The following is a 144,179-nucleotide window of genomic DNA, read 5'->3' on the forward strand; positions in this document are numbered from 1 at the left end:
CGACATAACCTGAAAGGTCGCTCAGCAAGGAAGAAGCCACTGCTCCAAAATCGCCATAAAAAAGCCAGACTACGGTTTGCAACAGCACATGGGGACAAAGATCGTACTTTTTGGAGATATGTCCTCTGGTCTGATGAAACAAAAACAGAACTGTTTGGCCATCGTTATGTTTGAGGAAAATGGGGGAGGCTTGCAAGCTGAAAAACACCATTCCAACCGTGAAGCACGGGGGTGGCAGCATCATGTTGTGGGGGTGCTTTGCTGCAGGAGGGACTGGTTCACTTCACAAAATAGATGGCATCATGAGGGAGGAAAATTATCTGGATATATTGAAGCAACATCTCAAGACATCAGTCAGGAAGTTAAAGCTTGGTTGCAAATGGGTCTTCCAAATGGACAATGACCCCAAGCATACTTCCAAAGTTGTGGCAAAATGGCTTAAGGACAACAAAGTCAAGGTATTGGAGTGGCCATCACAAAGTCCTGATCTCAATCTCATAGAAAAATTGTGGGCAGAACTGAAAAAGCGTGTGCGAGCAAGGAGGCCTACAAACCTGACTCAGTTACACCAGCTCTGTCAGGAGGAATGGACCAAAATTCACCCAACTTATTGTGGAAAAATGTGGAAGGCTACCCGAAACATTTGACCCAAGTTAAACAATTTAAAGGCAACGCTACCAAATACTAACTGAGTGTAGGTAAACTTCTGACCCACTGGGAATGTGATGAAAGAAATAAAAGCTGAAATAAATAATTCTCTCTACTATTATTCAGGCATTTCACATTTTTAAAATAAAGTGGTGATCCTGAATTTTTACTTGGATTAAATGTCAGGAATTGTAAAACTGAGTTTAAATGTATTTGGCTAAGGTGTATGTAAAGTTCCGACTTCAACTGTAGTAGAGAAATTAACATTAAATTCTCTGGCAAGAGCTCTGGTGGACATTCCTGCAGTCAGTATGCCAATTGCACGCTCCCTCGAAACTTGAGACATCTGTGGCATTGTGTTGCATGACAAAACTGCATATTTCAGAGTGGCCTATTAATGCCCCCAGCACAAGGTGCACCTGTGTAATGATCATGCTGTTTAATCAGCTTCTTGATATGCCATACCTGTCTGGTGGATGGAATATCTTATTAAAGGGTTACTAAACACTGACATATAGCACTGAAATATAGCAAATGAGACTAGTACAATTTAAACATCCAAATCATTGGTGTTTTGTTTGGGCGCGGCTTACGGTGCAACACAGTGACACAACATCACCTCTCAATGTACAGCAACAATGAAGTATAACTCAGTTTGACAATATTCTCTGCCTAGACAGTGCATTATCAGCTTTTAAGGGGCATGAAGTCTAATGAGGTCTAATGCTTCGAAAGCCTTGACCTATTATTCAGTGTACTCTTGCCTCTAGACTACTACTGTATGCGATACAAATCAAACATTGGTGTCATATGAAGCTTTACCGCAAGCTCTGTAATATGAGTAGTATTTGAAGCCCAGAGTTGATCCTCGGGCATTGTTAAAGCAATTGTACATGAGAGAACGAACAAATGACTAGTCGGTACTCGACTCTGCCTCGTATCTACGACCGCAGCACAGTCGTGAAAAACAGTTGTTTACAACAACGTCGGGCGTAAAATTGCCGTACTACAATGAAATAAACAACATTATTTTAAAATGTATTCATAGGTTACTATTTCATCCCTCAAGAAGTATATACTGTTGTCCTGACACAAATCTTGAGTTGCAAGCCAAGCCGACTGGTCATTTGTTTGATTGTCACCGTTGCCAGCCAAGCCTACTGGTCATTTGTTTGATTGTCACCGTTGCCAGCCAAGCCTACTGGTCATTTGTTCCATTGAGGTTTGTTCCATTGGCACGTTGCTATGCCAAACAAAGATCGTTGCTTTGCAGGCTCTTCTCCCTTGCTAGCTAGCAAACTACACAGCTAACACAATCCCTTCAAACTGATGCTGGAGAGACAGCAAACCAGCTGCATTTTGTTTCATTTGAACTGTTATTCTATTGAGATGAAGTATGCATGATTTTGCCTGTCATAAAAAAGCTGTATGTCTTGTCCAGACATGTTGATTCTCTTTGGGCTGGTGGAAATCGCATTTCAAAATGTTGCAAAGGCCGTAGAAGCAGACAGCAACATGTGTTTAAATCCCTGCTGTTGCAAACCAAATGCTAGTATACAAGCAAGGGGAAATAATGTTTAGATGCTTTTTTTTTTACAGTGGACATCGAGTTTATGGATTGCCTGGCTAGGAAGATGAGTCAGTGGATCCACAGTGATTTCTCAGATAGAACAGTAAACAAGTAGCCTATTTATGCGTCATAGGCCTACCCGTTGTCAACAAAAAAAATGTGCACCGCTTACAACACTTTAACCAATCACAATGCTTGTTTTGACCAACCCTTTATAGAAACTACTATTACCACTACCATTACTACTACTACCACACCTACTACTACTACTACTACACAACACCAGTCAGAAGGGAACATTAGGGCATACTATACTGAACAAAAATATAAACACAACATACAACAACTTCAAAGATTTGACTTAGTTACAGTTCATATAAGGAAATCAGTCAATTTTAATAAATTGATTAGGCCCTAATCTATGGATTTCACATGACTGGGAATACAGATATGCATCTGTTGGTCACAGATATCTTTAAAAAAAAGGTAGGGCCGTGGATCAGAAAACCAATGACTGTGTGAAGTTGCTGGATATTGCCGGGAACTAGAAAACACTGTCACACGTCGACCCAGAGCATCCCAAACATGGTCAATGGGTGACATGTCTGGTGAGTATGCAGGCCATGGAAGAACTGGGACATTTTCAGAATCCCAAACAGATATAATATTTGACTAAAACATGATAATGTATATAGTCACATTTGTATATAATCAAGTGTCTCTCTATTATGCGTGGGAATAACTGGGAAAAGATGTCCAAAATTAAAATGACTTCCTGGTGTTTTTACAGAGAGAATGATCATAACCTACTCTACAGTATCTCAGATGAGCACTACATTTAAACGAATGATTACGGTTTTATAACCATTTTTGATTGGATTATTTTCATTCAAAAAGGGATTTAAAAAATTCGAAATAATATGCTTATACCACAGTAAATTGTAGCAAAAAACGATCAATAACCTGTTATTATCTGTAACTGTAGTAGTAGATTGTTGTGTTAGGGGTAGGAGGTAGGTTACTGGCTGTGAGAGGGACCTCTTTACACAGTGTAAATAATTAAGGAATGTTACCTCAAATATATCCAGGTCCACCAAAACAAGGACATGCCCAGCACCACACGAAGATGAAAAACCCTGTCCTCTCCTGCTTGAGAATATCACTTCTATATAAATTAATTCACATATACTGTCTATCTTTAGAGTATGTGTGTAGTGTAAACATGTTCATCTAAAATGTGTCAGTATAGTGTGGTTTCAAATACGTTTTAACTGAAAGCTACAAGGTTTGAGAATAAAGCACAGATGAATCCAATATGAATGTGCTTGTGTTAGCCAATAGATCTACAGACTGGGGGATAAACAAGTGGGCCGGACTTGGAGGTCTACGAGCATACCAGAAGTTATGAAGTTAAATATTTCTCCTTTGGATCAGTAAGCCACAGAAAGGTGTGCTTGAAGGAGACAGAGGGGTGCTTTGTGCCTCTCCACCAGGTCAGCTCCCTCGATCTCTCTCTTTCCCATTCCCCCTCCTTCTCTCTTGGTCGCTATCCCTCCTTCCCACTCTTTCGTTCTCAAGCTCCCAGAGTTCACCCAAACCTGGGTACTTAAAAGATGCTATCTCCGCTCTACTCTTTGCTCCTGGTCATTCTAGCTCAACAGGTAAGAGCTGCGACTTTCCTTTTTCTCTTAACAATAGTGATGAGTTGTGTCTCTGCGGTCTCTGATAGGACCAGGCTTGATGTGATACTCAACACCTGCTTTCTAGGGAGAACCAGGAAAAGGTGTTGACAACAAACCATAGAGAAAGGTGGTAGGGTTGATCTCAAAGTAAGGCATCAGTTGAACAGATGTTATTCACACCTTACAATATGGGGAACTTACGTTACTTTCTAGGTTAATGTTATCTGAGTGAAAGTGTTTTCTTGGCCTTATTTTATATTTACAACTTGATTCAAGGTTTTGTTTTGAATGAGTGGCTAATTCTACAGTGGCAGGGAATTACTACTGAGGCTTGCTGAGTGAGGTAACGTCACAGTAAAGTCGCAGTCAAAAGGGTTCCCTTTACGTCACTTTTTAAAAGACGTTCCTGGCAAAAGAGGGCAAGAGGTATGAGGTTCGCTGTGCTTTTGAAATGAGCGCATTCTGTAAACCTGGTAGAAAGGATTCCAATTTTTGGCAAAACCAATCAATCAAATGTATTTTATAAAGCCCGTTTTACAACAACAGTTGTCACAAATTGCTATACAGATACCCAGCCTAAAACCCCAAAGAGTAAGCAATGCAGATGAAGCACAGAGGCTACGAAAAACTCCTTAGAAAGGCTGGAACCTAGGAAGAAACCTAGAGAGGAACCAGCCTCCGAGGGGTGTCCAGTCCTCTTCTGGCTGGGCCGGGTAAAATTATAAGAGTACGGCCATTTAGTAGAGAAAAGAGTAGAGAAAAGAGTTGAGATTGTAATCGGGGGTTGGGGAAATATTTTTGGTTTACAACGGTTTTCCAGGATTGCAAAAACGGGGTACTTTGCCCTTGTCCATATCTCCGTTTTTATTGTCATAAAGAGCATGTCTAAGATCACATGGGACACCAGAAAGGACAGGAAAGTTTTGAGGTCACACAGTACACCAGATAGGACAGACAGACCCTTGCCCCCCACACTCACTTTGCCAAAGCACAGCCCCCACACCACCAAAGGGAAATCAACAGACCACTAACTTACTACCCTGAGACAAAACAGAGTAAAGCCCACAAAGATCTCCTTTACTGTACGAGCCCCAGGGGGGTACAAAACCGGACAGAAAGATCACGTCAGTGGCTCAAGTTGAGTATAGCAAAAAAAGCCTGGCATGTCGTGATGCGCCCTAGGGATGGCATGGGAGCCCCCCGTAATAGGGTCAGAGGCAGAGAATCCACGTGGCGAGGGGAGAGCCGGCTAGGCAAAAACAGCAAGGGTGGTTCGTCCCTCCAGTGCCTTGCCGTTCACTTTCGCACCCCTGGGACTGACTACACTCAATCGTAGGACCTACAGAAGAGTTGAGTCTTCAGTAAGGACTTAAAGGTTGAGAGACCGAGTCTGCGTCTCTCACATGGATCGGCAGACCATTCCATAAAAATGGAGCTCTATAGGAGAAATCCCCACCTCCACCTGTTTGCTTAGAAATTCTGGGACAATAAGGGGCCTGCGTCTTGTGACCATGGCATATGTGTAGATATGTATGGCAGGACCAAATCAGAGAGATGGTAGGAGCAAGTCCATGCAATGCTTTGTAGGTTAACAGTAAAACCTTGAAATCAGCCCTAGACTTAACAGCAAGTCAGTTGATAATGATAATCTGAAGTACCAAAAAAGGCCAATATGTCATCTGATAAAATTCCATACATTCCTTGAAAGTTACCAAAATTCCAGTAGGTTTACTGGTAAATTTAGAAAGTTTCCAATAATATATCATCCATTTGCAGTCCTAATCATAATCAATGGGCATTCCATTGACTCGCTCCCTTCTTCCATAGAGTTGTACCTTTTTATATAATACATTTTAAATCTGTGCTATAGAATTTCCATATGTTGGAACAGAAATGAATTGCTCCCAGTTAAACTGACCTAAATACTGCGACTTACTGCTAATGTACAAAGGAGCTACTTGTTTACGTCTGAGGGCGGAAGAGATTTTTTCGAGGGCTCTATGTCGACATAAACATGGCTATTTCTAGATTAATAAGAAGTCATTGCTGATTCTGGAATGAAAAAGACAAAGATTGTAAAGCAATTTACACATCAGGCATGTATGATATGTTGTGTGTATCAAAATGGCAATCTGAATTCTATCACTATTAATACTGATATAATTTATAGATTTTTTTTGCCTAAAATCGATTTTTATAATTCATTAATGGAATTTGTTGATACTTTTGTAAGAACACCACGTTACTAGTCCTGCATTGTTTTGGTGTTCTTATCTTTTTATCCTTGTTCGTAGCCTCTTGACTGTTGTGAATGTTCTACATTAGGTGACTTCTTGGTGAACTTTAAACTTTACCAAGAATTTACCAAAGGCAAAACTATATGAAGTCACATAAGGCAACACAATCGCAGGCTTTGTTACCTATTGGGTAACGATTAACTTTGACTACATATCCATAACACATTTACAGTATTACACGTCTATAAGCATTTCATTAACATTTTATAACAGGTCCCATTATTAAAGGTTAATAAAGTACATCCATAGCATATCTATAGCAGATTCATGTCATGCTATGCAATAACTAATATTTAATATCTTAATACAGTAGATGCATCATTACAATGAAAGTGTAGTGTCATCATTATGGCAGTTGTTTTTATATTCTATAAAAGGGTGCTTCTGTATACCAATGTTAGTCAATACGCCAAAATGTATACACGGGTTGGCTGACATCACGAAAATGACGCGTGCGCATCGATGGTACCGGATGCCGTGCGTTGTTATGATTCTGAACGGTCAGATAGCTAGCAACAATGACAAGAATCGTAGGTGGCTTATTTCAGCTAGTTTTATGTAGTTCGTGATACGTCTTGTTTTGAGGTGTTTTGGCTGATTTCATGTCAATGCTAACATGGCTAAAATTCGCTAGCTAGCGAACAAACAACTGTGACGATGTATTTGAGAGACAACAAGTGCTCATCGTGCAAATGTACTTATGTTTTCAAGAAATATTTGGAGACTAAATATAGTTTACATGTTGTCAACAATAAGCCAACCCTGCCTGTTTTGCCCAATAGTGGCGCACAAGTCGGTTTTGTTGCTAAACAACCTACCCACCTATAGCCCCGTGACTTACCTTCTTCTCACGGAGGTCAATGGTGCATTATGATCCCCACAGGGTTGAATCGTCGGTAAAAAAAAATGTACGATCAATTCGTGTAGTTGAGGGTCATAATATAACTCATTAGAATTATTTTCAATCACTTTGGCATTTTTTTCAGATGGAAGTGGAATATTTTAAAAACTCTTAAGTACACAACTGATAAGACTTGTAATGCCCCCAATCTTATGTTCAGAACCTTCGATTGTGCATTCACCCATGAGTCATTCATGCAAAATCTACGTTTTCCGTGAAATACCACGAGAACATTTAGTTTAGTCACCAATGCATCAAATAATGAAAGGCTCACCATTTAAGTCATTTAAACTACCATTGAATCCAATAGCAAAAAATACAAGATACACATTTCAAAACTGTTCTTTTTGAAGTGCTGAATATAAACAATAGTAGATGGTATCATTTTCCATACAGTATTTCACGATTACTTGACATTTTTTAAATAATTTGTATGCAATGGCAGGTTGTGAGCATGTTGAGAAATATGTATGTCTTACAGTTTCATTGTCTTTTTACAGTACATACATAGGACAAATCGTCAGAAATATGGGTTTTGTATGCCATTTCTGCCCCATGCAACATTGTACAAGATCACCTTTCTATCAATATTGCCTGTCGGCATACAGTGCATCAATAACATTTATATAATGAATGGAATATATTGTTATATACAACCCAAGTATTTCAGCAGTGCATTGTACACTACACTATAATTCCAAAGGGTAGCACATAGTGACTCTTTCCACTTTGTCCTATTGAAGCAATGGAGAATAATGAAGTAGTATTTACAGCCACATCCATATTTGATTTGGTTTTACATTCCAACATAACTTAATGTCCAATTTATACATTTATAGAATTGTACAGTGTTCAGCAGTTAATAAACTATATACGTTAACTAGGGACTACATCATTTGGTTCAGTAGTTATTCGTTTTGAGTAGTTTGATTAAGTGATAGTCAATTGTATTGTTAACAAATTACAAGAAAATCATATCAAAAGTAAAGTTGATTTGAAAAGCAGATACTTAGATTGAATATGTATCCAAATTGAAAGAGTGATTTGGTGCAGTGAACAAGTGACTTTGTGGATTTGTTTGCTGTACTCAGCAAAAAAATGTGCTTAGTTTTGAAACCATTTTGATGTTTAGATTTTTGCTTAGAGTTGTGAAAATGTACCACGCACTTGTGAAAATTGCACCCAAGTGAAAAAAAACTGTAACAGCCCTCCCCCACATCATAATTAGACCTAAATTGGCCAAACTGGTTTATAACGCACACATGAAGGGTCTATGTATGAATTCTATTCAGTCAAAGTTAAGTCAAATCTATTTTCCCATTCATAATGCATTGATAGCTAAGCACTTCATGGTAATTAATGCCGCGTTCACGCGCTATCAGAGTTAGCCGAAGATCAAATTTCTTTTGAATGACCCTCCAAGTCGGAATTAAAAGTGGGAAACGGAGAAAATGTTGTCACCCGATTTGCTGAGTTGTGACATTTTACCACGGACTTTTTCACATTTTCAACCAAAAAATAACAACAAATAAGTTTGACAATACAACCGTATCAATATGGATAATGTTTCTAGTCTGACCATATTGTTAAGCAAGCTATCTAACTTTATTGTTAGCAACTTTATCAAGCTAGCTAAAATGTTCCGACTTCAAAAGCACTTGAACACAATCATGTCTGACTTACCACCTCCCAGTTTCCTATTTCTCACGAGCATGTGAAGCCAGCATACCTGTGAAGTTTGCCACTCTGATCTATAACACCAACATTATAAGGTCTATGAATTCTATGCAGTCATTGTACTGTCATTGCTATTTTCCGATTTATAAAGCATTTATAAACATGCCTCACTTATTTAAAAAAAGTATACGGACACCACTGATTGTTAAAGGAAATATGAACATTTTATTTACATTTTCCAGATGTAGTAGAGAAAACAATTGCGGAGGACATTGCCGAAGAATCTTACTATTGACATTTTTCAGTTTGACTTTTCTTGAATAGATTCATATTCAAACATTCAAATTCAATTCCCCATTTCAGACTCATAGCAATAACTTAGTGAGTAAAATGTATTAACACAAGGTGTCCCCCCTTACTTAGCTACTAATGTAGCTAGCTAAGCACCTGGCATAATGTAAACACGTTAATCATCAAGCTGTTGCTTTTGTTTTGACTGCAGAGAAGAGGATGAGGTCAGTGACATCACTTCCAGGTGACAGCCTACTGTGCATTCAGAAAGTGACTTTTTCCACATTTTGTTGTTACAGCCTTATTCTAAAAGAGATTCAATTGTTTCCCCTCATTAATCTACACACAATACCCCATAATCACAGAGCAAAAACTGTTTTTTAGAAATGTTTGCAAATTTATACATTTTTTAAAACTGAAATATAACATTTACATAAGTATTCAGACCCTTTACTCAGTACTTTGTTGAAGCAACTTTGGCAGCTATTACAGCCTCAAGTCTTCTTGGGTATGACACTACAAGCTTGGCACACCTATATTTGGGGAGTTTCCCTCATTATTCTATGCAGATCCTCTCAAGCGCTGTCAGGTTGGATGGGGAGTGTCGCTGCACAGCTATTTTCAGGTCTCTCCAGAGATGTTCGATTGGGTTCAAGTCCAGGCTCTGGCTGGGCCACCCAAAGACATTCAGAGACGAAGCCACTCCTGTGTTATCTTGGCTGTGTGCTTAGGGTCGTTGTACTGTTGGAAGGTGAACCGTCACCCCAATCTGAGGGCCTGAGTGCTCTGGAGCAGGTTTTCATCAAGGATCTCTTTGTACTTTCCTCCGTTCATTTATGCCTCGATCCTGACTAGTCTCCCAGGAAAAACATCCCCACAGCATGATGCTTTCACCACCATGCTTCACTGTAGGGATGGTGCCAGGTTTCCTCCAGATGTGACGCTTGGTATTTAGGCCAAAGAGTTCCATCTTCGTTTCATCAGACCAGAGAATCTTGTTTCTCATGGTCTGAGTCCTTTTGGTGCCTTTTGGCAAACTTCAAGCGGGCTGTCATGTGCCTTTTACTGAAGAGTGGCTTTCGTCTGGCCACTCTACCATAAAGGCCTTATTGGTGGAGTGCTGCAGAGATGGTTGTCCTTCTGGAAGGTTCTCCCATCTCCACAGAGGAACTCTGGAGGTCTGTCAGAGTGACCATCGGGTTCTTGGTCACCTCCCTGACCATGGCCCTGCTCCCCAGATTGCTCAGTTTGGCCGGGCAGCCAGCCAGGTCTAGGAAGAGTCTTGCTGGTTTCAAACTTCTTCCACTTAAGAATGATGGAGGTCACTGTGTTCTTGAGGACCTTCAATGCTGCACAAATGTTTTGGTACCCTTCCCCAGATCTGTGCCTTGATACAATCCTGTCTCGGAGCTCTACGGGAATTTCCTTCTAAATCATGGCTTGGTTTTTGCTCTGACATGCACTGCCAACTGTGGGACCTTATATAGACAGGCATGTGCCTTTCCATATCATGTCCAATCAAATTAATTTAACACAGGTGGACTCCAATCAAGTTGTCGAAACATCTCAAGGATGATCAATGGAAACAGGATGCACCTGAGCTCAATTTATTTTGAGTCTGATTGCAAAGGGTCTGAATACTTATGTAAATAAGGTATTTCTGTTCTGGTTTTTTTTAAATACATTTGCTAAAAAATTCTAAAACCCTGTTATCGCTTTATCATTATAGGGTAGTTAATCAATTTTAGAATAAGTCTGAAACCTAACAAAATGTGGAAAAAGTCAAGGGGTCTGAATACTTTCCGAAGGCACTGAGTATACAAAGTAGGACCTAGAGAGAGACCAGGTGAATCCAGGTGAAAGCTATGATCCCTTATTGATGTCAGTTTTTAAATCCACTTCAATCAGTGTAGATGAAGGGGAGGAGACAAGTTAAAAATGGATTTTTAAGCCTTGAGACAATTGAGACATGGACTGTATGTGCGTATTCAGAGGATGAATGGGCAAGACAAAAAATCTGCTTTTTAACGGGGTATGGTAGTAGGTGCCAGGCGCCCCACTTCGTGTCAAGAACTGCAACGCTGCTGGGTTTCCTGTGTGTATCAAGAATGGTCCTTGACACAACTGTGGGAAGCATTGGAGTCAACATATGCCAGCATTCCTGTGGAATGCTTTCGACACATGCCCCAATGAATTGAGTCTGTTCTGAGAGCAAAAAGTGTGTGTGTGTCTAAAGGGGGGCAGTACGTCCAACTGGCCTCACAACCGCAGGCCACGTGTATGGTGTGAGACCGGCAAGTCTTTTGCATGACAATAACCGGCTGACAAAATTACATGACCGTCACAGCCCTAGCTTGGCCTTTAGGCATATCCACTAACACTGGTATGGCAGAAGCACACTACGGTGTCATTGCAATTATGCATCTATTAAGATACCTAAATATGAGCTCTTGCATAGCATGACATGAATGCACTATAGATTAAATCAAATCAAATTTTATTGGTCACATACACATGGTTAGCAGATGTTAATGCGAGTGTAGTGAAATGCTTGTGCTTCTAGTTTCGACTATGCAATAAAATCTAACAAGTAATCTAACAAATTCACAACAACTACCTTATACACACAATGTATACTAATATGCGAATGATATAGTTAATTAATTATTAACATTTAACAATGTGGTTAGGACCTGTTAAAGCAAGTCAATGAAATGCTTATAGACGTGTAATGAATGCATTATGGCTATGTAATCAAAGTAAATCGTTAGCCTGTTAATTCCACCTCCCAAGCAGTGGTCTTTTACCACTGCACCACATGGGGATCCTGAGTGGCGCAGCGGTCTAAGGCACTACATCTCAGGGCTTGAGGCGTCACTACAGACACCCTGGTTCAATTCCAGGCTGTATCACAACCGACCGTGATTGGGAGTCCCATAAGGCGGGGCACAATTGGCCCAGCGTCGTCTGGGTTTGGCCGGTGTAGGCCGTCATTGTAAATAAGAATTTGTTCTTAACTGACTTGCCTAGTTAAATAAAGGTTACATTTAAAAACTCTACAAGAACCCTGTCCTTCCTTCCCTCCAGTCTCTATGCAGGGCTCAGAACCATGGTGGGCAGCTGTCTGGTCCGCGAGGAGGCAAGGCCATGTTGGAGAGGAAACAGTTGTGCCAGTGGCCGTGTAAGTGCAGGGCCAAGCCCCAGTGTGCCCCGGGGGTCAGCTCAGTGCTGGACGGCTGTGGCTGCTGTAAGAGCTGCGCCCGGCAGATAGGAGAGGCCTGCAACGAGAGGGACATCTGCGACCCCCACAAGGGCATGTACTGCGACTTCTCTAATGACCAGCCGCGATATGAGGTCGGAGTCTGCGCTTGTGAGTGAACTTTTCGTTTCATATGTTACCCGTTCGGGCGATTCATAAGTTAAAAGTCAATGTATGACTGAATGTCTCAAGGTCAATAAAAAAAAATTCAGAGGGGGCAGGAGCTGGATTGTGTAATAGGACTCAGCTACTTCAAAGACCTGGCTAGAAACTGTACTACAGCTAAATACTTTAATCTCATGCTACTCACCCAGGATTGGAGATTTGCATAAACCTGTAGTTCCATGGGATTGGTTGACTCATTTACCCATGGTCTCTTTGATCATGAAAAGAACCCAGTAGGTCACACACATATATCAATCAGGCAAACCCCCCAAGGCCAACCACACTAATAGAAACACACTTAGACCAGAAGAATGCTGCAAGCAGTGCACAGGCCAGTCAACCGAGTCGTGTTCAGTTTCCCCATCTCCTTCTCTGTAGACTTGATGGCAGTTGGTTGTGACCTGAATGGGGCCCACTATGAGAACGGCGAGGCCTTCCAGCCCAGCCCGCTGTATAAATGCACGTGCATCGCGGGAGCCATCGGCTGCACCCCGGCCTTCATCCAGAAGCCCGCTGGTCTCCTGGGTCCTGCCCCTCTGAGGAGCAACGCACCCCTGCCAGCTGGCCTCCAGAGCGCCCCTGGTGCCTCCAGAAAACACCAGCAGGACACAACAAACATGGCCGCCATGCCAGGTGTGTGTTTGCAGGGAAAACCAGGGCCAGAACCGCCAGCTTGTCTGCCCTGGAATGCTAATTGCTGTAAAAGCAGGATGGAAAGAGGGAGGCGTTTTGATTACTTTGGCTGGGAAGTGCGGAGGGTGGATGGAGTGTGGCTGACTGACTGTGGTTAGCCACACAGAGGGAGTAGGGTGGATGGTTCCAGTCATGCACAAAGGTCCATAGAGAGCTCTAGTTCACTTTCCATCAAAAGCACCAATGCCTCTTTTAAGGATGCTTCTTTGATATATTTCAGTAAATGTTCGCTTTGCTTGGCTTGATAAACACAAATGTCCTGCTTTCTAGTGAATCTGAAAGGTTAGCCATCACTAGGTCTTGATGTTTTTGATATTGCCAACACACAAATCAAATATGTTTGCAATCACTGACTTCAAACCTTACAAAGATGCAATTGAAACCATCTTGACATCATGGCCCGCCTAAAGATCATTTCTTTCCAACTGGGTTATCCAATTATCTTTAGCAGGCAGAATGACTGAGGACCGAGGGCTCTTGATTCACTCTGAACAGCATGTGCTCTGTAGCAGCATGGCGGCGTACAGGCGGGTTCCTTCATCTATCGATGCCTTTTTAATACTGTAAAACCGAAAGCTTACAGGGATCCTCCTTTAGCCTGGAAGAAGAATTGCCTGATCCAGACCACTCCGTGGAGCCCCTGCTCCAAGACCTGCGGCCTGGGTATCTCAGTCCGGGTCAAAAATGACAACGGCAAGTGTGAGATGAGGAAGGACCGCCGCCTCTGCCTGCTGCGGCCGTGTGAGAAGAGCATCATGAAGTCCATCCAGGTGACTGACCACTGATCAGCCAGGCTCTCTCTGAGAGATGTGTTCTGATGGTAATCGGTGAAATGTTAAATAACTGACTTGTACGCCCACAACACCCAGTGATATTTCTAATTCTGAAAATATGACAATGGTCTTGTAACTACTATATACAGTGCCTTCAGAAAGAATTCACACCCCTTGACCTTTTCCACATTTTGTTGTGTTACAGCCTGCATTTAAAATGGATTAGATTGTCACTGGCCTACACTCAATACCCCACCATATCAAAGTGGTATTATGCTTTTAGAAATGTTTACAAATGAAAAGCTGCAATGTCTTGAGTCAATAAGTATTCAACCATTTTGTTATGGCAAGCCTAAATAAGTTAAGGAGAAAAATGTGCTTAACAAGTCACATAATAAGTTGCATGGACTCACTCTGTGCAATAATAGTATTTAACTTGATTTTTAAATGACTACCTCATCTCTGTACCCCACACATACAATCATCTGTAGGGTCCCTCAGTCGAGCAGTGGCTTTTAGACATAGATTCAACCAGGTTTTTCAATGCCTTGCAAAGTAGGGCACATATTGGTAGATAGGTAAAATAGCAGACATTGAATATCCCTTTTAGCATGGTGAAGTTATAAATTACACTTTGGATGGTGTATCAATATGCCCAGTCACTAAGAATATACCGGCGTCCTTCCTAACTCAGTTGACGGAGGGAAAGAAAACCGCTCAGGGATTTCACCACGAGGCCAACGGTGACTTTAAAACAGTTATAGTTTAATGGCTGTGATAGGAGAAAATTGAGGATGGATCAACAACATTGTAGCTACTCTCTAAATGACAGAGTGAAAAGAAGGAAGCCTGTACAGAATAAATACATTCCAAAACATTCATCCTGTTTGTAATACAGTAATACAAAGTAATACAGAACATTTTTTGAAACTAACTTTGTCCTTATTACAAAGCATTATGTTTGGGGCAAATCCAACACAACACATCACCGAGTACCACTCTTCATATTTTCAAGCATGGTGGTGTCTGTTGTTATGGGTACGTTTTGTTTATCACCGGCAAAGACTAGGGATTTTCGGGGGGGGGGGGGGGGGGGGGGGGGCAAATATACACTGGAGTTGCTTATCAACATGACATGGAGTGGCCTAGATACAGTTTGACTTAAATTGTCTTGAAAATCTATTGCAAGACTTGAAAATGGCTGTCTAGCAATGATCAACAACCACCTTGACAGAGCTTGAAGAAATTAAAAAAGATCATGTGCAAATATTGTACAATCCAGGTGTGTAAATCTCTTAGAGACTCACAGCTGTAATCACTGCCAAAGGTGATTCTAACATGTATTGACTCAAGGGGTTGAATATTTATCTAATCAAGATATATATATTTATATATATTACCAGTCAAAAGTTTAGACACACCTACTCATTCAAGGGTTTTTCTTTATTTTTACTATTCTACATTGTAGAATAATAGTGAAGACATCAAAACTATGAAATAACACATATGGAATCATGTTCAACAAATCAAAATATATTTTAAGTAGCCACCCTTTGCCTTGATGACAGCTTTGCACACTCTTGGCATTCTCTCAACCAGCTTCATGATAAGGTAATCACCTGGAATGCATTTCAATTAACAGGTGTGCCTTGTTAAAAGTTCATTTGTGTCCAAACATTTGACTGGTACTGTATATAAACTCAGCAAAAAAAGAAACGTCCTCTCACTGTCAACTGCGTTTATTTTCAGCAAACTTAACATGTGTAAATATTTGTATGAACATAAGATTCAACAACAGACAAACTGAACAAGTTCCACAGACATGTGATTAACAGAAATGGAAAAATGTGTCCCTGAACAAAGGGAGGGTCAAGGCACCTGCAAGTTCCTGGACATTTCTGGGGGGAATGGCCCTAGCCCTCACCCTCCGATCCAACAGGTCCCAGACGTGCTCAATGGGATTGAGATCCGGGCTCTTCGCTGGCCATGGCAGAACACTGACATTCCTGTCTTGCAGGAAATCATGCTGGAGGGTCATGTCAGGATGAGCCTGCAGGAAGGGTACAACATGAGGATGATGTCTTCCCTGTAACGCACAGCGTTAAGATTGCCTGCAATGACAACAAGCTCAGTCCGATGATGCTGTGACACACCGCCCCAGACCACAATGGACCCTCCACCTCCAAATCGATCCCGCTCCAGAGCACAGGCCTCGGTGTAACACGCATTCCTTCGAAGATAAACGCAAATCCGACCATCACCCCTGGTGAGACAAAACCGCGACTCGTCAGTGAAGAGTCTGACCAGTCCTGTCTGGTCCAGCGACGGTGGGTTTGTGCCCATAGGCGACGTTGTTGCCGGTGATGTCTGGTGAGGACCTGCCTTACAAAAGGCCTACAAGCCCTCAGTCCAGCCTCTCTCAGCCTACTGCGGACAGTCTGAGCACTGATGGAGGGATTGTGCGTTCCTGGTGTAACTCGGGCAGTTGTTGTTGCCATCCTGTACCTGTCCTGCAGGTGTGATGTTCGGATGTACCGATCCTGTGCAGGTGTTGTTACACGTGGGCTGCCCCTGTGAAGGCAATCAGCTGTCCGTCCTGTCTCCCTGTAGCCCTGTCTTAGGCGTCTCACAGTACGGACATTGCAACTTATTGCCCTGGCCACATCTGCAGTCCTCATGCCTCCTTGCAGCATGCCTAAGGCACATTCACACAGATGAGCAGGGACCCTGGGCATCTTTCTTTTGGTGTTTTTCCAGAGTCAGTAGAAAGGCCTCTTTAGTGTCCTAAGTTTTCATAACTGTGACCTTAATTGCCTACCGTCTGTGAGCTGTTAGTGTCTTAATGACCGTTCCACAGGTGCATGTTCATTAATTGTTTATGGTTCATTGAACAAGCATGGGAAACGGTGTTTAAACCCTTTACAATGAGTTTATATCCATTTTGATATAGTATTTTGTGTAGATCTTTAACAAATCAATTTTAATTTCACTTTGTAGCACAAAATGTGGAAAAAGTCAAGAAGTGTCAATTCTTTCTAAAGGCACTGTATGTTCACGAAAGAAGAGCAGAAGAAGTATGATAGATTGATAGGGTTTCTATCATATGACAAGAGAAGATTTAACTATGTCCCTTTTCCCCTCTAGATGCTGAGAGGAAAGACATGTAAGCCCAAGTTCCAGGCTCGGAAAGCAGAAAAGCTGACCCTGTCTGGGTGCGCTAGCACCAAGAGTTTCAAACCCACTTACTGCGGCATCTGCACTGACAAGCGCTGTTGCGTCCCCAACAAATCCAAAATGGTGACCGTCAACTTCAAGTGCAAGGGCGGCTCCAACGTGCGCTGGAAGATGCAGTGGATAACGTCCTGCGTGTGCCAGAGGAAGTGTAATGACCCTGGGGACATGTTTGCAGAGCTACGCTTCCTCTAGCACCTTCTCCAGCATCTATAATCAACCTCAGAGCCATGTCCATGCCCACAGACTAACACAGGCCTGGCCTAACTGCCTCTGGCCCCGTGCTGCCCGAGTCATGGTATTTGTGTGTACAGGGCTGAGCTGGTCAGGGTTCGGTCTGGCCATGAAGTGCTACTAAACAGTGCCTGTGTTCTCTGGCGATGTGCCAATGGGCTGGTATTGAACGTTTAAAACGTGGAACCTCAACTCATGAAGACTGGAGAGAAACAACTTGTTCTGGGTATATTGCTTGACAATTAACATGAAAGGAAATGTAATGTAAGTGATGACAATGTGGGGTTAGACCTCAATTCTAGGGTTTTTAACAGTACCTCATTAAACAATAAGGCTGTGAGTGAGGCCATTAGTGGCAACAGGTGTAGATAGAGCAAACATGATCTGGGTCAATCTTAATGAATCTTTGTAGCGATCCATTGATTATACCCCTTATCAACTCCAAACAGTGTTGTACCAGCTGGATCACAAAACATCTTCCTACCAGTTAATTCTCAACCAAGTTTGCACCACAATACCTCATACAATCTCATGTCCACTCTGATTCACTAGAGATTTAGAATCAAAATCAATAAAATGAATTATTATTTTTTTGTATTTTCCCCTGTGTTGTTAACCTTTTTCAAGGCATACATAATCAATAACTCAGTCATTAATTGTAATTTTAATGGATAAGGAATACCATTTAGACACAGGTAAGAAATCCTTTGTAACTTATAAAAATAAATAAACCAAGTTATTAAATTACAGTACTATTTTCTGCTAATAAAACACAAAAGTGCTTTGCACGCACACACAAACACGCTCCACCATGTGTAGTCTGCTAGTGCGAACACACACACAGAGGACCTTCATGTGGCGATGTTGAGCCTGGCAGCGTCAGGCATAAGTCTGTCCTTGGTGGCGTCCAGCTGACTGTACTCTTCTATCAGAGAGGAGAGGGAGGAGAGAGCCTCCATGAAGCAGCCCTGCTCCATCCCGTCCACATGCAGGTAGTGATGCATGTGAGCCTGCCAAAACAATCCATCATGTTAGATTAGAATATACTCCACACTGATTGCGAGCAGAGGAGAAAAAAAAAAACAGATTGGGAAAATACAGGTGCCTACAACCCTGCTTAGAGAACATTAACTGTTGGTCTTTCCTTAGTATAACTCTGGTATTGTCCACTGTGAAATAGAAATGGGTCTTTTTGCTGTCTTTAACCCTCAATCTTCTGGACCGTTAACACTTATTCTGCAACAGAGTTTTGGATTGTTGTGATTGAAGATTAGGATGTACCTTCTTTCTGTAGAGCTTGGTGAAGCGGTCTCGGAGCTCCATGAAGGTGGGTTTGACACAGGTGTTGTTGGCCAGGGCTAGTAGTGAGTGGGAGTGACCCACAGGGGGCACAGAACACAGGCCTGTCTTCCATCCCTCCTGATTCCATGACACAAAAGGCAGCATGGGCTTCAGTCTGAGAGGAAGAAGGGAAAGAGAATAAATGCTGCTTTTCTATGAAGACGGATAGGATCTGCTTTTCCTTCTCAATAGAGAATATTCATTAAAAAGTGCATTTTTGGCTCTGGGAAATCAGCCCACAGGGTGTTTGTTTTTTTACTTAGTCACAAGAAACCCATTAAGACCAGGGTTTCATTTTCAAAAGGTGCCCTGAACACAGCAATACAACAAAATGATCACTCTAACAAAGACAAAAAAAAACTACAAGTTACAACACTACAAACAACAATTTCTTCAAAAAAAATACAAATCTCATTCAACACATCTAATACTAGTCAAAAACTGCCATGGCGGCACCAGGGAATCAAGATACAAAGAGTTCTGCAGGCTATTCCAAGAATGGGGACCATTAAAACGGAACGCGTATCTACCTGGAGCGGTACGGAGTCGGACTAGTGGAATCTCGAGTTAACCACCCCTATGAACGGGTTTGGTGTCTCACTTTTTTTCTCTCCCCTGTGAAGTAGGTTGCAAGCTTTTTCAGCAGAGCTTTGTAAACAAAAAGGAACTAATGAAGTGCTCTATGGGACTTTAGTGAGCACCAGCCGACCTTCTGATACGGGATGCAGTGATGAGTACTAAACCAGTCACCTGTGATAAAGCGAAGTGCTCTATGGTAGATTGCATCCAAAGGTTTTAAAGTGGTGTCTGCTGCAATTTGATAAATGGCGTCACCATCGTCTAAAACTGTCAGGAAAGTTGATTTTTAAAACCTGCTTCCTGCTGTTTAGAGAGACAAGATATATTAAAAAGAAGAAAAAAAAAAGAAGCCCACTTTAAATCTTAGCTTTTTAACTAGCTCATCCATGTTTGTTTTTTTAACATTAGATATTTAATAATCCAAAACGTCCAGACATTTATTGGCGGGAACACACACGATGAGAGAATCATCCGATGAGTAAATACTATATGCAGTCCATCAGACATTTTTTGCATGAATTAGAGAACATATATTTAGATTTGCCCGCATTAAGTCAACAAGAGCTTTCTGTAATGTACTGTAACAAAATCAGATTGCAGCTCTAACATAGCTTGGTCAACAGTTGGTGCAAACGGCGTACATAACCGTATCGTCTGCATACAGATTCATATTACAGGAGATTACAGGTCCCAGACACTGAATCAACCCACATATCCAGGGTTGATTTTAAAAATGGTATCTTTATGTGCAGGCTAATTCAACAACCAAGGTGAATAATACTGTTGCTATCTAAAGCCACTAAACGTGCCGCGAGGTCTCTGTGCTCCAGGAGATTTCCCCTCCTGATTTAGATGGTGGTCACACACACACACACACAAGTATGTGCTCTCAGAAGCTCCCGTTTCTGTTGCTCTTGACAACATGCCACGTGAAAAAGGTCTCTGCAGGGAGAGGAGGGAAGAAGGTGGGAGCTAAATGGGCCAGTCATGAATCAGGGGCGTCTGTATTGGAGCACAAACACACGGCGGTGAATGGGAACACTATTTGAGAGTGAGCAGTTGGGAAGGTCATCTCTGGGTCTTATGAGTAGTTATGATGCTGGGTGAACTGGCAGCCCTTTTGATTCGAGACGGGGGAGGGGAGGATAGTGCTCAAAATCATTTCCCCCGTGGGGATCAATGAAGAATCGATCGTTCCATGTCATTTCAACAAGCCACGACACCCACTATCTCAGATTGTTCTAAAGTTTGGTCCAACTCAGATGTTGGGTACTACACTGAACTAAATATAAACGCAACATGTAAAGTGTTGGTCTCATGTTTCATGAGCTGAAATAAAAGATCCCAGAAATGTTCCATACGTACAAAAAGCTTATTTCTCTCAAATTAGTTTACATCCCTGTTAGGGAGCATTTTATCCTGTGTCAAGATAGTCCATCCACCTGGCAGGTGTGGCATATCAAGAAGCTGATTAAACAGCATGAACATTACACAGGTAATGAACATGGGGACAATAAAATACCACTTTAAAATGTACAGTTTTATCACGCAACACTATGCCACAGATGTTACAAGTTGAGGGTGCGCGCAATTGGCATGCAGACTGCAGGAATGTCCATCAGAGCTGTATCCAGAGAATTGAATGAGCCGCCTCCAACGTCGTTTTAGAGAATTTGGCAGTAGGTCCAACAGGCCTCACAACCACACGTAACCACGCCAGCCCAGGAACTCCACATCTGACGATCCCGCAGGTGAAGAACCCGAGGGGGAGGGCGGGGTGCTGAGGAGTATTTCTGTCTGTAATAAAGCCCTTTTTTGGAGAAAAAACAATTCTGATTGGCTGGGCCTGGCTCCACAGTGGGTGGGCCTATGCCCTCCAAGGCCCACCCATGGCTGCACCCCTGCCCAATCATGTGAAATCCATAGATTAGGGCCTAATACATTTATTTAAATTGACTGATTTCCTTATATGAACTGTAACTCAGCAAAATTGTTGCATGTTGCGTTTCTATTTTTGTTCAGTATATACACAGTACCAGTATGAGGGCATTTTCTGTTAAACCTTACCAATGCTTGTGCACCAAAATATCCTTCTTTAAGCATAGGCATTGGGCTTCAGTTTGTTAAAGAAACTAACTCATAAGATAGAAAAGTAAGTTTTGCATTAATAGAGGCCTGTGTGTGAAGAACGACCCCATGATGTCTGGGTGCTCAGCCAAGACCTGACAAAAACTAACTGGTTCCTCTTAGCTTAACTGGAGACAGAGTAAAAGGTTATATCCTGCACAGAAGGTGACAGAGCTGTTGTTTTGTTAGGAGCCTGTTTCTGGGCCAAAGATTAATGCTTTGTGTGTGTGACCAGTAGGACCATACATCATCTGGGACGACAGTCAAAGGTGCTTGCTTGCCCAACTTGGGGGAACCGTTGAGCTACTGTTAGAGGAAGTATGTCTGGAGTGACTTCCTGTCACTTTGGTACCCATTGTCCTCACTCAGTTGCGACAGACTGATACAACCTCTCCATTATCGTCTGTACCCTGTAACCCAGTTGTCTCCACACACACACCCTTGTTTTTGAAAGAAAAGCAATTTTTTTGTCCATTAAAATAACATCAAATTGATCAGAAATACAGTGTAGACATTGTTAATGTTGTAAATGACTATTGTAGCTGGAAACGGCAGATTTTTTTATGGAATATTTACAACGGCGGACAGCGGCCTATTATCAGCAACCATCACTCCTGTGTTCCAATGGCACATTGTGTTAGCTAATCCAAGTTTATAATTTTAAAAGGCTAATTGATCATTAGAAAACCCTTTTGCAATTATGTTAGCACAGCTGAAAACTGAGCAAGAGGACAAGTACATTAGAGTGTCTAGTTTGAGAAACAGACGCCTCACAAGTCCTCAACTGGGAGCTTCATTAAATAGTACCCGCAAAACACCAGTCTCAACGCCAACAGTGTAGAGGCGACTCCGGGATGCTGGCCTTCTAGGCAGAGTTCCCGTTTCCAGTGTCTGTGTTCTTTTGCCCATCTTAATCTTTTATTGGCCAGTCTGATATGGCTTTTTCTTTGCAACTCTGCAGAGAAGGCCAGTATCCCAGAGTCGCCTCTTCACTGTTGACGTTGAGACTGGCGTTTTGCGTGTGCTATTTAATGAAGCTGCCAGTTGAGGACTTGTGAGGCGTCTGTTTCTCAAACTAGACACTAATGTACTTGTCTTCTTGCTCAGTTGTGCACCGGGGCCTCCCACTCTTTCTATTCTGTTTAGAGCCAGTTTGTGCTGTTTTGTGAAGAGAGTAGTACACAGCATTGTACGAGATCTTCAGTTCCTTGGCAATTTCTCGCATGGAATAGCCTTCATTTCTCAGAACAAGAATAGATTGATGAGTTTCAGAATAAATACCTTTGTTTCTGGCCATTTTGAGCCTGTAAATCAAACCCACAAATGCTGATGCTCCAAATACTCAACTAGTCTAAAGGCCAGTTTTATTGCTTCTTTAATCAGGACAACAGTTTTCAGCTGTGCTAACATAATTGCAAAAGCGTTTTCTAATGATCAATTAGCTAATCCAAGTTTATCGTTTTTAAAAGGCCAACACAACGTGCTATTGGTACACAGGAGTGATCGTTGCTGATAATGGGCCTCTGTACACCTATGTAGATATTCCATTAAAAAATCAGCTGTTTCCAGCTACAATAGTCATTTACAACATTAACAATGTCTACACTGTATTTCTGATCAATTTGATGTCATTTTAAAATGGACAACAACAAAAAAAAGGCGCTTTTCTTTCATAAGCAAGGACATTTCTAAGTGACCCCAAACTTTTGAACGGTAGTGTACATATAAGGTCACGTGCTTTGCAGATGCTTGTATGAGATAGCTTGACTATATAAGGCTGCCGTACTCGTGCAGGGGCCCTCACTTCATTCACTTTGTGAATGGTGCGACCAGCCTCCTTATTGCAATATTGACTTTGCCTCTCCTCATTATTAGTTAAAGGTAGAATTTCCACCACACCAGTCAAAAGTTTTAGAACACCCACTCATTCAAGGGCTTTTCTTAATTTTTACTATTTTCTACATTGTACAATAATAGTGAAGACATCAAAACTATGAAATAACACATATGGAATCACACAGTAACCAAAAAAGGACACCAATAAGAAGAGACTTGCTTGGGCCAAGAAACATAAGCAATGGACATTTGACCGGTGGAAATCTGTCCTTTGGTCTGAGGAGTCCAAATATGAAACTTTTCGTTCCAACCGCTGTGAGACGCAGATATCTGCATGTGTGGTTCCCACCGAGAAGCATGGAGGTGGTGCTTTGCTGGTGACACAGTCTGATTTATTTTGAATTCAAGGCACAGTTAACCAGGATGACTACCACAGCATTCTGCAGCGACGAGCAATCCCATCTGGTTTGCGCTTAGTGGGATTTGTTTTTCAACAGGACAATGACCCAAAACACACCTACAGGCTGTGTAAGGGCTATTTGACTAAGGAGAGTGATGGAGTGCTGTATCAGATGACCTGGCCTCCACAATCACCCGACCTCAACCCAATTGAGATGGTCTGGGATGAGTTGGATGGCAGAATGAAGGAAAAGCAGCTAACAAGTGCTCAGCATATGTGGGAACTCCTTCAAGACCGTTGGAAAAGCATTCCTCATGAAGCTGGTTGAGAGAATGCCAAGAGTGTACAAAGCTGTCATCAAGGCAAAGGGTGGAAACTTTGAAGAATCTCAAATATATATTTGGATTTGTTTTAACACTTTTTAGGTTTCTACATGATTCCGTGTGTTATTTCATAGTTTTGATGTTTTCACCATTATTCTACAACATAGAAATAGTAAAAACAAAGAAAAACCCTGGAATGAGAAGGTGTGTGCAAACTTTTGACTGGTACTGTATTTATTGAATATCATGTGAACCATAAAAATAAAAAAAGGGCCAATTTGCGTGCAATCAATTAGCTTAATTTCTCCGAGATCAAATAAAATTTCGACAAATAAAAATGTTTCAGGAATGCGACTTTTACTTGTTTCTAACTACAGAAACAATTTCAGGAAAATCTGAGATGGTGCGTGTGCTTTTTGAGGTGGAACAATCCTAGTAGCTCTCTCTGGGTCTCACCTCTCTATGTTCCTGCGGAGGTCCGACACTTGCACGTTGCCACGGACCATGAGGGCACAGGCCAGGTACAGGCTGTGTTTGGGGTCAGCCCGGATCAGCTGGTGGTCTTTACTGAAGGCATCAGTGAACATCTGATCAAGCCTGAGGTAGACAGGGTACACAGCTAAGGAACAACATTTATACAGAAGGGATACATGCTATTTACATTTGACTCATTCAGTAGATGCTATTATACATGGTGCCTAACTAACAAAAAGTGCATTCAACTAAGAAATACCACACTAGCTCTTCTGCAGTACACTTAACATTATACAGGCCTGGACATGATCATTGGCACAATGTGCTGCTAATATATTTCCCACGTTCATCCTGAAGAGAAAGACACTGGAGTGAAAATGAATTCCTGTTCAGTCTTGTCCTGTACATTTTTTGCCCGTACTATCCAAATCGCACAACAGTTCTATTACCCCACAACTTTCCTGTCCCAATAAAAATCACCCCCGCTCAATGTAACGCACAGAAATCAGAAATTACTTATTCCGTTAGCTGAACTCTGCTGCATGAGTTTCCATAGCAACAGCCTCATTTTGGGCTCACAAGACAAGAGCGGGGGCTGTTAGCTAGCTACTATTTTGTTGCCTTCCCAGCTGGGTACCAAAACATTTTCCCAACAAATATATTTTGATTTGTTTCACACTTTCTTGGTTACTACATGATTCCATATGTGTTATTTCATATTTTTGATGTCTTCACTATTATTCTACAATGTAGAAAATAGTACAAATAAAGAAAAACCCTTGAATGAGTAGGTGTGTCCAAACTTTTGACTGGTACTGTATAAATAAATTGAATATATTATGTATAACATTGATATTTATTATGTGAACTGTTGGAATCATAGAAATAAAAATGAGTAGGCTATTCTAATTCTGTGGTTGGTGTTTGTCATGAAAGTGAATGAAAAAGACAGTAGAGTAGGAGTTGTGAAAAGTCAGTGCTTCCCAGGGGACCCGACACTTTGAATAGAAATGTTATCAAGAGTTTAGAATATGCTTCACCTATTCAGAACATGACGTTGTTCAAGCAACATGCTGGCACTACCACTGGCAAGCGCCTGTATTAGAGCTAACGTTTGCTAGCCAGATATGCCCTAGCTTCATATTACGTGCTAGCTCAATGCATTAGCAGCTAATGCAACAAAAATGATGGGGAGCTTGCTAAGACTAACTTACTAGCAGTTGGCAGAGATAAAGAAACTAATAGTATAATACAAAACATGTGGATTGATATGAAGAAGCAAAGTTGACAGCAGCATCGTTCTTGTTTCTTGACTGCATGGGAATCCTGTTCCCTTGTCAACCTCTAATCCAGAGATTAAACCGAGACACCTGGATTTAGAACAAGTACCGTTTTATACAGCACAGATAACAGAGCTTTGCCATTCATTAACTGTCAACAAAGGGCACTTGTACAGAGGGTGCTGGAGGAGCTCCAAACAAGTCCAAACAAAGCAGGAGTAAAATTAGCAATAGGGACAGCAGAGCAGACCTTCTGGTGGGGATGTTGACATCAGCCAGGGTGTAAAGAGGGGTGAGGCTGGGTACCAGGTAGTGCAGTCGAGGGAAGGGCACTAGGTTCATGGCTATCTCATTCAGGTCCATGTTGAGAGATCCCTCAAAACGAGCTGAACTGCAACAAAAGAAAAACAAACAGTTAATTGATATCACACATTTCAGAATCAAACAGACAGAGGCTATCGCCCAAAACAAACAAGTGGTCTTCTTTACTGACGTAAATAACCCCTTTAACATTTCAATGACTGCACTACGCAATTACGTTGTTGGTGGTGAGATGGTTTTTTTTTAAATTCTAATGCAGCACTTAAATAATTCAGAATTTTCTCTGATTTTTACAGTGGCAGTAAAATGCACTGGAGGAGACCATACTCCAAACACCTGGGAGGCTTAATGAAGGGAGTCCGAAGGTCAATAAAAAGCCTAGTGCCACAGACAGACAGTTTGTCTCCAGTAGTCTACCTGGTGATATTGAGCAGCAGGTTGGCTACAATGTTGTTCATGGCATCAAAAGGCTTCTCGGCTCCACTGACCCCTCCCTGGCCTGAGATGATGGCACTGTCCTTCTTGATCACAGAACCTGGCTTCCCACTGTGGGACATGTGCTTGATCTTGTTCACTATGTCTACCAGTGACTGGAAGAGGAATCATAAGAACGGACAAACGGAAGGGAATTGTTATTTACAACAGTCAGTAACAGATTGTAAAACATGGTCATGCATCATATGCATAATACGGAAATACCTTGCACGCACGCAAACACACCTGATTCTCCACAGGGAGGACACAGTCGGCATGCTCGGTGAGCTCCCGCATGGCCAAGACACTGTTGTAGGGGGAAGTGACGACATCGTCCTCTGCCGAGGGGTAGACTGAGGTGACGATACGACATACCTCGGGGAACTCCTCCTCCAGAAGTTTCAACACACAGGTGCCCAGGCCTGATCCAGTCCCTGTCCGTCACAGCATAGGACACGACACATCAGAAAGCTTGAACGTCGTTCATGTAGTAATAATGTGTTTCAGTAGTTATGAGACCATGTATACATTTGTACACTCGAGTCCTCACCGCCACCCATGGAGTGAATGAGAAAGAAGCACTGTAGGCAGTCACAATGCTCTGCTGCCCTCCTCAGCTGGTCCACAATCTGTTCCCTGTAGGCTGAGCCATACGTCCAGTGGCCCACTGCCCTGGAGAGGAATAAAACAGTTGTTTTACAAATTCATGTTATCAAACATAAAATGTACCTGCAATCGTACTGATGGAAATTACTACTGAGTGCAAGTCTGGTACTATCATGCCAAGTCCTTGTCACTCATCATTATGCCATAAGAAATGGAGTTGGCAAGAGTACCAACAGATCTGGGACCAGCCTGGGATATGACCATGTATAGACTATACAGGAAAAAAAATTAAGAGTTTCATAAAGCAATATTTTGAAGGCATGCGAGATGGCACCCCGCGAGGCAGGCAGGCGCAGTCGCTAACCAGTTGTTGCCTGAGCCGGACACGTCCGTGATGAGCTGAGTGCTATCAAACAATTCTCTCAGCGGGCCCTGTAGAATCTCATTCACCACACCCTCCTCCATGTCCACCAGCACCGCCTGTAGTGAAGACATTAGTCTTGTCAGAAAGTGTGAAGCCGACACACAAACAAACACACACGTCAAAGTGAAGCAGTAACTCATCACTGGAATTTACCCTGGCCTTCAGGGATTGGATCCTCCCACCAGTGATGTCACAAGATCCCCCGACGCTTCTCCTGGAAATACACACATAGCAGGGAACCACAGGGGTCATTTGAGAAGGCGCTCCATTTGTTTGTCTGAATGAACATACACGTTTCTCAGCCGTGTGGTAGCTAGGGTTGAATGGATCACAGCAAGAGATTGGCAGGATGGAATTACCTTGAGTCAACATTCCGAAAGAAGCTACTCAGCGCCTCATCGTAGATTCCTTTCTAAAATAAATAAATAGGAAGGCCATGTTAGAGATAATGCAGCTTAGGTAATGAATAGCCTATGCCATTGTCCAATGGAAACATACCAGTAGACTAACTTCCTGTACCATTACACACAACAAGTGATAAGACATGAGGCAAGTATATTTAGGCTAGCCTGGACTTTTCCCACAAAATCAAATATTTAATTAATTTTCTTTAAAAAGTATTACTTACTTTATTGACATGGGAATGTTCCCGCAAAGCAAGATCCCAAAACCTGCAGCCCACCTGGTTACCACACTGCCCAACTGCAGAACACAGACCATGAAAGTCTGTCATAGAACATTGTGAAACCAGCTGACCCATGTAAACATTAGCTAGCTCTTCCAGTTTCAAGTATGATGTAATGATATTCAAGTAATGATATTCCTCACTCATCAGCCATCTGGGTAACACAACTTTCGCCAACATGGCGCTGCTTTATTTACGAGACCACGGTAAACAATGAGCTCAAAATAGATCATCTTTGTCACTGCTCAAAAATCGTAGAAGACAGACAGTATCAAACAAACTCACCTTGTACAACAACTGATTGTGTCATCACTGGAACTAATAGCAGTCTTCTACGACGTATTGCAACATTATCGTTTACAGAACTTCCTATCAACTTTCAGGGCAAATGTACACGAATGTAACAACACAGTTGTATAACCGACGCACACGTTTGTCGCATGTTGATGTCGTATATTTGTCATGGAAACATAAACCGTGGACCAATGCAACTTGTTTCTTTCATCATATTTCCCCCTTCAGTTTGACATCGGCTTGCATCTGTATGGCCGAGATGCAATCGCGATGAATGTTGACGCAATCGAAGAAGAACGCGATGAATCAGCACAGAGAAATGTTCCATCAACTTCCATCTTCCACTGTCATCATACGCTAGATGGCAGTACACTGTGGTTGAAATTCATACCTCTCCCTCCTAGCATAATAAAACAGGTAAGACCTTATTTATTGCATGCAATATAATTCCCATACAGCAATATGGTTTTAGGGCCGCCTTCTGGATTCAAAGTTCAAAAATAAAACCATACTTGATAGTCAAAACCAACTTCGCACAACTAAAATAGTACATCGACAAAAATAAAACAAACTCACACTTCTTCCGTCCTCAAAGTTCCATATTTCCCCACTCAGTCTCTTGGGCTTGAGAGAGTAGTACGGCTCGTGACAGCCTTTCATGTAACTCATTCGTAGGGAAGTTCTCCAATCCCAGAAACTGCTCCACAATGATGTCCGTTTTTCTGTTTTTCTCCATTTCGGCAGTGCCGTTGATCACTATAGCCACAAAGACTACAAAGCCCACCTTCTTAATTAACATGTAGAATATCTGGGTCCTGCTGATTAGAGGCAACCCCTTCCGCCTGCAGTGAAGGCCTGCCCACCACCATGGGCACTTCAGGACCATTCAGTGGTGGAAAAAGTACCCAGTTGAGTCTTACTTGAGTAAAAGTAAAGATACGTTAATAGAAAATGACTCAAGTGAAAGTCAGCCAGTAAAATACTACTTGAGTAAAAGTATTTGGTTTTAAATATACAGTTGAAGTCGGAAGTTTACATACACTTAGGTTGGAGTCATTAAAACTCGTTTTTCAACCACTCCACAAATTTCTTGTTAACAAACTATAATTTTGGCAAGTCGGTTAGGACATCTACACAAGTAATTTTTCCAACAATTGTTTACAGACAGATTATTTCACTTGTAATTCACCATATCACAATTCCAGTGGGTCAGAAGTTTACATACAATAAGTTGACTGTGCCTTTAAACAGATTGGAAAATTCCAGAAAATGATGTCATGGCTTTAGAAGCTTCTGATAGGCTAATTGACATCATTTGAGTCAATTGGAGGTGTACCTGTGGATGTATTTCAAGGCCTACCTTCAAGCTCAGTGCCTCTTTGCTTGACATCATGGGAAAATCAAAAGAAATTGTGAAAAACTGAGTTTAAATGTATTTGGCTAAGGTGTATGTAAACTTTCAACTTCAACTGTACTTAAGTATCAAATGTAATTGCTACAATATACTTAAGTATCAAAAGTATAAACCATTTCAAATTCCTTATATTAACCAAATCAGACGGCACTATTTTCTTGTTTTTAAAATTTACAGATAGCCAGGGGCACTCTCCAACACTCAGAAATAATTTACAAATGAATTATTTGTGTTTGTGAGTCTGCAAGATCAGAGGCAATAGGGATAACCAGGGATGTTCTCTTGATAAGCGTGTGAATTTGACAATTTTCCTGTCCTGCTATCCATGCAAAATGACGTTAGCTAGCTAAATTGAAACTGCTGGGGGAAAGGTACCTAGCTAACCTCACCATAATCACTGCAGTGTAGCTAATGTTAGCTAGGTTTCTAGAAAATAAAACTATAGCTATATTTTAAAGACTTGTTGCTGACTTTTGCACCCTTTTTGTCAAAGTACTTAATTCCACTGCCTGTTTATTTATTAATTGGTGACTGGAAAAGTTGCAAAGAAAAATGTCCATCCAAATTTCACTGCAAATAGACTAATAGGCTGTATTAGTTGGGTATCATTTGGCTGATGTGGACATTTACATAACAGGCTGACCACACCGCTGGCATCGCGTGCGCGAGCGTTGCAAAATAAATTTAGAAATCTATGTTATTCAATTATTGCATCCAAACTGCTCGCGTGCGCCAATGAGCGTCTGCGTTGCCAAGGGCAAGATTATATTTCTGACGCAGATCGCGCTGCAAGTCCTGCCTCTCCTATCTCCTCATTGGTTTATAGAAGCAGGTACCCACGTGCCATCTCCTCATTGGTTATACCCACATGGGTGACTGAAAGACGAACGAGGTCAGTGGCGGTAATGCACCTAATTTATGAAATTTGCCAATCGCAATATAAAGTCAAGAGAAGAAAAGGCCTGGAAGGAAGAGAGATGACTAGAAACAATTCAGTTGACCGTTTTATGTGTGGATTAATTAGTAGAGTAGAGGACCTTGTCCATTTCAGGTAAAATAACAACTCAATGTTTATATCTCAGGACAAATTAGCTAGCAACAGCAAGCTAACTAAATTGGACAAATTAGCTAGCATGTGCAAGCTAACTAGCTAAATTGCCATAAATGTTTAATGCTTTTCGACCTGTCCCGAAATTAATATAATTGGTTCAAAGTTTATTTTGATATTTTAACCTGCTTGTCGTGATCGAGTTTGGTGTGGGGGGACAAAATACATTTATGTACGATGGCGCACGATGGCGCACGCGCTCAGCCGGTTTAGGTTCCGTGTGACTGTTTAGTTAGCGAAGTTACTGACTTATAGGCATATTGTTATTCATGTTTTTGTTATTGCATTTTAGGTGGAGAGGGAGTAAGATCGCTTGAAAGCAGCATGCTGCCACAACCACTGAATACTGGGGCCTGCCTTGGAGTATTGTTGTATTAATTTTCACCACGTGCCTAGAAATCATATGACGAACCTGCATAGACTAACAAAGGAAAATTGTGTATAGGTTTTTGTTCCAGTACTTCACTAACACATCATTCAACTAATTGTGGTCTAAATTGAACAAAAACATGCACAGTTTAGTCCCCTGGGACAGAAATCACCCAAGTCTGTATTATTGAAGGAGCTTCCAAAGTTACAAGCTTCAATTCTGCATGATAGAGAATAACATGTGTGGAACTATGTTATTCTATCATGATTGTACTTGCAAATCTCATCCTACAAATTGACAAAACTTCCTTCAACGTGACAACAGTGACAGAACTCTGAGCGAGCACAGATTCAAAATATTCATAGTCGGAAATGGACTTGCAATAATTTTGAAAATAAATGATGCTTTCAAATCTTATTGAATGTATTCAAACGTAGAGTTAAAAGTTTTCAGACCGTTGTTAAACCTTTCACACGTCCTGATACAAGCTTGCAAAAATAAATTACACATTTTGCAAATTGTACTTGCAACCACGAAACTCAATTTGCGACCACAAAATGTAAAATACAAATTCACATAGTTCTGTCATGATTTATAATCCCATATAACAAACTCTTTCTCATCCTCAGAAGTACACTAAATAAAAACAGTCCTCTTCTCATAATCCTCTCAGCATTTACTTTACCCATCACTCTTTCCACCAGGTTGGATATCTCAAATGGTTTCCTCAGGTTTGGCAACTCAATATGCCCCTTCTCAATCTCCCACGTTTCCCATTCTTTTGGACCATAGTCCAATCTTCCTCGCTTTCACCGCCATTAGTTCCAAGATCTACACCTAATCCTGCCATCTTTTTCTCCTTTTCGGCCTCTCTCTTTCTGTGTGTGTAAGGGGAATAAACCAATAACAGCAAGGATTTTAGAATATACATTTTATTCATCAGAAAGTAAGTAGAAAACCTACACTGTGACAAAGCAATGAAGACAATTTTGTTACGTACAGATGTGGCACTATTGAGATGTAGGGATAGGGTGGTGGAAGCATTGTCTGGAACTAGACTTGGCTGCACTCCTACAGTACATCACAGCTCTCTGACAAAAATATAAACTATGCTTTAGGGTTCTATCAACCAAACCCAAACCAATCCCTTTGGAGGGGGAGTCTGGATTTTTGAGTTCTGTCAATGTAGATTAAAGGCCCAATGCAGCCTTTTATATATATATAGGGGAGTGGAAGAGTGGAAAACTAGAAACGAAAATCCCGCCCATGCAAACCTGCTGATTAGAAGGTCTTTTGTAGATTGTATTTTCAACCAGCTACTATCAGGAAATAACACTGATAAAAAATGTTCTTGCACTTTTACAGTGTTAGTTTCATCAGCTGTTGTACAATATTATATAAAACAATGCATTTTGACTGTACTGGGCCTTTAAGAAAATGAAGATACCTTCTCATAGGGTGATACATTTACAAGCCTTCTTAAGTTGGCTATAATATGAGCAGTGGTCCTTAATCACGTCATGTTGCAGTCCAACTCTTTTGGGGGGATATTTTCTCATGTGAAACTAATTCATATGGGAGGGTTGGTTACGTTGCCGTGTCATTTTCTTTTCCAAATTAAAACAAACATTGTTCTAGTTAACATCAAACAAGAATAGACAATTTAAAACACAATGAAAATGGCTTTTCATTCTTTATTGACAGTGCGGAAACTTGTTAGGAAGCAGAATTTGGTCAGTCGTGTTGCTGGAGAGCTGGGCTGTATTCGTTATGACAGGGCCTTTAGGCAGCTGGACAGGAGCCCACACTGACGGACCCGCTGACCAGGGCAGCTTTGCTGAAGGCCACTTGGCTCTCGTTCACCGTCAGGTTCCTCATACAGCCTGTGTAGGCCCTCCTAGTGGCAATGCCCTCTGGGAGAAGAGATTCTAGGAAGATATATAATAAACAACATTATAAACACATTTCCTTTTATTTTGCAACTCAAGGTTGATAGTGCTGACTCACCCTGTAACCTAAGTACTCACAGTTTGGATGTGTTTTGTTAGTTGGAATGTCAGATATTGTGTCTAGCAAAAACTATTTTGTGTGAAGTTCAGTCGTCTTGAAATGCATGGCTTTGCCACTGACCTGGTGCTCCACCAATGAACACAGGGGCCCTGGCACTCTGGGTACTGGGGTGGAGAGGTCCCACCACATGGTTGACATCTGAGTCCACATCCAGCTGGATTACATTGGCATCTCGGATCACTGAACCAGAGGCAGAAAGGACAACAGAACACATTGTTGTCAGCCACTGCACATAACATGGGCCAATCATTGCAAATGAACCGTGGTCCCATACTGTTTAAATCAGGGGCAGTCAATGCAATAAAGAGATCTCCTACCTGTGATCCTGTGCCAGCTCCCATCACACAGACCCAGTCTAGGAGTGACCTGAGTGAAGAACTCACGGACCCCATTGTTCACCAGCACCACCACCTGTGAGCATAGAACAATACTCGCATTGAAGATCTACTAATAGCAAATTATCAAATTACGACTGATTGCTTTGTATTAGTCGCTTACCGCTCCTTGATGAATGTACATGGTTAAGTACTCCTCTGCTGCTGCGTAGACATGCAGTAGTACCCCTGACGCCACACGAGGGCGCACCTCTACCACCAGCTCAAACTTCCGCCCCAGGTTGAACGTGTCATCTGAAGGAGACGGACAGAGTAATTCAAGTAAAGACTGCTCTACCAGCCCCTCCGTCCGTTCGGAACCTCATCTTTAACGCCTGTAACCTGGAATGTTTTACTGCACTTCGGCCCAATGGGGCGTGTGCACGTGTGAAACTTAGCCAGCCACAGTAGGGCGTGAAATTGCTCTGCGCTCGTTCAAACAGCTGCAGCTTGGCTTCCAAGACCTTGGAGCCTGCAGCTCTCCTCCGCGCCCTCAACTTTCCCACCAGGCCAAATTTTCACCACAGCTGCACGTGGGATATCAAATTCCGATGTCCTGACTAGAGCCTCTCTTCTTCCCCGTCTCTGTGGTGATTGGTGAGCGGCCCAGGGGTTTTGTCTGCTATCCAGAGAAAATCTAACGTGGCGTGTGATATAACTGACGCATTGTTTCCAAACAGCTCCAGGCCCTGCCAAAGTGAACCGTGTACAATGATAGGATGGAGTACGTCCTGAAGATTGCAGGAAAATCAATGTTTCACAAGCTTTTTTGGTATCATACTTCAAATTAATCTGGTAGGGTTCAGCCACAGTATAACGCCAGAAGGGCCTTGAGGATAATCATATGCCATTACTTTCTTAATTCCTAGCAAAATGGAGAGGCTTGGCAAAGTGTGTTTTGTTTGTGTCTTACCCAAGACGACATATCCTCCCTCTTCAGAGAAGTATGTCCCCGGCTCAGAGAGTCCCTCGAAGCACGGCGTCACCCCGAAGGTCTGGGACACGGAGGACAGCCATTGGCCATTCAGCTGGAAGTTCTTCACACAGCCAGTGAAGCTGTACGCAGAGTTTCTCTATTGGAGACAAATACAGCACAGGAAAGTGTAAATGGGTGGTAGTACAGATATCTGTAGGTAATATGTTCCACTAACAGGCCCCAGAGAGGGGTCACGTTGATGGTTTATTGTTTTTCTGTGGGAAACATATTGTCTGAGCACAGCAGTCTGAAGTGAAAATACTTGGATGGCTCCCAGTGTGAACATATAATGCCAGAAAAGACTAGAGGACTGTAAATCATTCCAGACATCTCTTATAATGTTCTTTATCGAAAGGTCAGGATCTTGACTTTTTTGTTCTTATACATTCTTGGCCAGGGTTTTCATATGTTTCCGGGTTTCCACTGTAAAAACATTCTGCTCCATTTTCCTTCAGTAGGCTATAAGGTCCTGCTCTGTGTCCCAAATTCCACCTCATTCCCTATATAGTGCACAACTTTTTGACCCGGGTGAAAAGTAGTACACTACATAGGGAATAGGGTACCATTTGGGATGCAGCCCTGGGCACTAAGGGGTGTATCATACCAGTATGTTCTGCTGGGCCCTCCCTGGTGGCACCCCTCCCACATAGAGGGTACTGCTGATGTGCCAGGAGACGTTGGAGCCCTGAGCTCTATCCTCCAGCAGTGTCAGCCCATCAATGATTAATCGGCCCAGATTCCCATCACGAATAAAAATAACCTGCAGGAGGAGAGACAAGACAGGGATGTTACACTGTAGGTTAGAACTATGTCACTGCTGAAAACGAGTGGCTTATCCCATAGAACAACCTATTTATGTGTGACAGATGTCAGAGGTAAAAGTTATGTATTTTATTATATGGTTAATAAGTACACTACCGGTCAAAAGTTTTAGAACACCTACTCATTCAAGGGTTTTTCATTATTTTTACTATTTTATACATTGTAGAAAAATAGTGAAGACATCAAAACTATGAAATAACACATGGAATCAAAAAGTGTTAAACAAATGAAAAAATATGTTATATTTGAGATTCTTCAAATAGCCACCCTTTGTCTTGATGACAGCTTGGCATTTTTTCAACCAGCTTCACTTGGAATGTTTTTCCAACAGTCTTGAAGGAGTTCCCACATATGCTGAGCACTTGCTGGCTGCTTTTCCTTCACTCTGCGGTCCGACTCATCCCAAACCATCTCAATTTGGTTGAGGTTGGGTGATTGTGGAGGCCAGGTCATCTGATGCAGCACTCCATCACTCTCCTTCTTGGTAAAATATCCCTTACACAGCCTGGAGGTGTGTTGGGTCATTGTCCTGTTGAAAAAAAAATGATAGTACCACAAAGCCCAAACCAGATGGGGTGGCGTATCGCTGCAGAATGCTGTGGTAGCCATGCTGGTTAAGTGTGCCTTGAATTCTAAATAAATCACAGACAGTGTCACCAGCAAAGCACCCCCACACCATGACACCTCCTCCTCCATGCTTTACGGTGGAAAATACACATGCGGAGATCCTCCGTTCACCCACACTGCATCTCACAAAGACATGGCGGTTGGAACCAGTTTAGACTCCAAACCAAAAGACTGGTGGAAATTTGTCCAATGTCCATTGCTCATGTTTCTTGGCCCAAGAAAGTGTCTTCTTCTTATTGGTGTCCTTTAGTAGTGGTTTCTTTGCAGCAATTCGACCATTCCATATTGATTGACCTTCATGTCTTAAAGTAATGATGGACTGTCGTTTCTCTTTTGCTTATTTGAGCTGTTCTTGCCATAATATGGACTTGGTCTTTTACCAAATAGGGCTATCTTCTGTATACCCCTTTACCTTTTCACAACACAACTGATTGGCTCAAACACATTAAGAAGGAAAGAAATTCCACAAGTGAACTTTTAAGAAGGCACACCTGTTAATTGAAACGGATTCCAGGTGACTACCTCATGAAGCAGGTTGAGAGAATGCCAAGAGTGTGCAAAGCTGTCATCAAGGCAAAGTGTGGCTATTTGAAGAATCTAAATATAAAATATATTTTGATTTGTTTAACACTTTTTTGGTTACTACATGATTCCATATGTGTTATTTCATAGTTTTGATGTCTTCACTATTATTCACTAAAATAGTAAAAATTAAGAAAAACCCTTGAATGAGTAGGTGCTTTTGACCGATTAGTGTATATTTACTTACATTGTGCCATGTTCCGTCGTTGTACTTCTCTGGGCTCTTGACCTTGACCTGTTGTTGACCCAGGTTGAAGGTGTATACCAGCTTCCCATGGGAAAGGAACAGAGCCATGTAGTTGTCCTCTGCCTCGTCTGATGCATAAAAGATGAGGCCGAACGAGGACTGGGTCTTCAGGGACAGGGAGAAGTGAGACCTGGGGGTAAAAGGTGCATTATAAACTGGTGGTTCGAGACCTGAATGCTGATTGGTAGAAAGCTGTGGTATATTTAAGTAATAAGGCCTAATAAGGGTTTGAGGGCCTTATTGCTTTTATAAAACCGTTACCGTAATACGGTTTAGAAAAATATGAATTACTTTTTCTCAGTAAAACATGATTTTAACGGGTAAATTCGTTTTTGCATTCTGTAGTTGCTACCCAAGCGTGCTGGTCGTTAGTTATTTTCTAATGTTTTGACCCAGTCGTTAATTCGAATCATTCTACGTTGCTATGCTAAACAAATCATTGGCTTGTAGCTAGCAGATAATCAATGATGATGAGAGACAATAACTTCAATAAATATTGATTTAATAAGTATCCAATAGGCCTACATAGGCCGCACTGCTCTGATTAATGAATTAATGGGATTCTGAGTGTTTACGGTTTCCATGGTGAATTATTAGTTTTGCATTAATTTATGGGCTAGCTAGCTAGCCTACAGGCACGGGAGAGACCGCATTTGTAAAATGAAACATTGTTGCACAGGTAGTAGAGGCATACAGGTAGGTTTATACAACCCCCAACTGTTGCAAACCAAGTAGCAGCATGGGAAAATAAAGCTGTAGATGCTTTTTTCCCAGAGGGAATTATGACATTAACACGTCATGGTTGTCCCACAACTCCCGCATATCAACCAATCAGCATCCAGTATCCTAACAACCTTTTTTATAACAGACCTATACCCACGAGTGTGACACAAAAAAATGGTTTACTGTTGTCATTATGTTGGTAGCAATAAGGCACCTTGGGAGTTTATGGTATATGGCCAATATACCATGGCTGACTTCTGTATCCAGGCACTCCGCGTTGCGTCGTGCTTAAGAACAGCCCTTAGCCGTGGTATAGTGGCCATATACCACACTACCTCGTGCCTTATTGCTTAATTATACTATACTCAGACCATTACTCAGAGACCCAGAGTAAAGTGCATGTGACTAGTACTTAGACCAAGAAAACAGAGTGGAGTTCATGTGTAGAGTGGGCTCATGATTGACCTCTGGTTGACCTCTGGTTGACTTCTGCTTGACCTATCACCTATGTTGTACCCCCAGGTTGTGGCCCAAATGTCACCATATTCCCCTCACAGTGTACTACCTTTATACAGAGTCCTATAGATGCGGTGAAGAAGTCATTTGAATGCAGACCATGGGGGGATAGAGGAAGGATGCAGGATTGATCTAACAAAGTGGATATTTGTCAATTCCGTCATGGTTGATTTATTGGAACAGGCCCACAATGTGGTTAATAAAGTCTGATATGGATATCTTTGGTTGTTTTTGCATAACATTTAGAAGTTGTCCCTTTTCAGGTTGAGAAGTGTCTGCTAAATGCTAACTCCCGTTCATATAAGCTGGTAGCATAGAGTAGCTAGCATACATCGGTGGTGGTAGTCAAAGTCATTTTTAACTGTAATGCAGTTGATTGGTGACGATGACATGAACGTGTTGGGGTTGACATCCATAAAAGCATTATACTCAGATTTTTACCTCAACATAGGTTGAAATACACATATAAACACTAGCCTACATGTAGAATCATTTTGCTGGGAGGCAATGAGGAGATTGGGGATCTTTCCCAGACAGCATCTTTAACCCAGGCGTTTCCATGGCATTTCCATTGTTTTGGTTGAGTTCCATTGACCTCTTTACCACATCTATGGGCCCTGGTCAAAAGTAGTACACTATATAGGGAATAGGGTGCTATTTGGGATGCATCCCAGGTGTTCTTCCCTTCCCTTTCCTGGCCTTACCTCTCAGCGAGGGACTCTGGGATGTCAGTGTACTCCTGCCTGCTGTTGGCGATACCCCCGTAGTGGTGGGCGTGGCGGGTGGCATGGGGCCTGGCGGACAGGTAGCATGGTGTCTCTTCTGTCTCTCCTGGCTCCTGGTCATCACTGTTCAGTCCCAACAGGCCTTGTGGCTGGTTGGACTTGTCTCTGCCCACCTTAGTGAGAGAAGGGAAGTTACTTGACTGTTAGTAGTGGGTCAATGCATGCCTATTGTTCAGTATACAGTATCATCTTTAAAGATCGAAATTAGGGGAAGCAGCACTACTGTTTGCCCCAGCGTCTTTGTTATTGTGGGGAATGGCGCCTCCGGCAGCATGGGAGAAAAAAATTGCAGTACATATTCTGCTATTCAATTGCGCGTGCAATGATGTCCGAGGTGTTTGTTGTTTGGAGTAACTTCTTTGTTATTGTAGTATCCCAAACGGATGTGGCAGTATCACCAATTAAGGATTCCATCTTTAAGTGTTTATGGACTCTTTTAAGACTTGAAAAGACAGGCATTTTTTATGAATGAATACTGATGACTTTTGTATCCGGCAGGCATAAGCTTTTAGAAGCCAAACTCGGGTTCAATGACATGTATTTAAATGATCTTTATTTCTTTACCTTCCTAATATGGCCCTGCTTGGAGTTTTTGCTGTGCTTTGAGAGCAGGGCAGCGGGCGGTCGCTCCACAGGGCAGTCCTGCAGGGAGGTCTGGACATTCTCAGTGTACTTCTGAAAGTCCTCAGGCTCAATGTCCCTGTCTTGTCTAGAGAGAAAGAGAGAGAGAGAGAGAGAAAGAGAGAGAGAGAGAGAGAGAGAGAGAGAGAGAGAGAGAGAGAGAGAGAGAGAGAGAGAGAGAGACTAGCAACTCAGTGCCAAAGACATAAGAACCATAGCGATACACACACACACAACTCTGTCTCCATGGAAACAAACTCCTTGTCCTCCCACTCGGCTCTCAACAGCAGCTCTGCCTGGCTTTCTTCCTCTCATAGATACAGCTAGGCAGCAAGGTTTTCACCAACCGACCTGAGCCAGATGTCCAATGAGCTTGCTATCATAACAACGTTCTCTGGAGATAGGAGGTGTGTAAAACCTTGGACTCGTTCACTTGCTAATATTAGATGCAATCCATTACACTCCATGACGTCAAACGCATAAGGCTTTTAATGTGGTCCGAGTGCTGTGGCAGTGAGAGAGGGGCCAGGTCACCTGCTGATGTAGGCGTAGCTGATGCAGCCAGTGAAGTTCTTGATGCTGCTACTGGGAGAGCCTCCTAAGTAGAAGCTCCTCACTGTGGAGGCTGAGGCGGGGGAGGACGGACGTTTCTTCTCATGCTTGTCTTTGTCATCCACCACCAGCTCATATCTGATAGAGATAGATAGTTATCGGTCAATTGTTACAGTGAACAATTATAATACATTTTGCTTTTAAATCACACTTTTAAATATGAAGAGATATGTATGTGGCTTGACAGCGAGGCAAGCCGTAAAAAATACTTGCCAGATAAAGGGAGATGTTTTTTTTACGGTACATTGGATTCTTACTTGTCATTATTCGCCGAAGCTACCAGGAAATGGGTCATTCCGTCGTTGTACTGCTTCTTCTGTGATTTGACTCTGGTGCCCCTGGAGTTCAATACCACTGCTCCGTTCTCCAGAGCGATGGTAAACTCATCAGACTGAAGGAGGAATAGAGTTTGGAGTTGAACAACAGTTGTATTTCCTTTGCAGGTCCTTTGGAACTCATAAACTCCTCAGCAAAAAAAAGAAACATCCCTTTTTCAGGACCCTGTCTTTCAAAGATAATTCGTAAAAATCCAGATAACTTCACAGATCTTCATTGTAAAGGGTTTCATTGTAAAGGGTCATTGTAAAGGGTTCAATGAACAATAAACAATTAATGAACATGCACCTGTGGAACGGTCATTAAGACACTAACAGTTTACAGACGGTAGGCAATTAAGATCACAGTTATGAAAACTTAAAACACTAAAGAGGCCTTTCTACTGACTTTGAAAAGCACCAAAAGAAAGATGCCCAGGGTCCCTGCTCAACTGCGTGAACGTGCCTTAGGCATGCTGCAAGGAGGCATGAGGACTGCAGATGTGGCCAGGGCAATAAATTGCAATGTCCGTACTGTGAGACGCCTAAGACAGCGCTACAGGGAGACAGGATTGACAGCTGATCGTCCTCGCAGTGGCAGACCACGTGTAACAACACCTGCACAGGCTTGGTACATCCGAACATCACACCTGCGGGACAGGTACAGGATGGCAACAACAATTGCATGAGTTACACCAGGAACGCACAATGCCTCCATCAGTGCTCAGACTGTCCGCAATAGGCTGAGAGAGGCTGGACTGAGGGCTTGTAGGCCTGTTGTAAGGCAGGTCCACACCAGACATCACCGGCAACAACGTCGCCTATGGGCACAAACCCACCGTCACTGGACCAGACAGGACTGGCAAAAAGTGCTCTTCACTGACGAGTCACGGTTTTGTCTCACCAGGGGTGATGGTCAGATTTGTGTTTATCGTCGAAAGAATGAGCGTTACATCGAGGCTTGTACTCTGGAGCGGGATCGATTTGGAGGTGGAGGGTCAATCATGGTCTGGGGCGTGGTGTCACAGCATCATCGGACAGAACTTGTTGTCATTGCAGGCAATCTCAACACTGTGCATTACAGGTAAGACATCCTCCTCCCTCATGTGGTACCCTTCCTGCAGGCTCATCCTAACATGACCCTCCAGCATGACAATGCCACCAGCCATACTGCTCGTTCTGTGCGTGATTTCCTGCAAGACAGGAATGTCAGTGTTCTGCCATGGCCAGCGAAGAGCCCGGATCTCAATCCCATTGAGCATGTCTGGGCCCTGTTGGATCGGAGGGTGAGGGCTTGGGCCATTCCCCCCAGAAATGTACAGGAATTTGCAGGTGCCTTCGTGGAAGAGTGGGTAACATCTTACAGCAAGAAACGGCAAATCTGGTGCAGTCCATGAGGAGGAGATGCACTGCAGTACTTAATGCAGCTGGTGGCCACACCAGATACTGACTGTTACTTTTGATTTTGACCCCCCCCCTTTGTTCAGGGACACATTATTCCATTTCTGTTGGTCACATGTCTGTGGAACTTGTTCAGTTTATGTCTCAGTTGTTGAATCTTGTTATGTTCATACACATATTTACACATGTTAAGTTTGCTGAAAATAAACTCAGTTGACAGTGAGAGGACGTTTCTTTTTTTGTTGAGTTTATGAAACAAATAAATACAATTCAGGCAAGAATCAATATACCCCTTCGATGTGGTAGAACAGGAGACCAGTAGGCTGCAGTGTCCTGAAGTTAAGGCCACCCTCGAAGGCGTCGAAGGGAGATATCTTTGCTGCAGACCCCAGGTAGCTCTCTCCAGTGAAGTAGGCTTTACGGGACATCTGTTAGAATCCAAGACACAACAGGGACATTGTCAACTATTGTAGTTCAGTTGATTCTGTATACACCACCAATGCTTTGTCTAGTAGCATTTGCTATGGACTACAGTACATACAAAGGACTCCTCAGGACAACCGCTGCTGATGCCAATAGTGCCTGGTTCCTCCAGGAGGTTAAAGTCTTTCTTCTGGAACTGGAAGCCCTTCACACAGCCCTTCAGCCCCATCAGGGAGGACAGCTCAGGCCTGGGAATATGCTCATAGTCACATAGGGCCTGCTGTCCAACTGTACTCAGTGTAATGCTAATGTAATAATCTGTTGATATTGTGTTGCAATTGTCAACTATGCTTACAAAGTTAGACCTCTTAAGGTCCTTGGATTGGTGTGAGGAAGTGCATGTGTGTGATTAGATAACTGACTCACCTGGAGAGGAGAATATGCGAGGGGGCCCCTCCTATGTAGATATCGGAGAAGGGCAACGTTTTTTTCTCATTCTCCATGGACTTCACGTGACTCTTGTCCACCAATAGAATGATCTTCTTGGAGTAATGATAGATGACTGACACCTATAAAAAGAACAGCACAGCTTAGATTGGATTAGGCCTACTGTTGAAAGGAAATTGATTTCATTCACATCTCAATAGGCACACCCCTGCCGACAAAAAAGACAATGGGCTGATTTAGATTTACCTCATGGTATCTTGCGTCATTGATCTGTAGTTTAGGTAAGTTACTCTCCATGACGATCGGGCCTCCGCTGAAGCCAAAGTCGTACATGAGGCGTAGGAAGCCATTCTTCAACTCTAACAGGAAGAAGTTGTCCTGGAAAGAATTATTGAAAAGTTTTTTCTAGAGTAATTTTTCCCAGTAACATGATGCAGAAAAAGTATCGGTAAATCTCTCTATGCTCTCTGAAGAATTGCAAGGCATAGCATTGCATCGCTGACCGACTGACTATGTTGCTTGTTCAAAAATACAGGGGACATTTTCACTACTATATTTACCCCGGTGACCATGAGTAACAGGATGCCGTTGTTTGCTACAGTCCGAACAGCAATGTCAAACCGGGTGACGATGCCAAATTTACCCCTCCTCTCCATGTTGTTGATGAGGGCATATCCAGTTCCGTCAAACAGGTAGCTGGCGATACGACTCTGTGAGAATGCCAGCTTATACCTGATACGGGAAAGAAAACAATGTTAAGTCGAAATGAAGCGACTTGTCTGAAGGAGCCTCAGATGGAGACATGTGGACTCTTTAAGGGCAGAGGTAATATCTAAAGTTCCCAACAGAAAACGTATAGACAAGATACAGTATATCATACCTGGGACAAGGTGTTGAAGCAACTACATCCATCTTGTGGGTCTGTTTGAAATTGTACAGACTGATGACGTCATTATTTAAAGAGGCCAACTCGATGCATCCCACAAAAGGAGCTAGGCTGAGTGCAGGTGGAAGCTACAAAAAAACAGAACATTCAGAATCTTATCTTGGAAGGAAAAAGTAAATAGAGAGTCATCGCAGAACTGATTCAATTCTGCTGTGTCAATGGTTCATGAGGGAAGTACAGTTTACATCAACACTGTATGATGTAAATGATCGGCTATGCATTAGCCAATGCCACAGAACTCTGATCAGAGGTTGATGTCATATCCTGTTAGAAAGTAATACCGTACCCTGACATCAGCGGGGACGCCACCCACGAAGAAGACAGTGTCTTCAGGGTCCAGGTTGAACAGGGAGTCGGTGCCAAAGGCTTCGCCCTTTTGGATGAACTTCTGCTCGTCAGTGGACGTCTGACTGGGTACAGTCAGGAACACTTTTCCATGTCTGCCCAGTCTGCCCAAAACAAAGACACAAAGCAGCGTGAATAATCAGTCCCATCAACACCATTACATCCTGCATGGGCAGAACAGCCTCATAAATCCCTGTGAGTGGTTAGACTAGACAGATGTCCTGTCTGTGTGAATGGACGGACGGTCTTTAGCAAGGTTGCAAATCTGTACTGTATGTGCTTTAGCCAAGTTCTTTGTCATTGCTTGTCATTCATGAAACATGTATGGCATGACAACAGACACGACAGATGTCTTGTCTAATAAGCATTAGTTCATCTTCTACCAGGCTATGCCAGTCTATCTGTGCGACTGGATCTGTTGCTTAGGTAACGCACTACTGTACCTCTCCACTTTGATGAGGTTGAAGACTGGAGGCCATTGGCTGACAGGCTTTGAACCCAGCGGGATTTCAACATCTTCCCCTCCCAGGTTGTAGATGTACACCAGGTTGTCATTCTTGATGGCCAGACCCATGTAGTCCTTCTTACCCTATATGATATGTAGGAGAGAAACCAAGGTGACAGGTTTTATACAGCACAGTGCATGTATTGTAATATTGAATCCCTGCCTGCGATCTTATTCAGGTAAAATCTCCTAATCTTTGCTTTATAAAACCAACGAAGGGCTACAGAGTGCCATTTCTAAGCATCAAGCAGACTTACACAAACACAACTGCATAATTTACAGCAGTGGCAGAATCACCAGGGTAAGCAGCATCATTAAAGAGAACAGAGAGGCCCAGAGAGGAGAGCTCTGCCCTGCCGTCATTAAGCTCCTGTGGGTGGGGGGTAACGGCATTTATGTAAATGAGCCCCGAATTTGGCGGCAGTGGCACACACAACAGGCGTCTCCTGGAAACCTTTTGAAAAAGGCAACTGTCTGTTCTCAAAGGCCTCTTCTGCTCACATGATCACAGCAAACCATTCATCTGCACACAAGCTGCTCTCGCCCTTTTATCTCAAGCCATCCTCAGGGTCCAAGTCTGGGAACTTTCAATAGCAGATCTGGGCCATTCTGCAACCCCCTTCTCCAACCCACCCACACAATAGAAAAACACCTCAGTATTATCGCTATATACTGGTCTATGTTAGCCTGATCCCAGATGTGTTTATGCTGTATGGCCAACTTCCAGGGTTGTGGCATGACAACACAAGGAGTAAGCTATACAGGACAAGTAGATCTGAACCCAGCACCAGCTCATCTCCCTATTTCCTGACCTCCCCCTCTTTCCTCCAGCCTCCTCACGTTTCTGTCTCCCAGATAGAAGATGAAGCGGTCCTCAATAGGGTCCTTATCTGGGTCCACCCTGATGAACAGACTGATGGTGGTCACTGTCTTAAGGTCCGCCACATTGATGTGGGGCTGCACTTCAACCGACGACTGACCGTTGAACTTCATGGACACTTGGACCTACAGTATGGTGTAACAAAACATGATATACAGGGCCTTCGGAAAGTATTCAGACCCCTTGACTTTTTCCACATTTTGTTACGTTACAGCTTTATTCTAAAATGGATTAAATACATGTCATTATGGGGTATTGTGTGTATATTGATGAGGAAAAAAATATTTGATCAATATTAGAATAAGTCTGTAACTTAACAAAATGTGGAAAAAGTCAAGGGGTCTGAATACTTTCCGAAGGCACTGTATCTGTGTCATACAGGACTCGATTTTGAACAAGACTTGGGATTATAGTAACACAAGACTATACAGGGTTTGTCATTGGTGGTTGAAAGTACATTTTGGTTGTGATGTTAGTGATTGTTCAGATGTTAATTTTGACCTTCTTGGCCACACTCCTGGCCTGGGCGATGAGCTCTCTGATCCTCATGATGTTGGTGGTCACGTTGTTCACTGGCTTCTTCTCAATGACACGCAGCTTGTCCAGCAGCTCAGGAACCAGCTCAGACAGGTTCTCAACTGAAAACCCCACCATGGATGGAGAGGATTACCACTTACTAGTTTGAGTGTGATGCTTAGTCATTTAGTCTTCTCTGTCGAGGATTGAAATACTGTAGAAGCGTTTATGAGTGTACTGTACCTGCTTCCCCAGCAGATACTACAGCGCGGTCAAAGGCTGCAGCAGAGTAATCTTGGTTCTTCATGTTGGTGGCCCACTCCTCTACCTTCTCGTGGATGGGGGTGATGGTCTGCAGGACCTCCACGGAGCGGTTCAGGGTGCCTTCAGCCACCTCCCTGGTGAGCTCCAGACGCTTGGTGGTTCTGCCTGGAAGGTCAGAGTGGAATTCAGAGCAACAAATTCAGTACCGATATGAGGAGAGCAATCTTGGAATGGCAGTGAATACAATGATGTGCATGTCAGAGACCCTAGATAGGCTATGGTCCAGAACAAGAATGTGTTTTACCTGGCTCAATTCCCTTGATGTCTTTCAGTACTTCCGCTAGTTTTTTGGTGTTGTCATCCATGGTCTCCTTGGTCTCCTCAATATATTTAATCTTGTCCAGAACCTCAGTTTCAACCTCTGTTGAGACAATTCACAAATGTATCATTGAGGAGAACCTGTACAGCCTAGTCTAACAACAATCAGACAATGCCCAATCTAAACAATATGTCATACCAAATTGCTCAGAACGCAATGAAACAGATTCCTTGAAGATGTTGTCACTCTGGGTCTTCAGGAACCCCAGCTGTGTGTTGATCCCGTTGGTGGCCTGCCATAGACAGCACAGTTTTAGCTTATCAATTGAAAACCACTCTATATTAGCCTAAATACTGTATGTAGCTAAGGTAGCTAACTGCTGTGCATTTCAGACAACCTACATCCTCAGCTCTTGTTGCTAAATCCAGTGTTGTCAGTCCAGTGATGTTGGCCTCTTCGATGTACTGGACTATGTTGTTGTACACATTGGCTGCATCCAGAGCCTTCTGCACGAATCCGTTGGCATCGCTGCGTTTCAGATCACTAGGTGGAAAGAAACGTACAACAACATCAAGGTCTAGTTGGAGTCTTTGTAAAGCATTAAGGGTAAAGAACATAGCTGTAGTGTTGGCCTGCTTTTAACTGTGATACTACTACTGTACTACTCATTTGTGCTTCAAGTAAAGTGTGATTGAGTGTTGATCAGTTTTGAATAATGTTCAGTGGTGGTTTTATTCTTGAATGTGGTGTGCATTATAATGGAATAAAGTGGATAATCGAGTGTAGTCGTGTTTAGCAGTTGGTTGTTTGGTTCTACAATGTGATGTGCATTAGAGTGGTGCCATTATGAGATCACTACTATAAGACATCACTACTACTCACTACTCCAGCTCGTCCGCTTGACTCTGTAGATCCTTTGCGTGGTCCTGGGCTCTCTGGACTAGGTCTCTGTCTGCCAGGGACAGCGCCTCAGTCTTCTCCTGCAGCAGCTTGCTGGCGCCATCGATCGCAGCGTGGTACTCAGTCACGTTCTACACAGATACAGACCCCATTCCAGGACTTAACTAACAAAGTTATGTCTGAATGATTCTATTTCCCCACTGACTAAACCAATAGAGAGCCAATTGACTTAAAGGGATACCTTGGGATTTTGGCAATGATGTCCTGTCATTATGCTAAAGCTAGATAGCAATTGCACTAATGGTAGTTAGCAACATTCTTCCAGCAGAGACATACAAATGGTATCCACAAGTAAATCTGACTCTGGGGAAGAATACAAAGTGCTACAAAATCCTGAAGTATCCCCTCAAAAGGGGAATCATATAACCTGTTAAACTCTGAGCGGTTGTTTTGGGTCCTGTACAGGGTCTGGCAAATGTTGGTGGGTCATAAGAATTAAGTTCTTACCTTTTCTAACAGTTCTAAGCGTGTGTTTGTAGTACTTATAGTTTTGAAACCGAAATTTACTTTATGAGGGTAGTACACAATATTATGAATCGTTTAGAAAATGCCATCAGAGGGCGTCAGAGTTTGCAGCAGCGTTTTTGATCTCATGCAACTCCAAAAAAATGCCCTAATATCATTTTGGGTGTCTGTTAGATTTCTCATGGATTCATACTAAGTGTATTGACAATACATGGTACTCTCCCTGTCATGCCATACAGTGCCTTTAGAAAGTATTCACACCCCTTGACTTTTTCCACATTTCGTTGTGTTAAAGCCTGAATTTAAAAGGGATTCCATTTAGATTTGGTGTCAGTGGCCTACACACAGTACCCCATTATGTCAAAGTGGAATTATGTTTTGAGACATTTTTACAAATTAATAGAAAATGAAAAGTTGAAATGTCTTTAGCCAATAAGTATTCAACCCCTTTGTTATGGCAAGCCTAAATAAGTTCAGGAGTAAAAATGTGCATAACAAGTCACATAATAAGTTGCATGGACTCACTCTGTGTGCAATAATAGTGTTTAACATGGTTTTTGAATACCTCATCTCTATAACCCACAAATACAATTATCTGTAAGATCCCCCAGCCGAGCAGTGAATTTCAAACACAGATTCAACCACAAAGGCCAGGGAGGTTTTCCAATGCCTCGCAAAGACGGGCACCTAATGGTAGATGGGTATCCTTTTCAGCAGGGATTAATTACACTTTGGATGGTGTATTGATACACCCAGTCACTACAAAGATACAGGCGTCCTTCCAAACTCAGTTGCCGGAGAGGAAGGAAACCGCTCAGGGGTTTCACCATGCTGACTTTAAAACCGTTACAGAGTTTACTGGCTGTGATAGGACAAAACTGAAGATGGATCAACAACATTGTAGTACTCCACAATACTAACCTAAATGACAGTGTGAATAGAAGGAAGCCTGTACAGAATACTAATTTTCTAAAATATGCATCCTGAATAAGGCACTAAAGTAAAACTGTAAAAGATTTGGCAAAGAAATTAGCTTCATGTCCTGAATACAAAGTGTTATGTTTGGGGCAAATCCAACACGACACATCACTGAGTACCACTCTTCATATTTCCAAGCATGGTGGTGGCTGCATCATATTATGGGTATGCTTGTCATCGGCAAGGACTAGGGAGTTTTCTTTTGGATAAAAATAAATGGAATAGAGCTAAGCACAGCACAGGCAATCCTAGAGGAAAACCTTATTCAGTCTGCTTTTCAACAGACACTGGGAGTCCTTTCACCTTTCAGCAGGACAATAACCTAAAACGCAAGGCCAAATATACACTGGAGTTGTTTACCAAGACGACATTGAATGTTCCTGAGTAGCCTAGTTCCAGTTTTGACTTGAAAATCTTTGGCAAGACTTGAAAATGGCTGTCTAGCAATGATCAACAACTAACTTGAAACAGCTTAAATCATTTTTTTAATAATCATTTGCTAATATTGTACAATCCAGGTGTGCAAAGCTATTTGAGACTTACCCAGAACGACTCACAGCTTTAATTGCTGCCAAAGGTGATTCTAACATGTATTGATTCAGGGGTTTGAATACTTATGTAAATGAGAAATGTTTTGTTATACATTTTTTTTACCCCTTTTTCTCCCCAATTTCGTGATATCCAATTGGTAGTTACAGTCTTGTCCCATCACTGCAACTCCAGTACGGGAGAGGCGAAGGTCGAGAGCCATACGTCCTCCGAAACACGACCCCGCCAAGCGCACTGCTTCTTGACACACTGCTCGCTTAACCTGGAAGCCTGCCGCACCAACGTGTTGGGGGAAACACCGTACAGCTGGCGACCAAAGTCAGCTTGCATGCGCCCGACCCTCCATAAGGAGTCGCTAGAGCACAATGGGACAAGGACATACCGGCTGGCCAAACCCTCCTCTAACCCAGATGATGCTGTGCCAATTGTTCGCTGCCTCATGGGTCTCCCAGTCACAGCCGGCTGCAACACAGCCTGGGATCGAACCCGGGTCTGTAGTGACACCTCAAGCACTGCAATGCAGTGCCTTAGACCGCTGCGCCACTCGGGAGGCCCCCAAAATGAGATATTTCTGCATTTCATTTTCAATACATTTGCAAACATTTTCTAAAAACATGTCTTCCACTTTGTCATTATGGGATAGATGGGTGAGAGAAAAAGACATCGCACTGAAGCAATCCAATCCATCGTAATTACATGTATAATACAGGTGACCTCATTCAGTGGGTCCAAAATACAAAGCTTTCAGGCATAGGTTAATGGTGACTGTGGTGTGTACAGAAAGAGAACAGGCCTTACCTGCACCAGGAGAACCATCTCAGCAGCAGTATTCTCAGTGTCCATGATGAGGTCTTCAGCTGTCTGCAAGGTGCCATTCACAGCTTCGTAGTTCTCCATCAGTATCTGCTGCTTGGCCTGGGAGAGAGAGTGGACAGGACTGGTGACTACTTGAATACTTCCGTTTTTGTAGTACAGAGCAAAGGAGGCTGGTGGGAGGAGCTATACGAGGACAGGTTATACATGATGTGTAGTGAGTACAGGTTATGCATGTCTCCCATTTGAACCCTGTTATCATAAAAGTACATAAATCATGGGAACAATAATATTAAACGTGAAATGAAAATGATGAAAAATATGTTTTCCCCAAAGAGGCAAGATAGAGATATTTGTTGATAAAATATAGCACAGTAACATCTTCCTACCCCCATAGTAACCCTGGCTTTGTTTCTGTTGCTACGACTAGTGTTGACCAATCTGCTTAGGGAAGGAAGATCCCCAGATTATGGGAGGCCTCCTGTTTGGACAGTGCACCATTCATGTCATTGGTTTACAGCAGAGGCCCTGATCATGGGGATAACACACACATACGGCACTGCAGCAGCTGGCTGCTCCAAGCTCCACTGGAGCACAACCACAATGGGCCCATAATGTCAACTTGGGCATGACAACAGGCCAGTCTGTGTTCTACAAAGAATCGCAATCCCTCAGGTTTTCACACCATAATGAATAGGACCAACAGGCCTGTTGTATTGTATTTCGGATCTATAAACAGAACAGACACGCCCCAGACTTAAAGAAATGTTAAGGAGCTTTACAAAATGACTGTACACATGATACCCAGTTCAATGTCAAGCAGCTGTAGGTATTTAACTCTAAGGGGCATAGCCTCTTTATATGGGGATACAATTGTGTGGTGCAGTAATGCATCTCCCCCAGTTTGTGCCTCCGAACAATCCAATCCAACAGCTGTTTCTGTGTTACTGTTCTCTACTACTAAATACCACGGGTAATTGAGTTCTCTGGCAGACTTTGGGAACAACTACAATCCCCATACAGATGGAGAGAAATATCTGGTCTATTCCTTGGCAGGAGCAGGACAGCGTTGCTTCCCAGTGATAAAGCCAAGCTGAACTCCTACAACATTCAGAGGGAAGTTAGAGGTAGACTGCACTGAGGCAGAACTCAACAACATCACACTCCCCCAGAGCAGGCTTGAGCTGCACTTATCTTTTTAGCAGGGCGTTCTCACAGTGAGCTGTAGTAATAAACCCAAGCGGACGAACACAGAGAGCTGGAAACCAGAGAGCCAGGGAGTCAGGCTAGCAGGCAGTCAGTCAGTCTGTCAGGCAGCCAGTAAGGAAGTCAGTCAGAGAGTCAGAGGATCAGGGAGGCTGGGAGTCAGGGAGTCAGCGAGAGACATTTGGGGAGCCAGGACGAGAGCGGCTCCCGGCGGCACGGTTTGGGCCAAGCGGACCCCGGGGTTGTGGGAAGTTACCTCACTCCTCTGGAATTTGACGGTGTTGGCCTTGTTCATGTCCTCCGTCTCCTGGACAGTGTTGGCAGCCTTCTGGAGGATATCCTGGGCCTCAGAGAGCTTTTTGGTGAAGCGGGAGAGCACCTCCCGTATCGGGGCCACGCGGCCTTCCGTACTGATCAGCTTCTTCTCCAGCTGACGCACGTGTCTAAGGACTGAACAACACACAAATGGGACCACAAACGCAGCCTTTTGTAACACATCATCAAAAATGTGTGTGTGTGCGCATGCACGTGTTTTCCTCACGGTCGTGGGCCTCCGTGGACTCATCGGTGGCGGTGGGCTCTCGTGGGGATAGGTCCAGTTTCTTCATCAATGTCACCATGCCCTCGGCCATGGCCGTCTTCTTTCTGATGACCTCTGGGTCCAGGTCCTGATGGACACTGTAGAGCTCCCAGTCACTGATCATTTCTGTGAGACACAAACATAACAGGGAGCACAGGGTGAAGGAAGGCTGGGATGTGACTGATGCCGCGTTACCAGAAGCACCCATCGTAAACTCAAACGCTGATAAATGGACGACAGTAGGAAATACAGCAAAGTTGATTTGGATTTCAATCTTAAGCCAAGGCGCCATTCAAAAGTTATTGAATATCACATATCAATATTTAGAACATACCTAAAAGCCTTAATAATCCTGGGGAGGTGGACAGTACTCAAAGAGGCATAGCAGTGTAGCTTTAGCAGGCCTAAAATTACCTTCAATGAGTACGTTGAGGGTGGTGAGGTTAGTGGTCAGCTCGTCAGCAAGAGTGACGCTTTGTAGTGTGTCTTCATCCACTCGGTCCCCCATGGACTTCACTTCACTCTCCTGGCCCACCACAAACACCAGACACATCAATGACATAGTCAAGACAAACACCACAAGAACACACAAATCAATCACAGTCCGGACACTACCACTACAGCTCAATAAAATAGATTTGATGGCTCTGAGAGATAAGCTAACTGATCTACACTCCCCTACGTATTTATTTGGACAGTGAAGCTAAAACATTCTTACTGGCTCTATACTCCAGGATTTTGTATTTGAGGTCAAATATTTTTTCTCAGGCGACTACAGAATGTCACCTTTTTTTTCCTAGGGTATTTTCATACATATCTGTTTTACTGTTTAGAAATGAAAGCACTTCGTGTATCTAGTCCCCCTCATTTGAGGATGTCATAAATATTTGGGCAAATTCACTTATTAGTGTATTAAAATTGGTCAAAAGTTTAGTAATCGGCCCCATATTCCCAGCATGCAATGATTACATCAAGCTTGTGACTCTAAAAACTTGTTGGATGCATTTGCAGTTTGTTTTGGTTGTGTTTCGGGATTAATAGAAATGGTTTTCTGCAGGTGGACTTTATTTCACCTCCAGAGTAATGTAAACAGTGAAAGAGGGAGGAAGAGGAGTGCGAGTGAGTTAGATGAGCGATGAAGGTGTCCACTTACTGTCTCTGCCAGATGGTTCATGTCTGAGAGTAGAGCAGCACTGGCCTCCTCCAGCTGCCCTGTCTGTGTCCTCATCATAGATGACTTATTTCTCCAGTTCATAAACTGAGTCTGAAACCAAAACGGGAGAAATTAGATACACTTACACAATGCTATTACAATACAGTCAATGCATGTTAGGATTGTGAGAAGAGAATTGTGTGATGTGCACTGTACAATGGTTGGTGTATTGGTTAGTTAGTTAGTTGGTAGGTTAGTTAGTTGGTTGGGTGGTTGGTTGGTTGGGTGTTTAGTGTGTGAGATTTGCCAATATCTAGTGGCTTTGTAATAGTTCAACTCCTGAAGTTGAGTTGCTTATTTCTCTTGTTTAAATCAGAATGAACGGATAATATAGGTGTGTATAAACATGATTGAGTCCCGACTATATCAGCGTGAGCAGAAAGAGAGGCTGTACTCTACCTGCAGACGGTGGGCGGTGTAGTTGTAATACTTGAGTCTGTCGTTGGCTGCAGCCCCAGTGGAGATGTTCAACACGCTGACCTTCACCTGGTCCAGCGTCTTATTGGATAGCCTCAGGTCACCAATCAGGTGCCAGATACACTCATCACAACCTGATAGGAGGGAGGAGCCAAATAACAACGAATCATTTTCTATGTAATTTCCCCAACATCACATCAGTCCAACACAAAATAAAATAGTTGTTTACGATGAACTGAAATGTATTTTATTTCTAACCAGGCCCTCTTACTGATGTTGCAGGGGTTGACCATGGCCGCTTCTGGCAAACACTCCCCAGTGTGCATGTCACAGTGACCGCTAGCACAGTCACATTCTGGATGGAAGAAACAGACACACACATGCACCTCATATAGCTACAGTTGATTCCATGTGGAGTTCCCTTGATCAAGTCGAATGATTTATCAGCTGGACATGTGAGAGTCAGTCTGGGTACCAAAAATATGATGGAACCCATGGTGAGTATTATGGCTGGGAAGGAGTGCTGCTGCACGTGCTGAGGGGTTTGGTACTGGCTCTGACCTTGTACTGTATATAGCTTCCTCTCTTAGTTCTTATTTCTCATGTTTTGTATTTTCTTAGAATTTATACTTTTGAATACTGCGCTGTTGGGTAGGGCTTGCAAGTGAAAGGTGCAATATGCCGAAATCTCTCCGCCATTGCCTGGATGCTAAAATTCTACAAGTTCGCCTATTTCAGTTTATGTGACAAAAATAATCTATGCGTAGTGTAGAGAATCATTGTACCATCTAAACCACTGTGTAATATCTTTTCAATAGCCCAAAATATTGTATTTTCAGCTGTTTGAAGCTGGTGTACAAAACCGAAAGTAAAAGACACAAAAACGAAAGTTAAGAATGGGAAGCATAGAAATAGCGCAATAGATCTATCGCTTCTTAGACTTGCTTTCAATGAGAATGACAGATCTACAACTCACATTTCTATGTGAATTTGGTTGGGTCGCCCAAAAGTTACATTGCAGCTTTAAGCATTTCACTGTACTTGTGCATGTGACAAATAAAACTTGAACTTAGTTCCCCGGTTCTCTATACTGTGGCTGTGGGATGATTTTGGCAGCTAGCCAGATCAATTGGGGCTGGGCGGTGATGTCAGCGGAAAGTCGGATGCTAGCTGCAGTCTGTCCTTGTGGTCGTGCACAGATGTGTACAGCTGGCCCCGGGGTTGCAGATTGCAGCAGATGCCTGCCTGACATCATGTATGAGTGGGTGTGGGAACAGTGGACTGGCTAGCTAGCTGCAGTAAAAACTCTGGGGAAAACAATATCGGTACCGAATGTTTGACCAAACTGGTCTGGGTGGTTTATGTTCTTGAGTGTGTGAAACACAGAGAGAGGGATTTTTTTGACGTGTATGACAGACACTAGCTTTTGATTCCAGGATTTCCTGCATGTTGGTGATTGAGACGGGAGTAGGGTCACACATGACTTACTCTGGCACCCTGAGGGGCCGTAGTTCCAGTGGTCTGGGAGGCAGCCCTCGCAGTATCGGCCTCCGGCCCCTGGTTGGCACTGGCAGCTGTGGGTCAGAGGATGACAAGTAGGCCGGAGACCGGCAGCCCCACAGTCACACCTCCGGCAGCCCTGGCAACTGTTGAAACCTGTGTGACCCTCCTAAAGCACATTATAGACACAAGCCTTATAGTTAGTTTTGCTTCCTGTTGTTGTTCATGCTGTTGTTAACTATATATTCACAGTAGCCTAAATGATTTTGTCTGCTCTCTTCTACACCTGCTTTGCTTAGTTATCAGGAAAGACTGTCCAACAGTGTGAATATGTGTCCACATGGTTGTACGGCTCGCCTTGATAAGGCCCTCGAGTGACTCACCTCACATCGGTCACAGAGTCGGCCGGTGACACCAGGCTTACAGTGACACGTCCCGGTCCTGTCGTCACACGAACCTGTCCCGCACTTGCTGCACTCGCACGCTGTAGCACAGGACGCACTCATAGGTAATACAGCGCGGGTCACAGAAGCATGGCATGGTCACAATGGAAAAGGTTATTTTTGTCCTTGCGGAGGACAATACAAATGCTAATCCTGCAACAGACTGACAAGGAGTTTCCCATGTCTATTAGTATTCTATGACGTTTTCTACAAGTAACCAGAAGATCGACTCTTTGTCTCCTTGAGTTACTAGAGCTTGACTTTCCATGATGCTATTCTTACACTGATGTGCACATGCCACAAGGTTATCTTTGTTGTACTGCACTGTCTCTGAGGCATGGAGGCATTAGAGCATGGCAGGAATTCTCACTGACCAGCCCGCCAAACTATGTAAACACACAAAATGGACTTTGTTTCACATAGAGCTTTGTAATTGGCGTATGTCTATAACACCCATTATGAGCAACACAAGGGGGAATTGTCAGAGCTCTACTGAAGACAACGCCATAGTAAGCCTTTAAGACAAAGAGCAAGGTAAAAGCAGGGTTCAAATACAAAATTAAGCATATAACTGCTCATGAACATATCTTCACCCTCCAGACAAGTGGGCATCATCTTTAGATGTATAAATATCTGTTTTGTTCTCTATGTTTTCCCATGGGTAGTCTTCATTAACAGTAGGGCTGACTTATATTAGTGGAGCAAGGGCCTTAGGGTAAGTCATGTTTAATAGTACTCTTGGCAAGTTGGCACGCACCTCTGCAGTTCTTGGCACTGATGGCATCACCGTAGAAACCCGGGGCACACCGTTCACAGTTGGCTCCAGCCGTGTCCCCCCAGCAGTTCTGACAGAAGCCGGTCACGTTGTGGCATTCATTGAAGATGTGATTGGGGTCCGAGTTACCGTTACAGTCACACCTCTTACAGGAGTCACCAATCACCATGGGATTGCCATAGAAACCTGGAGCACATCTGGGTGAGGAAGATGCAAGGTGATTGCCAATAATTGTTTGACTTAGGATGTCTTAATCACTTATACTGAAACATCATTGTTATTTGAAAGCATTTCCAAATATTTTCCTTTCAGGTTCAGAAAAATTGGCCCATATTCAAAATGTAGAAATAGGTGAAAATGCAAGAGTTTCATTTGTGGCTGCTTGAGCTGATTTAATGTTATGAGTGTAATTGGTCCCATGGTGGAGCTGCAGTAAGTCATGGTTGTGGCCAAGCCAAGTCCCTGTCAGCACTGACCTCTCACAGTAATGTCCAGCATAGCCCTCTTGGCACTTGCACCGTAGGATGTTACTGCTTCTGTCACAGTGCTGTGCAAAGCTGGCCAGACACACAGGGGTAAGAATGTTAGTCAGTGAGCTCTGCCCGCCAACACACAGCCCACTGGGCACAGACGTAATTTTAACGTCTAGCTCCGATTTACATTTGGTTGAGACGTCAACTAACGTGAATTAAACATGAAATCAACACAAAGTGGCACCATGTCATTGGATTTAGATTACAACTTGGGTGAGAGAAAGACGTCATTTCCTTTACATTGATGACTTTTGGCAAATCCAATCCGTTTTTTTTCATGCTGTTTCAACGTCATCAGATTTGTATTATTTTTTTTTTTTATGACGTGGAAACAACGTTGATTCAACCAGTTGCCCAGCGGGAGGCTTCTCCCTGCAGGGCCGACACAATGGTAGGGTCTGGAGGTACGGGCGCTGTGGCTTACTTGTTGGAGGGGATCGACAGGGGACAGGCGCACGGCCGGCAGGAGTGTCGTCCGTATGTGTTGACGTCAGGCATGTATCCGTCTTCACAGATCTCACAGAAATCCCCAGTGGTGTGGTCCTGACATGACTGTATGGTAGGGGAGAATGGGGTAAGTTGAGCTACCCTTGTTTCTAGGAAACCATACACAAAATTCATAATTTGACCAAATATTTAGGAAGAGGTTATCCTTTCATGGAGCCTGTGAAGGAAAAAAACACATATAAAAGTGGTAAGTAAGTGAAGTCCAACATTTTTTATTTTCACCAAGTCAAAGAAATGCATGAAAGTGCATCCTTGTGGCTGTGTGGGCTAATATGGTAAAAATGTTTGCCTTGGGGTAAGTTGAGCCAATGGCCATGAGGTAAGTTGAGCCAATGGTTGAGCAAATGGAAGTGTTTTCTTCCCAGGTGTAATGCAAGGCATTATTGCTGGGATATGAGGTAACAACAGAGCCTGGCCTATGTTAAAAGTGTTTAAAAAAGTACAAAGTGTTTGTTTGCTGCTAAGCCGGCGTAAAAAGATGCTTAAAATGATTAAAAGACCAAAATGATTGTGATTGTGTTGAATTGTGTTTGGGAAATAAAGATAAACATGGTTTTAAAAAGGTAGGGCTAATATGTATTTCAGTACATGAAGTTGTAGGCGGTTTTAAGTTACCCTATCCCTCTGCTCAACTAACCCCATACCCGGAGTAAATTGTGCCAAGAGACCCCTTTTTTTTGGACAAGCTACATTTTCAAAACTGTAAAGTTTACATGAATTCTGATTATTTCCAGGGATACACATCACCCTAAAATGTATGTAGATATCTTTGTGAGAAAGAATACTATATTTCCCTTGACGGAGTGATATTGAATATATATTTTAAAAAAACACTCTACCCTAAAGAGTGTAATCTAGTTGAAATCTATTACTGATATAATAGTAGATTGTAATCTAAAGATTATAATCTATTACACCATAGTGTAATAATGATTAATCAAGAGGAGGTAATACATGGGAAAATACTTACTAAACAAATGCCGGTGATTTCCTCACAGGTTTCTGAGTGGCCTTTGCAGTTACATGGTAGGCATTTGTTCTGGTTACTGAGGAAATATCCTTTTGCACACACCTAAGAGAGGGAACATGAGGGAGATTTTTGTTAACAGAGTACAATCTCAGTTTCCAACAAATACAAATTTGCCCCTGAACCTGATCTGTCTAAAATTAACCAGTTTAATGGCTGCAGAATTAGAAACATATTGACCAGAGAGCAGCTGGGTCCCTGACATTAATGCCAAGTTGCTAACGAGGCACTCTATCATTCAACAGCAATTTCAGAAAGTAGAGCACCTGGAATCGTTTTGGCCAGACTGGCTTAGGTGGTCTGTCATCAATGGGATACAACGTTCCACTGTTTTCCACAACACCTCTTATCAAACACACGCACATTCCTTCATGGGAGAAGATGCTCTCTTATTCAGCTACTGTAAGATGTGAAAGTTAAGCACAGTACTTGACCAGGAAAAAAGTATTACATACTGGATACTGCTCTGTAATATATTTACAGAATGTCAGTCACACAAAACATTTGTGCCCAATTCACTCTGCCACTTTTTCTGCCACTGCTAGTGCTGTGGATTAAAGTGCAGGGATGTGGGATCGACAGTCCCAGCTCCGACACCTCAGAGTTTCTCCCTCACACGGCCGACACGGAATTTATGAAACAGTACTTTTAGTCATCCCACGTCTGGTACATGTAAATCCACTTAGAGGTGGTTTCCTGCTGCAGTGTGATGTCAGAGTTCAGTAACCCCTCTCCACACCCCTTCCTCCCCACACACACACATCACTTTGATCTTCAGTCACCCCATTCAAAAAGCGCACCGATCATACAATACCACTCTGTTCATATTGGCCTACTGAAAGAATGCCAAGTTTGCCCCCTTCTTCCATCCAGATTGGCTGGGACAAATATATCATACATTCCAGAGATACTGTATGCTCCCAGTTGTGATGCATATTTTCTCTTGATTTATTCGTGAGCAGGCCGTGAGACAAAGAAATGCCTCTCCAGTGAACTAATGTGGAACATCCTGTGAACAGCAGTGCTTTCATGACCAGAGCAGATTTTTCCCTGTAGCCCCTTCCTTCCTGTGGCTTTCCTGACCTATAGTACACAAAGTAAATAAGAACAGACTTATACATCATATTGTTACGATGTTATATGATGTCCTGGTTATAGTTCAATCAATTCCACTGACCTTATGCACGCACACATACAGTATGTTTGCATTACAATTGATGACATGCTTTATTATTTAACCTTTTGTTTAATAATTAACACGTACTAAAGAGTAGATGTTAGAGGCCAGACATAATGTAAAATGATCTAATTGGGTACTGGGATGATAAGCAGTCTAGAGATCCATATCACAGATGAGGCCATTGGACAAGGGTTCTAAGTCCACCACAGAATGTTAGTCCACCGGTTTTAGCGGTGGCTGACAGTGCTGAAGAATGACCCTTCATTGCTAATGACTGGATTTAGAATGATTAGCTGTGTGACATCCTGTGACAGGTCAAACAGCTGGATGATGCATACACAACCAGACCCATGGGACGAGAGGTTCCTGGGAAAGATGGAGCAGAATCAGCAGATGGTTTAGTGTGGGATAGTCTGTGTCCCAACTGGCAACCGATTCCCTACATAGTGCACTACTTTTGACCCCCAAGGCCAATACACTAGGGTTCTGGTCAAAATAGTGCACTATATAGGGAATAGTGTGCCATTTAGGACTCAAGTGTGTATACAACCCAGTAGCCTTTACACCACCGTCATATCTAATTACATTATTTCCTGTTCGTATTAATGCTTTCATTAAAATGTAATTTAGTTTCGAATCCCCTTTCATTCAAAAACCAAGCCCAAACTTTGGGTGATATTTCCCCTGGGTATAGGGAGTAATCCTGAGATACTGAAAAGGAACCCCTCAATAAGAATTCACAGCATGGTGAATGCTCTAATCCGCTCCTAAGTGGCATGAACATTGAAATAATGGACATCTGTAGCATTCTGGTCCACTGTGAATGTCCACTGTAATGTGAGCAATTTCGGTACTTCTCTGTGTGCCCACTACCATAGAGAACAAAGATGACATTCACCATGCGGTATAGCCTTTCTGTGTTTCATATGCAGCAGCATGTTCCAAAGACTATGTCACTGGGTTCCACTTCTAACAGGACTGAACATTGTTAAATGGTATGCGTTTATCACTAGCTGTTTATATCATGTGTTCAGAAGTGCTGTAGTAGGCCTATGTTATTAGATTCACAAGATTGACCATGAGTCTGCCTTCATCTCTGCCTCTGGGACAGCGCTGAATAAATACAGTGTTTTTTTTAGCTCAGGACAAAAAAAACCAAGAGTTGGCTTCAAACAGGAATTCAGTCCAAAATCTACATCTCTTCAGGTCTGAGGCTGTGGGACTGTGTGGCTGTGAAATCTCGCTCTCTTTGCAATGGGAGCAACAAACCATTTGCCTCCCTGAGTCCACTCCTCACAATAAGGGGCAGATAGGTTATTGACTTTGGCCCTGGTGAAGGCTTCGGCCCCTGGCTTAGTGGTAAACTCCTCGGAAGACACTGGGAGGAAAAGGGCCTGGTTAGGTCATGTGAATTTCCTTATAATCCAAAAACAGAGCAGAGACGATATGTCTGCAGTGGAGAGGCCTCATTCTCCTCATGGGACAATGGAATTGGAATGCTCACAGAACGAGTAAACAATCTTCACATTTCACAAGAGGCGGAAGATCGTCAATTCTCAATTGAAACACTATGGGGGGTCTGCTCCCTGCCCCTGCCCCACACAAGTCTAGCTATTCAATTCATTGTTCTTACATTAGTCTAGCTCTGGACACATTGTTTTGCCTGTGTCCCCCTGAGATAGAAGAAGGCATCTTTAAGCTCGATGCCCATTTATAGGGGTCCCTACTGGCCCCACAAACAGGAAATACCAGCCCGTACCCAGTCTACCCACTATAAATATGTCAGCAGCACGTCACATATTGTTTCTCATGCTCTTTCTGCCCGCTGTGTTCCCTCTGTGTATGTTGCTCAACACTTGGCAGCTGGTTTCCATTAGGGCCCTATCGGGGGGCCAGCGGGTGCCAGTGGAGAATGGCACGGCCCTCATCGAGGTCTCGGCTGGAGCTCCTCCGCTAACAGCCCGACCCCAGGCAGAACACAGAGAGGGTTGAGACGCAGCACTGAGTGGCCAGAGTGCGGCCATAGAGATATAGATCCACACAGCAAGATCCTCTCACACCCAAACCACCCCAACACTTCACAAATGTCTACGAAGCACACTGACTAACTCACAAACCTGTCTGTCTTACAGTGGCTCTCAAATCTAAACCCGTTAGGGTTTAGCTGCAGAGGCATACAGCACAAGTCTTTGACATGACACAGTCCAAAGGATAGGACTCTTTCCACAGTCGTGGAAAAGTTTGTAACAACAACAGGCCCTCTATATTTAGCTGTGATAAGGCACTGGAAGCCTGCTATGCATCCTGTACCAGCCAAGCAGAGGAAAAAACGAAAAGTCTGGTCTTACTTTTACCACCGAACGCTGTTCCAAATCTAAACCGTTGGGAGCCGCTGGGCAGACGATCCCTGAGAGGATGATGGAGAAAAGAAGGCAGAGGCATGGCAGAGCTCTAGTAGCAGACATGTCTGTGTATTAGTCCAGTGGAGCACTGCTCCCTCTCTGTCTCTCCCTGTCCCGTCTGTAGTGAAGTCTCTCTGGGACACAGACAGCTCTCTCCCTCGCTCCACTGCACCCGTTGGTTTCACTTTTCCACTGGTCCGACCTCCAGATGCGGTGCCTGCGCCAGCCCAGCCCCAAGTCCTGTAAACTGTGTGTACTTCCTCCTCTCCCTCCTCCCTCTCTCCTCTCGACTCCCCCCTACGCCTCCCCCAGCGGACCTGCCTCTCCCCAGAGCCTGAGCTTAAATCACATACATATGGGAAGTCTGGAGAGAGTGGGAGAGATGGGGGGGAGAGAGAGGGGTGGTTTGAATTGAGAGAGGAGGGGGAGAGAGAGAGGGGAGGGAGAGAGAGGGAGGGAGAGAAAGAGAGGAGGGGCAGAGAGGGGAGGGAGAGAGAGGGAGGGAGGGAAAGAGAGAGGAGGGGGAGAGAGGGGAGGGAGAGAGAGGGAGGGAGAGAGAGGGAGGGAGGGATAGAGAGAGGAGGGGGAGAGAGAGTGGGATAGGAGATAGTTGAATTGAGGGGGGAGAGAGAGAGAGAGGGAGAAAGAGAGAGAGATGGAGAGAGGGGGGAGAGAGAGCAATAGAGAGTTCACTAGACTAGTGTGTATGTCCAGCAGACAGGCAGACAGACAGTGTAGTGTAGACATCCAGACGGCATATCCACCGCTGACTGTCAGAGTCACATTGAGTGTTGTCTGGCAGCAGTCGCCTCCGTTTGCAGGGTCCGTGTGTGGCACCCTTTCACCTTGGGGGCCTAAGCAGCAGACACAACCGCCAAACCCCCTCAGACCCCTATCCCTTCCCCCTCTGCTCCACTCGTCCAGGAAGAGAGGGCAGCCGGAATAAGCCTCAGCACTCTGTCTGTAGTACAGGCTGAAGGAAAACCAGCTGCCCTCTCACCCCACCTCCTCCCCCTTCACCGCCTCTATGTTTGTTTACCCAGGTCAGACCGTCAAAGAAGGTGATTCATTTATGAAAAATGTGTAAGGGTCAGGATGCTTCCACACACCAGGAAGAGGCCGGTAACTGACTGACTGACTGCTACTTTCAGTCACAAAGGAAGTATTGTTCTGTGTATCTACTTTTATGTGTACGGGCATTTTCAATGCAGAAACTCAAGACTATAAAGAGACATGTCATGCTGGACATTAGATTGTGACAGAGTGATTTTGTTCTCGCTTCATGTCCCTGCCTACAAAAAGCGGGTTGTAAGCCTTTCCAAATGCGGCTGAGTTGTGCCATTGGTCCTGACCGAACCATGTGGAAGTTATATGTCTCAGATGACCAATAAACAGGTTGTCAAATTCCATTGATGCATGTTAGGGATGTTCCTTCCCTGAAAGAGCAAAACAACCCCACAACAACATGGCAGTTAACCACTTCCACTTGAATGAGAAACATCAAAGGAGAGCAAACCCCAGCTTTTATAATATGCATAAGGTTTCTCTCTCACACACACAGACACAGCACAGACACTGGTTTATGTAAGGTTTGTGAGAGGCTGCGAGCTCATAATATGTTATTATAACCAGAAGCAGCAATTCAGCGTTCTGAAACCCGCAAGCTCTCAGCAAGGTTTGTCTAAACTTAGTGAGGACCATGTAAACAAACTTCTCTGGCTGCATGTTGAAGAGGCTGTTGAGGAGACTGTGAGTCTCCTCTTGGTCCCCGAGAGTCCCTCCCCCGTTTTTCCCTATTGCACATTGGTATTCTCAGCAGAGGGTCTAAACACAGGGGGAGATCACTCACAGGGCATCGCCTTCTGGAATGATCTGTGGGCTTCACAGAGGTTCACTCCTTCATGGATAAATCTGTCTGTGGTGGTCTACACTGCCCCCATTCAGCCCACTGACACCAGGAGTCACAGCAAGGCCATCAATCTGATGAAAAGTTTGGAATGAGGCTCCCTGCCCCTCCTCGCCCACTGAATGCTTCAACAGTCATGACGCTGCTGCCCTCTGATCAAAAGACTGAAAGAGATCTGATGCATGGTGCTGCCGCCACCTGAGACACTCAGTTCTGCATTGTTCATTGGTGTTTAGTGATGTTGTTCTGTGTGCCCTGCTACTTTCAGGATCCTTTCACTGCTCTGAATAATAAGGAGATGAATTAGAGGCTACTGCCAGCACATTATTTAGGTGTTTTGACAGAGACAGATGCTATCTAACCCCAATCTCCCATTTATCTAACATTTTGGCCTAACATTTTGGCCTATCTAACCTTCAGTATGGGCTGAGAAAGTCATGGTACTGTATGGAGAGGGAGTCTTTACTGCTGCACATGAGTGTGTGTTTGATTAAAGTGAAGAAGCGTTTGTTATGATAGATCTTTTCCCTGGCTGGCTGGGCTTACCATGTGGCAGAGAGTGAAAGAGGATCTCCTAGGCTCAGCCACACAGCTTTAAGGGGCAAGGAGCGAGACAAACAGGGGTGAGGGTTGACCTCTCAGGGCGCTCTTGGACTCTCTGATCTCCCTCTCACTCCAGGAGAGACCATAAAGCCAGTCTGCGTCCCCCTTCCCCCCTACTTTATGTGACCCTGCTCAGCCTAACCCTATCATGGTGGAATGAGGTATACATTTCACAGGCAAAATGACTTGGGGTTAGGTCTAGCACCCGAACTGTTTTCAAAATGAACTTGAGGACGCTGCCTGCTTAGTTGACCATAGACAAGGACGTTGCAGGAAATTAATTATCCATGTATTTGGAAATCCTCATGAAATCAGTTTTAGTTTCTCTCCCCACTCCCAGACAGTCCTAGCAAATGTCTTGCTTGAGAAATTGCTCTTTGCTAAGAAGCTCTTTTTTTAGTTTTGTTACCATTTTAATTTAAAACAGTCACAGTAAGGTACTTAATTGTTACCCAGAAATTATATAAAAAATTTAAAAAAAGGAATCCACCAATCTGGAGACTACAGACAGCTCAAGAGGTACAGAGGCAAGAAAAAGTATGTGAACCCTTTGGAAATACCTGGATTTCTGCATAAATTGGTCATACATTTTGATCTGATCTTCATCTAGGTCACAACAAAAGACACAGTCTGGTTAAACTAATAGCACACAAAAAAGTATATATTTTTATGTCTTTATTGAACACACCGTGTAAACATTCACAGTACAGGGTGGGAAAAGTATGTGAACCCTTGGATTTAATAACTGGTTGACCCTCCATTGGCAGCAATAAACTCAACCAAACGTTTTCTGTAGTTGCGGATCAGACCTGCACAACGGTGAGGAGGAATTTTGGACCATTCCTCTTTACAAAACTGTTTCAGTTCAGCAATATTCTTGAGATGTTTGGTGTGAACTGCTCTCTTGAGGTCATGCCACACCATCTCAATCGGGTTGAGGTCAGGACTCTGACTTGGCCACTCCAGAAGGCATATTTCCTCTGTTGAAGCCGTTCTGTTGTTGGTTTACTTCTGTGTTTTGGGTCGTTGTCCTGTTGCATCACCCAATTTCTGTTGAGCTTCAATTGGCAGACAAATAGCCTAACATTCTCCTGCAAAATGTCTTGATAAACGTCGATAATGGCAAGCTGTCCAGGCCCTGAGGAAGCAAAGCAGCCCCAAACCATGATGCTCCCTCCACCATACTTTACAGTTGGGATGAGGTTTTGATGTTGGTGTGCTGTGCCTTTTTTTTCTCTACACATAGTGTTGTGTGTTCCTTCCAAACAACTCAACTGTAGTTTCATCTGTCCACAGAATATCCAGGTGCACTTTTACAAACTTCAGACGTGCAGCAATGTTTTTTTTGGACAGTAGTGGCTTCTTCCGTGGTGTCCTTCCATGAACACCATTCTTGTTTAGTGTTTTACGTATCGTAGACTCGTCAACAGAGATGTTAGCATGTTCCAGAGATTTCTGTAAGTCTTTAGCTGACACTCTAGGATTCTTCTTAACCTCATTGAGCATTCTGCGCTGTGTTCTTGCAGTCATCTTTGCAGAACGGCCACTCCTAGGGAGAGTAGCAACAGTGCTGAACTTTCTCCATTTATAGACAATTTGTCTTACCGTGGACTGATGAACATCAAGGTTTTTAGAGATACTTTTGTAACCCTTTCCAGCTTTATGCAAGTCAGCAATTCTTAATCTTAGGTCTTCTGAGATCTCTTTTGTTTGAGGCATGGTTCACATCAGGCAATGCTTCTTGTGAATAGCAAACTCAAATTTTGTGAGTGTTTGTTATAGGGCAAGGCAGCTCTAACCAACATCTCCAATCTCGTCTCATTGATTGGATTCCAAGTTAGCTGACTCCTGACTCCAGTTAGCTTTTGGAGAAGTCATAAGCCTAGGGATTCACATACTTTTTCTAACCTACACAGTGAATGTTTAAATGATGTATTCAATATAGACACGAAAAATACAATCATGTGTGTTATTAGTTTAAGCACACTATGTGTGTCTATTGTTGTGACTTAGTTGAAGATCAAATTTGATGACCAATTCTGTATCCTTAGATAAGCAGAAAATGAAACATATTTTTTACATAGAATTCTGAATAATGATTATGGCTCTAGATTGCAGGAAAAAGCTGATTCAGGTGTTTGGAAAATGCAACATTCTCCAACTTCCGGACTGGGGGCTTAGCCCCGCTCCAGATTACTCCCCCCCCCCCCCCGAAAGGTAGTGCACTATAAGGTGACATTTGGGATGCAACCACCGAGGCAACATGGGAAAGGATGTACAGTATGCATCACTTCCTGGTCAGGGTATGATGATTATTATCACCACCAGATGATGATGAGGACCCAATCAAAGAACAGGAAACAGATTTGTTTATATCACCGGTTTCAAGAGTTGAGATAGAATGCAATTCATTCCCACCTGGTCTAAACATATGTTCAGCATGGAAATAAATATTTTTCCTGTGTAATTACATGTTTTTGAACTTGTCTGGTATATATGTAAACATTCCTTTAGACAAATTCAGTACGTGTATTATGAGTGTATGGTTTTCATGAGTCATCTCAATACTATAACAATATGCTTCTTTCTCTGTCCTTCGGTATTTTGAAAGGCTCAAATAAAAGGTATTATTATTATTATACCATTTGTATTATATCTCTAGCTGATTTGATGACAGTAAAGTCTGTATAATGTGAGCCAAGGAAAGGAATGCTATTTATTGTCTGGTTTCTAGTCTGTTATGCAGTTTCTCAGTTTGTGAAAAGGCTACCATGGGGAATAGGAGAGAATTGGATCCCTGGGCCACTGGCGGTGAGCGTTGATTAGAAGCAGATGCAGAGAGGAGAGGGGGTGTGTGAGAGAGGGATTGGGGGGGGGTTGGTGGAGAGGAGAAGCGGTGTGTGGGAGAGGGATTTCATTGTGTAGAGAGGTCTGACTTGGTGGGAAAATGTGTAACACATTCAAGACCGCTTTTACATAAATTGTTCCTGTCTACAGCAAAAATTGACGCAATCGGACAAAATGACATTTCTCTAGCCTATAGGCAATTTTTTTTTTTAATCCGGCCGGTGACTTTGAAATGTAGATTGTATTTTTATGCCTTTCATAATTAAAAACACAGAACAAAAATGTAAATGTTAGTCCCATGATTCATGAGCTGAAATAAAAGATCCCAAAAATATTCCATAGGCTTATTTCTCTCAAATTAAGCTTATTTCTCAAAAATGTGGTGCACATATGTGTTTACATCCCTCTGAGTGAGCATTTCTCCTTAGCCAAAATAATCCATCCACTTGAAAGGTGTGGCATATCAAGAAGCTGATTAAACAGCATGATCTTTACACAGGCGTATCTTGTGCTGGGGACAATAAAAGACCACTCAAAAATGTGCCTTTTTGTCACAATGCCACAGATGTCTCAATTATTGAGGGAGCGTGCAATTGGCATGCTGACTGCAGGAACGTCTACCAGAGCTGTTGGCAGAGAATGTAATGTTAATTTCTCTACCATAATCCGCCTCCAACGTCATTTTAGAGAATTTGGCAATACATCCAACCGGCCTCACAATTGCTGACCACGTGTAACCACGCCAGCCCAGGACCTCCACATCTGGCTTCTTCACCTGTGGGATCGTCTGAGACCAGCCATCCGGACAGCTGTGGATTTGCACAACTGAAGAATTTCTGCACAAATGGTCAGAAATCGTCTCAGGGAAGCCCATCTGCGTGCTTGTCGTCCTCATCAGTGTCTTAACCTGACTGCAGTTCGACGTCGTAACCGACTTCAGTGGGCAAATGCTCATCTTCGATGGCCACTGGCACGCTGGAGAAGTGTGGTCTTCACAGATGAATCCTGGTTTCAACTGTACTGGGCAGATGGCAGACAGCGTTATAGGCGTCGTGTGGGCGAGCGGTTTGCTGATGTCAACGCTGTAAACAGAGTGCCCCATGGTGGCATTAAGATTATGGTATGCGCAGGCATAAGCTACGGACAACGAACACAATTGCATTTTATCGATGGCAATTTTAATGCACAGAGATACCGTGACGAAATCCTGAGGCCCATTGTCGTGCCATTCATCCGCCGCCATCACCTCATGTTTCAGCATGATAATGCACGGCCCAATGTCTCAAGGATCTGTACACAATTCCAGGAAGCTGAAAATGTTCCAGTTCTTCCATGGCCTGCATGCTCACCAGACATGTTGCCCACTGGATCGACGTGTACGACAGCATCGATCCTCTTGGAAATTGTTGCATGTTGCATTTATATTTTTGTTCAGTGTATAAGAACTGCAAAGGAAAACAGAAGGCATCTTGTATCAGGTCAGATGAAACCACATATCCTAGTCCCTGTCTTTAATTGGAAATCTCTTTTTAAAGCTAACCCAAATAAAAGTGTATAGCTATGTATGACCGCCTCAGCTGGTGGGGCTGTGGTGAATATATCCTTACATAGCGCTGGCCTGCCTGCCTCCCACGGGCTTGGTAAGTTCAGCACAGTCCCAGCCATGCACAGCTGCTGTGGCCAACAGACCTCAGAAACACTACTCCATCATTAGTCAGTTGCTGGGTAATTTTCTAGCGTACACATTTACACAGCAATACCATGAGACAGTACATTTGTTTATCAAATTGTACTACAGGAAGAGTGGTTGCACGATCATACTATACATGAAATGGCACTGGAGTAAAAGTCTAAAGGTATTTGGTTTGAAATATACTTACGTATCAAAGGTAAATGTAATTGCTCAAATATACTTAAGTCTCAAAAGTAAACGTAAAGCAAACTAGGCTGCACAATTTTTTATTTGTTTATGGATGGATAGCCAGGGGGACACTCCAACACTCAGACATAATTTACAAATGAAGCATTTGTGCTTAGTGAGTCAGCCAGATCAGAGGCAGTATGGATGACCAGCGATGTTCCCTTGATTTTTTTCTTTTTTTCTTTTTTCTTTCACCTTTATTTAACCAGGTAGGCCAGTTGAGAACAAGTTCTCATTTATAACTGTGACCTGGCCAAGATGAAGCAAAGCAGTGCGACACAAACAACAACACAGAGTTACACATGGAATAAACAAATGTACAGTCAATAACACAATAGAAAAAATCTATATACAGTGTGTGCAAATTACGTAAGATTAGGAAGGTAGGGCAATAAATAGGCCGTAGTGGCGAAGTAATTACAATTTAGCAATTAACACTGGAGTGATAGATAAGCAGAAGATGAATGTGCAAGTAGAGATACTGGGGTGCAAAGGAGCAAATAAATAAATAACAATATGGGGATGAGGTAGTTGGATGGGCTATTTACAGATGGGCTATGTACATATTGCAATGATCTGTGAGCTGCTCTGACAGCTGATGTTTAAAGTTAATGAGGGGGATATAAGTCTCCAGCTTCAGTGATTTTTGCAATTCGTTCCAGTCATTGGCAGCAGAGAACTGGAAGGAAAGGTGGCCAAAGGAGGACTAGGCTTTGGGGATGACCAGTGAAATATACCTGCTGGAGCGTGTGCTACGGGTGTGTGCTGCTATGGTGACCAGTGAGCTGAGATAAGGCGGGGCTTTACCTAGCAAAGACTTATAGATGACCTGGAGCCAGTGGGTTTGGCGACGAATGTGAAGCGAGGGCCAGCCAACGAGAGCATACAGGTCACAGTGGTGGGTAGTATATGGGGCTTTGGTGACAAAACGGATGACACTGTGATAGAGTGTTGGAGGCTAATTTGTAAATGACATCGCCGATGTAAAGGATCAGTAGGATGGTCAGTTTTACGAGGGTATGTTTGGCAGCAGGAGTGAAGGATGCTTTGTTGTGAAATAGGAAGCCGATTCTAGATTTAATTTTGGATTGGAGATGCTTAATGTGAGTCTGGAAGGAGAGTTTACAGGCTAACCAGACACCTAGGTATTTGTAATTGTCCACATATTCTAAGTCAGAACTGTCCAGAGTAGTGATGCTGGATGGTCGGGCAGGTGCGGGCAGCGATCGGTTTAAGAGCATGCATTTAGTTTCCCTTGCATTTAAGAGCAGTTGGAGGCCACGGAAGGAGAGTTGTATTGCATTGAAGCTCGTCTGGAAGTGCGTGAATTGGACGATTTTCCTGTCCTGCTAAGCATTCAAAATGTAACGAGTACTTCTGGGTGTCAGGGAAAATGTATGGGGTAAAAAGTAGATAATATTCTTTATGAACGTAGTCAAGTAAAAGTAAAAGTTGTCAAAAATATAAATAGTAAAGGACAGTACAGATACCACAAAAAACTACTTAAGTAGTACTTTCAAGTATTTTTTACTTAAGTACTTTACACCACTGTGAAATGGTGGCATTTAACAGATAAGGGAGATCATCATCTCTTATGAACATAACTGCATGTTTACTGAGTTGTTGTCTGTGATTATGCAGTGTAACTTTATACCATCCAAAATGACAGCAGAATGTTGCCATAAACTATTCAAAATGTCACTTAGTGACCTTGTCTGTATGCTAGGTATCATATTCCTCATGGTTGAAATTCAAACATACTAATTGTTGTTAGCGTCAGGGCCCTAAACAGGGTACAATGCTTCCCCAATACTCAGCAAGAGTAGCACACACGCAGGAAGTTTTAGTCTTCTGGATATGCGTTCCTCCACTATCTCAGTGTGAAAGGCCGGATAGCAACCAGTCTGGATACTAGCAGTGACACTCGGGACTCCTTCCTGTCCTGCTCTGTGTTCACACACCACGTCCTCCTGTTATCAGAGACACTGGCCGGTTGGAGCAGCAACTGACAAGGCCACGTGTCATATCCTGTCCAGTTCCTGTCACCCTATCATGGTCTCACACTCCTGGTTCCAAACCAAGTTCCTTTGAATACTGTTAGTCCATCCTAAAATCCTTAGTGGGAGTAAGCAGTCCCCCCCCAAAATTGTTGCATGATGTAAATTAGATAAAAGTCTGAGTAAAACGCTGCCTAATTTGTTTTAGGCTTGATAATCTTTTAATGACCCTTGTTTGATCGAATTCAAAAGTTTTTATCACCCAATGTTAAGAATCATGAAGTTAAGCTACTCAACTGTGCTGGGCCCGGTTTCCCAAAAGCATCTTAAGTCTAAGTTCATCTTTAGAACCATCTTAAGTCTAAGTTCATCTAAGATGAATTTAGCCTTAAGATGCCTTTGGGAAACCTGGAATTGTATTTTAGTTATGAGTGCCCCCTGGTGTTGATACACTAAACTACAGTTAATTTCCCCCAGAAGAATGTCCTGAGCAGTCCCCACTTTGGACTCACCATCCTCATCCTCATTCAGAGAGGAGCATGTTTTTTTTTTTACAAAAAGCACCGAGGATCTTCACATCTGTGGTTGAGGGCTTCTAAGATCTAGTAATATAAACTCCCCACAATATTTTCAAAAGCAGGAACATTTAACACTGCCACACGTCGTGGTCATTTCAATATATACTGAAAATCCTTCTTCCTCTGTCGGCCCCAATTACCATGAAAAATACAAAAAAACAGCAATCTTCAGAGGGACTGTCAAAGTCTCCAAGGGATATTAATCTGCTCCCTTCCCTTCTTCTAGTGAGGTGCAGGTGCTGCGGAGAGCAGGTCTGTGGAGGAGGTGTAATCCTATGGTACCTGACAGAGCACTTTCCCACAGAGACAATAAACCCTATCCATCACCTCCACCCACCTCCACCAGCGAACACCACGGCACAGAAAGATGACAAATTACATTGATTTACTTTTGGAACACTGCTACCGCTGCGCTGAGGTTCATTGCTCCTCACTTCAAAGTGATTATTTTGTTTGCGGGAGGACCAGTGGAGCGGTGTGTGTGTGTGTGTGTGACAAATGCTCTTCATCTTATTGGTGAGCAGGCTTGATCAAAGCAGCCCACTCCCCGGAACTGTCAGTGCCCAGCCTTCCGTAGGCATCCCAGCTCAGCCTGCATTCAGGGAGACAGTAAATTACTTTTTCTTTCTTCAGAGGCCAAGCAGACAATAATTGTGCTGTGATGGTCTGTCAGACTAATGAAAATACCTGGAGGGGAGTCACTGGCATTTTAATAACTTCATTATGTTTCATTCATTCATTAGATTAAAACCTTCTCCGCTCTGAGTAGTTTTTTAAACTTTTTTTCCACCCAGTACAGCTATTGTTAGGCCTATTGAGCTGTCACCTGTCTTTTTTGGCTTTACATGAGCAGAGTGTTTCAGTGATGTTTGAGAACGATACTTGAAAGACGATCAAGAAATGTACAGGTCAGTTAGGATCACCACTTTATTTTAAGAATGTGAAATGTCAGAATAATAGTAGAGAGGGATTTATTTCAGCTTTTATTTCTTTCATCACATTCCCAGTGGGTCAGAAATTTACATACACTCAATTCGTATTTGGTAGCATTGCCTTTAAATTTTTTAATTTGGGTCAAACGTGTCAGGTAGCCTTCCACAAGCTTCCCACAATAAGTTGGGTGAATTTTGTCCCATTCCTCCTGACAGAGCATGTGTAACTGAGTCAGGTTTGTAGACCTCCTTGCTCGCACATGCTTTTTCAGTTCTGCCCACATATTTTCTATGGGATTGAGGTCAGGGCTTTGTGATGGCCACTCCAAGACCTTGACTTTGTTGTCCTTAAGCCATTTTGCCACAACTTTGGAAGTATGCTTGAGGTCATTGTCCATTTGGAAGACCCATTTGCGACCAAGCTTTAACTTCCTGACTGATGTCTTGAGATTTTGCTTCAATATATCCACATATTTTCCTGCCTCGTGATGCCATCTATTTTGTGAAGTGAACCAGTCCCTCCTGCAGCAAAGCACCCCCACAACATGATGCTGCCACCCCCGTGCTTCATGGTTGGGATGGTGCTCTTTGGGTTGCAAGCCTCCCCCTTTTTCCTCCAAACATAACGATGGTCATTATGGCCAAACAGTTCTATTTTTGTTTCATCAGACCAGAGGACATTTCTCCAAAAAGTATGAACTTTGGCCCCATGTGCAGTTGCAAACCGTAGTCTGGCTTTTTTATGGCGGTTTTGGAGCAGTGGCTTCTTCCTTGCTGAGCGGCCTTTCAGGTTATGTCGATATAGGACTCGTTTTACTGTTGATATAGATAGTTTTGTAGCTGTTTCCTCCAGCATCTTCACGTCCTTTGCTGTTGTTCTAGGATTGATTTGCACTTTTCGCACCAAAGTTCGTTCATCTCTAGGAGACAGAACGCGTCTCCTTCCTGAGTGGTATGACGGCTGCGTGGTCCCATGGTGTTTATACTTGTGTACTTTTATTTGTACAGATGAACGTGGTACCTTCAGGCGTTTGGAAATTGCTCCCAAGGATGAACCAGACTTGTGGAGGTCTACAATTCTTTTTCTGATATCTTGGTTGATTTCTTTTGATTTTCCCATGATGTCAAGCAAAGAGGCAGTGAGTTTGAAGGTAGGCCTTGAAATACATCCACGGGTACATCTCCAATTGACTCAAATTATGTCAATTAGCCTATCAGAAGCTTCTAAAGCCATGATATCATTTTCTGGAATTTTCCAAGCTGTTTAAAGGCACAGTCAACTTAGTGTATGTAAACCTCTGACCCACTGGAATTATGATACAGTGAATTATAGTGAAATAATCTGTCTGTTAACAATTGTTGGAAAAATTACTTGTGTCATGCGCAAAGTAGATGTCCTAACCGACTTGCCAAAACTATAGTTTGTTAACAAGAAATTTGTGGAGTGGTTGAAAAACGAGTTTTAATGACTCCAACCTAAGTGTGTGTAAACTTCCGACTTCAGCTGTATATGCACATTGTTTGTACAGTAGTTACTCCCAAAATTGTGATATAAATTCTAGGATAGTTTATCTTTGCAAACTGTTTGTACAAGTGAGACATGAGTTTATCTGTAATGGTTGCCTGGCTATTTTCCCGCCCAGTAGGTCTATATATGCTTATGGTACTGAGCTGTCACCTGTCATCTTGTGCTTTGGATGAACAGCACGTATACTGTTCCAGTAACACAACCGTGTTGGAAAATAAACCTGAGTACCATAGCAACAAGCCCGCATATTGATTCCAAATGGACTCTGCAGAATGATACCTATTCATATGCTAATCACATGTGAAGCTGTTTCAATCTGAATTGAGAAATTAGAAAAGAAAGTATGAAAATGTGAAACATTTGCTTATAATTGTATGGGAAGAGATGGCTGGTGTCCGTGCTAAAGCAAGCTATTCACACTCACTATCAGTTTTTTCTATTTTTGCAATCTGTTTATAAGTGTGTAAGTGAGACAGTCTGTAATGGTTGTGAAAGCAGTGAGTGATGTAATGGTCTTTGAAGTAGAGGAACTAAGAGTATAAATGTCAAACCCTTAAACCCAGAGTCCCAATTATTTCAAATTTGTCATCATCAGTAGCTAGCAATAACATAAAAAAAATATATGGGACATTTTACAAACATATCAGCCATCTTTGAACCCACCCACTAATGTTCACATGGTGTGTATCAACCAGACCTATTTCCCCATGAGCAAGATTTCACCACACACACACAGACACCAGCATATATCAACATCTGCATGGACAAACAACACACTAAATCTGACTCAGTCCCTAGGATAAACAATCTGATTCGTCATTATCAGCAAACAAAGCCTACAGTGTAGCACTGTTAGCCCCATCTCTCAGTCAGAGTCAGGCCGGCTGGATGACTGGATGTCTGGCCCACATTTCTCCGCAGGCTGCAGTACCCTGCCAGACACTCTAGAGGGCAACGCCGCTCACAGGTTCAGGCCCGGACCAACCGCAACATCTCCCTTAGGCCTCCTATTACAGGGGGAGAAAAAAACAGGCAGCCTTCCTCTTCCTAGTTACTGCAGGATGGGACCCCTGCCAGCCTCCTCTCAAATATTACACACACAGAGAAGAATGAGTGAAAACCCTATGGAGCAAAATACAGGCCACAAACATTCAGACCTGGCATGTGTCATTTCATTCCTGGTCTTGGAGAGTGGAAGTGGAAGTGTTTTTTCCTTCAGTAGGCCTAAATAATATAGCCAGCAACATTTCACAATGGCCGTCAATTTGTCTGGTTGCATCAAACCATGATAGATGTAACTCAAAAAGAGAGATACGATATAGAAGGCCGTAAAGCACTGCTTTTGATAAATCTGCCAAGCGCATTTATATTGTGATGTGAAAATGTATGTTTTAAAAGAAAAATAAGCCAAGGTGAAGGAAAGACCATAAAATACGCACGAGATTGTCTCTTTAAATGCTATTGTCAAAGACGACTGGCAGGTGTCAAAGGTTAACAAAGGAGATGTAAATACACACTTCTCTCCGGTCCCCAAGGCATTATGGGGGGAGTTATCAATGTCAGACAGACGCAAGCGGGCGGTGTGGGTGTGGGAGAGCCGTGCTATCCTCGTGTGATTGGGTTGAAATGTCCACTCTACCCCAACAGCACACACCCACACAGCACATCAAAGCTGTCAGTCTCCTCATGCCGTTAGCTGTAAATCAAACACGTCCTCCAGCTCCCAGATCTATACCGTGGGATTCACACCCCACCCCCCGGCCTCCCATTTCTGACACATAATGAAAAATACATATTTCAAAGTCACTCATGTCTAATCCTTTTTGTAACGTCTCAGGAGAGACTCGGAGACAGGTCAAGGTCGAGGTGAAAGCAACCAGGCACGGAAATGTCGATGAAATAATGATTTGAATTTCTAATTCTGAATCATCAATCATGTTCGGTCAGATAGGTCTTGTTTGTTTTTATATTCAATCTTTAGAGGGTGCAACAACAACAAAAAGAACAAAACATTAGCAGAATGTGGGAAATTGCAAATGAAATGGCCGGGCACTCACACCCATAACAATCTAGTGTTGTATACACTTCTATTTCCTGCATCAAATATTCAAGAGCAGATTAAATCAGAGGAGTCCCTTCCCTGGAGTGACCCCTCCCTCCCCTGTGATTTCTCGGACTATGGCTACAAAGTGACCATACTGGTTATATGCACCGATATGATGATTGTAGATGCCCTATGACAATTATGCTCACATATATGTCTGAGTATGCACACAAGCATAATAGCATGTGCATGTAATGAGAGTACATAGAAGCACCTCGGAAAAATAAGACACTGAACTGGATGTGCGCCAGCTCACCTGCTCGCTTGAGGACAGTAAGAGTAACCATGTCCTTCTCTGTATAAAAACAAGCACACCATTGAGGAACCCCTCAGCCCTGTTTAGCAGTCAGCCTCAGAGCTAGGAGTCCGAGGCAGAGCAGTAGAACGGCGAGTGAATGGACAGGCAGACATCTGCTGCCTGCCAACTTGTCAATATTTGCTCTAATAATTGCCAGGGGCTGTATGATCCTCCGAACCCCCCTGTAATAACGGTCAATCAGAGTTCCTCAAATAAGAAGCCGTAGTCTGCGAGCACTTTCAGTTTTTATTTCAAATAGGCTGTACATTTCCACGCTTCTTTTTTCGAGGTGTGAGACAGAATTCCTTTTCGTAGAAGTTTAGTTTTCTATGAGACGTGTCCAGGGTCTCCAAAAGAACACACAGGCATGGAGAAGTGTACTGTAGGTGCCACCGCATAGCTTAAGGGTCGTCACTGCTAATGTCCATGATACAGCTCATGTACTGCAAAGCAAAGAAAAACATGTCCCCTTGATGAAGAGATGTTCCCCTCCTGCCCTATCATGCAGGTTTTAGAGCATGGCCTGAAGGCAATGAACAGCAGCTCCCCAAACGACCACGAGATGACTTGTCTGCTGATACAGTCTATGGCTGAGATGTTTTTGGTGGAAGGTGTGCTTTGCCTTACTTCAAAAGGGGAGTGAACATAGTGCCAAAAACAGATCTCACATGAGAGTCATTACCTATGTATTTCACACTTTAAAATACACACTTTGATTCAGCAAAAATGTTTGTCTACTTTTTTCGATTTCTGTCAAGTGACCACCGCTCCTTCTGAAGCTCCTCTGACTGAGAGCGCGTTGCCTGAGGAGGAATGTACCCGTTGCTCTCTGGGTGCAGCGGAGGGAGCTGCGGTGGACCTTTAACCATTGATTTATTATTCCCCAGCACATTCTACTGCTTTGTGTCAGTACACCATTTTGTTTTTGCCCCGGAGCGCTGAGCCTGATCTCCAAAGGAGACATGTCATAAAATACAGTAAACACAATGTTGAAATTATTACAAAATACCCACAAAACATGTGGCTTAGAGATTTATGAAACCATCATTCAATTACGTGTGTTTTGAAAAGAGGCCAGACTCCCCTAAACCCTACTGCTTTGGGTTGGCCAGCCAGTCTTTGTTTGCTTTTCACTTCACAGATTTATATAACTCTAGTGCACAGCGATATTGATGAATTATGCCTCCGTTACCCTCCTTGCATTGTGTAGAGAGAGAGGACACATTTTCACCATCTGTTTCTTCTCCCAAACGGAAAATCCATACACCTTTTCCTCATCTGTTATAGTAGAATCCAGACATGATCACATGTAATACGTTATAATGGGAACTGACGTTTAAACGCCCAGATGTTCGTCATAAGACATCTCCATGCAATACATCACATGCCACGTTCAAATGTCTCTGTACTATCTAGTTTCACCATGCAAGGCATTCTTTTAAAAAAACGACTGCTCCTGTCCAATGTTAGTGACAGTAAATTAAGTGTGTTTGGAGTGAGCGGCGTGGGTTTCGGCTTGAATCCCAAACGGCTTCTCGTTCTTTATGTACTGTAGTGTGCTTTTTTTTTAACCTATAGGGAATAGGGTGCCATTTGGGACACAGCCATGTTGTGCAGAATGGACCATACCGGAGGCTCATGGTGCTAGCTGTGTCAGGGAGGTCCAGCCAGCCGGACTTAAACAAACACAGCTGTTGGTTATTATAACACCGCTGTCTCTAGACAAACATTATCGTTAAAATGCATTTGATGGGCATTCTATTAATGAAGCAAATATTCACCCCAAGTTATTTCTGCCAATGTATAAAACAAAAATGATGTATGTTTATTCACATTCTAGGCATTCCACCCCTGTCTCTTCTCTCTTCAGTCACGTCAACCTGACATTGTGCACCCAGTCTCTTTTGCTGTCACTGACGATTAACCCCACAAAAATGACGGCGGTGCTACCTGAATCTAAATGTAATAAAGCCATGCCCAACTACAAAATGACATTAGAGAAGCAGTCAGATACGGAGTTTCCAACAAGTTGCACTTGTGATTAGCCGGTGTGAAGGACTCCTGTTCCACTAATTCCTTGGCTCACTGGCCTTTTAATGGGATTAAACTACTACCACAGCCAGATAAACTGGATTCCCATATCACTCCTGGCAGGAGGGCCTAGGTTATTATCACTGGAGGAGCTACCGAGTGGAGGAGAAGAGAGAGAGAGCGAGGGATGGAGGAAGGGAGAGGAGGAGAGAATTAAAGATGGGAAGTGATTAGGCTAGATTAGGGGCCCTGGTGTCCACATCTCAGCTCTAATCAGTCCACAAGGAGAGAAAGTGCGAAGAGAGAGAAAAGAGGAGAGAGGGAGGGAGGGAAGGAGCGGATGATGAGTCCAAAAAGCAGTGGTGCCCTACCGAGAGGAAAGAGAAGTAACTACAGTAATCAGTCCCCTATGAAATGGACTGAAGAATGGCAGTGGAGCTGTACTGTGGAAGTAGTGCCTTTGTAGGACATCATTACTATATAAGCTTCAGACAGATTCAACTAACATACTACTTGAACAGAAGCATTTACAACTAACTGATAAAGGTGCTATTGTCACGCCCTGACTGTAGAGAGCCTTTTTATTTCTCTATTTGGTTAGGTCAGGGTGTGATTTGGGTGGGTATTCTAGATTATGTATATCTATTTTTTTTATTTCTATGTTGGCCTGATATGGTTCCCAATCAGAGGCAGCTGTCTTTCGTTGTCTCTGATTGGGGATCATATTTAGGCAGCCTTTTCCCACTGGGTTTTTGTGGGATCTTGTTTTGTATAGCTGCTTTGAAGCCTGCAGAACTTTACGTTCGTTTTTGTATTTCATTGTTTTGACGGTGTTCATTTAATAAAGAGAAAATGTTCGCCTGCCATGCTGCACCTTGGTCTCATCCTTCAGACGAACGTAACAGAAGATCCCACCAAAAACGGACCAAGCAGCGTGGCCAGGAGGAATGGACATGGGAGGACATCCTGGATGGCAAAGAATCCTGGACGTCGGAGGAGATTCAGGCCGGATGGGATTGCCTCCCATGGGAACAGGTGGAAGCAGCTAGGGAGGAACGGCGACGAGATCAGGAGTCACGGCAACGACGGAAGCCTGAGAGGCAGCTCCAAAATAATTTTTTTGGGGGGGCACACGGTGAGATTTGTAGAGTCAGGGTTTAGACCTGAGCCAACTCCCCGTGCTTACCGTGGGGAGCGTGTGACCAGTCAGGCACCGTGTTATGCAGTGATGCGCACTGTATCTCCAGTGTGCATTCCTAGCCCGGTGCGCTCTGTGCCTGCGTCCTGCATTTGCCGTGCTAGAGTGTGCATTCAGCCAGTATGGATTGTGCCGGCTCAGTGCTCCTGGTCTCCAGTACGCCTCCTTGGTCCAGGATATCCTGCGCCAGCTCTACGCACTGTGTCGCCAGTGCGCCTTCACAGCCCAGTTCATCCTGTGCCAGTGCCCCGCACTTGCCGGACTAAAGTAAGCATCCAGCCAGGACGGGTTGTGCCAGCCCTATGCTCCAGACCTCCAGTGTGCCTCCACGGCCCAGTATATCCTGTGCCAGCTCCGCGCTCCCGGTCTCCAGTGCGTCTCTCCAGCCTGGTACGCCCTGTGCCTGCTCCACGCGCCCGGCCTCCAGTGCGTCCTGTTCCGGCTCCACGTACGAAGCCTCCAGTGATGATCCATGGTCTGAAGCCTCCAGTGATGATCCATGGCCCAGAGCCTGTAGTGATGATCCATGGCACGAAGCCTCCAGTGATAATCCATGGCCCGGAGCCTCCAGTGATAATCCATGGCACGAAGCCTCCAGTGATGATCCATGGCCCGGAGCCTGCAGTGATGATCCATGGCCCGGAGCCTCCAGTGATAATCCATGGCCCAGAGCCTCCAGTGATAATCCATGGCACGAAGCCTCCAGTGATGATCCATGGCCCGGAGCCTGTAGTGATGATCCATGGCACGAAGCCTCCAGTGATAATCCATGGCCCAGAGCCTCCAGTGATAATCCATGGCACGAAGCCTCCAGTGATGATCCATGGCCCGGAGCCTGTAGTGATGATCCATGGCACGGAGCCTGCAGCGAGGGTCCCCGGTCCGTAGCCTGCAGTGACCGTTCCCAGTCCGGAGCCTGCAGCGACAATTCCCAGTCTGGAGCCGGCAGTGACAGTTCCCAGTCCGGAGCCTGCAGCGACAGTTCCCAGTCCGGAGCCTGCAGCGACGGTCCCCAGTTCAGAGTCTTCAGCGACGGTCTGCAGTCCAGAGCCTCCAGCGACGGTCTGCAGTCAAGAGCCTCCAGCGACGGTCTGCAGTCCAGAGCCTCCAGCGGTGGTCGGCAGTCCAGAGCCTCCAGCGGCGGTCGGCAGTCCAGAGCCTCCAGCGGGGGTTCCCAGTTCAGAGCCTCTGGCAACGATCTATGGTCCGGTCCCTCCGGCAACGATCCACGGTCCGATTCCTCCGGCGACGATCCACGGTCCGGAGCTTCCGGCGACGATCCACGGTCCAGAGCTTTCAGCGACAACCCCCGAAAGAGTCGCCACCGAGGATGGCGGATCCGCGAGCAGAGCGGGGTCTACGTCCCGCACCGGAGCCGCCACCGAGGCTAGATGCCCACCTGGACCCTCCCCTATTGAGTCAGGTTTTGCGGCCGGAGTCCGCACCTTTGGGGGGGGGTACTGTCACGCCCTGACCGTAGAGAGCCTTTATTTCTCTATTTGGTTAGGTCAGGGTGTGATTTGGGTGGGTATTCTAGATTATGTATGTAAAGAGAAAATGTTCACCTGCCACGCTGCACCTTGGTCTCATCCTTCAGACGAACGTAACAGCTATCTAGAACCTAAAAGGTTCTTCGGCTGTCCCCATAGGAGAACCCTTTCAATAACCTGTTTAGGTTCGAGGTAGAACCCTATTGAGTTCCATGTAGAACCCTTTTCCCAAAAGGTTCTTCATGGTACCCAAAACAATTCTACCTGAAACCAAAAAGGGTTCTACCTCGATCCTAAACGAGTTATTGAAAGGGTTCTCCTATGGGGACAGCCGAAGAACCTTTTTAGATTCTAGATAGCACCTTTATCAGTTAGTTGTAAATGCTTCTGTTCAAGTAGTACGTTAGTTAAATCTGTCTGAAGCTTATTATAGTAATGATGTCCTACAAAGGCACTACTTCCACAGTACAGCTCCACTGCCATTCAAATGGTTATCCTATGGTGGACAGCTGAAGGAACCCTTTTGGAATCCTTTTTTTTCTAAGCCTGTAAGATAATGCTAATGCTATGAATCTAGTGTCTAGACCACAGTATGACACAAGGGGATGGATAGTAGGCTATACAATGATACCCTTCTGCTCCTATAATGCTACAGCACAATCACTTTTGCATGATACAGTATCAGCCTGATGATCCCCTTTAATGATCCTCTTTCAGGGCTCTTGGCAGTAGAGCGCTTCTCCCATAGAATTAAAGAGATCATATTCTCTGGCTTCGCCCCCCTCCCTCCTTCCCACGTCCTTCAGCAGTGTGTGTTTTGTAGCAGTGTGTATTGTAGTACACAATATACAGTAAGTGGCAGTTGGTGCCGACCCCCCCTGGAGCAGTGTAGTAGGAGTGGTGATGGGTGATGCCAGACCCCATGTGAATAATGGGAACCCTGTACGATGGCCCAGCTGCTCCTGGTTGGCCTCTGCACAGTCAAAGGCAAACAGCGGGGCCTCTTACAGTCGACGTTCCACACAGATAACACACTCTGCTCTGCCACCGGCCAGTCATAGGCCAGTACAGGCACACAGCCAATCATAGCAGAGAATGGCATGTGGCGATATCTCAGGCCTCTGCCCATCTGCTTCCTGGCCTATGTGACCTTGGAGGTGACCTCTCTCGACGGATGTGACAGACTAAACCTGGGAAGAAGTCAGGATGATGTCTGAGTGCAGGACTGACCCCTGGTTAACACGCAACCTGCATTCAGAGGGAATATCTGAAATGTGGACTTGTATGACAGTTATTGCGTGACATCGTTTTATTCCACAGCATGCATGTCAGAACTATTCGTACAACACAACAAGTTATTGTTGGAACACACCACTAACTCACACCTGTTTGGATCTCATTCTCCTTCCTCTGATGAAAACCAGAGGCCTGTACCTCAAACAGGTTTCCAAACAGAAACAGAAAGGGACCCTTCTGGTAATGAGACGCATGACACCGGATGACAGTCAAAAGACAGCTATCGACCTGGTGTAATAAAACTGCCAGGAGCTTCACCGCTCCCCTGTCAAGACGTGAACGGTGCAGAGCAGACTGACTGACAGAGAGACGGTCCCCACTTCATTTCCCCTGCGTATCAGGCAGCCGTGGTGTGCATAGAGCAAATCAACAGGACGTCAACTGATAAGTCAAGTAAACACTGAGAGAAGGTAGCAAACTGTCAAACGCAGTGAGCGGCGCTCTGGGAGATAGGATGAGAGGAGAGGCCTTAGCTGAGGCGGAATGCTTACCAAACACATAGATAAACCACAGAGCAGAAACATAGCTCACACAGGTGGGGTGGGTGGGATGAGAAGTGCATCCGGTCATTCCCTTGTGTGATATGTTTAACCCATGGTGCACAGGGGGATTGCCTGGTGGGATCTGGAATGTGGTTGGATGAGAGGAAGCAGGGGCCACCGCTAGAGACAAATATTTCCCCATGGCTCAGGTTTGGATGGTGGAGGGCGGGGGGATCACATCCCGGAGAGGAACGTAGACAGTGTTTGGGTAGGGGTGGATGAAGGAAGTGGATGGAGTGATAGGTTAATGATGTAAGGAGAGTGGGTGGTGGTTGGGGTGGATGGTATAGAAGGGGGGTAGTGACTGTAGCTTGGGTGGTTCAGTCGACACACTGACCAGCAGATTAAGGTGGAGCTGGAGGTGGAGCCGGAGGTGGAGCCAGAGCTGGAGGTGGCGCCGGAGGTGGAGGTGGACCAGTACCACACCACACCACATCACACTGCTGTGGCTCCACTCTCAGGAAGTTAGCCGGCTCTGTCCCCACATTCCTGAAAATATTTCCAGAGCTGGGAGGGAAGGAAGGGAAAATAAATGTTTTGTGATATATCATACTGGAGGTAGCGAGAAAAAAAAAGAAAACACACACAAGATGATATTACGATCAATTTACTGTTCTCACGGAGTCTTCACAAGTTTGGGCCAGAACACTGAACAGTATGTCCATTCAGAGTTTCCTCAATCTTTCGCAGGTTTCACTGTGTCACTGCTCTGACGTGTATTCCAGCTGATCTTTATCCATTCATCCATCATCCATCCACCAGCCTGGTGAGAGGACTGTGCATGGGTGCATTCTGTTCAGGGCCCTGACACTAACAACGATTAGTGTTTGTCTACCATTAGGAATACGACACATAGCTTATATGTCACAGGTGTGACTCATTTTCACATTTTTTACCTAACAATCATTTCAATTGGTTAATTACCTGGTCATGTGACTTGAGCTGTATGTATTTAAACCCCCCTGTTTTGTGTTTCTTGGCGGCCGCCCACAGGAAGTGATGCAGTCTGGAGGTGTGGTTGAGAAGAGCATGTAATGGCGGCAATGGGTCAGAGCATATGGCTAAAATGGAGTTAGTATGATCAAATAGAACATATGAGGAAATGGTTGCCTGCCTGCTGGACTGTGCCGCATTTTGTTTGTTTTGTGTTAGTTTGTTCTGTTGTATTTTAAATAACGTGGTTTGTAAAGCTAAAAGTATAAGAAAATGATACAAAGTGTGGAATTTTTTATTTTTTTTTCACCGCCTTTTTTCTCCTCAATTTTGTGGTATCCAATTGTCTCATCGCTGCAACTCCGTATGGAATCGGGAGAGGCGAAGGCCGAGAGCCGTGCGTCCTCCGAAACACAACCCAACCAAGCCGCACTGCTTCTTAAAACAATACCCACTTAACCAGGAAGCCAGCCGCACCAATGTGTCGGAGGAAACACTGTACACCTGGCTACCGTGTCAGCGTGCACTGCGCCCGGCCCACAGGAGTCGCTAGAGCGCGATTCCCCTAACCCGGACGACGCTGGGCCAATTGTGCGCCGCCCCATCGGTCTCCTGGTCGCGGCCGGCTGTGACATAGCCTGGACTCGAACATAGCCTGAACACTGTGCCACCTCGGAGGCACGGAAATGATTTATGAAACTTAACCGAGAACGAGCATGAACTTTGGTTTCAACTTGTGGAGAACCATGCCTGAAGGAAATACATGTTGACTTTTGTTGTCTGCCTCTGGTTCACTAAGCCTGCTCAACCCATACCTAGAACGTGTCACTTCCCACCCTGCGACATATACACAATGTAACTTTGTCTCATTTGAATAGTTTATAGTTTAGGATGGTATAATGCATAATCACAGACAACAACTCAGTAAACATGTAGTTATGATTATATAAGATGATGTCCCTTATTTGTTGAATGCCACCATTTCGTCTATAGTTTGACCGTGCAACCAATATGATAAACAATTTACTGTCTCATGGTATTGCTGTGTAAATGTGTACGCTAGAAAATTACCCAGCAACTGACTAATGGTGGAGTAGTGTTTCTGAGGTCTGTTGGCCACAGCAGCTGTGCATTGCTGGGAGGCAGGCAGACCAGCACTATGAAAGGATATATTCACCACTGCCCCACCACTTGAGGGATACATACAGGTAACTGCCAAAATATCGGAAACACCAACATAGTGCCATAATAGGGCATTGGGCCACCACGAGCCAGAACAGCTTTAATGCACCTTGGCATAGATTCTACATTTGTCTGGAACTCTATTGGAGGGCTGTGACACCAATATGCTTCCACGAAAAATTCCATAATTTGGTGTTTTGTTGATGATGGGGGAAAACGCTGTCTCAGGTGCCACTCTAGAATCTCCTATAAGTGTTTGAGATCTGGTGACTGAAACAGCCTTGGCATATGGTTCACATTGTGTTCATGGTCCTTAAACCGTTCAGTGACCACTCGTGCCCTGTGGATGGGGGCATTGTCATCCTATGGGGGCATAGCCATGGTAGCCAAAATAATGTCCTGCTCAGCATTTTTATACATGACCCTAAGCATGATGGGATGTTAATTACTTAATTAACTCGGGACCACACCTGTGTGTAAGCACCTGCTTTTAATATACTTTATATCCCTCATTTACTCAAGTGTTCCCATTATTTGGGCAGTTACACAATTCTAAACTTTTATTTGGGTTGGTTTTAAAAAGTGATGTCCAATTAAGACAGGGCCTAGGATATGTGGTTTCATCTGACCATATACAACATGCCTTCTGTTTTACTTTGGTATTTGTGGAATTGGGACAGCTGCAGTCCTTATATTTAATTACAAAATGCATAAAAATAAATGCCACATTCCAAAGACACAGGTTGATTTTGCCTAGGTTAGATGCAATGCTTCCTTATCACTCAGCAGGAGCTGCACACACACAGCTGTTTCAAATAATGGACCCTTCATTTAAGCTTTTTATTATTTGAATCCGCTGTATAGTGCTTGGTCGAAAAGCAAAACGTGCACCCCTTGGTGTCCCCGGGACTGAGTTTGGGAAATGCTGCTCTATGGGGAGGCCCCAGTGCTCTGAGCTCCTCTGAACAGAAACCTCATAAACACCAGGGACCAATTAAGCTCTATTTTCTGGGCTGTGCCTGGGCTGTTTTGATCCAAAGTGAATCGAACACCCTGCTGAGACAACAATTTTCTCCCCTCAGAAAAAATGTGCCTGGTCAATTATCTAACCACTCCTTAACCATTCAGTGTTTTATCTAGCAATTGAAGTCAAAACAACCGGTAAACAAGTTTCAGTTTTCCCCAGAATGTTGTCAACGTGCATTTGTCTAAGGGACGGGTTGTATTTGGAAAGGCTGTAATACAAGACATAGTCCGTTGGAGTGTTATGACATTTAGATCGTACTCTACATTTACCCCCCCGCACTGAACCCTCTCCTCTCTCTTCTGTGTTGTTGAGTTTGAACATCCTCATAATGAAAGGAAAACATGGGCTGGGAGAGATCAATATCCATTCTATTATTATTGCTTCTGTGGCTTAGAGACGCTCGTGGAGCCTGGCCAGAGGCAGCAGGCAGCTTGTCACTCAAAAGACCATAGAGGCGAATCCTGTCTGAGAAAAACAGTAACAAAACCGGATTGACAGATAATGCACTATAAATCAAATCAAATCAAATGTATTTATATAGCCCTTCTTACATCAGCTGATATCTCAAAGTGCTGTACACTATCACTCGACGTCGATGTGTAGTAACGGAGATTTGAGGGATGATGTGAGGATGATGATGATGATGATGCTGATAATCATCATGATTGAATAGTGTTGTCTGCCCAGTACATAGTGCATATTACTAAATGCTGTGATCTATGGAATGTCTTGAGGATGTGTGCTAGTTAGTATGTACACCTACATGAATGCCGACAACATACATATTTGTCATCTTAGTCTTTTACCCTTACCCTTGATAAATGTACTCCTAAGTGAAAGAGGACAAGTTGCGCCATTTTGCCACTGATTCTTAACAGGGAAAATATGAGCTTCCTCTAGCCTCTAGCTGTTACCATGTTAGTCATGGCTGCTGACCGGTAGTGTCATACCCCCCACTGTCTGTACTTGTGTCATACCCCCCACTGTCTGTACTGGTGTCATACCCCCCATTGTGTGCTGCTGTCCACACTGACCAGACAGTCTCCTACAGCAGCCCTGGTGTCTGAGCAGACTGCCCTTAGTCGGGATACAGTCACTAAGCTAGAGCAGTGAGGACTGGCTAGCAGTTGCAGTATCAACTCTACTCTGTGTTTTATTCAATGCATTAAGCAGGTTTTTGGATTGGCTATTGCTTGATCATACAGTATTGTACTTATTGAATGTAATGCATTACATTCACAACTCCAACACAACTCCAACAGTGCTTGATTCCAAGCGGAGAGTCAATATCTCCTGCTCACCCCACTGTTTTCTTCCAAATCACTAGGGCACATTCATCTCTGTAGTCAGAAACAACCTCTGTAATCTATCGGCACTAAGATACGCAGGGGCAGGATTGTTAAACAGGGATGTTAGGCCATTACTTCTCTGTGTCTCTGTGTCTCTGTGTTTCCCCCATGGTCAGGGTGTTGCCTAAAGGTCTTCCACACCCCTGCTGACACTCAGCACTCTGCTCCATCTCTCTAGATGGTTAAACAACTTCAATGTTTATTAGGGAAGTTGCATTTTTCTAGACGGCCGGTACCGTGTTAGAAAGAAAAGTTGATCATTTGCTTCCTGTGTATGTCCCATTCCCAATGAGGACGTTGCACACTCACATATGCTATTGCGAATCGAGATGAAGCCCAATTGAATATTTTTTTCTCGAAAAAACGAATAAGTGCACATGCGCGAATGTGCACGCACACCATGCAGACAAGCACACACACACGTAAGCACATGATGCACCTTCACATGCACACCGCACACAGTATTGTAACATTTACTTCAGAAAGAATTCACACCCCTTGATTTTTCCATATTTTGTTGTGTTACAGCCTGAATTTTAAATGGAGTAAATTGAAAATGTGTGTCACTGGCCTACACACAATATCCCATAATGCCAAAGTGGAATTATGTTTTTAGAAATGTTTACAAATTAATAAAAAATGAAAATCTGAAATGTCTTGAGTTATTCAGCCCTTTTGTTATGGTAACTGTAAATAAGTTCAGGAGTAAAAACGTGATTTTTAAATGACTACCCCATCTCTGCACCCCACGCATACAATTATCTGTAAGGCCCCTCAGTCGAGCTGTCACGACTTTCGCCGAAGTCGGTCCCTCTCCGTGTTCGGCGGTCGACGTCACCAACCTTCTAGCCATCGCTGATCCATTTTTCATTTTCCATTGGTTTTGTCTTGTCTTACATCACACCTGGTTCCAATCTCATCAATTACATGTTGTGTATTTAACCCTCTGTTTCCCCTCATGTCCTTGTCGGTGATTGTTTGTTTGTATGTGATGTGCAAGTTATGTTCTGGTGCGCGACGGGTTTTGTACCCACTTTTATTATTTTGTATATTTTGGTTTTCAGAGTTTTGTGAGTACTTATTAAATGACTCCGTTCTCCTGCGCCTGACTTCCCTGCCACCAGCACGCACCCATTACACGAGCAGTGAAATTCAACCACAAAGACCAGGCAGGTTTTCTAATGGATCGCAAAGAAGGGCAACTATTGGTAGATGGGTAAAAATAAAAAGCAGACATTGAATATCCTTTGAGCATGGTGAAGTTATTAATTATACTTTTTATAGTGTATCAATACCCTCAGTCACCACAAAGATACAGGCACCCTTCCTAACTCAGGTGCCGGAAAGGAAGGAAACCGCTCAGGGATTTCATCACGAGGCCCATGGTGATTTTAAAACAGTTACAGAGTTTAATGGCTGTGATAGGAGATAACTGAGGATGGATCAACAACATTGTAGTTACTCCACAGTATAAATGACAGAGTGAAAAGAAGGAAGCCTCTACAGAATAAAAATATTACAAAACATACATCCTGTTTGCAAATCGGCACTAAAGTAACACAGAAAAAAATGTGGCAAAGAAATAAACTTTATGTCCTGAATACAAAGTGTTGTGTTTGTGGAAAATCCAAAGCATGGTGGTGGCTGCATCATGTTATGGGTATGCTTGTCATCTTCAAGGACTAGGGAGTTTGTTAGGATAAAAATAAACGGAATAAAGCAAAGCACAGTCAAAATCCTAGAGGAAAACTTGGTTCCGGGTGCTTGACATCAGACACTGAGAGACAAATTCACCTTTCAGCAGGACAGTTACCTAAAACATATAGCCAAATTATCAAGGCACAAGGCGAGACCCAGATGCAGACACAGGAGGCAGATGGTTGGAGTCTTACAATGTTTAATAATCCAAAGAGGTAGGCAAGAGAATGGTCGTGGACAGTCAAAAGGTCAAAACCAGATCAGAGTCCAGGTGGTACAGAGTGGCCGACAGGCTCGTGGTCAAGGCAAGCAGAATGGTCCGGGAGGACTAGAAAAAGGAGAATAGCAATAGGAGTACGGGAAACTTGCTGGTTGACTTGACTAAACATACAAGACGAACTGGCACATAGAGACAGAAAACACAGGGATAAATACTCTGGGGAAAATAAGCAACATCTGGAGGGGGTGGAGACAATCACAGGAACAGGTGAAACAGATCAAGGCGTGACACAAATATACACTGGAGTTGCTTACTAAGTTAACATTGAATGTTCCTAAGTGGCCTAGTTACAGTTTTGACTTAAATCGGCTTGAAAGTCTATGGCAAGACTTGAAAATGGCTGTCTATCAATGATCATCAACCAATTTGAGAGAGTTTGAAGAATGTGTTAAGGAATAATGGGAAAATATGGTACAATCCAGGTGTGCAAAGCTCCAAGAGTCTTACCCAGCAAGACTCACAGCTGTAATCGCTACCAAAGCTGATTCTAACATAACTCAGGGGGTTGAATTCTTATCTAATCAAGATATATTAGTGTTTTATTTTCCATAATAAAAAAATAAAATACAAAAATTAATTGTTCTTCCACCTTCATATTCAGAGTATTTTCTGTAGATCGTTGACCAAAAAATGACAATTAAATCCATGTTAATCCCACTTTGTAACAGAAATTTTTTTGGGGAAAAAGTGTGAATATTTTCTGAAGGCACTGTATGTCAGTTCAGTTATTTAATTCCATTTTGTTCATTTTTTCCCTGTGACCTTAATGTGCACATTTTCTCTAGAAATAAATCAGTTCAAGCCCGAACTGTATGATGTAGAAGGGAGTTGCAGTTTCCAACAAGCCAATATTCTAAATAGTTTAGCACAGAAAACGTGGTAATTAACTACAATGACCATAATTCATTGCACACCTTGTCCGGTCAGTGTTTTACACTTGCAACGTAAAAGAGACAGAAGAATGCGTGATGAGGGATTGAGAGCAGTTGCTTCACAAAATACATGACCTAAGTGATTGACAGTCGGAATTCAGCAGTCATAAAAGTATGCCTTGTTTACTTTGAAGAACTACTAGTGAATAGTGATGTTGTCAGAGAGCATAGGCAGCAGTTCTATAGAGATGAGATGATGACTTGGAATGAAATAAGTAATAAAATAAAATAAATGTAATATACACAACAACTGAAATATTTTACAAAGGTAAAGTAATGTGAATAAATGATGATTACTAATTGATAAGCAGTAATGGGCTGTCACTACCATCATGGGATTTTATTAACTATTTTATTCTGTGTTGTTACATAGTGAATTTAATGTAAAAAAAAAACATTTTTGAAACCGAAATTGAAAACCCAGATTCTTTTTTAATGATCAAACCGAAACCAACCTCAAAGAGCACTAATCGCTCAGCACTATATGACAAGCAATTTTAACTTTCACTCTCTTGTACTCAGACAAAGTGATTTGACATTTGATATACAGGCTGACTAGCTCAGCAGGATTGTGAAATTGTGTAGGGCAGGTTCGTTCCCATGAATCTAATGACTGTTGTCATCTGACATAATTTCAGGGGCCCCTGCTCTGTTGTACTTTCAACACCATCCCTCCAACAGTAGTCAACTAACAGAAAATGGCATCTGTGAAAAGACCGGCTTCTTGGCTGTAATTTTCTAATCAATAGTCAAACTATTTAGTAATTGCTGTTTAGTGATATTTGGAGAATAGAAGGCAATTTCCTTTTTGACTGGCAGGTCAGAGCTTGTTATAAACAGGATCTCCAGTCAACCCGGGGCCAAAATGTCTCCCAGCACGCCAGGAAAATAGCAATCACATAATATGCTGCTTCTCTCCGGATATGGGACCAAATCCTTACACTATACAATATTTCAGGAGAGCGAGAGAAAGGGAACATGAAATAGTAGATCAAGTTGGCTTATAGTCAAAGCCCAATAACCGGCGTTGGAGCATTGCTGCCAGGTTCGGTTTTCTTTCAAACAGCCATGGTCGTGAAAGTAGGAGGCACAGTCGTACAGATGGTGAATGGGGTCTCACCCGCTCCTCTCACTGTCAGGTCCTTTTCAGTGCTCCATGCACGGGCTTGGGCTCAACCACAGCCTCCCTGTGAAAAGAGCAAGGATTAAGACAGTTAGAGACAAAGACAAAGGGGACACATTGCCTCCCTTTCCCCTTAGAGCACCCCCGGCCACACAATGACAGTGAACAATGGGATGATGTGTTCTTTCGGCCTAGGCCCGGATGTGTCATCCCGCACTACTGTGCAGAACTTCCTAGCATTGTGTGCGGCCCTCTGCCATTGTGCCCGGGCCATACTAATACCTTACAGATATTTCACAGTGGGTGAACGCTTTCTTTCTGCCCAGGCTGCCTGGTGTTCTCTGGCACCCAGGAAGCAGGGAGGACCCTGGACTCATGAGCCAGCAGAGCCGACCACAGCCTGTTGGCCATCACCACTGTAGGTGATGTAGAGATCCTCTTTGGGGATCCTCTTTCTGTCTATCTTTCTGGCAATCTGTCTGTCCATCCATCTTGCCCTCCTCTATTGCTCTCTCTCTCTAACTCCTCCTGTCACCTATCACCTGTCACCTGGTCCCGTGTGGCTCAGTTGGTAGAGCATGGTTTGCAACGCTAGGGTTGTGGGTTTGATTCCTATAGGGGACCAGTATGAAAATGTATTCACTCACTCACTACTGTAAGTCACTCTGGATAAGAGTGTCTACTGTAAATGTTAAACAGTATTTTTTTACTTATTTAAGAAACGCAAACCTTTCAAATGGCCTGTCAAATGGCTTCAGGCCTCTCAGTGTTTCAGAACTAAAGTGTGAGACGACATGCAGATGTCTGTCATATTTTTTCACGGCCACGAAGCCGTGTCTGAGGAGATGTGACTGGAGGTCAGCTGAATGGGCGGCCAGAGGACAGAAGACCTGACTGACTGGCTGATTGTGTGAGAGCTGAGCAGAACAGAGTGGGAAAGAAAATGGCCCCAGGGGGCTAAGAAAGCACTTTTTTCCCTCCAATGTCATGGAGATTTCTGTCTCTAATGAGTTGAGGCCATGGGCTATCAACTGGTTCCAAACTGCAGAGGGGTGTTGTTCATTTGGTTAATTCAATTCTGGGTAATTTTGCAGCGGTAATGCTCAGAATGTGAGCCGCTGTGAAACTGTTGGTGGGATTTCTTTTCTCCACACATTCTTGTTTGATTTGATTCCACGAAAGAGCTCAATGAACGTCTAAAGGATTACATGATTTGTTGAGGTTGGTAAGAAGCGTTTTTATATTTTCACACTGAAAGTGAAGTGTGGACATTCGCCAATATTTAACCTTTCCCTCCCCACACCTCCAACAAAGTCAGTTGCACACCCAAAGCATGACTTTTAAGTGCCCCTCTCTCCAAACAAAGGAAAACTCAAAATTCCAAAACGGAACTATCCACTGGTTGAATCAACGTTGTTTCAAAATAATTTAAAACAAATTGTGACATGGAATCAACCTGGAAAATACTTTGATAAAAGTCATAAACAGTACTGTTTTCATCTCATTTCAACTAGTGTTGTAAATTGTAAACTGAAATATATTTACTTGACTTAACCTGAATAACAGGTTGTTACATCAATCTAATTTCAACATAATCATCAGAACTATGTACAGAATATGTTGAAATTGAGTTGAAAAATCCTTTGGCTGAAATACTATTGAATTTGATATTTGATTATACATCTTTTTTTGACCTTGTTGTAATGTTGATAGTAAAATGGTATGTTTGAATCAAAGTCATTGTTTCAACGTCATGTCATCAACCTAAATAAAGAGGCATATTAAAATAAAATGTGAAGCCACAGTCTAATGGTTTCTGCCTGAACAGTGACTCCTACTGGTATATGAGGGGTAATGCACTTCAGTGAAAACAAGTCTACCAGTCAGAGGCCAACCTCTATGTACACTGCTTAGCTTTGGAAACAAGCTGTTTGATTCAGCTGAGCTATCATGTCAACACATTTAGATGTTAATCAGCTTCCATACTTATTTCTGTAGACTACCTGAATAACATTGTATAGTTGTAAATAATTCCTCTAACTTGTCTTACACAAGGTCTATGTGACGGTAAATTCAGAGTGAGGTTGGGTTTATGTAGGCTACATTGACATCTGATTTGACTAAAGGACATCATTTCAATGTGAAGCTAGGTGTACTATCATTCATCCATGCTTAATTGGATCTTTGAAAGTTTAGAAGTCAACATTAGACCTATAAATAGGATGCAAAATTCATGATATTATATACACTTTTGCCTTTGGATATTGTCTTTTATATGAAGGATGGTTGGTTGATTTCAAATTTAATCTGCAAGTTATTAATATGTTGGATTCACGTCTCCATCTCAACCAAAAATGTAAAGTGACAAAAAGGATTAAATCACATTTTATTTGATGTGCATTTAAAGTTTGACTTGATTTAGTGCTATTCATTAACTTTACATTTTTGGTTGAGATGGAGAAGTGAATCTAACATATCAACATACATTTTTAGGCAAACTGGATATTGAATTTTGAACGCAACCAAATATCAACATTTGAAGGACATGTATCTTCTGCTTGGATAGTATATTATGAATAACATATATGAATGACAATATCCAAAATAAAAAGTGTATTATTATTATCATCAATGTAGCATCCAATTTATAGGGCTATACTAGTAATAGTTACTGTTCAGGCAGGAATCATTGGACTGTGGCTACACATTTTATTTAAATATACCTCTTTATTTAGGTCAGGGGTTTTCTAACTGGTGTCCGCAAATTATTTATTTATTTTAATTTTATTACAAATATTTGTCGGGATGTTTTGAATGTGAGAAATAATTATTTTATGAATATCGCTAGCTGAAACAGAATACCATCGTGGATACCATTTTTATGTCTCTGTGTCCGATATGAAGAAAGTTAGAGGTAGTTTCACAAGCCGCAATGACTGGAAGTCTACAGGAACAGTTAGTATGCTATGCTAGTTAATATCAGACTCTGGGGAAGTAGATACATTGCTTCATTGCCAAAATCTCGAACTATCCTTTTAAATATGGAGGAAATTACAGTCATTGGAGCTAATTACAGGGTTTTTTCTGTATAGAAAATTCTTAAGTGGATCGTTTAAGTCAAGTGTCAAACTCCACGGAGGGCCGAGTGTCTGCGGGTTTTTGCTCCTCCCTTGTACTTGATTGATGAATTAAGGTCACTAATTACTAAAGAACTCCCCTCACCTGGTTGTTTAGGTCTTAAATGAATGGAAAAATCTAAAACCTGCAGACACTAGGCCATCCATGGAATGAGTTTGACCCCCTTGGTCTAAGTGGTGATTTTCGAGAAATAGAAAAACAGTTTCTGTGTCAACTTAAACAACCAAAAACAAATAGAAAGTGTGCAGAAAAAATATTGAATATTTGTAATAATAATTTTAAAAAACGGGGATTCAGGGCACATGCCTATTGATTTTTATATAATTTTTGAGCAGAGGAACATAGCTTTGAAAAAATGCATAGAATTGCAGGAAATGTGCTTTATAACTGCAAAATTGTCTCTCAGCTCAATTGAAACATTTGTAGAATTGCAGAAAATGTGTTTTACAACAGCAACATGTTACCCTTACCTTTCTAGTTAATAGACTATGTAACAGTTTACACTTCCTCGTGAAAAATCTATTATATAGTGTATATATATTTTTGCTTTCATATGATGGGGTCCCTGGGTCACCGATTTAAATGAGTGGGGGTCCCGGGGCAAGAACAGTTTGAAGGCATGATGTTGATACAATTAGTTGATTCAAACATAACATTTTATTATTAACATTGGAAAAAATGTTAAATAACATACTGTATGTCTAATCAAATATGAAATTCATAATTTCAACCACTCAATATACACTACATGACCAAAAGTATGTGGATACCTGCTCGTCGAACATCTAATTCCAAAATGATGGACATTAGTATGGAGTTGGTCTCCCCTTTTGTTGCTATAACAGCCTCCACTCTTCTGGGAAGGCTTTCCACTAGATGTTGGAACATTGCTGCCGGGACTTGCTTCCATTCAGCCACAAGTGCATTAGTGAGGATCGGCACTGATGTTGGGCGATTAGGCCTGGCTCATAGTTGGCATTCCAATTCATCCTAAAGGTGTTCGATGGGGTTGAGGTCAGGGTTCTACGCAGGCCAGTCAATTTCTTCCACACTGATCTCGACAAACCATTTCTGTATGGACCTCGTTTTGTGCACGGCGGCATTGTCATGCTGAAACAGGAAAGTGCCTTCACCAAACTGTTGCCACAAAGTTGGAAGCACAGAATCGTCCCGGCGAACAGTTATTATGCTGACGTTGCTTCCAGAGGCAGTTAGGAACTTGGGTCTTGCAACTGAGAACAGACAAATTTTTTTATGTGTTACGCACTTCAGCATTCGGCGGTCCCGTTCTGTGAGCTTGCGTTGCCTATCACTTTACGGCTGAGCTGTTGTTGCTCCTAGACGTTTCCACTTCACAATAACAGCACTTACAGTTGACGGGAGCAGCTCTAGCAGGGCAGATATTTGACGAACTGACTTGTTGGAAAGGTGACATCCTATGACGGTGCCATGTTGAAAGTCACTGAGCTCTTCATTGAGGCCATTCTATTGCCAATGTTTGTCTATGGAGATTGCATGGATGAGTGCTCGATTTGATGTCAGCAACAGGTGTGGCAGAAATTGCCGAATCCAATCATTTGTAGAGGTGTCCACATACTTTTGTATATACAGTATAGTGTACAGTATATTGAATATAGGGTGACATTTATTTAAAACTTTTCTATGTGGAAAGTTTCAAACTTTTCTATTTCAATGTATACATGTTGAAATTAGATTGATGTAACAACCTGTTATCCATGTTCAGTCAATGTATTTAAGTTGTAGTTTTAATCTAATTTCAGTGTTTACAACGCTGGTTGGAATAAGATGAAAACAGTAGTGGTTAATGACTTCAAATCCATTGTATTTTCTACGTTGATTCCATGGCAAAATATGTTGACAAATTACATTACACAACGTTGACTCGACCAGTGTGTTCCCAGTTGGTAGATCTTCTCTTAGGATGGCTATCTTCCTTCCAAACAATATTGACTGTGGCATGACATGTAACACAATACCCTCCACAGAAAAGCAAAACAGACTTTAGCCCATAACATGACACATGATCCTTGAACAATGCTTTGGAAAACCTATACACCTCAAAGAGCTTAGGCAATGTTAGCTCTGCCCTCAGGGTAATGCCGATGGTAAACGTAATGGATCCCAGCGACGAAGAGAAGACCGGTACAGTGAAAACAGCAAGGGGCTCAGTATCATATTGGTAAAACCACAACAGCCAGAGTAATCCCTCTCATTGTGCTGTCCCTCCGCTTGACAGTCATGTGATCGACAGGTAATAGGTCTGAGAACTTGGCAGTATTATCTCCCGTTCATCACCTCATTCTAAAAGTCTTTAACGAGTTGATCATGTATTTAGATACAGTATGTCAGTGTGGTCAGTTCAGGCATTTCCCTTGAAGCTTTTCTTAAATCTTCATTTTTCAAAGCTGACAGTTTACACTTCTCAAAGGATCTGGGGGACAGAAATACTTCAAACGGAGGGGTTTACGGGAGTGCATTCACCTTGGCAACCTCGATTCTACCACATTTCCTCTTCTAATAGACCAATGAGGTTTTTTTTTTGTCTGAGAAGCCTTTGAGATGATGAAAAGAAGTTCCGCGTGAAGCTTAAGCCAACAGCTGTTTTAACAATGCAACAGAAGTGAGAATGCAACTTTTTCATGTTCAAGGCTTGCCCTTCCTGATGAAAGGGTTCTTTCATGGTGTTATATGTGTTAAAAATGGCCACTTGTATGCAGCAGACTGGAACTCGGGAGGGGGAAACGGTTCCAGATGGTCACGGCTGGCACACAATGGAAAAACAAACTTGGTGTGGACCGGTGTTGTATTTACATTTGTGTTGGTCCCCGGCTCTTTCCCTTTCAACATTATGGAGAGTGGTCACTCTGCTATTACGCACACAGGTGCTTTACATTTTTTATTTATTTAGTGGGAATATAAATAGGAAATGAAACTGCTCACATGCCAAATGTTTAGCAGACTGTAAAACCGCAGACTGAAAATAAAACACAAGTACTGTATTCTCTGTGGAGAAGTTCTAGCTTACTGTTTCAAAATATATAAACAACATGTTTGTTTATACTGTATGGTTTCACATAAAAACCTAAAATACAGTATATAACTATGTCACAGTAGTTACAGTAGTAGAATGCATTCCACAGAAGTGTCATAGCCCTGCTCAGCTAGATACCAGTGCTGTCTCATGTTCAAAGTGCTGTGCTTTCAGACTTATCTCTTGCCACGAGGGACTTCATTTATGACATTCTGATGCTTAGCGGGCCTCATTTCCACAAAGAGCACTCACTCCAGATTTTCAAGGGGATTTTTTCCTTTTTTTTCTTTCTTTTTGTTTCCAGCATATATTCCTGTGTTCAACTGTACCGCTCATACAATATCCAAACCACAAGCACATCTGTTCCTGGTCCCCTCTCAAAGCAGACACATCTGATCTGGTGGCAATATTCCTAGAGTACATGGGAAGTTGTAGGAACACATTACAATGAATGAATAGGTCAATCAATTCATAACAGTAGTGGTACTCTACCCCAACGGAGTTAATGGTAGCAGGTTGTTTGATGAGTCTCTCTCTCTCTCTCTCTCTCTCTCTCTCTCTGACCTGTGCCAAGGCAGAGCAGAGGTTGTGTTTAAGAGGCAGGATTTTCTACCCTGCTCTGGGTTTCCGTGACAGCAGAGCTCCTGACAGCGGCTAGTTGAAGCTGTCGTAAGTAATGCCTGCACACCCATCTTCTCGGCTTCCATCAAGTTGTCTCTGGCCATCATTGTAACATAGGTAATGAGGTTCTGAAAGATTGTGCTCCTCCTCGCCCAGGGAGAGTGGCCATACCTTAGAGTAGTAGTCTGTGCTAACAGAGAGTGAGATTTCACTTTCAGTGCTGTTGATATCTCTAAATACTGTTCAAATATTTTGATTGGCCTTTATATTAAACAAGTCTGGACTGGGTCTGCTTCCCAAGTAAAACATGCTTATATGAATATAAGCATCTAAGCAAATTGTTTGGCAAACAGCGTCTTATGTTTGCCAAATCTGAGATAGCTAATGGTCAAAATAGGACTTATTGTTTTGGTAAGAGATGAAAATGAAATTAAAGGTCAATAGTTTTGGCTCATCCTTACAGTGCCTGTTTTTATGTTCAAAATCTCCACGTTTGAGATGTTTGCTTTTAATTTCCTGTCTGTAAGAAAAAGATGACATCTGGAAAAGATATAATCCACTCCCTTTGCTTTTGTCACTTAGTTACAGTGGTCATGGAAACAACGCACTAGACAAGGCAGACAGCTACGGTTGAAGTCAGAAGTTTACATACACTTAGGTTGGAGTCATTAAAACTTGTTTCTCAACCACTCCACAAAATTCTTGTTAACAAACTAGAGTTTTGGCAAGTCGGTTAGGACATCTACTTTGTGCATGACACAAGTCATTTTTCTAACAATTGTTCACAGACAGATTATTTCACTTATAATTCACTGTATCACAATTCCAGTGGGTCAGAAGTTTACATACACTAAGTTGACTGTGCCTTTAAACAGCTTGGAAAATTACAGAAAATGTCATGGCATTAGAAGCTTCTGATAGGCTAATTGACATCATTTGAGTGAATTGGAGGTGTACCTGTGGATGTATTTCAAGGCCTACCTTCAAACTCAGTGCCTCTTTGCTTGACATCATGGGAAAATCAAAAGAAATCAGCCAAGACCTCAGATTTTTTGTTGTTGTTGACCTACAAAAGTCTGGTTCATCCTTGGGAGCAATTTCCAAATGCCTGAAGGTACCACGTTCATCTGTACAAACAATAGTACGCAAGTATAAACTTTGGTGCTTTGGTGCAAATCAATCCCAGAACAACAGCAAAGGACCTTATGAAGATGCTGGAGGAAACAGGTACAAACAGGTATCAGGTATCTATATTCACAGTAAAACGAGTCCTATATCGACATAACCTGAAAGGCCGCTCAGCAAGGAAGACACCACTGCTCCAATACTGCCATAAAAAAGCCAGACTACGGTTTGCAACTGCACATTGGGACAAAGATCGTACTTTTTGGAGAAATATCCTCTGGTCTGATGAAACAAAAATAGAACTGTTTGGCCATAATGACCATCGTTATGTTTGGAGGAAAAAGGGGGAGGTTTGCAAACCGAAGAACACCATCCCAACAGTGAAGTATGGGGGTGGCAGCATCATGTTGTGGGGGTGCTTTGCTGCATAATCTGGATATATTGAAGCAACATCTCAACATATCAGTCAGGAAGTTAAAGCTTGGTCGCAAATGGGTCTTCCATATGGACAATGACCCCAAGCATACTTCCAAAATTGTGGCAAAATGGCTTAAGGACAACAAAGTCAAGGTATTGGAGTTGTAACGCCCTGGCCATAGAGAGGGGTTTTTGTTCTTTATTTTGGTTAGGCCAGGGTGTTACATTGGGTGGGCGTTCTATGTTCCTTTTTCTATGTTTTTGTATTTCTTTGTTTTGGGCCGTGTGTGTGGCTCCCAATCAGGCACAGCTGAAGCTCGTTGCTGCTGATTGGGAGTCACACATAAGGAGCATGTTTTTCCTTTGGGTTTGTGGGTAATTGTTTCTGTCAGTGTTTTGTTCCAGACAGGACTGTTTGCTGTCGGTTTACTCTTTTCTTGTTTTGTATAGTGTTCATGTTGTTTATATTAAATTCTAATAATGAACACAAACTCCGCTGCACCTTGGTCCACTTCTTCAGACGATAGCCGTTACAGGAGTGGCCATCACAAAGCCCTGACCTCAATCCTATAGAAAATGTGTGGGCAGAACTGAAAAAGCAGATGCGAGCAAGAAGGCCTACAAACCTGACTCAGTTACACCAGCTCTGTCAGGAGGAATGGGCCAAAATTCACCCAACTTATTATGGGAAGCTTGTGGAAGGCTACCCAAAACGTTTGTTCCAAGTTAAACAATTTAACGGCAATGCTACCAAATGCTACATTTTATGTATGTAAACTTCTGACCCACTGGGAATGTGATGAAATGAATAAAAGCTGAAATAAATCATTTTCACTACTGTTATTCTGACATTTCACATTATTAAAATAAAGTGGCGATCCTAATTGACTTAAGACAGGGAATTGTTACTAGGATTAAATGTCAGGAATTGTGAAAAACTGAGTTTAAATGTATTTGGCTAAGGTGTATGTAAACTTCCGACTTCAACTGTAGTTTTGAGGAGTGCTGAATAACTAAAAATGAAACAAATGCCCAAAATATAAGTAAATTATGTTATGCTTCCTTGGACAAAGTTCAGCTTTATCTTCAGTGCTTGAATGAAAATGTGCCGTGCAATCCAAGCTTCAGTAGACAAAATGAAAGCACAAAACAAAATGTCCTCAGCCGGCAATGCTTCTCTGGGTTAGACTCTTCATACTGTCTTTTGAACAGTCATGGCAAATGAAAGCTCAGTCAGTTTTCTCTCTCTCTCTCTCTCTCTTTCTTCTCCACTCTCTCTGTCAGCCATCTTAAATCCATTCAGAGATCTCAGGGGACCAGTTTTCTGCATACTCAATATGCTCGCAGCTCCTTTAGCCCACACAGTCGCCATGGCAACCGCGGACCACCTCTGGCTCCCAGTGCATCTGTCAGCCTTCCCCCACTCCTCCCTCTGCCCACCCCGCCCGTGCTCACCGCCACCATGCCGCTCCACCTTACCACAGAGAACAGAAGGCAAGGAGCTCCATACACCGTACGCTTTGTGGTATACTGTAGTAGTTAAACCTTCATTTGATTATGAAGACCTTAGATTTACCACAAACCAAGAACTGCACTCGACATGGTCTTCAATGAAAGCCAGTGCTGTGGAAAATTGGTCCGTTTAATAGATCACAAACCTCCATTTTATTTCTGCACCTTCACTAGATACGGTTGGAGATGTTACTGTAGCCGAGGGCTCTACTCTGTCTTTGCACAATTTGCGGTTGGTTTTCAGGTGCCATGCGCACCACCTGAAGAGGGCAGACTTGATCCTTTCTGTTGCAGCCGTGTGGATAATTCCTCACGTCCTTCACCAAAACCATGCAAACCTGCTGTGTCACAACCACTTCTCTGAACCCAAGACCACCCATCCAGCACCAAAATTCTCTGGCCGTGATTTAAACCCTTCGAATCTCCCTCAGAAACACAGGAAACTGTACTGTGTGTGTGTGCACGTATGCATGCTTTGACTTGTGTGCGTGAGCAGAGGGGAGGAGAGAGAGTGAGAGAATGAGAGAGTGAGGAGAGGGAGAGAGGGCGAGGGCAGCTCTCTGTCATGTTTCCCGTAGGCTTTCAGAAAAAGGCGAAACAGCATTGTGCAGTCAACTGCGCCGAATGTATCTATTCTCTGGTAGCCCTCTTCTCTTTCATGGGAGATTTATTTCCATTGTTGTCACCAAACCCTCCCCACCCTCTACAATCTAAAGTCCCCCCCCTCCAAAAAACAAAACGAGGAGAGGTGGGGGTGGCCGTGATCGGGCGCAGGCAGGTGGGGGGAGGGGTGTAACTAGCGCAGTTGTAATCTGCAATTGTTACAGTCTGTGGCCTAGCTACGCTGTCACCATTCCAAATTGATTTAACCATCAATGGCAGCAGCCATTTAGATTTGTTAGAGGTCTGGCCGGGCTGCTCAAACTCAACTGAATGTGCAATGAGCCCCTCACTCCCTTTCCCACCATCTGGTATCAAAGGCCATTGTGTCCCAAAAAAGTGGAGGGGTCATCCATTCACCCCGTGGGTCAACTACAGGCTGAGATAGAGGGAAAGTGAAAGAAAGAGAGAGAGGAAAAGAGAGCGAGGGGGGCTAGGGTCTTTAAGTTTTGAAGACAGCAGCTCCATAGAACAACTCTCTCTCCAGTGAAGGAGATGACTGGCTCCCCCGACGTCAATGGAGCCATTTAATCCGGCAGACTGAAAATATTTGGAATTCGAGGCATTTGTCTTCTATTATCACTGGGATGTATATGAGTTCCTGTTTAACGTCTCCTCGTGGTGGGTTCCTCTCCGCCTCCGCCGGCCGGCTCGTCTCCCTCAGGCCGTGTTTACAGGGACTCATCAGAGGCCATGTGAGAATCGTTTGACCCTCTCACAGACAAAGCACGGCTTTAAAGGGCCACACTCATAGCTTGTTTGTTTTGGCTTGGTACATTTATTTCGCCATTTTTTTGTTTGCACACACACAAGCATTCATCGCCGATGAGGTTTCTTTCATGTGTTGGCTGTCGTAGCGAGACGCTGACTGACAGGAGCAGAGCGTGAATAAGAGTGTTTTCATAATATCTGCCGAGGGGCTGGTGGTGTTTATGATCAACAAGAACATATCTTAATCTAAGCCTGTTGATGTTTAGTGGGCGAGTGTAGCAAGCTCAATAATAACATGTAGAGCCAAGATAGCTAATACATACACAGTTACTCCCAGTCCCAGCCCCCCCCCCAGCTCAGACTCAAATGCAGGATCCCAGATCACACCAGACGTGTTCCTTGATTTGCTAATGGTTGTGAAGTCCAACCTGACAGATTCTTGGCCACGCACAGTTCATTGCAGACATGTTCATGTAATGATGCTGTTTATGCCGTTTTAACTTTACCCCATTTCTCAAGCCCAACATGAATACATAAGAAAGCATAAACAGCTCCTAGGAAATAGTCTGCACGAATGGTTTTACAATACTTTTCAACAATAACAAAAGTTATTCGACCCATGGGGGAGAAACAAAATATTTGTTGTTTTAAAGTTTCTTTGGTAAATATGCTCTCTTGGAGTGAAGCCAATTTTATAATACACTGTACTATATATCATATCAATTTAAGATAATATCCATAATGTGTCATTTGTCACAATCAGCAAGCCTGTGATATTGTCAGAGTCAATAAAACAGTCAACTGATCTTAATTAGCGTCAGTATGAGTTGTTTTGACACATCCCTTTTTTTGTTTGCGTGTGCCAACAGAGGCGTCTAAACTATGCAGCTCATCATCCAATCAGATTCCTCCCATACTGTAGTATGTTGGGGTTTTAGTATCTGGCTGGTGAGTGTGTAATGTGACTCAAATGTGGATTACAAATGCTTCGTTTACACAAGCATCCCAATTCTTATCTTTTAATTTCACTAATTGGTATTTTGATCAATCAGATCAGCTTTTGAAAAAGATCTGATGTGAAAAGATCTGATGCGATTGGTCAAAACACCAATTAGTGGGGACAATTATCAGAATTGGTCTGCCTGTGTAAAATCAGCAGCCAGTCTGTGTCCATATGACAAACTCGTTTCTCAGGATAATACCACAATTAGCTGCACAGTCACTTTTCAGCAAATCCATGTAACCACATTTAGCCATCAACATGAATGACTCTGGGAAGATGGTTAGACAGTTCATTATGAGACTTAATGGTGTGTGAGGATCTTGAGACCAGTTCTCAGGTTTATCCCCTAATTGTCCAGGAAGAGTTAGATTTTGAGTGTTGAAGTTTAAATGGAGCTGAGGTGCGGAGGGGTTTGTGGAAAGAGATCATTTGTCTCCCTGTAAGGTAGCCTCGGGAGACAACAGTCATGCATAGGATATCTTTGGGTTGATACATCCACCAGAATGCAGATGAGGCTTCCTTTAACATTCCCTCTACAAAGAGTATCACTCTCTCTCTGTCACCCAGTAGAAGTACTGAGCTGGTGAGCACAGTCCCTTTATTTCCCAGTTTCGCTGCTCCCTGTGTTACCATAGTAACCTGGATACTATTCAGTCGTCTTCAGTGAGAGGCAGGCAGGCAGCCTTTGCAGGTGGCTGTGCTTTCATGCAAAGAATGCTACAAATGCAGTTCCTTCCACAACTGAGTGTGTGAGTGAGGGGCCCTCCATTATTTGGATTAGCTAGATTCATAATGTTTGTTGAAATAGCGAAATATGAATATACCAGATTCCTGAAATGTAACTTGCTCAGAAGCAAACATGTCATATTATTCTGTAAGGATGCATCTTTCAGGAATAGATGCGTTTGATTAGCATGTGGATGTAATAAATAAACCTAACCTAAAAGGGATTAAGTTTAAAAAAATCCTCAGCAATCTACACACAATACCCCATAATGACAAAGTGAGAACAGGTTTTTAGAAAATGTAGAAAATGTATTAAAAATAAAAAACAGAAATACCATATATACAGTTGAAGTCGGAAGTTAACATACACTTAGGTTGGAATCATTAAAACTCGTTTTTCAACCACTCCACAAATTTCTTGTTAACAAACTATAGTTTTGGCAAGTCGGTTAGGACATCTACTTTGTGCATGACACAAGTAATTTTTCCAACAATTGTTCACAGACAGATTATTTCACTTATAATTCACTGTATCACAATTCCTGTGGGTTAGAAGTTTACATACACTAAATTGACTGTGCCTTTAAACAGATTGGAAAATTCCAGAAAATGATGTCATGGCTTTAGAAGCTTCTGATAGGCTAATTGACATCATTTGAGTCAATTGGAGGTGTACCTGTGGATGTATTTCAAGGCCAACCTTCAAACTCACTGCCTCTTTTCTTGACATCATGGGAAAATCAAAAGAAACCAGCCAAGAACTCAGAAAAGAAATTGTAGACCTCCACAAGTTCGGTTCATCCTTAGGAGCAATTTCCAAACGCCTGAAGGTACCACGTTCATCTGTACAAACAATAGTACGCAAGTATAAACACCATGGGACCATGCAGGCGTCATACCGCTCAGAAAGGAGACACCTTCTGTCTCCTAGAGATGAACGTAAACTTTGGTGCAAATCAATTCCAGAACAACGGCAAAGGACCTTGTGGAGATGCTGGAGGAAAGGGGTACAAAGTATCTGTATCCACAGTAAAACGAGTCCTATATCGACATAAGGCCACTCGGGCAAGGAAGAAGCCACTGCTCCAAAACCGCCATAATAAAGCCAGATTACAGTTTGCAACTGCACATGGGGACAAAGATCGTACTTTTTGGAGAAATGTCCTGTGGTCTGATGAGACAAAAATAGAACTGTTTGGCTATAATGACCATTGTTATTTTTGGAGGAAAAAGGGGGAGGCTTGCAAGCCGAAGAACCATCCCAACTGTGAAGCACGGGGGTGGCAGCGTCATGTTGTGGGGGTGCTTTGCTACAGGAGGGACTGGTGCACTTCACAAAATAGATAGCATCATGAGGGAGGAAAACTATGTGGATATATTGAAGCAACATCTCAAGACATCATTCAGGAAGTTAAAGCTTGGTCGCAAATGGGTCTTTCAAATGGACAATGACCCCTCTGTCAGGAGGAATGAGCCAAAATTCACCCAACTTATTGTGGGAAGCTTGTGGAAGGCTACCCGAAACGTTTGACCCAAGTTAAACAATTTAAAGGCAATGCTACCAAATACTAATTGAGTGTATGTAAACTTCTGACCCACTGGGAATGTGATGAAAGAAATAAAAGCTGAAATAAATAATTCTCTCTACTATTATTCTGACATTTCACATTCTTAAAATAAAGTGGTGATCCTAACTGACCTAAGACAGGGAATTTTTTTATTTAAAAATGTGCAAAATTTATAAAAACCTGTTTTGCTTTGTCATTATGGGGTATTGTGTGGAGATTGATGAGGGGAAAAAACGATTTAATACATTTTCGAATAAGGCTGTGACGTAACAAAATGTGGAAAAGGTCAATGGGTCTGAATACTTTCCGAAGGCAAATATTCAGAACCGCCTTCTTTAATCACTAATTATTTTTGTCCTCTAACAAATTTGCACTCTGAAATTTGAGGGGTGTGGGGAGTGAGATGGTTGGGGAGGAGAGATGGGGGAAGGGGGGTGGGGGTAGAGATAGTGTAATGAGATTGATGTAATCTAATATTTCTATGCTGCGCTTGTCGCTGAGTAACGGGTTGCCGTGGCAACCATTCTCCTTTCTTCTGCTTCTTCCCTGCCAGCTCGCCTCTCCTTCAGTGGGTATGTGATCTTCATTACTGGTGATATTAAAGTGGCTTTTATTGAGGCTTAGGATAACTACCAGGCCAGGGTCATCCGTGTTCGTACACAGGTCCGGATAAACGATCCAGGGGACTGCTGTGTCATCCGCCATATGCTCCCTCCTGGGTGGCTCTAAGGAGAGCCCTGGTTGTGTCATGTCATTGGTTGGGCAAATGGTTCTGCACACCCAAACCTGACTGTGGGCAGCTTGGCTGACTGAGTGAGTGGCTGGCTGGCTTGGAGTGAAGGGGGGAGCTGACGGTGCTATGGGGAGCTGAGATGACAGAAAACACACTTGGTTTTTCATTAAAGATACAAGAAATTCATTCAGTCCCTTTGAGTCACTAATGAGGCATAAACAGGGTGTGGAGTCAACCTGTTTAAAGGGGGAATGTGACACAAAAAAATGATGTGACAATCAGTATTGAGAAATGTGCCAGCTGATGTCACCTTATACATGTCTAAAGTACAGCTGTTTTGAGGTATGCATAAACCCTGTCAGGTTAAGCTATTGATGTTACTACAGTTATTACTATGTAGTTACGTAGTAATAGGGGCAACTTATGTCAAGTGTTACCAAAGCTATTACGGGTGATTTAACGACCACTTACCATCATGGATATATGCCTAAAATGCATTCAAGTATGATCTAATAAACCTGATACTGCATTTGAATTACATGAATGTACTGTACGTGATACCTTAGGCCCATCATGCCTCAGATGTATAGGCGTGCTGTGAGTGTCAATACCGTAGTATCTGTGAGTATTCCTGCCTGTCTTGCTCAGACGACGTGTCATACATAGCACCACAGTGTGTGATAGGAATCCACAGGCGATTGAAGTTCGTGTCGGAGAATGCACGGCCTGTTGACAAGAAGCTATAAATCTCCTTCATATCCCCTCCGCAATTAACAACTAGTTACAAGGACACACTTCATCTTTCCAGATAAAAAAATAAGTCAGAACTTTATGTCTGCTCCCTGAAATGGCTTGTTTTTTTTCTCAGCAGTTGAAACATCTTGAGGAACACGAATATTTAGGCCCTAAAATAGAGAGTTCAGGGGGTTGTCTCGCTGAAAGTCGCTATACTTCACTAACTAGTCGTACTAGTACTGATAGCCACGCATATTGATGGCGTTAAATGCCTGTTTCATGCCCCTTTAACTCAGTTTATTATGATGAACATATTGTCAATCAAACATATTCGCTTCTGAGGATACATGGCCAGTATAGATCTAGCCCAGATTTCTGATTGGACCCTCGTCAGAGGCAAAACAAATCAGATGAAATAATCAATGACCGCCAGTTTCATTCCCTCATTTCAGAGTCATAATAATCTCACAACAGACAACATCAGAGGTCATTAACCTGTTGAGGATCTTATCCCGATCTTATCCCGGTATTGGGATTCATTGTCATGTGACCATGGCGGGGAATTCAAAACTGCAAGAGTAATCATTTCAAAAAATCAAATAATCAACTATTTTCCTCCATTTGAAAGATATATCTCCTAAATCTAACCACGCTGTCCGATTTTCAGAGGCATTACGGAGAATGCATAAAGTTAGGTTATGTGAGGAGAGTACATTGACAATAGCTGCGTGTAATGTTTAGCCAATTCAAAGAAGGGCATCAACAGACAGAAAACTAGCTAGAATTATGCACTTACCTTTGACAATCTGCATCAGATGACACTCATAGGACATTATGTTATACAATACATGCATTTTTAGTTCCATCAAGTTCATATTTATATCCAAAAACAGCATTTACAGTCGCGGTGAAATTCAGAATTTTTTTCGGCTCGAATGCACCCAGTGAATCCAGCATTACAAATCACGGAATTACTATTCGAAAACATTGGTAAATTATAATATTGTCATTCAAAGAATAATATATTATCATCTCGTAATTGCTACCGAAGGGCCAGATCTCAAAATAACTTTACTGGGAAATCACATTTTGTATAAACTGGGTACTATGCTAACAACAATAAGCTATATGCTAAGCTAAGCTAAGCTATACCGTTAGCATTAGCATCATCTAATATCGATAATAACATTCTAAATATCCCCTTACCTTTGATTATCTCCATCAGAAGGCGCTGCCAGAGATCCCAGGTCCAGAACAAATGTGGTTTCTTTTGACAAAGTTCATAATTTATGTCCAAATAGTTAGCGTTCAGTAGGCTCCCACAAAATGAGGTGGGCAGTGTAAAGTCACGTCGAAAAACTAAAGAAAACCTAGTAAATAATCTATTTACGTTTGTTTAAACATGTCAAACGTTGTTTAGCACTAATCTTTTGTTCCATTTTTAACGTGAAACATCAGTAAACATCAGTAATATTTTCACACAACCTATCAAGTGTCTAGAATAAACGATAATGACAAAGGCACTCTTCTCAGATTCATGCGCAGGCGCAAAAAATGAAGTGATGACGTGTCAACTTGTAAGCTTTCTAATTCGGTGTGTATTTATCACAGATGCTTCAAACAACTTTCTAAAGATCGTTGACATCTAGTGGAAGCAGTAGGAGTTGCGAACTGAATCCTTTCTCACTGTGGTATCTTTAAAACAATGACACTAAATAGTACAGCCACAAAATTCTCATTTTTTTTAATCTATTTTTCTCAGGTTTCTGCCTGCAATATGAGTTTTGTTATACTTACAGACACCATTCAAACTGTTTTAGAAAATTCAGAGTGTTTTCTATCCGAATGTGTTAATAATATGCATATCCTAGCTTCTGAGTTGGTGTAGGAGGCAGTTAAAAATGGGCACATATTTTTTTCAAAATTCTCAATACTGCCCCCGTGGCCCGTAGAGGTTAAGGTTTGTCATGGCGATGGTGGCCAGATAAAAGCAGTTATTGTAACTCGGCATTTCTCATCAGTGAGTGCCGCCTCCCCGTTGCAAACAGGGTTATTTGCTCCTGTAGATGAACACATCCTGATGAAACAGGCAATAATGTGAACATCAAATAGACTCCCACTTGGTGGAAGTATTTGGATCTCTTCAGTAGTTATTGATCTGTTCATATGGTGATGGCTTTTGTCACTGTAATGGATATTGATATTAAAGGCGGGTCTGATCTGAAGCAGGGAAGCTTGATTTAAACTTCCATTAGTCTTCAAGAGAGGAAAGGATGAACTCATCTTAAACATTTCAAAAACCATTGATAAGCCTAATTATTCTAATTCGGAATTACGTGTGCACTCACTTGAACTTCCGAAAGTGTTCCGGATTCACAGTTTCCAGCTAACTAATAGGCATATAAAATGATCTCTTCTATTTAAAAGTGCATTTAAGTTTCTAAGTCAAACACTTGCTTGGTGGGCCTGACTTAAAAGAGGAGAGCAACTTTGACTTCCTAGTGATTTTCCTGCAACAACACAGAGCACCACTCTGCATCCTGTTTTAATTATGGAAACGAAGCTGCATTTCAGGAGCCAGCCAGAGCTGCTGGGGAGCACTGATTAATTTATTCTGGGTTTGGAAACACCTCCCGTCAGAACTCTCACTGAACAGGCATAGAGCCCTTCGATTCCCGGCCCAAAATACCCCCAGCCTTCTGAGATCAACTTCACAGAGATTCATGAAACAAACAGTTCATGCTTTGAACACTGATCAAGAAGTCAAAATTCTGGTTCAATTACCCCAACTTTGTTCGTTTAGAATTAAAGCTTTGTTTTACAGTGTACGGCTGAGTCAGAAATAACCATGGGGGTTTTGTTTTGTCTTTCAAAAAAGGCAGACGGTTTGAATAACACCTAATAGGTTCACAAAACACAGGAGGGGGAGAGAGGGAGAGAAAGAGAGATGGAGAAACCGGATGATGAGCAATAGGGAGTCCAGACGACACCTTTATCTAAATCATCAGCCACTCAAGAGTTTTAACCCTCCATATCAGTGAGTTAGTGAAAGGAATACAACAATGTGAATGAGTTGAATCAGCCTGAGGCTAAGTGTTTCCCAGTAGGCCCTGGGAGGTTGGCTCTGTATGAGGTGGTATGTACTACTGGGCCTGGCTGACATTTCCCTGGACAAACTCTCTGCAGCTGGAGCCGAACATGGATAAATAAAAGGAGGAGGAAAAAAGTGCACTGTGCAGAGCCCACTGGAAAATCAGTTAGGGGCATTACAAAAGTCTGATTGTCCTCTATTTGATCCAAGAGTGCAGCTGGGAGCCGTGATTTACTACCCTGTACCCAGAAGTCCTTGCTGCGCTCATCACATGGCACTGGAAACCACCAAGGGTCACGGCTCAAAACATTTCTGGGGGATGCTGGGGGATTACTGAGCAATGAGGCGCGCAACCACAAGGCCCTTGCTTCCAACCATGAGACCACAGAACCAGTCAATAAGTGCATGGGAGCTGCATGGGCTTACCTGGGACAGTCAAGACAACTGGGCCACGGGGTCTGGGGCCAGACAGTGGGAGGAGGTCAGTGGGACTGTATGGAAACAGAACATGACAGAGCTTTTTAAATCAGAGAGGAGATGTCCTGTATACAGTTTAAATTTTCTGCATTAAAATTCAGTACAGTTTATTCAATGAACAAATGCATTGGTCTATTTGTACTAAATACACCCATAACCTTGCTTCCCTCTCCACTTGGACATTGAGATTTAATGAGGGGAAGCAATGGACTAAAGAAAAACTCTCAACATGTCAACTCTAGTAATATAGACTTTGAGCTATTTCAGAGGAGCACTTTCATGTGAACTTTCATGTGCCTTAATAACAAACTTGTATTCCATCCATAAATACGAGTAAAATAGTTCAATTATGAGCTTAGTTGGTTTAGCCATGATTGGCTGACATAATGTATGGGCTGGACATGCCGGGAGATGAGTTTTGGATTGCTCTGCCATGTACTGTAGCACGCTTCTGTCTATAATGTGAGAAATATGTGTTGACATTCCCTTTCTACCTCGCCGTTTTTGAAAGAAATTAGCTTTAGCCAACTTTAGCCATCGAGAACTACAAAAGTTTTGCTATTTTTCTCAACTACATTGATGCCCTGAATTTAGCAAGCGCTATGGACAGATCAGTAGGAAAAAGTGATGGGCTACTTTCTGCACATGCCATGGTCAGTGTGAACCGGAGTGACTTGACACAAAGCTGGCCAAACAAAAACAAAACGGTTAAATGGTTCCAGTCTGCCGTAAAGCGTTCATCCATGTATACGGGTAAGAGTCTAGCTACATTTTCCAGATATAAGTTTCTAATTTTGTCAGAAAGTATCTTTTATTGCAAGTTAAAGCATACTGTTAGTTAGCTAGCAATGATCTGTGTAGTAATATTATTCAAATCAGAAATCTATTTGCATTGGTAGTTATAGCCTTTCATTGTTTAGCTAGCTAGCTACCTAGCTAGCAACATGTCTAAACAAAAGACTCCACTTCGGACGTATTATTACATGACCCATCAAATTAGCAGGTGTGTCTGGGGGTGATTATGGCCATCGATTGTAGTTCATGAACTTGTGTTCATGTCGAGACAATAGTGACCCATACCATTAGATAAGAGTCTCTACTTTTATCCAATGAAAAAAACATAAGATCGAATCGAGGCGGTCGGTCACAAATGGTCAAAAATAAATAAAAATAGCTTCTTAGCAAAGAGCAATTCCTCAAGCAAGAATTTTGCTAGGACTGTCTGGGAGTGGTCTGTGGGGAGGGGAAAACTGAAAACTAGCTGTTTTTAGCAGAGAGGTTTGGAACTCTCTTTATTATTGGTCTATTAACTAATTTACCGCCCGGTGATGTCACCAGGCAGGCCAAAAGTCCATCCCACCAAAACAGGCAGTCTTTTCAAACAGGTCTTGCACTTAAAGGGCATTATCATCCTTTTCACAAGTTTCATATTGTGGATTTATATATTTTTTAAATCACATTTTTGATAGCACTGGGCCTGCACTTTAATGTTGCTTTTAGTGCTATTTAGTGCTAAGTGCTATTCCAATAAATACTAATTGAAACTTGTCCTTGGTCATGCTCCAAGTTACCACCCACTTAGCCACCAACAAAGCTACACTAAACTGTATGCATTAACCCTGGTCCCTACAGAAAACAAAGTCACAGAAGGTTGCATAATGTGCGGGGGAATCAACACACAATAAGAATGCTTCAGTATCATGTGAACATACAGTATCAGTGTTGTAGTTCGCAACAATTATCAGTAACAAAGACATGTTCAGTATAGCTGTTTTGTTTTTAATTCCTCTTAAATTAAAATGGGATCTGTGTTGAATGGTTTCAGCCCTGAGCCATTTTTACATTTTAGCAGACACTCTTATCCAGAGCGACTTACAGTAGTGAATGCATACATTTCAAATCATTTCATAAATTTTTTTTCTCGTACTGGCCCCCCGTGGGAATCGAACCCACAATCCTGGCGTTGCAAACACCATGCTCTACCAACTGAGCCACATACACCCTGTTACCTCATTAGATACTCTTTTGTTCTCTTAAACCCAGTCTCCAGTCTTGTTGTTACTATGGCCTTTTTATTGGGATGGTGCATACTTTGCTTTTAGTGGGAGCCATGGTGCAGGAACAGGAACAGAGGTTTATGTAAACTGGAATGATATTGGCCTCGACCCTGTCCTGTCCAGACCACTGTGATGTTTGTCTGAATTTGTTTTTAATTAGCACTCTGACATGATTACGATGTTTAGTTATGCGGGTAGTGAGATCCTTACACATGTTGCTGTTCACATAAGTGACGCAGGTCATGGAAACGTAAAGTCATACTTTGCGCTGTTATGGGAATGAAATGATGGAAGGATCATATTTATTAATTTATTCACTCCACTTATTTAGAGTAAGAGGGAGGAGCATTGAGTGAGAAAGGATCAAATAAAAAAAAGGTGGAGGGTTAATTGAATGAAAGTAGCTTGACTGTAACTGTAAAACCTCTTTGATAAATATAATTCAAAATGTAAGGATGTCTTCACATGGTATCCACCAGTACAGTGTTTCTGTTTCTGAGTTGAATTGGATGGTCTCAACCATAAGCCCTTAATCAAACCAATTGACGGCGGGCAGGCCTATTGATGGTGTTCGTGATTCCCCCAGAGGGAGGGAGCCTATACACGAATGGAGAATATCTCAAAAAGAAACCCCCTTCCCCATCTCCGTCTCCTTACAGGTGGCTGGCAGTAAAGACTTTCTCATCGGAGCTCACGCCCAGGCAAACTGAGGAAACCTGGAGGGTGGCTTTCCATACCGAATACATTTTTCATATTCTTTCTCTCTCCATCAATATTTTATAAGCTAAGTCTTTTCTACTGTTTTAATACGGGAGGAGTGATCGTAACATCCGCCAAGGTCCTGACACGCATTGGGTAAATCCTTTTCCACTCTATTTCAGATTGACCATTGCTGCAGAATACAGTGTAGGAGTGGATGGCTTTTACAAGCACAAGATCAAGTCATTCGGGTGGTCAACTCTGTGTGTGTTTACACTACGCCATTGGTCACTTAGCCTGTTACTGGACAGCTACTGTACGTGTGCACTACATACTTTTGTTCCGAACCAAAACTAAAACACCTCATTCCACAAATCACTTCATCATCAAGAATCAACATCATCATTCATTGAATTAGATGTTTTAGTGCTGGGCTGGAACAAAGCCTCCTCAACATGTGTAGCTTTACCAGGACCAAGGCTGGAGACCAATGCACTCATTAAAGCTGTATGGTTAATTGGTCCCTCCAATGCAAAGCAACAGAGATGCAGGGAGAAAGAGTGCAAAGGAAAGTTAAAAGAAAGCTTTAATTATGAAATATTTATTATGTAATATACAAGACATAGACATGTAATTTTAAAGAGCTTCTGGGATAGGGTTTATTATTAGAAAGTGCTGAATATTTCACTTAATTTCCCCCCTCCAGTAAGCAGGTGACCCACCCTTCTCCTACTCTCTCTCTCTCTCGCCCTCTCTCTCGCCCTCTCGCTCTCTCTCTCTCTCAAGCTCTCACGTACCTCCAGTCCCTCTGGTGTTGTGTTTGTTCAAAGTATCTACCCGTCATCCGTAGAAGTGCATGAATGGGGTCAGCTCATGTTTTCGTCAATATGAGCCAGCTTCAGACAAACATTATGTAATACTGGGATCTATCTTTTAGTTGTTCCTGACAATAACAGTGTGGGTAGGCGTGTGCTTGTGTGAACAAAACAGATATTACACTTTTTCATAAATGCAAATACAGAGGTGTTAATATGTTCCTTCTTGTCTTTCATTGTGTTGTTGTGTTTATCTTGCTCATTTCCATTACAAAAACTTGTTGAATCAACATTGTTTCCATGTAATTTCAACATTTTCTTTTTAATGTGACGATGTTGAATCAACGTGGAAAACTGATCTGATCTGCAAAAAGTCACAGACGGTATAGAATTTTGTGTTTTTTTCACCCAACTTTTAACCGAAATCCAATGTTATGGTGACATTTTTTGTTGATTTCACGTTGAATTCACATTCTTTGACAACTCAACCAAATGTAATTCAAAAATAGATGTTGAACTGACGTCTGTGCCCAGTGAGATCGGAATCAGGGTAAAGAAACAAAGATGGATGTCCAACTTCCCAAAGAGAGGAGCAGATGGCAGATGGCTCAGGACAGGAGCCTGGACACACAGCCAGGGCCAGGTTGGCCTGCCTGCCCTGTAAACACATTAACTTCACAGGCCCAGGCAATATACTACACTCACTGAACGAGATTGATTGGATTTCAGTCAGAAACCTGGTGCTATCTTTGCTATTTCTTTTACACAACCACTCCGATGTCTAATTGGATTATAATGATGAGGAGATTGGGGTTTGTGTCTTTTTCCTGTCTGTTGGTCAACCCAAATATGACATCATTGTCTGGATAGGAAAGAGGAATCTAACCTGATTAACTGATCAGAGAGAATCTGAAAACCCCTCTAATAATAAAAGTGGCTGATAGCCATGACCTCAGACTAATATGACACACCACCCCTTTCACAATGTGAAAAGGCACTACAAAAAAAACGATTTTCAAGCCTCAAAATGGGCAACATTTTTACAGATGGTTTGGTCCTAGTTCATGTAAATTTACAGGTCTTATGGATGTTAGTTACAAGGTGTTCGGTCACAAAAATGTATGTTTAACCCTTCATATTTCACCCTTTTTGACGGATTGCCTTTTATTTTCCCCCAAAGATGTATTGACCTTTGTGAGACCCGCCACGACTTTTTGCCGGAGACGGGAGAAAATATTTATCCTGTCCCCTATTCACTTGACTTATCAGGGGAAGAGAAAATGAATGTGTGATAAAAACCAGCGTCTCCTGTCACAGAACTACATTCAGCCGTATTTCACCACGACATGGAAACACAAACATTATACACTCGTTCATTTCCCGGGGATAGGGTCAAACGAGGTCATCAGATTTCACAGTGAACACGGGTACTTCGGAGCCAATCACTCCACTATAGAACGGGGTGCTGCTATTGCCTTATGATACTCCCAATCGAATGGAAATCAATTGGTCTTATTGTGTGATTTGGATTAGAAAAACAAGCATCAATACACACTGAGGACTGCTACTGACTGACTTCCTGACTGTAAATATAGAAACACACTAATAGGGCCTGACTGTCGCGTGGCGGTGGTAATTTTTCGATTACAGATTGAATACAGAGGTCGTGAATGTGATAAATACAATTAAGCGGACCATGTTTTGTCACTACGAACGAAGAACCAAGTGGAATTCACACACACACACATTCCTCCTACAAAGTAAAAAACCCTCACTGGGGTTTGTGGTCTTCACGCCAGATCCAATAATGTCATTCTCACATAAAAGATGGAAAACACTGCTCACCCTGTGTTCAGTAAAATTCATGTCTGACACGTTCCATTCAAATCTTTGCATGTGTTGTTTATTCTCACCCCCCCCGTCTCTGTCTCTTTTTTTCTGTGTGTGGAATTAGATGTCTGTAACTTGTCTCACCAGGCAGGTTTATTGGTCGTTGTGCCTGACTTAATGGTGCACTTGACAGGCTTCCTGGCAGTCAGCAGCTCCTGGAGAAGAGAAGCCCCTGGCTCCAACGGCTCCGTGGGAGTGAGTTATTACTCCACCAGGCTGGATGGGGTTGTTGATCTATCTAGCTACCCCAGTCCCCACTGACTGCCATTTGAATGCCTGTGTTGTGTTTATATGGGCAGGCAAAATGAACCAAAATGATGCCAAATGAACGTCACCCTGGAGTTGCTTCTCCTTCGTGTTCTTTTTGGGCCCTGCGTTCTGTCCAACTGAGAGGACAACAGATGTCACACACTGCCGGGTTGACGTTGAGCCATTAATCACTGCTGTGACGTCTCTGAATGAGACTCACCATAGAAAGAACACAGCTCTTTCTTAATACGGTAATATGCAGAGTGACTGGCAGGTAGGGAAAGGGGGATACCTATTGTCAGTTGCACAACTGAATGCATTCAACCGAAATGTGTCTTACTCATTTAACCCAACCCCTGAATCAGAGAGGTGCGGGGGACTGCCTTAATCAATGTCTACATTATCGGCGCCCAGGGAGCAGTTGTTGTTGTGGGTTAAGGGCAGAACAGCAGATTTCTCCACCTTGCCAGCTCAGGGATTTGAAACAGCAACATTTTGGTTACTGGCCCAATGTTCTTAACTGCTAGGCTACCTGCCGTGAGGGAGAGGCTCTAATTTGAGAACACCGCATTCGCAAGTTCTGAATAGGGAGCAGGTTGTGTTTCTTTCCATGTCTACGCTCCTGGACTACTGACTACATGAGTACATTGTTTTCAGCTCCCGGTGGACAACAGAGAATATTTAAAGATGTACTCCGGGATTTTAAGCACAACAAATTCGTAACATTCTACACGACTTGGATTCGTAGCATATCGCACAAAATGGATGACATACCCTTACAAAAAAAACATCAACAAACAATACACGTGTGAACAAATCACGTGGAAAAATTGATTTCACATGGGTCACGTGTGAAGTTTCATGTATATTTTTGTCATTATTATAATTTTTTAACACATTTTTTTTTTTTACCACTTCCAGCTGCATCTGGTCTCCCATCCAGGATGACCCTGCTTAGCTTCAAAGGCAGACCAGCAATGAGTTCCTTGCAATATATTATTTTGCTATCTTTGCTAGTTTGGAGTTTATGTTTTGCTTTCAATATTTATTTTACCTTTATTTAACTAGGCAAGTCAGTTAAGAACAAATTCTTTAGTTTGCAATACTAAGAATTGTGTTCTCGACTTCAGACGTTTTACTTGATATTAATGGCACAAAAGTAACTCACTTGAGGATTGCACCATATAATTAAACTATGACGCTATGAAAGGTGTTTAAAGCGACAATCCTTAATTGAAACATTAACAAAGTGCCCTCCCCAGCACAGTTTCAGTAAAAAGCTGAGGGATAGGGCTGAAGACGTGCAACCACTCTCAAATCCATTACTGACCATCCATGATATCAAAATTATACAGAAAAAAACGAGGACCACTTTTGGCTTGTGAGCACCACTTTCAAAACTACTGGCTGAAATTATACAAATGTTCGAGGGTGCATTTTTAATTATCTCCAATCCAACCAAGCTGTAAATGGGACATACACAGAACATTACTACCCTCGATGCACTGTCATTTCACACAGTGTTTGATAAAGCTTGGCCAAGTTTACGAGTAAAACAAAGCATTCAATTTAGAGCTCTAATTTCAGTGTTTTTGCAGCGATAACTTGAGAGGGGGTGACCATGCTGGAGGGGTCAAAGGTGAATTGGGAGGAGGGGTAGGGGGGTGATTGATACAGTATTAGCTTGCACACTGACTCCAGAGAGAGGGGCGTCTTGCTCAGGGAGTAAACAGCAGATGCCCTGTGTCAGAAGTCACTCCCCGTGGACCTCCCTCCCTCCATCCCCCGTCCCTCCATAGACAGAAGGGAGATAGGGAGGGACAGACGGTCACTAGGCCCCTTTGAGATGCAAAACAAAACAGGCCTTTCACCTTATAAGCCTCTGAAGCTTTGTCTCGAGATCCACTAGTAACTGGCTGGTTAGAGAAGAGCAGTAAATCTAGCCACAGCTCAGTGGATGGTTAGGGTATTGGTTGGGAGACAACAGAGAAAGAGTTTATCCAGTAAAACCAAATGTATTTCAGTTGTATTTATGGCTTATTTCTCAGAGCAGATTTTATTATTACTTATAAACCAAATCAAATTTAAATTGGTCACATGGAGACATATGTACATTTAGGCAGGGGTAAAGTGACTATCTGCAGCATATGATGAGTGTGAGAGTGTGTGTGTGTATATGTGTGTTTGGCGTCGGTATGCGTGTGTGAGTTATGTATGTGTGTGTGTGTGTGTGTGCATATGCAGTGTATGTGTGTGTGTGTGTGGGGGGGGGGGGGGGGGTATGTGAGAGTGTCAGCGTATTGGGTAGAGTCTTGTGAGTGTGCATAGAGCCAGTGCAAGATAGAGTAAATGCAGATACTGTAGCTCGGGTAACCATTTGATTAATTATTTAGCAGTCGTATGGCTTGGGGGTAGAAGCTGTCTCAGAGCCTGTTGGTCCAAGAGATGCGGTATCATTTGCCGGACATTAGCAGAGTGAACAATCTATGGCTTGGGTGGTTGAATTCTTTGGCATTTTTTCGGGCCTTTCTCTGACACTGCCTGATATAGAGGACCTGGATGGATACTGGGCTGTCCGCACCACCCTCTGTAGAGCTTTGCAGTCGAGGGCGGTGCAGTTGCTATACCAAGCAGAGATGCAGCCAGTCAAGATGCACTCAATGGTGCAGCTATACAACTTCTTGAGGATCCATGCCAAATCTTTTCAGCCTCCTGAGGGGGAAAAGGAGCTGTCAAGCCCTCTTCATCTATGCGGGTGTGTGGACCATGCGGGTGTGTGGTGTCCATAGTGATATGGACACCAAGGAACTTGAATCTCTCGACCTGCTCCATTGTTTCCTACCTTCACCATTTGGGCCGGCCCGTCAGGAAGTCCAAGATTTTGTTGCAGAAGGTTTAGTCCCAGGGTCCTGAGCTTGGTGACGAGCTCGGACGGCACTATAGTGTTGAACGCTGAGCTGTAGTCTATGAACAGCATTCTCACATAGTTATTTCCCCTCTTGTCGTGGTGGGAGAGAGCAGTATGAAGTGCTATTGAGATAGCGTCATCTGTGGATCTGTTGGTGCGGTATGTGAATTGGAGTGGGTCGAGGGTGTCTGGGTTGATGTGTGTCATGACCAGCCTTTCAAAGCACTTACAGGCTGGGAATTGGCGAGATTGAAAATGTCCGTGAAGACACTTGCCAGCTGGTCTGCACATGTTCTGAGTCAGTCTGGCCCGGCGTCTTGTGAATGTTAACCTGTTTAAAAGTCTTACTCATGTCTGTCAAGGAGAGCGAGATCACACAGTCGCCCGGAACAACATGGGATCTCATGCATGAGTCAGTGTTGTTTCCCTCAAAGCGAGCATAAAAGGCATTTCCCTCGTTTTGGGACTTGGGCAACTCACGACTCGGTTTTCCTTTGTAATCTGTTATTGTCTGCAAGCCATGCCACATCTGATGAGCGTCAGAGCCAGTGTAATAGGATTCCATCTTCCTCCTTTAATGTATTTTTTAATATTTGATGGCTCATTGGAGGTCGTAGTGGGATTTCATGTAGGTGTCCATGTTTGTGTCCCGTTCCTTGTAAGCAGTAGCTCAAGCTTTAGCCCAGCACTGATACTGCATGTACATACATAACTATAATGATCTACAGTGTTTTGTCTCTCATATGCTGTGAGCAAAGACAGATTTCATGTCGGACTTGGTCAAGTTGGTTTGAGGGTCCAGCATGATCTAGCCAGTTTAATTTGACAAAATTCCAATCATGAAGCAGCATGATGATGCTTGCTATTTGCAAGCCATTGAAAAGTGGTCACTGGAGACAAGGCATATGGACCAGTCAGAAAGAGTCCATGGATTAGTGCCTAGCCACCAGTGTTTTCTGCATCCATGTGAATGTTAATGTCCTCGGTTATTGTATGTCACCCATACACAACCCACAGATCTCTAAAGCAAACACTGTAGGTGGTTAGGGCTCAACCACCCACCACCCTAAATGTAACCTCTGGGTACGAGCCTGTGCTAAGTCAAGGCATGCAGACATAGGGTCAGTGCAATTAGGCAGACGGTATTCATTCAAGGGAAACAGATTAAATTATTACTGGCTCCTAGGCTTTGGGCTGACCTGGACTGCGGTGGGCTGGGGTGGCAAACATGTCTGTTTGTTTTAACAGTTGTGTATGTCAGCCCTGGTCATGTACAAAATTGGGAGGCTTCTCACAGGTACGGCCAGACAGGCACATTAGTGTAGTTGTGAGACTTTGGTCAAACAGGAAATATCCTATAGACAGAGCGCTTGCTGTGTTGACATTTCAACATCATAGTTGTTGAGTTGTTGTTCTTCTGGTTAAATGTTAGTGCCAGCATCTTGCATTCCACAGTATTTTCTTGTAAGACTGAAGTCTCAAAAATATCCTCTCGAGTCAAATTACAGCTCTGCATTTTCCCCGCCACCAAATGTTTCCCCTGATTTGCGCTGGCTGTCATTTCACGGAAAAACTTTTCCTGTCTCCACAATTACATTTTTTGTGACAGTGTTTATGGTTGACTGTTTGCATTCTGCTGGCTGATTGGGCAGTTGATGTTCCTGGAAGGTGGGGAGGTTTGCTTGTTTTGATGGGCAGAACACAGGAAGTTATCACAGGAAGTGGGGTGGTCTGGACAACTCAGAGAGAGATACAGAGGTGGTTGGTGCTGTTTAAGATGAGGGAAAACAATAATTGTTTTTAAGAGCATGGCCTTATTTCTATTACAGCATATTGGATGACTAATTCATATTCTATTCACCCAGCTTAATGCAACATCGATAGGTTTAGGTAACTACATGATAGTCGAATTTTCCCTACACCCATCATGAGGTTACTTCATATATTTAATCAAATAAAATGTTATTTGTCACATGCGGCGACAAAAATTGTCACAGGTGTAGACCTTACCGTGAAATGCTTACTTACAAGCCTTTAACCAACAATGCAGTTCAAGAAATAGAGTTAAGAAAATATTTACTAAATAAACTAAAGTGAAAGGAAAATTACATAACAATAACAAGGCTATATACAGGAGGTACCGTACCGAGTCAATGTGCGGGGGTACAGGTTAGTCAAGGTAACTTGTAAAGTGACTACGCTTAGATAATAAACAGTGAGTAGCAGCAGTGTAAAAACAAAGGGGGGGGGGGGGGTCAATGTAAATATTCCGGGTAGCCATTGTTCAGCAGTCTTATGGCTTTGCGCTCCGGTACTGCTTGCCGTGTGGCAGCAGAGAGAACAGTCTATGACTTTGGTGACTGGAGTCTTTGACAATTTTTTGGGCTTTCCTCTGCTACCGCCTAGTATATAGGTCCTGGATGTCAGGAAGCTTGGCCCCAGTGATGTACTGGGCCGTACGTACGCACTACCCACTGTAGCGCCTTATGGTCAGATGCCGAGCAGTTGCGTTACTAGGCGGTGATAAGCACAGACTAGAGCTGCCCAGTGACACGAGCCCACCAGACAAGCTAAAGACAAGTAACACTGAAACATACATGAGAGGATCAGCTGTTCCGGACGATTGTGTGAACACGCTCTCCGCAGCCGATGTGAGAAAGACCTTTCAACCGGTCAACATTCACAAGGCCGCAGGGCCAGATGGATTACCAGGATGACAAGACGACTGTCTTGTCGTTGTTGGTGAACAGGCCTACCACTGTTGTGTCGTCAGCAAACTTAACAATGGTGTTGGAGTTATGCTTTCCCACGCAGTCGTGGGTGAACAGGGAGTACAGGAGGGACTGAGCACGCACCCCTCTGGGTCCCAGTGGTGAGGATCAGCGTGGCAGATGTGTTGTTGCTTACCCTTACCACCTGGGGGTGGCCCGTCAGGAAGTCCAGGATCCAGTTGCAGAGGGAGATGTTTAGTTCCAGAGTCCTTAGCTTAGTGATGAGCTTTGTGGGCACTATAGTGTTGAACGCTGAGCTGTAGTCAATAAACAGCATTCTCACATAGGTGTTCCTTTTTTCCAGGTAGGAAAGGGCAGTGTGGAGTGAGATTGAGATTGCGGCATCTGTGGCTCTGTTGGAGCGGTATGCGAATTGGAGTGGGTCTCGGGTTTCTGGCATGATGGGTGTTGATGTGAGCCATGACCAGCCTTTCAAAGCACTTCATGGCTACCAACATGAGGGCTACAGGGCGGTAATCATTTAGACAAGTTACCTTCGCTTTCTTGGGCACAGGGACTATGGTGGTCTGTTTGAAACATGTAGGTATTACAGACTCAGTCAGGGAGAGGTTGAAAATGTCAGTGAAGACACTTGTCAGTTGGTCAGCACATGCTTTGAGTACACTTCCTGGTAATCTGTCTGGCTCCACGGCTTTGTGAATGTTGACCTGTTTAAAGGTCTTGCTCACATCGGCTATGGAGAGCGTGATCACACAGTCATCTGGAACAGCTGGTGCTCTCATGCATTCTTCAGTGTTGCTTGCCTTGAAGCGAGCATAGAAGACATTTAGCTAGTCTGGTAGGCTTGTGTCACTGGGAAGCTCGCGGCTGGGTTAGCCTTTGTAGTCCGTAGTATTTTTCAAGCCCTGCCACATCCAACGAGCATCAGAGCCGGTGTAGTAGGATTCAATCTTAGCCCTGTATTGGAGCTTTGCCTGTTTGATGTTTCGTCTGAGGGCATAGCGGGATTTCTTATAAGTGTCCGGATTAGTGTCCTGCTCCTTGAAAGCGGCAGATCTAGCATTTAGCTTGGTGCAAATGATGCCTGTAATCCATGGCTTCTGGTTGGGAAATGTACGTACGGTCACTGTAGGGATGCCGTCGTTGATGCACTTATTGATGAAGCTAGTGACTGAGGTGGTATACTCCTCAATGCCATTGGATGAATCCCGGGAACATATTCCAGTCTGTGCTAGCAAAACAGTCCTGTAGAGTAGCGTCAGCGTCATTTGACCACTTCCATATTGAGGGAGTCACTTGTACTTCCTGCTTTAGTTTTTGCTTGTAAGCAGGAATCAGGAGGCTCAAATTATGGTCAGTTTTGCCAAATGGAGGGTGAGGGAGAGATGTGTATGCATCTCTGTGTGTGGAGTAAAGGTGGTCTAGAGTTTTCTGGTAGAAATGAGGTAAACTGGATTTAAGTGTGCCTGCATTAAAGTCCCCAGCCACTAGGAGCGACGCTTCTGGATGAGCATTTTCTTGTTTGCTTATGGCCTTATACAGCTCATTGAGTGCGGTCTTAGTGCCAGCATCGGTTAGTGGTGGTAAATAGACGGCTACGAATAATATAGATGAGAACTCAATTGGGAGATAGTGTGGTCTATAGTTATCATGAGGTATTCTACCTCAGGCGAGCAATACCTCAAAACTTCTTTAATATTAGACATCGTGCACCAGCAGTTATTGACAAATAGACACACACCCCCGCCCCTTGTCTTACGAGACGTAGCTGCTCTGTCCTGCACGAAGAAGCCAGCCAACTCTATGTTATCAGTGTCGTTGTTCAGCCACGTCTCGGTGAAACATAAGATATTACAGTTTTTAATGTCCCATTGGTAGGACAGTCTTAATCGTAGATTGTCCAGTTTGTTTTCCAATGATTGCACATTGGCCAACGTGGGAAGTGGTGGTTACCTACTCATTGGCTAATTCTTACAAGGCACCCCGCCCTCCTCCCCCTTTTCCTTCGTATTTTCTTCACGCTGATGACGGGGATTTGGGCCTTGTTTTCACAAAGCAGTATATCCTTCGTGTCGGACTCATTAAAGAAACAAATCTTCATCTAGTTCGAGGTGAATAATCACTGTTCTGATGCCCAGAAGCTCTTTTCGGTCATAACCTAGCCTGTGAATGAAAGTTTACAACGTAGGTGCACAGGTCGAGATACATTTCATTAATCAAGGTGACAGACATTGACACATTCAATACCACCTTGCACAGTCTTGCCTGTATTTAGCTGATCTAAGGTGTAATCATTAGTCCAACAGTTGCAAACAAGAGTTTCTACTGGACAAATTCAGGTATGTTCATCCCCGTTTCATTCCGTTCGCTTCCGTTTAAGAAAAGGTTTACAACAGAATCGGCGGAATGAATACACCCCTGAACACACGCAAACACAGTTCACTTTCATAACAGCCCGATCGTTGTATAATTCCTTCCCTCATCTACGCACTCTCCTCCTCTCACCTTTTCTCTTTGCTTGTGGACTTCAGTGCACAACACATCAGCTGTCTATGACAAGGCGAAATAACCTTTCCAAGCCAAACCTTCATATCATAACCGCTACACCTACATCATTGTCATTAATTCGTTAATGTCAAGTCACCAACATAGCTACTAGAACTAACACGTTAGTAAAACTGCTACAATCACGCAGTACAGTGTACATACCCAGTGGCAATAGATTAATAAAACCAAAAGTGTACCTTGATTTGGAAGAGCTCCAGTGTTGGATAGCATCCCTCTGTGCCAGGTGTTTGAGTAGGTTAAACTAGCTAGCTGCATTCACTAGCTAAGTAAGTGATTGCATGGCCTTCTCAGCCTGCTGGATTGAGCAACTCTCATGCTAAAGCACATGACTCTGTTGATCACGATGAACTACATTTGCAACTGAAAGTTCACGGCTTGTGACTACTTAGATGTTAAAAAAAGTGAACCATCTGATTTCTAAATCTAGATATGCTCCATATATTGAGATATTTTTTGCGCAAACACATGCTTCTCTGTAAAAGAAGCATTGCTTTGGTACGCCAACAGCAACTCATTCTGGGAAACTAAGTGAACCTAGAGAGAGGAGACCACTTCATGTGTTCTGAGGAAACATTTGCATGAGTATCATCCTTCACAAATAAAGAGAATGTTTGCTTTTGTTGTCTTTCATATATATTTTATCTACACAATCTCCAGGGTTTGATCTGATATGGGAGTTATGGGAGGCCTGCTTGTTTACACTGTTTTCATGGTCTTCTCTGTTATTGTTTAGGCTCAATGATCCAGGAAATCCCACACACTGTTTTCTTAGAGATGACAGTAGCAGATAGTAATTTTGTCCAACCAAAATGACAGCATAATTACAAATGTAAGACTTACTGAGCTTGCTGTATCACTAAAGTTATTGCTTGGTTATGTATTACCTTTCTATTAGCATCCGGTGCAGTGTACTCTGGGTAAAACGTTACAAAATACATTTAAAATAGGCTTATAAAGATCAGAAGACAATCCACAGGGCTGTTGTCTTATACGCTACAGGATGTTCTCCCACTTCCTAAACCAGGGGTTCTTAAACTTTTTCAGCTCAAGACCCAAATGAGAAATTGACCCTCTTCCCATGACCCAAAATCATCCTACAACAACACAAATTAAGAATAAATAGTGTGTGATTGTAGATTTATTCTCAAAACTCGTGACCCACCTCTCACATGCCCAGGGCCCCAATTTGGGTCCCCACCCATAGTTTAAGAAACCCTGTCCTAAATCCATTCAGAGGACAGGACAGTGGGTACAGATCTTGAGCCATGGGATTTGACAACACCATATTGGAGATTATTCCTCTCAACCAACAGAACCATACTGACAACACCTCAGACTTTAGAAACGGATGTCTCTGAGGCACTGATGATATATGAGTTAGGAAAATGACGATGTGAAGAATGTGCCGGGAAATGTGCCAAAACCACAGTTCATAGATACTGACTCACGTCATGGACAGCTTCTGATTTACTCGAAGACACATTGTGAAACACTTATAATTTGTAGCCACTCAAATATGATTTTCAAAAATGTGCCCTAAAAAAGTAATATACTCTTCATGAATGTTAGTGTCATTCTAGGTGGAAAGATTAGAGTTTTGTGAGAGCAGTGTTTCAACAAGGCTGTCGAGACGTTATCCTGCTCTTCCTTTAGTGTCTGTGTGGATACACTTAAGCTTGCCAAGCCCATGACATTTGATCAATGGCCAATGGTACAGGAAATTCCAGTCTGCTCCTCATAGGCATTGGGCATTTGGATGTAAAATTACATTCTTTCATTTAATTATGAAGGATGTGTCCCTCTGTCTAGCAAAGGTTGACTTACGCATAACAGCCACCTTTCGTTTGATTCATCCATCTTGTTGATCTCTAGTAATAAACATGTTTTATATCTGCAGTAAGTGGTTTATAAGACCTTCCTTCATCCACAATAACATCCCAAACGGCCACAATCCTTCCAACAGCATTCTATCTTCATCTAATGTTCACCTCAATGTAATATAAACATATTCATAAGGCTAGCAAGTATTATTCTATGTGCCTTGTAGTTGCTGCTGAACACATACCACAGATATGAGTAGGCTGCCATTCTATGAATAATGCATTGGCAGTGAGGACTGATTTATATACCTTTGAACCTGCTCCAGTTAATCAAGGCGGGTGGGGTTGGGAGAGGAAACGGCTGCATTGTGTGACAGACAGCAGACCCTGGTGGGTTATCTCTCTCACTGGGTTATGCAAACAGCTCCTGACAAACTCCCTCTTTACTTCCCCATGTGTGGGATGCATTTTGTAGTGGGGCCTTGTTCAACATGGCATAACTGCTACTGATGAGCGCCAAGAGCAAAGTATTGTATGGTCCTCGGTCCACCAACACATCCCAAATGGGAATGTGTGAGCCGAGCCAACGCCTTACATGCAATACAAAAGCTTTAAGAAAGATGAGGTGCCATCATCCTTTTAGAGAAACGTATCATTCTCAGAGAAACAATATAACAGGCTTTTTGCCTACCAATACTCCCATATTGCTCCTCCAAAAGAAACTTGGCCTCCAAAAGAGAATGGACCATATAACCAGTGTGGATAAGATCCGTTACATAAATCAAATATTGTAGTGAATGAATTATTTATATATGATTATTGCATTCAAGACACCTTGCATAAATCTCCTTACATGGCTGTCTAAATAAATCAGCATTTTACGTCTCTAATAAAAACTAGCAAATGAGGGGCGTAATATTCTCGCTGACAAAATTCAATAAACAGTCTGTTTTCAATTCTGAATCATTAGACGGTATTAAGGTGGAACATGCTTTTGGCATGGAGGTTTTGTTGGTGCCGTAAGGAATGAGAAAAAAACTCAATACAGTAAAAGGGTCAGTGAGTTAATATTTGGACTATTTATTGTTCTGCGACATTCTTCTACTTTTTTTCTCTCCCTGCACTTAAAGAAATCTGAGCCTCATTTAAAAATCCGGAGAGAGACAATTGAATCTCTAAACAGTTGCGTTTGATTGTACTACAGGATGAAGATAATTTACAGCGTTTTCAGGACTGTGTAATCATCCTACAGTGGCGGATGGACCAAACAGAGCAGAAGAGAAAGATACCAGTGTGAGGATCAGATCAGTCAGACAGAGACCTGGGGTTATGGACATGAGTAGAATACAGGGGACGTTCTATCAGAAAACGTGATCAGGTTTAAAGCAGAAACCCAGTCATCAACAGTAGGCAGGCTCTGCTAGTAGAGTTAGCCTAATACATTTCGAGTGGCGCAGCGGTCTAAGGCACTGCATTTCAGTGCTACTGGCGTCAATACAGACCTTGGTTCGATTCCAGGCTGTATTACAACCGGCTGTGATTGGGAGTCCCATAGGGCGGCGCACGATTGTCCAAGCGTCGTCCAGGTTGGGGTTTGGCCGGGGTAGGCCATCATTGTAAATAAGAATTTGTTCTTAACTGACTTGCCTAGTTAAATAAAGGTTAAATGAAATAAATGTAAAAAAAAAAAGAATAATCCCACTCTCCTGCTGGTATGCAACAGCTCATTACCATAGTGGGTCGGAAATGTCTACAACTGATGTTTTATTAATATAGTAACGTATCCTGTTTCACTATAAGAATACTTTGGCCTTGATGTAAGTAAGAGTCCAAGCCACTCCCAATCCTCTTGCCCATTTGCTGTGCACTGTGGAACTGTGACAGTCCAACTTCAAATCACATTAGCAGTGAATTATATTATTTTCATCTTCCACATGAGATGTCTATTGTGTTAGCGCTGAAGTGCATTCCTCAGAGCCCACTTGTCTCCCTCCTCCTCAACTGGGCCGTGAGCCGCTTTAGGGCTGATGGAAAGGGGTTAATAGGTTATAGGAAGAATAAGATATGAATGTTTAAGTTGAACAGGTTCAAACTCACCTTCATTTGAATGGACATTGGAAAGATGATGGTTAGGTTGATTTTTACATGAGGATTTTGGGGACTGAATAAATCAAAGGCTTTGTACATAATATGTATTATACAGTGCCTAGAAAAAGTCTACAAACCCCTTAAAAAGCTTGCACATTTTGCTGCCTTAAAATTAAATAAAAAAATGTATTAAATTGCCCCCCCCCACATAATCTACTCCACATTTTCAAAGTGAAAGAAAAATTATAGAACACTTTCCAAATTAATAAAAAACAAAGATCTTGATTGCGTATGTCTTCACACACCAGAGTTAATAAATGGTGGAAGCACCTTCGGCAGCCATTACAGCTATGAATCATTTTGACTGAGATTCTAGCAAATTGCTCAATTTGGTTGGTAATCATTGATGAACAGCCTTATTCAAACCTTGTCTCTGATTTACAAGCATATTTAAGTCAGGACTGAGACTGGGACCACTCAGGAACACTAAACACCTATTAGAAAAGCCACTCTGGTGTGTTTGTCATTATAATGTGTGTAATTTTCCTGCTAAAAAACAAAACTCTATCCCAGGGTTAAGTATTCAGAAGACTGAGGTGGGGTCTCCTTTATAACTTCTTACCTGGGCTTTGCTCCTTTCATACTCATTTTTATCCTGACAAACTCCCCAGTCCCTGCTGGTGACAAGCATACTCATAACATGATGCTGCCACCACAATACTTGATTAACAAAATTGCATTCACTCCACAAATCCACTCCAAACAATCCATTCAGTTTGCAACAAGCCCGTTGTAAAGGGTGCGTACTGGCGGCAGAGAAGTCAGGCGCCGCAGGAGAGCAAAAACTCCTGTTTAATAGTTTAATAATAAAAACCACTGGAAAATAGAACAAACAATCAATGGGTAACAAAACCCGTCACACACCAGATAACATGCACATGCACTTACAATAAACAATCCCGGACAAGGACATGGGGGGAACAGAGGGTTAAATACACAGCATGTAATGATGGAATTGAAACCAGGTGTGTGACAAAACAAATGGAAAATGAAAAGTGGATTGATGATGGCTAGAAGACCGGCGACGCCGACCGCTGAACGCCGACCGCTGAACGCCGACCGCTGAACGCCGACCGCTGAACGCCGCCCTAACAAGGAGAGGCATCGACTTCGGCGGAAGTCGTGACACCCGTTAAGTAATACTGCAAAGAAATTCACTTTTTGGTGTAAATTAAATTTTTGGGTCAAATCCAACACAATACAACACAGAGTGAAGCCCTCTATATTCTTTCACTTTGAAAATGTGGAGTAGGTTATGTAGATCGATAGAAAAAAGATGGAATCTCTTTTTAGATGTAATTTTAAGGCAGCAAAATGTGAAGACAGTGCAAGGGGTGTGTAGACTTTTACTAGCGACTGTAATAAAGTAACACAAGTCTTCTTAGTAGTTCAGATGTATTATTACTACGATATTGGAGTATTAAGTGATTATTAAGATAGACATCAGGAGATGCATCTTCAACATGTAGCAGAGGGAGGGTAAATGCACATAAACATGTTTATATATCTTTTTTTATTTTGTGCGAGCGTTTATCCACCTAACGAGGAAAAATGCATTGCAAACATAGGAGCATTACTTGATTCATCGCAAACGGCAATTAGCATTTACCTATATATATATATATATTTTTTTTACACTGAATCACTGACAGGGATGTAATACAACTGAAATGTGACCTACAGCAACACATACCAAATGGAATTGGTCTACAGTATGGAATGAGAAATCCTCAGAGGGCTAAGATTGCAAGCCAGAAACCAGTGTTTTGGAGAGAGATAAAGATCTCATACCAGGCATTCTGGACCACCAACACCGGCACCACTGACACTCCAAACATCCCAAAAAGCTGGTTGTTACTGTGTGTAGTAACAGTGGCGGACATACCAGGGACCGATGGAAAGGGGAGGCGCTAAACATAATCACAGAACACTGGAAGCACAGTGAAAGCTGGTTGAGAGAATGCCAAGAGTGTGCAAAGCTGTCATCAAGGCAAAGGGTGGCTACTTTGGAGAATCTCAAATATAAAATATATTTAGATTTTTTTGGTTACTGCATGAGTCCATATGTGTTATTTCATAGTTTTGATGTCTTCACTATTATTCTACAATGTAGAAAATAGTAAAAATAAAGAAAAACCCTTGAATGAGTAGGTGTGTCCAAACTTTTTACTGGTACAGTGCATAGTAGCTACACGGCATCATTGTCATTCCAACTGCAGCTAGCTACAATATTTGATAGAACCTCACTTCTGTCTGAAAATAGGGGAAATAGTAGAGAACTCATCTGAGATGTCACAGGCCTATGGATGATGAGGTGCCACAACAGAGACTGTAAGGTGAGCTCTTAGTACAAAGGAATGAAGTACCTTGAAGCATGACTGGGTTCTCACAATAACACACAGTAGGGGTAGCTGCTGTTGTTTTAAAAATGAGTCAATCTGTTGAGGTACATTGAGAGGGGCCATTTCTTCTAAATAATACAACATACTAAACAGCCTTTTCTTCTATTGAAACCTTAATCAGATTGGAGTCGTTGCGATCTTGGTTATGTCAAACCTCTCGCTGGTCCCCTTGACAAAAGCTTCAGAGAATAGAGATGCAATAATTCGATTTTGACGTGTTCGGAGTCTTGATGTTAAAAGGCCTGAGAACACCAAAGCTATCTTTCTGTTCTGTGCTGTGTGAGAGTGAACGTAGGCGTCCCACGCGTTTCCCAAACCCGTGGAAAAGGAATCTCTGTGAGTGTTTTTCAACTTGTGTAATCGGATGTGTACCCTCAATGTAAAAACAAAAGCGCTAACCTGTAAAAACTCAGCTGTAGCCCAGTCGCCAGCATAAACAAGGGTTTTCCCAACGAAAGTAATGACCAAAGTAACACATGCCATGTTTTGCTGGCGGAAACCAAGGAATTTCGTTCTCTGCAGGGCCTGGTTTCTGTTGAAGTAGTCCCCTTCCAAGGCTGTGGCCAAAGTAAATAAAAGCAGAGCACTCTCTCGACCTCCATCAAACACATGACTCTGAAACAGCTGTTAGCATTTAGTTGGAAAAACCACTGACATTCCTCACAGCAGAATGTATATGTGTCATGTGAGATAGCAATCAACACACACATTCTTCCAGTGTGGTTACACTCCAGCGATTTCTTCCCCTTCCAAAAGAAAACACAGAGGAACGCACCACTGACCAGGTTAGAATTACGACTTCAGGATATTCATTATGTCTTCCTTTAGTACCAGAATCAAAGCCTTTCTCAAAATGGCCAAGTTACTTCAAAGTCTCCATTTGTTTTTCTCAAATTATATGTACAGTAAGTGGATACTGTTTAAACAGAAACGTCAAGCTAACTTAGCTACTACATCAGGGACGTACGTAGAATTTCATGTATGTGAACATTCTGGAACATTCGGTTGGGCTAAATTGGGTGCTGCAGTATAAGACCACAATACACAGGTTCACTTTTTTGTCAGAGAGAAAGAGATTGTTATTTAAATATGTGCTTGGCAGATCCTTTATCCATGGTAATACTATAACAGAATATAATGAATAGGAGTGCAGTGCATAGCAAATCCACATTGAACTTACTTGGCATGGATCTACCATTGGGAGTATGTAGGCGTTATACACTTAAAGAGAAAACATATGTCATTAGATTCTGTAGGGCAGTGGTCGCCAACTGGTCGATCGCGATCGGTTGGTCGATCTTCAAGGCATTCCGAGTCGATCACCAAATATTTTTGTAGAAAAGCCAACGAACGATAAAGGCTTGCGCTCCTTTTTTATAATCGTGTTGAGCTGTTGCCGGTAGGTGCACTTGATTCAAAAGTCCAAAAGTCCTGTAAACAAAGTGTTCCCATGAGACAAACTCCGCCTACCCTGCGGCCCGGAAAATCTGTGACTAAATCGAGTGCACCTACTGCGCTGCCCAATCGGATGGCTCAAATCACCGTGGTGAGCTTCTGTGACCCTGGCCACTGCCACGTTTAATAGCCTGCTAGCCTACGTCAGATTAAATAACTTTTAAAACCATGACCACAGAGAGACTGTCAACGAATACAGCAAAGAGCTGCTGTTTTCACAAGTGAGTTCATGTTTAAGTTTATTTTTACCTTTATTTCTTCTAGGCAATTCAGTTAAGAACAAATTCTTATTTTCAATGACAGCCTAGGAACAGTGGGTTAACTGCCTTGTTCAGGAGCAGAAAAACAGATTTTTACCTTGTCAGCTATGGGATTTGATCTTGCAACCTTTTGGTTACTAGTTCAATGCTCTAACCACTAGGCTACCTGCCACCCCAATATTATGTTCAGCAGTGCCACTGTTTTTATTCAACTCTATTACAAAACGTGCTTCTCTATACTTCCGCTCTAGCTGCAGCTGCAACAAATTATTATTATTAGCAGCTCGTCGTGTCGATTTTAATATTAAGGAATATTTAACTTTCTGTGGTCATAGGAACAACATGATTTTGTGCATGAGGCAGATGCGGTGCGACTCGAGTTTCGCCATCAGGTGGAAGACGGTGTCCCCTCTCTCTGGTCACTCTCACCGGAGGAAAGGAAAGAGAGAGCAGGGACCGTGAGAGGCGGTTGGGAAAAATCGTTTTGAACGGTCATCCAACTCGGAATTCCTAGTCGGCAACTCGGGCATCTTTCTAGAGCGCCGACTTTTCGACCTGAAGATCACTGACGTCGTGCTTTGACCTCGTTGACCATCAGAAGCAGGTACCATCAGTCCAGTAAAATAAAAAAGCTAATTATTTCAATTCATGCTCCACAGTGCCTCACAAGTGCTAAACCAACTGATCTATTTCGTTGTCAAAGCTCGAGTTTTGAAATATAATATGGTCTGATTAACAATATTGGCAGGCCAATCATTTAGCCAATATGCTGTGATAATGTATTAGGGCTACTGCCCAAACCTCATTCCTACAAAACTGTTTGTGTGGGTTAATGTAAAAAACAAATCTGAGCAGTAGATCTCAGCTTACTTTTTGACTGCAAAAGTGATCTTGATTCAGAAAAGGTTGGTGCTCACTGCTGTAGGGCATGACTAAATGCCTGTCAAAAGTGCTGTCTATCTCTCTCCCTCTCTGAAAGTAATTTAAACAATGACACGGTATTGAGTCATTGATTTAGGGTTTTATCAAAAAGCCGTTAAGGAAATGTCCCAGTGCCCACTCCCAGCCCCCCGCCCCCCCCCCGCCCATTCAAAGGCCAAGCTGATCTCAACAAACAAAGCGTACGGTTCCTCCTTCCGGATCCATTGTGTACATCTTTACTGAATACACAGGACCAGGGGAGAAATTCTTAGATTTGACATGGGGAAGAAGGGAAGAGTATTTGATTGTATAGTAATGCTGTTTTAATGAGAGATCCTTTTAAATTGCTTCTGATGGGAGGGTGCCGACTTATGAAGAACAACCAATCGAAATGACTAACTTGAAAAAATGTATAGCGTGCTTCACTGGTAATATGGAAATGATTAAAACAGCACAGTAAACACAGTATACAAACAGGAGCACACTGACTGACTGACTGCATGAATTATGGAAGAAGTGGAAGAAATGACTGACTTCATAACACAGCCTTTTTTGTCATATAACTTGGTGAGCAAAGCCAAGATAGGCACGGGAAATGTCAAAGTGGAATAACAAAGGGATCTATAGTTGAGCCAGAGGAATCCACAGGCTATTTGACAAATAAACGTAAACAAATGGTTGAACGTCAACCGCCTATGAAATGGAAGATCATAAACAAATCAAACACTTGTTACACGAGTAGCTAGTTCTACGAGAACCCGCCTACTACTGGGAAACTAGATTAGGATTGTATCTAGGGCTGGCACAATTACCGTATAACCGTGTAACTGACGGTTATGGATGAAGACCGTCATGAAAATAAAATAACCGTCATACACGTTTACCTTTCATTTGTATTTTTCAGCTGACTAAAGATGGGACGGTTGAGTCCGTTTCTGCGGTAACATGGATTCTTAACATGATGAAACGTTGTTGCTCCTTGCTGAAACAAGCAAGGTGTTGTAGCCCCCTCCCTACAGCACCAGACATAGAAATAGAATGAATAGAACGTGCTTCTCAAACTATGTTAACTGATGTGGCTCATGCAATGGAATGCAGTTTTTGTAACATCAGCTGAGTTGAATCAACAAATCCCAGCCCATATTGATGGGTACACTTCTTGCTTTTACTTCCTGCTTTGCTCCTTGCATTTGCCGTCAGTAGGGTGACCACATGTCTCGATTGTGCAGAACAGTCCCGCATCCCGCAACAAAACAATCATGTCCGCTTATTTTATCAATAAATGAAAACACCACTAATTTACAAAAAATATTTGTCTTGTATTTCAGTCAGAATTCCTATTCATTTCATGAAAATTGGCATTCCAACCTGTCTCTTTTGCAGTCACGTTGCACTTTTGACAAGATATATATCATAAAGATGTGGTACTGGTAATGTTAAATACTCCAATCGTTGTTGAGATCTGATATTCTGCTCAGCGCAAGACGAGACGTAGGCCAATGTCATATCGTCAACCAATCACATTTGCCAAATCCTTTCGGGCTTATTTCCAGCTTAACTTGGAGAGGACAGTTATTACTTCAAAAAGAGTGCTTCTAACAAAGAGCTACAAAAGTAAATAGCCGTATTAGACTGAAATATATAAGGTCATTTCGTCAAACTTGAGACTCTCCATGCTCATTTAACATACAGTATTTGCTGCCACTTCACTCAACCCGTTTTGAAAGTGTCCCTTCCTAACTGTTTTACATTCCCTGAGACCAACCAGAAATGTTTCTTGGGTCAAAAAGTTTGGTCTACATGCTCTTCAATTAGTTCGCTTGGTGCATTGGGAGGGTGATTTGCATAAAATCCATCAATCAACAATTATCTTTCCAAAAGTCAATACTCATTCTAATGTAGCCTCTGTAGTAGAGTCCGCCCGTTGTCAGTTCCTCCAGTTAGGCCTTTTCTCCTTAGCTCTCCATTGAATCTCCACAGGTTCCAGTCTCTGAAGGGAAGGGTTCAAGTCCGTCCTCGGGAAGAAGGCGGCAGTGTAAGTATCTTAGTCAGGTAGGTATCACAAGAGAGTGGAAAGAGAGACTTCTTCTTCTTCTTCTTCTGGTATATTGGCGATCACACAATTGAATGTGCATCCTGTCATCTACTATGCAGGATGGAAACAGGATTCCCCCCAAAAACTCAACAAACTACCAAAAAACTACCCAATAATAATAATAAAAATACAACTTTTCTGTGAAAAAAATAAAACAGATCTGATCCCCACACAGGCTAAAGGGAAAGCTAGGAGGGAGGGTCTTCCGGCGCCAGTACCCTTTGCCAGTCTTCAGATGTAAAATCCTTAAGTCCCAAAAACCTTTCTGCTGCAGCCACAGTAATGTCCACTTTCTTAGACTTCTTTGAGACTTGTGCTGTACAGTTTATAACTGTGGCAATGAACGCATCTAAATCCACCTTTTTAACACACAGGGTATCTTTTATCTGGCAGCAAACATTTACTACAGGCTGTGGTGTATCCACTACCTTATCTTCACTAACATCACTTGTTTTCTCAATTATTTTAATCGCCTCCACATAGAGTGGTCAATTGAGTCTCCTATCTTTTGCCACCTCAATTTCCTTCAACCTTACAGGGCACTCCAGAAACTCAGGTTCATGATCTCCACCAGAATCGCAACGCCGTCGTCCTTCGACACACCTTTCTTCAATATACTCTGTCCCTCTGCACACACTTGAATAATGGCCAAATCCTTTACAATTCTTACACTGCAGGGGTTTGGGGTTGAGAGCTCTTACATAACCAAGCTTCACATGTGTAGGTATTTGCTCTTTATCAAAAAACAACAGGACCGACAGACTTTCTTTTTTTTTCACCCAGCGGGTCTGACGCCAAGCACCAACCACACCAGGAATTCTCTTCAGGTATTCAACCTGAACATCCGTTGTCACCCCAGGGATGACTCCTTTGACGGGTGCTCTACTCCGAAGTTCAAAATACAAAACTTCTGTGGTCCAGATTCTTTTGAGGCCCACTGCAATTTTCCTCTGCTCTTCAGAAATACAACTCTGACAGACTCCACTTTCGCAAGCGCCTCAAACACCTCAAACTGTTTCCCCACATATGCATCCTTACTCAACAAACACATCCCAAGAAGAATTGATTCATTATCATTCACACACATATTCTCCACTCCAATTTTAGACAATTTCAACTACTGTTAGCTGTTCAGAACATTCGTCTTCACCAAATTTGCTCAACATGTCGCTTGACTCGAACTTAGCATCCACTTACCGCCGTGTCGGTCGAAACCGTCATGCTGCAATGTCATATCTCAATTTGGGTTCGAGCATATCATTGGCTAGCTTATAGATAGCAAGTGTGAGAATTCAGGACATGTGTTACTGGAAGCACACGTGAGATTTCACACTTCAATTATTGAACACACAGCACTCGTGAATAGGTTGTCACAGCAAACACATTTCAAAACATGTGAACACAGCAAACGTGGGAGAAAAAGAGGAAGCTCTTTGTCACCTGGTTTACATAGTGACAATGGATCCTCTTATATAAATGTCTATGTAACAGACACTCTTTTGTTTATTGACTTACTGTTAGTATAAAGGAAGTAGGAAGTTTGACAAATGACTCTCAAATGACTTATTGCCATAGTTTTGAATGTCTGAGCGAGGTGTGTAACAGATTGAGACTATTAGTATTTATAGTATTCCATCATAAAATATCCCAGACACACCTGAACAAACACTCTTTCATGTGTTGTACAATTTGAAACCAAAAAAGTCACCTGTCACAATATTCATTACACTTAATTAATGAGGTCATTGAATAAATTGTATGCGTTGCAAATGTCAACCTATAACAAGCTATAAGTGCTACAACCCATTCAAACTGTGGGCTACAAAACAAACAGACTGTTATAGAACATTTCCTCCCAGAATTCCGAGCATGACATACACAGCGTAGCCTACGTGAAGGCCCAATGTGTTCCAATTGAACCCAGAGAAACCCAAAGTGAGAGGTCTGTAGTAAGTCATGCATGCTAATTGATAAGCAGTTCAGGCTGGTGACCGGGCCAACATGGGGGATGTAGACACAGTTGACTACTCCCTGGCCGGCTGGCTGGGTGGCCCGCTGGTAGAGTAGAGAGTGAGTCAGAAGCAGACGGCCTGACGTGGCCGGACGGCCTGTCTGCGACCTACCGCCAGTCAGCCCAGCACCCTCCCTCCCTGCCATGGTCTGCTGGGCAGGACACTGCTAACACTGGGCTTTTACTGGGTTAGTGCCGATACAGACTGACAGTCTTACGCAACGCTTCCATTATTTCAAGCAGGACAGCCACAACACACTGTCTGCAGGGGATAGAACAGGACGACCTGAATTAAAGATGCATGTAAGGGATATTGTATTCTATAAATGCCTAAACATTACATTTTTTATTTAACCTTATTTTGATAGGGAGTCAATGTTAAGACCAGGTCTCTTTTCCAGATGAGCTCTGTATAGCACCACAATACACATAAAAAACAACTAACACATTAAACTACACAATAATATACACGTTATTATACACAACAATACACTAAAAACAAAAGATAATGGTAAAAAACAAACACATTCTTCAGTAAAAAGGTCTGAAGAATGATTATACAGTATATACAATACCATTCAAAAGTTTGGAGACACCTACTCATTCCAGGGTTTTTCTTAATTTTTACTATTTTCTACATTGTAGAATAATAGTGAAGACATCAACACTATGAAATAACACATATGGAATCATGTAGTAACCAAAAAAAGTGTTAAACAAATCAAAATATACTTTATATTTGACATTCTTCAAAGTAGCCACCCTTTGCCTTGAGGACAGCTTTGCACACTCTTGGCATTCTCTCAACCAGCTTCATGAGGCATTTCAATTAATTAAGGATCTCTACAGATCGGTGTCCTACCCTCGGGACGGTTGAGCTAATGTGCGCTAATGCGATTAGCATGAGGTTGTAAGTAACAAGAACATTTCCCAGGACATAGATATATCTGATATTGGCAGAAAGCTTAAATTCTTGTTAATCTAACTGCACTGTCCAATTTACAGTGGCTATTACAGTGAAATAATACCATGCTATTGTTTGAGGAGAGTGCACAGTTATAAACTTGAAAAGTTAATAATAAACCAATTAGGCACATTTGGGCAGTCTTGATAGAACATTTTGTACAGAAATGCAATGGTTGATTAGATCAGTCTAAAACTTTGCACATACACTGTTGCCATCTAGTGGCCAAAATCTAAATTGCGCCTGGGCTGGAATAATACTTTATGGCCTTGCATGTCAAAGATGATGGTAAAAAACAAATACAAGAAAACGGTTGGTTTTTTCTCTGTATTATCTTTTACCAGATCTAATGTGTTATATTCTCCTACATTAATTTCACATTTCCACAAACTTCAAAGTGTTTCCTTTTAAATGGTATCAAGAATATGCATATCCAAGCTTCAGGTCCTGAGCTACAGGCAGTTAGATTTGGGTATGTCATTTTAGGCGAATATTGAAATAAAATGGGCAGATCCTTAAGAGCTTTCAGGTGTGCCTTGTTGAAATTTAATTTGTGGAATTTCTTTCCTTCTTAATGCATTTGAGCCAATCAGTTGTGTTGTGACAAGGTAGGGGTGGTATACAGAAGATAGCCCTGTTTGGTGAAATACCAAGTCCATATTATGACAAGAACAGTTCAAATAAGCAAAGAGAAATGACAGTCCATCATTACTTTAAAACTTGAAGGTCAGTCAATCGTGAAAATTTTAAGAACTTTGAAAGGTTCTTCAAGTGTAGTGGCAAAAACCATCAAGCACTATGATAAAACTGGCTCTCATGAGGACCGACCCAGGAAAGGAAGACCCAGAGTTACCTCTGCTGCAGAGGATAAGTTCATTAGAGTTACCAGCCTCAGAAATTGCAGCCCAAATAAATGCTGCACAGAGTTCAAGTAACAGACATATCTCAACATCAACTGTTCAGGAGGAGACTGCGTGAATCAGGCCTTCATGGTCGAATTGCTGCAAATAAACCACTACTAAAGGACACTAATAATAAGAAAAGACTTGCTTGGGCCAAGAAACACGAGCAATGGACATTAGACCGGTGGAAATTTGTCCTTTGGTCAGATGAGTCCATATTTAAGATTTTTCGTTCCAACCACCATGTCTTTGTGAGATGCAGAGTAGGTGAACGGATGATCTCTGCATGTGTGGTTCCCACTGTGAAGCATGGAGGAGGAGGTGTGATTAGTGTGGGGTTGCTTTGCTAGTGACACTGAGTGATTTATTTAGAATTCAAGGCACACTTAACCAGCATGGCTACCACAGCATTCTGCAGCAACATGCCATCCCATCTGGTTTGCGCTTATTGGGACTATCATTTGTTTTTCAACAGGACAATGACCCAACACACCTCCAGCCTGAGTAAGGGCTATTTGACCAATAAGAAGAGTGATGGTGTGCTGCATTAGATGACCTAGCCTCCACAATCACCCAACCTCAACCCAATTGAGATGGTTTGGAATGAGTTGGACTGCAGAGTGATGGAAAAACAGCCAACAAATATTCAGCGTATGTGGGAACTCCTTCAAGATTGTTAGAAAAGTACTCCATTTGAAGCTGTTAAACAAATCAAAATATATTTTATATTTTACATTTTTCAATGTAGCCACCCTTTGCCTTGGTGACAGCTTTGTTCACTCTTTGTATTCTCTCAACCAGCTTCAAATGGAATACTTTTGTAGCACTTTTTTGATTACTACATGAATCCATATTTGTAATTTCATAGTTTTGATGTCTTCATATTATTCTAGCTATTGTAGCTGGAAACGGCAGATTTTTTATGGAATATCTACATAGGCGTACAGAGGACCATTATCAGCAACCATCACTCCTGTGTTCCAATGGCACGTTGTGTTAGCTAATTCAAGTTTACCATTTTAAAAGGCTAATTGATCATTAGAAAACCATTTTGCAATTATGTTAGCACAGCTGAAAACTGTTGTCCTGATTAAAGAAGCAATAAAACTGGCCTTCTTTTGACTAGTTGAGTATCTGGAGCATCAGCATTTGTGGGTTCGATTACAGGCTCAAAATGGCCAGAAACAAAGATCTTTCTTCTGAAAGTCATCAGTCTATTCTTGTTCTGAGAAATGAAGGCTATTCCATGTGAGAAATTGCCAAGAAACTGAAAATCTCATACAACGCTGTGTACTACTCCCTTCACAGAACAGCACAAACTGGCCCTAACCAGAATAGAAAGAGGAGTGGGAGGGCCCAGTGCACAACTGAGCAAGAGGACAAGTACATTAGAGTGTCTAGTTTGAAAAACTGATGCCTCACAAGTCCTCAACTGGCAGCTTCAATAAATAGTACCCACAAAACACCAGTCTCAACGTCAACAGTGAAGAGGCAACTCCGGGATGCTGGCCTTCTAGGCAGAGGTCCTCTGTCCAGTGTCACCTACTACCATACCCCATTCAAAGACACTTAAATATTTTGTCTTGCCTATTCACCCTCTGTATGGCACACATGCACAATCCATGTCTCAATTGTCTTAAGGCTTAAAAAGCATCTATATGTTTGACAGATGTTTTTGTCTGTAAATGTATAAATCAATCAATCTGACAATGGAGAGTCCCAGGGTGAACTTTAATCATGTTTGTATTGCACACCAAGGGGTGACATCATCCCCCCCATAGCAACAACTTTGACCTCATTCCCCATACATTGAGAGGTGCTGTCGGTGAGTTAGTATCGCTCTGGGTCTGGGAGCTCTCATGTAGCACTGAGAAGACTGTACACAAAAATGTACATTCAACATACTGTACATCCCACAAATATCACAGACTGAACATTTACTGCATATAACTTTAAAATGACAGAGCACTATACGCGTATGCCTTCTACTTATCAAAACGTGACATCGTAACTCTTTCCCAAGGACCTGGATCTGACGGTTAGATACTGTACTGTAGCTGTCAGACAGAACCTTGTGTGATGCTAATCACATACTTTAATGCTGTTGGGTGTCTATTTCTAAACCACTTTCATAACAGCCTCAAATTGCTGTTCAATAATGACCCTATTATAGTGCAAACCACAATGGTCCATGGTCGCTAGGTTTTTGAAAGGACCTCATTACTCCCTACAAAGACAAGATGTGGGGGAAGAGAACACATGGCCCCACTTATTCAAACCGAGGTCAGATCTTTAGGCCTGGTAAACAGACCCACACAGCTAGCGTGGGAATAGAGCTTCCTAACAATGCTCCAAACACCTTGATGATGAAGGAGGTTTCTCTCACTCTCGCTCTCGCTCTCTCTCTCTCTCTCGCTCTCTCTCTCTCTCTCATATGTAGCTTTCACTCTCTCTCTCTCCCTCTCCCTCTTTCTTTCTCCCTTTCTCTCTATACATCGGTCTTTATCTCTCTCAGTATCTCTATGGCCTAAACCCAAGTGTCACGTAACAACAGGTCGGGTCCATGCCAGAGTCGTGTGTAGAGCTCCTGAAGGCTCGCTGGAGGAAGAGGATGTAATGACACAGTGCATTAATGTGGTTTCCTCGATGGAATGGAGCACGGACACACAGCACTCCATGTTTGGCTACTGTTGACTATCGAGCAGAGCTGGACTCACAGAAGCACTCACTGGCACGCCACGCAGGGCGCTTGTTAGGGATGAAAGAGGACCGACCTTCCGTCCTGTGGCTGGGCCTCCATATGTACAGGCTGTACACCAATCCAACCCAGGGCCGGCAGACATGCAAGCCCTAATCCCCAGTGTGGCTGGATGATTTTATGGCATATTTCAGGGTCTTCCAGCATAATACAGCCCTTACTCTTGGGCTTCAAGGAGGAAGACGGGGATCTCAGCACATATGATTCGAATGAACTGTGCCATGGGCACGTCCAACCCAGAGGAACGATGATTCTCAGAAAAAAGATTGAAGGAATCGGTCAGGCGGACCAGAATCACTGATCTGAAGTGTTTATCTTGAGCGTGCCCCATCTTGCATGGTTATGTTTGGAATTTCGAGTTCTAATTTCAAGTCATTAGAGTGTCTACACGCCTCTTAGTGATAATAGCTGTAATTCAGACACGGGGGCACAGGGCTGCTGAGGCAACTACTGTAGCTGGCTGAGATAGTGTGGGAGGTCACTGACACTCAAAGAGAGGCGGGGATGATGATTAAATGGACTGTGCCTGTTGGCAGACTTCTAGCTTGCTGTGACAGCTCATACCCACCACAAAAACAAATGAGTGTGCATGACATCATGGAGTCCTGTCAACAACCTTTCTCTACCTCCCCTGTGCTGTGGTTCACTGCTCTATACACACTGTACACTACGACTAGGCCTATATCAGACGCGCCTGCTCCCGCTCTCCCTCTCTAGCGCTCGAGGGCGCCAGGCTGACCTTCATTACGCACACCTGTCACCATCATTACGTGCATCTGCGCTCATTGGACTCACCTGGACTCCTTCACGTTGTTGATTGT

The 144,179-nt window shown here is 42.8% G+C and overlaps 3 protein-coding genes across 3 annotated transcripts; 1 reads left to right on the plus strand and 2 right to left on the minus strand.

Annotated features, from left to right (window-relative positions):
- Nucleotides 1–3,453: 3,453 nt before the first annotated feature.
- Nucleotides 3,454–18,016, plus strand: ccn6 (cellular communication network factor 6). The gene is made up of 5 exons (XM_029753613.1): nucleotides 3,454–3,879; nucleotides 12,154–12,436; nucleotides 12,869–13,123; nucleotides 13,760–13,953; nucleotides 17,101–18,016. Exons 1-5 carry the CDS (start codon nucleotides 3,832–3,834, stop codon nucleotides 17,380–17,382), a joined length of 1,062 nt encoding a protein of 353 aa, XP_029609473.1. The 5' UTR covers nucleotides 3,454–3,831; the 3' UTR covers nucleotides 17,383–18,016.
- Nucleotides 18,017–18,066: 50 nt separating this feature from the next.
- Nucleotides 18,067–28,736, minus strand: tube1 (tubulin, epsilon 1). The gene is made up of 12 exons (XM_029753603.1): nucleotides 28,577–28,736; nucleotides 28,235–28,308; nucleotides 27,966–28,018; nucleotides 27,760–27,820; nucleotides 27,547–27,662; nucleotides 27,127–27,248; nucleotides 26,823–27,010; nucleotides 26,520–26,692; nucleotides 26,032–26,172; nucleotides 24,484–24,624; nucleotides 18,703–18,877; nucleotides 18,067–18,431 (listed from the first exon to the last, which is right to left on the minus strand). Exons 1-12 carry the CDS (start codon nucleotides 28,599–28,601, stop codon nucleotides 18,273–18,275), a joined length of 1,428 nt encoding a protein of 475 aa, XP_029609463.1. The 5' UTR covers nucleotides 28,602–28,736; the 3' UTR covers nucleotides 18,067–18,272.
- A 3,657-nt stretch (nucleotides 28,737–32,393) lies between these two features.
- lama4 (laminin, alpha 4) lies at nucleotides 32,394–62,597 on the minus strand. The gene is made up of 40 exons (XM_029753627.1): nucleotides 62,287–62,597; nucleotides 58,702–58,803; nucleotides 57,649–57,776; nucleotides 57,168–57,248; nucleotides 56,674–56,888; nucleotides 55,857–55,957; nucleotides 55,462–55,642; nucleotides 54,245–54,328; nucleotides 53,956–54,107; nucleotides 53,497–53,607; nucleotides 52,758–52,869; nucleotides 52,305–52,469; nucleotides 52,020–52,213; nucleotides 50,543–50,659; nucleotides 47,675–47,823; nucleotides 47,194–47,335; nucleotides 46,991–47,084; nucleotides 46,778–46,894; nucleotides 46,453–46,638; nucleotides 46,195–46,331; nucleotides 45,654–45,818; nucleotides 44,752–44,897; nucleotides 44,250–44,412; nucleotides 43,898–44,031; nucleotides 43,578–43,749; nucleotides 43,264–43,395; nucleotides 42,997–43,139; nucleotides 42,689–42,818; nucleotides 42,438–42,575; nucleotides 40,690–40,823; nucleotides 40,355–40,510; nucleotides 39,764–39,908; nucleotides 39,119–39,312; nucleotides 37,116–37,305; nucleotides 35,502–35,657; nucleotides 34,835–34,994; nucleotides 34,046–34,176; nucleotides 33,865–33,958; nucleotides 33,608–33,727; nucleotides 32,394–33,405 (listed from the first exon to the last, which is right to left on the minus strand). Exons 1-40 carry the CDS (start codon nucleotides 62,401–62,403, stop codon nucleotides 33,260–33,262), a joined length of 5,634 nt encoding a protein of 1,877 aa, XP_029609487.1. The 5' UTR covers nucleotides 62,404–62,597; the 3' UTR covers nucleotides 32,394–33,259.
- Nucleotides 62,598–144,179: the final 81,582 nt, after the last annotated feature.

The sequence above is a fragment of the Salmo trutta genome, chromosome 1 (genome assembly GCF_901001165.1).
Source record: "Salmo trutta chromosome 1, fSalTru1.1, whole genome shotgun sequence".
NCBI lineage: Eukaryota > Metazoa > Chordata > Actinopteri > Salmoniformes > Salmonidae > Salmo > Salmo trutta.

Bases quoted from the DNA above. Each gene is read 5' to 3' on its own strand.
- ccn6 (XM_029753613.1), top strand. From the start codon at position 3,832: ATGCTATCTCCGCTCTACTCTTTGCTCCTGGTCATTCTAGCTCAACAG. The intron at 12,437-12,868 runs GTGAGTGAACTT...CCTTCTCTGTAG, and splicing joins TGAGGTCGGAGTCTGCGCTT to ACTTGATGGCAGTTGGTTGT. The intron at 13,954-17,100 runs GTGACTGACCAC...TTTCCCCTCTAG, and splicing joins GCATCATGAAGTCCATCCAG to ATGCTGAGAGGAAAGACATG.
- tube1 (XM_029753603.1), bottom strand. From the start codon at position 28,601: ATGACACAATCAGTTGTTGTACAAG. The intron at 26,173-26,519 runs GTAGACTACTGG...CTTTTGTTGCAG, and splicing joins CTGCTGCTCAATATCACCAG to TTCAGCTCGTTTTGAGGGAT. The intron at 18,878-24,483 runs GTGAGACCCAGA...TCTTCCTCTCAG, and splicing joins CTCCGCAGGAACATAGAGAG to ACTGAAGCCCATGCTGCCTT.
- lama4 (XM_029753627.1), bottom strand. From the start codon at position 62,403: ATGTCTGCTACTAGAGCTCTGCCATGCCTCTGCCTTCTTTTCTCCATC. The intron at 40,511-40,689 runs GTAAGAATCCAA...TATCTCTATCAG, and splicing joins GCTTCGGCGAATAATGACAA to ATATGAGCTGGTGGTGGATG. The intron at 37,306-39,118 runs GTAAGGCCAGGA...TTTTACCCCCAG, and splicing joins CCAGAGTCCCTCGCTGAGAG to GTCTCACTTCTCCCTGTCCC.